Raw genomic sequence first — 131,453 nt, forward strand, 5'->3', positions numbered from 1 at the left:
AGATTTTTGTTGACAGTAACCACGGCAACGTAAACAGCTTAGCCGTTTTTGGATTCTTATTTTCCTTTGCTCGCTTATTTCATAATTTATCACCAAGGTGTTAACTCATTTTATGTCGGCAAATTCATTTAACACCTTATGAATATTTAATAATATCAAGCATTATCTCCTGAAACGGAAGCTTAATATCCGCGGGTTTCGTTTGATAGTTGGACTTTTTGGGTGAAGTCATTGTTGTTTTATACGGCTTTCGTTAATATGTACGGTGTTATGTTGTTATATTAAACTCGCACCTGTCGTGGTGTGCGCGCACATAGGTGACGTAAAGATCACATGTTACATAACTTCCGGTGAACGCTTTTATCTAATCCAATCGATGATAAATTTACTGATAAACGTCGGTGACGTCACCCTGAAAAAAAATAGCGGTTGCGCATAATTTAAACGTACATCAAACACAATATATATCTTCCGGTGATGATCACGTGACTAGTGGGATGTGTCCACGGCAATTGCAAAAGATATTCCTTTTTTCCGACATTTGCGAATAGTTGATGACTTTACGTCTGTGAGTGAATACACTGAGAACGAGCTTGCTTACTTCGACCACAACCAATCAACGCGTATGAGACCCGATCGTCCACACATAGCAGTCAGAAGATGACATCTACTATGATGATAACTCGTGGTACAGTACGTGTATGGATTACGGTGAGTGTGGAAGTATATAGACTGCACGCACACAAACTTGCACAACTTGCGTTCCTATATACTATAACAATCGGTAGCTGTATTTGTTTGTATTCTTCGTGTTGTCACTATTGTGACCAAGGTGGACAACCGTCAGAGACGCCGGGAACATCAAGATGTTCCAACCTCATGTAATACATGAATTCTTAGATCATAAAATACTAGTACGCTCAAATCATGCGAGTCAATGTATTTAGAATAAACTCATGTTTTATCATCTAGATAAGTTGTCGATCGCTTTTAGGATCATCATGTTTATTGATGGCACAATAAACCGATAATTAGTTAAAATTACCTCGTTTATGTTAGGCTAAGCGTTATATAATTTTACAACACGCATGTTGTACGCATTCTAGTGCAGTACCTGGTGCAATATTAATATGACATTCCGCCTCCCCAGCGAATAGCATATAACAAAATTGTAGTTACCACCTTCTAAAAATAATAAAATCGGGTAAACAGTAAAACATTCTGTTTTTGTTTTATTTCAATAAATTCTATGAAATATCTTTTCTAATATTTTTGTTTTTGTGACGCCATTGACAGGAATTGTGAAATTAAAAATCAAATATAAAAACCCCTGAGTTTTAAAAACTGAATATCATATACAAATTTTGCTAAACTAACAGGTAATGTAGAATCAACACAAGCTGAAACATGATAGAATAGGTTTGTGAAATTTATTTTTACATTAATCCCACAAAGTGTTGTTTGTGCAATTAAGCGTAATGTCGGGTGTTTTAATTGTGACCCAGTTAGCACGTACATACATGATATACCTTGACTCCGTGACATTGTACAACACACAGTCTCTTGAATGCATGGCATTCCTTGTCTTTGACATTCAGTGTTTTTTTTTTATTGAGCCGCTTGTACATATATTCAGTTTTGACACGGGTTTATGGTTTTAGTTAGGCTCGAAAAACATATATTCCGATTGTCATTTCCGCGATTTCTTTAATAAATGAACTGTCAAATGGAAAAGATTTCGAGGAGGTCTACATGTACATATCATTGAAATGGTTATATTACTGTACTGAATGATCACCAATAAAACAAACTTTTAAAAATATTTGTAATATTAAACCTGATTGCAAGCAACGATACTCATGACCAGGAAACACGATAACTCATTGTTTTGCCTACCCTTAAACCACTGATAAAACTACAATATTGATTGAATGTCACTATACAGCAATAATGATATAATATGCAAGTAACGCAATACTTATTGAATTTTATACGTTCGATTTTTTTCATAGCTGATCAATACATATCAAATAAGAATGAATCATCGAATACACAGTGAGTGTAACGTAAATGTCGACCTGTAAATATGGGGACTGTTCATGACATGATTTACGCCAAGTAACAAAAGATTGTTATTTTCAATCTTATTTGTGGGCATAATGAGTTCCATTCCCGATTACTATTCAACACATGAATTTACTCAAATGTGGCAGGATTTGAGTAACCAAACTTGTTTTTAAATTTTGAATTTAAAAAAAAACATCGGAATGGTGGAAAACGTTTCAGGGAAATGTCAAAGTCATCGGTTTACCCCCTATTTAATCCTTTTCATTCTTTCGATTGAACCATATTTCTTGAAAATGTTTAAGAATATCTAGAGCTTTTAAATGTTCCGAAACTTTTACTGATCAGATGCACCCGTTGGTATGCGACTTCAGAAGTTATTACTATACATAACATGTGTCTGTTCCAATATGAGATATATTGTCATACATATAGGAGTTACGTCAAACAGAAGTTTCAACACAGATCTCTGTCTATACTGATAAACACCCTGCCATCGCACCATCTTTCAGAGAGAATTGTGAACAGAAGTGCACTATTTTTGGGGGGATATGAATAAAAAATAAAGAAAATAAAAATAAAATCGAGATTGACAGTTTATCTCCAATTAATTGTGTTTTCTCGTGCTGAGTAGAACCCGAAAGAACGTGTACATTCGTGATCTCTGGCGTCATTATACTACCCAATAAAAAAGTTCCTTTCAAAATATTGTATTTGACATAATAGATATTTTTATATTTGTCAGGTATGTATCGATCTATTGATTTCCTTTGAAACAACATTTCATGAAAAAATTTTCACTCATTAGGCAAAGTGTGCATTTTACAAGTATGTGGTTAATGGGTTCAAGTTTTCGCGTTAATTCTTTTTTTTTCGCGTACTTTATACATACATTTTACAAACACACACGCATTGACCGAAACTCATTTAGAAAATAATATACAGTCACGAAATGTTGCAATTCTTTTCGATTAATTAAAAATGTTTATTAATGTAGTAGGTCGCGTTTAATTGAAGTGACAGCATTGTTACTTTTCTGGTGTAAACAATAACACTTTTCATTTTGACTCTCAACGTAACTATAGATCTAGATGATCATGTTGTAGATTCTTCTAGCAATCAGTAGTGTATTGAACTAATATACAAATACATTAAGGCGGATGAAGAAATCATAGATGCAAATTAGACTGCGTTGACGTTGTTAAGTGTTTAATTTGAAAATACCTCGCATGTCATCAGCCATCGGCTTGTAAAACACCATACTGGTTTTGGGATGCTTCTTTCCGCATTTCGACTAAGCTACAAATATCCGACACTACGTATGACTGCGAGGTTATGGTAACGTACACTCGTACACTCCTCGCTAGATTCGTCAACGATTTGTTATTTATTTAAAATAAGCGCCCTTGCTGCCTGTAGGCATCTCTCTCCAATTATTAGAACCATGCTGAACTTAAAAAACATTAGACTTCGAAGAGATATTAAAAATCGGAAAGCAATAAATATATTTGGCCCGAGGAGTTCTGGTTCCGGTGCACCGAGCATATTCATCTTTTGGTGTTTCCCGACTTATAGACACGAATATTGTACTTCCTAGATTAATTAAGTATTTGGGTTTATTTGTCGTGTATTGTAGCTTGGAAACACAGCGCCTTGGTCTTGTCGTAATAAGTATTATTGCATGTAAAAGCCGTTGCAACGTTATTAGCAAAATAGTTGATCAATACAGTTCCAAGAATTTTTTTTTTGTTGATTGCTGATTTTTTTTTGCTAATTGCTGATACCTTGTGAATAGTGCTATTAATAAAACATCATACACGGGAAATAGATTAATATGTTTTTTTTACGCTGACTCCATAGAAAATAAGTAAAGCATGACCCGTTCAATTATGAAAAGTTTTCCGTTTTTTTAATCAAGATAATGATAATGTCAAGTTGTCAGAAACTGCATTTTTAGTCACATTACTATTTGTGAATATCGCAATTCCAATAGTTTACAGAACCATAACACATGCCCGCTTCGCCTTCCAAAAGATCGACGTGTAAGCACGACGTGCGCTCGAATAACTTTTTGGAAACTACAAACAGCGTCAATACTCCTCAAGAAATTCGGCCACACAAGTTATCTCATGTTTTGTACGTTTAAAGCACACGACGCTTTTAAAAGACATTGTGTGAATGCAGATATGTTTAATCAGTCGGCGAGGGATTTGTCATATTTTGATCTCATTCACGTTATTCAATATTATCAAATAATGTTATGTATACAGTGTATATCATTACTATTCGATAACCATTTTTAAATTAACACAAATTCACAATATACGATTTTATGAACAGAACAATCTATTCACGACCCCCGCCCGTACCCCCGCCACTGAATATTATTATGTTATACATTGACGCGATGTGCTCGTGGTGTCAAATTCAGTCGCGTAAACCGAAGGATTAGTGTCAAATTTTTGTTCATGGTTCTGGGGATTAGGGCGATTATCGTATTACAGAGGATTAACAATATTTCTTTTTTGGGGGTATTTTGTTCAACGCTGAGGTTGTTGTCAAATTCCCTTAACATATTCACTGATGTAGTTTATATAGGAAACACAATTGATGTATATGAGCTACGCTGAGCAATTGCTTTAATTATTTGTTATTCGTTTAGTTATTTCCACTTCATTTTATTGATTATATAACTCGTAACACTTGTGCCGATAACGTATATGGTACTGTCGTTGGAACGAAACGCACGGGTTATTGCGGATTACGACAATTCTCTCGGGGAGTTACTTTCTACGCGACTTGGAAACCTGACACTACTTACACTTAACCGCGTTGAAAAATATTACGACGTCGATATGTAATAACGTTTTTTTCCTCGGAAATACGAGGTGTAGATTAATTAAGGATGAATGCGTGTAGTAAAAATTTGGAATTTTTTTGAAAGAAACTACAAATGTTTGATATTTTGTTGGTTGAGCGAGAAGTACCATCTAATAAACTGAGAAAAAAGAATGGGTGCCTGAACTTGTTCATATTTTAAAGGCATTACCATAAAATCAGTTGAAATGTGTACCGAAGTTCACATTTCAAAATGGGAAGTTGAATGGGGCCGTATCAAATACGACGCAGTACATTTAATGAGTCGTCTTAAACATAACGCAAGTAATAATTATTCCTCGATGAAACCTTATAAGATTGTTTCCATTTTGTCAACGGGCAATCTTGTTACACGCGTCCACATCACCTTGCCGTAATTGCCAGGTGTTGTGTGTTTGATTTGAACGTTGTTAATCATAATTTTATCTTTCAGAGACGACATTTTCCCAATGATTGTGAAGTCAAGCGCGTTTTGAAATGTTGATCACACGGAGAAAATTATATTTAATACAACAATTAATGTAATTGTCTTCCTTTTTGGCGAGACACGGGAAATCGTTTATACACTGTTTAGCTCAATTCAGCGTCTGTCGCATAGAGCTTGATGAGCACGACAGTCGCCATGGTTACACTATAAACACGAGCAGTTTGTTAATGTACATTTATGAATCACCCGAAAATTGCTTCACAAATTGTGTTATTAATGATAATGGTAAAAGATAACTATTCACCAATGCCGTATTTGTAAGCTAATCAAATCGCTTTACGTACACACCCAAATTGCATCTGTTGGTCGTTAATTGCGTTCGACTGTTTTATATCAGATATACCTGATTTATTGAAAACACCATAAAACACAATTATTTGTTAGGATTTTACTGAATTGCGTTTTAAAATACAATAAATATTAATGTCTTGTTATAATTCACGAGTAGTTCTGTTTCATTTTCCGATCTTCCTGAAACTTTCAGTCGCAGTCTGATACATTGATGAACGAGCTCTATTTTCTGGTTACACGTAAATTGAAACATCGATTTTAGAGTAGAATACCACTGTATTTCACGTCGATATCAATTGATTGTTCCTAATCTTCTCCATTAATTAGTTTATGTGTATTACGTCGCATTTGGTTCTTTAGAGTAATAATTGTTTCACCTCTTAATCAATAAACTTCCATGCAAATACTTTCTATAACAAGATCTTACGTCCTTGAGGTAGGCGTTATTGTCATTTATCCCTTCCAGGTAGCACATTATGTTCTTGGGCTTGTTATGAAAACTATCATGCATGTTTTTATGTCTATTTCAATTCAGGTTAAGTATTCTTAAGTACGCGTTTTCAAGTGTGTGTTATGTTAAATTTACGAGTGACGCAGCGTCGAAGCGCCAAGTAAGTACGAGAGGATACTTACCGCCCGATGAGTAATGAATATTTCATTTGCTTTTTCAATTCTAGACTAATGGACGGCTTGCGTTGTATCGCTTAGCTGTGAAGCGATCATCAACACAAATTGAATATTCGCACACAACGTGTATTATAATTCCCAATGGAAAGGGTGAACGATTTAGTCTGCTACAGCGTTTTCAAACATATTTCCGCTTCTGGAAATGTTTTTTTTCCCATGTAATTGACCGAAAACTTGTTGCTCACGCTTACCAATCGTGATATTTAGACCTAGGTTATGAAATTTAAGGGATCTATTGTTTTTCTGATTTCTGGGACTTGATTTTATAGTGACTATACTATATAGAATTAATGGCTTTCTCGGCATCGAATAACTCATGTGATTTCTTTTCTTAATGTATATATCACAATATATCTATAAAATTTTGATAGCCACTCTGTGAGCAAAATTGCTTTTAAAGCGGTTTAATTGATGCCACGTGACCGGCCACGTGAGTGCCTTCCTTCCCTGTGTGTTGCATTATAATATATAAATATTTATTGCCAATGTGTTGAGACAATCGGTGCTAGTTGAAATATACATATACATTTGTAATACAACAACATGCTGGACGGGAAATCATTTTACTTGCGTCCCATGACACTAGTTGAGTTAGATATTAATCACAGAAAGCTGTAGAACCACGCTAAGCCCGTATAGAAATATACAGATTCTCTCGAGTCAGTAAATTTTACTGAAACATAAGTTAGCTATACTTGTGGCGGTGTGGCGGTTATGATAGTGTTAGGAACGCGGAACTCCAGAAATGGCACAAGCGTGTGGATAATACTGCAAAAATACGGTGCGAATGCGAATAATTGCATTAATTGTTCACTGGGTGTTTTTAAAGTTCCGCTATACTTGCCGAGTAAAATCCGTTTAATTAAATTCACTCGAATATGCCATTGAATATGTAAAAAAAACTCATTGTTTCACTGACAAATTCTCAAAGTTTAGATCCAGTGAATGTAATCACAATGTAATCAAAATAGTGAAATTAATAGCTAGTAAAAATAAATGGTTTTACGGTCGTGAATGTGGCATTTGTAAAATACTTGGTCAAATATACAGGTTTATAAGTTGTGTTAATTTGAAATTGACACCTTCTCACCTAACGCAGCTAGACATGCAACATGGACAAACAAAATGTACTGGGTCACATCCTTAATATTATGCACACGATGTAACAAGTTCGTACGTAGTCATATTTACGTCACTATATCATAATAACAAAACAAATGTCACCGGCGCACTACATATTTGCGTTTCTGCCCACCTTCGCGGGATTAGATAGATAAGAGCTGGGGGAGTTACGTGGATAAGACCAGTGCAGAGAATAACAAAATACTAGTAGCAATTAAAACTTCAAACAAACAGTTGAGGTTACCATATTAAAACCATCTCGTGGAGTACTATGGTTTGAGACACGTACAGTGACTGCCTTCTTCAATTATTTGCAAAAACCGCTACAGGCATTCTAGTCATTAAGTGTAGAGTGGTTGCAATTCCAAACGGATATAAAATGAACCCCTGTTTTATGCTTGCCAATATCCATAACATTACTAAACTAATGTAATTCCTATTAAAGCAGGTTCAAATTACAGAATTGCCTTAAATCAGCAGTCTACCGACGTGTTTACGTTCTCTTATTTGTCCGCGCGTTCGACGTAATGAATCAATGTGAAGCCCGTGGCGATGTTCGTAAAGCAATCTTTGTTTTGACTGTTAGTCGTGTCTTCAAGATCGCTACCAATTCACTATTTGGTGTCTTATGTACGCTGGCTAATTCTGCCGTATACGTAATCTTTTGACTTGAGCGTTTTTAGTTGTTTTTTTACTAATATTGCAATGTTAAGCGCCCTCTTTGACACTATGAATGATACGTTACGTCCATACGTGTAAATAAACAAGATGTTTTTAACGCGTCGTATACGTCGCATGACGCTCGTATCGAACATTACGCTGCGCGATCACTGTGGCGGTTTTTTCAATAATATTAGCATATCCGCTATGAATTGTTCCCATTGGCATGCATGGGGCGTCTAATGGGTTAGAACGACTGCGGGCAATTATGATTGATAACTGAAAAGGAGACGACCTCTATTTTCGTTTTTTATGAGTATCTTTATGAGGATATCTGGCATACTATTTTTCCCATCACACAGCTTCATAAAAAACGTACTATAAACTGCGTATAGAGTTATCTCTTTATTGCACCGCAATTGTGCAAGTAATTGCGGTAGCTGTGAGTGAGATGTCACGGCGCCAATTAACTGACAATGTCATCATCCCCGAGTGTTTGACGTGTCACGTTTTAACCAGTTGTTCTCACTTCCTGCGTGGATGGATGATATTTAGAAAGGACGATTTATGACACATTGTTTATGACGTCATGCTATATCAATTTCAAAGAAAATGCACTGGTATGTCGTGTTGTGATATGTTGTAGTACGTTTGCCTCTATCAATACGACTTTGAACGTGACGAGTCAACGAGTCTAAAATTGACAAATTCTCCCGCCAAACAAATATATGACATCTATCTAATTGGTCTGCTAAGCGGGTTCAAGTGAGGTTGTTGAACTTCTTGAGGTGGCACCAACAAAAGGGGGAAAATGTTCGGTGGTATCATTAGAAAGGTATTGATGTGTAAATTTCAGAAACTCCTGTTAACAGCGTCAATTTTGTAGCACACCGGTTAATGAGGTCAAGGGTCAAATGTATTTTTGATATAATATATTATTACATACATACCTGAATTATCCCATATGTGTGTTAGAAAGGGCATTTAACTTCCTTCAGTTCTGGTATAGGCCACGTATGTAAATGCTGCTATGCTAACGTATGCAAATGATTTACATAAGTAGCGAGTATACGTAATTAGCTATCGTATTGTATCCAGTGATTTTGAATTGTTTAAAAATCAGGCGTATATGTTCGGGGCATGTTTGTTGTATATTATTACAATTATTGTCCTCTATCATTAATATTATCAGTTGCATAGACTCTGAAGTTGAGGGTTTGTACATAAAAAGCAACTTTACAAGGTTTTTCCATCATCAAATGATTGTATATTTTAATGACTTTGGTTGCCAATGTGAATAATTAAAGATATAATATCTCGTATCTGTTTACACACATGTATTACCATTATAAAACGTGTGTACAGTTAAATAGATAATCGATTGATTAAACACCAATACAATAAACCAATCTGTCCAATATCTTAAGCATAATATCAGTAGCAATAATGCTATAACTTATTGTCTTTCAACGTCTACATTATCATTTCAGAATTGTCACATGGTTCATCCATCTGTTCAGTGTTCATATCTTCTTCCTCTTGGTTATCACATGAATTGCACCGACATATGTCCGTGCACTTTAAGGTGTTTTGCATACAAACACATTTTTAGATTACAGAATTTAGAGCTTTTGCAAGCCAGTAAGGCTAGCACAGCCTGTGGTGCGAGAAATCCCTCCATCCAATCAATAATAAGAATGTCGTGTTCATACTTCCATCCCTATCCGGTTTGTGGTTGGAAATTCGTGCATTGGTTCGGTGTATTTACCCCAGATGCAGATTGTCCATTGGCAGTGCATTTTAAGTAAACCATTATTACGTGAGAGCTGATGTGAATCAACATCACCCTTCTTAGCAATAAACAAATTGTATCTCAATGTGTTGATGTCTTACAAACAAACCACTACAACTTCTGTCCCTGTGTTGCCCAGTTGGAATGCAGGATTTTTTTCTGCCTAGCAAAGTTAGTTCATGCAAACCAACTAATGCTAAATGTGTCTCACTCAAAAGTTAATGATATTTGTTCTGTGTTCATACAGAAAACTGACTTAATAAAATTTAAATTTGTTGAGAAGTTTCATATCAATAATTATACGATCTTTCCATCTACCACTGAACCAAGTTCAGAGATATGATGAAAGGCCAATTTTTGCTCTTGTTTCTCAAAAACATCTGTAATTGTTCAACAGACACTAATAATCTGTAGAACCACTCAGATTGGTATATATCTATAAGTGATGTGGAAATATTCACAAACATCTGCAGTTTGGGGTTTAAACCTTTGTCAATACCGCTATACTAATATGAAATGTTTTGTTCTTTCACTTGTCCAAAATTTATTCCTAGTGTTATATTTACATATTTACAGTTTGTAAATATCCTTGAATTAATTTTAAATATTTTCTATGTCATGTCTTATGTTCCCATGTGTGTTCGATCAAACCTATTTGTGCTTATAATTATTTTCAACTAACAACAGAGACAACAGTGGTGCTTTAAACTGCTTCCATTTCACGAGTCTAATGTGTGCCAATTACATATAAGTCTGTGAACATTGCAGAATTTTGTTAAATTTTGTCTGGGGTTCTACAACATGGAGTGTCAGTGACTTTCGTAAAATGTTTTCGCACACAAATGCCATTTCTAGCAGTGAAAAGTAAATAGTTTACATTATCTTAAACCTTATGATATTGAATGAAACTTAGTAATATCACTACACTAAGAAGTATTGTTACTTCTGCATTAAAGGTTATGAGCAGACCAACCTTTATCTATACTGGCTTTTTTAATTATTACTTTTTTCTGAAAACATGGCTTTGTATTTACAACTGTTTATTAACAGATGTTTGTACAGTGAATACATTTTAAATAAGAAACCATAATATGTTACTAAGAAATGGTACTTTTACAATGATTCTGTTGGTTACTGGTGACATTGAAACAATCCCAAGTCCAGTTAAGACTTGAACTTACAAGGACATCCACTTGTACATCAAGATTCACTCAGATGTACGAATGCAGTTTCCTGAGCACGTAGACATGTATGACACATACTAGCAGTTTTGTTGCACTTGTTTACTCTGGGATTCTGGACAATGGCAGTACAATATTAGATATAAGATTATGGGAAATCACTTCATGATGAATTTTACCCACATAGAGTACATATCCATCCAGATGTTCCATGTACTACTTCAACATTATGACTATTTTGTAATCAAATGAAGGGAACTGTGACATTCAGGTCTTGTCAGTCTTAAAGTCATAAACCGTATGATCGTACATTGTCACGTGTAGTTGCAGTCATGATATATTCAATACAAGAAAGCCCACGTGCTTTGTTGTTTTGTTTAATTATTCATGTCTGGTGACTATATTAAACAAGAGAAATATACATTTGATTAAATTATACTTCATAGTAATAACTAGCTCTGTCATTTCCTTTCATCATTGCAATTTTTAGCTGTTTTGCCTACGGATTTTATAATCGTGTTGCAGCACACCACTCATTCGACGATCGACTGAAATATGACACTCTGTACTTGTCCTGCAGCGTCACGGCTGTTATTCAAACTTACAACGCATGCGCCAATAGCATCATTCATTTGAATCGCAAATTGTGTTCACACTCAATGGCAGACACAATGAGAATTTCGTTACGACATCGTGCACGATTAGTAAGCACGTGAATGAATAATTTACAAAGATTCATTATCATTTTTATCATTTTTGTTTATAGGTTATAATACTGGTAGAAATGTTTGCGGGAGTAAATTCGTGGACACAAAGTGAGTTACGTATTTGTAATATAGATCCAATATATTGAGTACATTCAGTTATACAGGATTATGATTTTCGTAAGCTTTTAGTCAACAATGCAAATGCGCGTGTGAATTAGATAAATAGTACGTACCTGTAATTCAATTTTGCATATTTCATCAAGATAATATCAATGATAAATCATAATCCAATGTTAACGCTATGTTACTGACAAATTGGTACTTTAGTAGGGTTACCGCATTTACTCAGTGAAATGTACACTGTACATTGCTTATAATATTACGTCCTGCATTTATTCAATTCAACGCCCCACAACCGATACCACTGTGTCTCGAGTGATGGGAAAATGCAATGAACATTCAGTTTTAGTTGTGCAAAATTGTTTCGTCACTTTAAAATCAAAACAAGAAACTGATTTAATATTTCAAAAAAGGCAAATCATTGTTAATGTTCTATTTTTCATCAATCTACCAACAAGTATTCGACTGGTCATTGCATATCTGTTTGTAGCCGTATACGCGCTCAGTGACTTGAAAAAATAATTATCTTTGCAAGGACTTACTATATATCTATATATCTGATTGTGTTTGCAAATTGCTTAAACATACTTTAAAATGATTTATGTGTTTACTCATTTACTGTAGAGTTGTCGGAAAGTTGATAACGTCTCTCACTTTTTTTGCCATTTGTTGAACATATTAAAACAAACATCATTTCTATATCAAGTAAACCAAATTTGATACATTTGGTAATGATATATCTCTGTATGCTGTGTGTTTTTGTACAGTGATGCCGACATCGTGCAATGATTGGTTGAATATTGCATCCTACCACGATCCTGCGGTGACTCTATACGATGGTTTGTACACCATAGAGGCAGACGGCCAGGAAAGACAAGTATATTGTGATATGTCCTGTAATGGGGGAGGGTGGACGTTACTTGTAACAGCAGCTACACCCGCTGCGTTTTCAACCAATGACTTTTTAGAATTAAATGTCGACGCGCCGTCTCTGGAAGAGAATTATTCTATTCTGAATTTGGCGGATGTAATAAAGAGTGAATCAACAGGTGGCGCAAATGTTCAGGTCTGTATTTTGTTGTCTTTCTCCTAGTTATAATTTATTAATATTGTTGATACTTCATACCGTAGGCCAAATCGGACTACGATTTATTATGGATTGGAAAATGGTGCATTTTTTTGACAATATTGTTAGATTCAAAACCACTAATACGCTTGTGCAGTTGTTTGTTATTGTTCTAACAAAACAAGTAGTGCATATACGTATCAGAGAATTGTATTTTTCGTCGAACGAGTACCTAGATGTGTACTACAAGTGTTTTCAATTCATAATAAATCATAGCCCACTGTATTAATCAACATACGGTATCAAACACTAATATTATAAATTACATGTTCTCGATCATATTGTACTTTTAGCATTGCCTTCTTTCTCTACCACACGCCAATGTTTAAAAAGTAATTCAGTTGTCAGGATATTTTCTCTGACAGGCATTAGAAACTAAAGCTAGAAGTAGTAAACTAAAACCATGGCCACTTTTTGACCTTTACGTGATCTCAACAATAAAGATTAACTTTTGCCTAGCAGTACAGATTGGAGTCGTTTGCACGAGGGCGGTATGGCGGCATATGGGAGGTACCATATAGCACCACGTTTACATCCAGCGCTCCGGATCAAACATCTACTTTACTCGAACAGTTCGACCAAGACTGGACAGTTGGTTATGGGTCTATACAAGACAGGGTGCCATGGATAGACAATGTTAATGGTATTCTTACCACATCCGATCTACTGTTTGATTCCTGGTGGGGGACTCTGGCAATGGCATATGACGTAACGGGGGGAGACAGAAATTTCGATCCGTCGCCATGGATACAAGAACGTTTGCCCCAACCGGGGATTATATGGTACTGGATGAGAGAAGAAACAAGAGGTAAAAAATTTCAATATATTCCGATTAAGAGTAATACGCGTAATTTTATGAAAATAACCAATTAAATGTTTATAATGATAATACATATAAACAATCAAAAAATATGATTATGGAATTAAAACATGATTTTATAATATCGAATAATTATCATTTATTAATAGTTGCATTTGTGCTTATATTCAAAGTCAGGAAAAATGGCCGCCGAAATCTCGTTGTGAGCGAGTAAACCTCGTGACTTGTTTTTGTCTTTCTAATAGTAATACATTCCCTCCCGTCGTCACGTTTACCGTTTCCCTGATCTATTTCACCGTGGTATCTGGAACATCGGACGCAGTGGCGGGCAGAATGGAAAACTATTTGGGGGATACAAACCTGTCTCGCTCTCAACGAGACCTCGCGGACATCTACCTGTGGGTCTATCGAGGAGATTGAAATAAGTCTCTCAAAACCATGTCGTTCCGCGATTACTTAATCAATATTTGAACTCAGCATCATTTTGTTTAATTTCTTTCAATGTCACATAATGCAAAAATGTCCTTATTTGGTGATCCCCATTTTAATGTTGAATCACTTTGCAGAGAACAAATAATTCTTACAGTATCTTCTAGTTCATTCTCATTCTGTCAAAATAGGGTTGGAAATGAACATCATTTTGTTCTGAAAGTGGAAAATCTTTTTTTTTGTAAGCACTATATTCTTTTGACACTTTGGGACATGCAGTTATTCTCAACTGGTGAGTACGAGAGCCTGGAAAACATTGCTGACTAAATTTCATGTTACATGGTGTTTTACAGGAAGCCGACTGAGTAAAATGTCTGATCGATGTGGCCCTGGAATTTGGTTGCCCGGTTTTTCAGTCGATACAACTGCATTGGACGGAGAACCTGGTTGGTGTAACTCCTTTGGAGGAAATACTTGCTGTGGTGATTTTACAGCAGACGGATATTGTAATGAGTCACCGAGTCATTGTGACGGAGCTAATAGTCGTCGTTTTGGTCTCGGTAAGTACAATGTCAGCAAGGGCAAAATACACAAAGTTAAGCTGAGTCTTTGGGATGAAGCAGCCTAGTTTTAGAGAAAATGATGATTATATTTTAGTAAATGGAGATCATTTTGTAATTATTACGAGGTTTTTACCGTTGGGTTGTATGGCGAAGACAGTATTCCACACCTGAATGTGGCTGGTGTTTTAGGGTAAAGAAAATAACTATCGGATCGGTAACACGGGTACGGAGCGACACAAGCGCTTGGCGCATACACAATTGGTGGTTACAGTGAGTGTAAAGTAATGATATTATGATTGAATTGGAGTAGATTCGAAAGAACACATCCTAACAAATTTCAAGAAAACCCTATCCCTTATTAAAGCGGGAGAGTCCCAAGCGACGATAACAACACACGCTAAAAACGCAAAGGCTCGTGGGTAGACGCTTGTTTGTAAACAATGACACGCTATGACCATCTGACGCATGCGCAGGTGACGACTCCCCCGCTTTAAGTATAATATTTTATTTACATGAAATCTCGTCGTCAATACATACATTATGGTCAACCGAACATAACACAAGTATAAATACAGTAAGTTCAAAATCATAGTGATATAGACCTAATATTAGACTTATTATCAGTGCACTGCCGATAAATTAAAATTTACTAAGTACAACGTGAACGAATTTAGTAAAAATAAAACAAATGAAGTAAAACGAGAAACAGAGAAGCCAAAGAAACTCATTGAAAATTAACTTTCCCGGACATCTGGATCGCGTTCACTGTAAAAATAAAATGTATTATGGCAAAGAGGGAGACTTTTTATTAATATTAATCTCAAAATACGGTACAAACTACGCTAATTCATGTTAAGGAACTATAGCTATATGGAAGTACACACTCGCCTTCTGTAAAATGTCATGCAATTGATGTCTGACTATCTCAAAAGGTCATGAATAAAGTACCTCGAAGAGGATAATGATTGATATTTTATTTTGGTGAAAACCATATTTTTCGTAAGATTTTGTCATAAAATTAAACCGTTGTTTTTGCATGTGACAAAAAGTATTAGTTCGAAGAAATTATGAAAAATCTAGTGAGCATGCGCGTTGATTTACCGTATCAGGGACGCATGCTCATTTGCGCTTTACAGTTTTTCGTTGCAATGTATCATTTTACCCCAAATCATACAGACAGCAGATTAAATGATAACAAATAATTTATCCGAATAACCATCTCGAAGAAGATTCTGAATGATTCTGTGCATCGTGTGTGTCCTTACAATATTCACAATCGTCTCCTTTCAGACGTGTCCGCTCTTGTCACTTTTACCAGTAACAGTACAGAGTGCCTGATATCAGATGAAATTCCACCGGTAAGTTTGTGTCAACTGATATATTCACTCAATATATATATTCACTTTGAAAAACCAGCGTGTCCCTAATTATACCAACTTAATTTTTTATTGAAAAAAAGATGTTAATTGATGCTTTTTTTAGATTCCCAGTTCAGAACCGACTGAAACCAACATTTCGTTGTTCCTCGACCAACTCGATGATATCATACTGACATCGGACAGCGAAGACATTGTTGCAGTGACACAGGTGAGGAGACACCTTCGTGAGACAAAAATATTCGCTTCTCTGTACAGTATATGATTCCGCACACACACGAAACAGGTCATAAATATGTCGTCGGGAGTGGAACGTGATGCAGTCAACGATCGTCAATGATAAATGCCACTCACCATCATGACCAGGGATTGGGCGGGGTGATGAGGCGTTTTTACCTCGAAACAATTATATAATACAAAATGTATGCTTTAAACTGAGAACAATGTTCTATAAAACACGTATTATAATAGTACTTGTGAATTACTAATGTTGGTAATACAGAAATATTACTGTTCTAAAAAAGATATCAACCAAATATTTGTGCCAATAAAAGTATAAAAAATAGTGTAAAATGTATACAAATTGTGTGTGTCGGGAATTTTGTGTTCGATGATTTTTTTTTCACCGTTATTAGTATCAGTGTAACAGATTACAATCCCTATATGTTAGAAATGTCCGTTACTTGTTTAGCTATATAGTTCACTAATATTAATATCGCGATTAAAGCATTACTCCACTCCTCCGACCCTCTTCCTTATGTATACAAGTACACGCGAGGTTCTCGCAGTTAAATCAAAATAAATAGTCGACCAGAAACAGAGACATCCGGGAAAACGAACATTACAAACGCTGGATATACAAACTAAATTGAACGCGTTTTTTGGTTTGGGAAACTTGTCTTGTAATATAGTTTGGATTTTTGTAATGTACTGCCCGATTATTACATACTAGCTCAATAACATAATCCCATGTTGAGATAATCCCATGTTGAGATAATCCCATGTTGAGATAATCCCATGTTGAGATAATCCCATGTTGAGATAATCCCATGTTGAGATAATCCCATGTTGAGATAATCCCATGTAATCATGCAATGAATATCACAATCGAAACAATGATTAGATAAATTTATTTCACAGTTTTCTTTTTCGAAACCAACTACAGAAAATACAATGCTACAGTTTGTTCGTTAAATGTTTCACATTAAATTGAAAGTGGTTCACTTGCCTGAATGATTCATTAAAGTAAAACGCACAATTAATGATGTTATACTCGGTATTGGTGCCAAGTTGTTTATAATTATTGAAATCTCGCTTTCATAACTTATTAGGCGGTTCTTAATGTGGCTGGTGAAATGCTTGAAGTGATTCAAAATAAGGTAAGAGTAAAAGACAATCATTTATCGATGGCTCTTGCTATATATGGTCGACTGGCCGATGGTTGTTTGCCGTGTTATTATTTGCATGCTTGTTTGGGTGGGTTTAATGATTGTACAACGCTTGAAAGATTCACAAATTTGAGATTCAGAAACAACATAAGCAAAAACACGCCGCTGATTACTAGTATTCGTTAGTATGTGTTCACGTTGAACTGAAATAACTATCTCAACGTTCTCTGCATATGTTGAATAATTGTATAATAAGGACGATTTTTCTCCTTTATGTGTGAGTACTTCAAGTTAATATACTTCATGCTAATGAACACCGGGATCTCGTTGGGAGCGTGAGCGCCACGTGCACGAGACTTGTTATTTCCATCATCATGTCTACTGTTCCAATAACATATTTGAAACAGTGGACGCACTGGCGAGAGAACTATTTGAAGGGGAAAAAAACAGATAACACTACTATAAAAACTTTTCGCTTTCAACATGTGAAATTCTTTCGTTTTTTGGGAGGGCTGGGGCTGTAAACGACTGATTTTAACAAGACAGTTATTATATTAAATATAATAAGAATTTATAACGAAATGTGTTCTATATAAACACTAATGATAAGTTTCATAGTTACCGATTACACACGAATATTACAAAAAAAGGTATATTCTCTATTTTGCATTTTATTTCCTGAATGATTATTTAGTGTGTTCAACAACTTATGTATGAACAATAAATTTAATAAATATGATTTTACTTGATAAAATACTTATTTTTTCTGCATAAGAACGAAAGCATTTCACAATGTCGAAAACGGAAATTCTTTATCGTAGTGTTAAATCTCGAAGCTTCCTCTCTCTCAACAAGATTTCGGCGGCCGTTTGTGACTTGGGTATATTCTACTGTTATCTATTAGGGAGCAGATCTAGGAAAGCAAGACGTTCGCGATTCTCATAGAATAATCGAAGCAATCGACGAGTTTACGGAAAGAGTTGCCACTGTACTACCTGTCGGTACTACTATTCAAATAGAAACAGAAAACATAGGTGCGTTCATACACTGTTCGTTTGTATTTATCAAATCCCAACTTTGAGAATTGTGGTATCAATTTTAGCCTGGGAAAATAGTGGGAACATATTTGCCCAAATTGTGAGTGGGCTTTTAACCTTTCAGCTGCGATTGTTTTTATTAATTTGTTACTTGTTATTTTGGGGGCGGACATCCGGACCGCCTGGCAACCATCACTGTGAAAACAGAGGCTGAAAACTCTTATAACACTGTTCTTTGGGATAGTTGGGGAGCTCCCCTGAACAGTGTAACAAGATTACCCCTACATGTGCAACATGTATAAATTTGGTTGCTCGGGATTGTCTCATAGTTGATTCTGTCACAGATGTTTCTCGACTTCATCTGTTTTCACCTACTTTTCGACCGGTGTTCCACAGCAGCTTGCACGGGGCCCATAGAAATACATGGTTCAGTTGTGCACAGAACATTCTGTGACGTAGCTCCGCCCCTGAGAATGTGTTGTTCTGTTGCGGGTCTGTGGTTGGGGAATGGGATTGTCGACATGGCATTTATTTACTCTGTAACGGGATTTGTGATTGGGGAATACAATTGTCGTGAATGGACTACAACTTGTCATCTTTCACTCTATCGCGTTTGTGAGTTTGTGATTGGGAGAGGATACAAAACATTTTTTTTTTCACTGAGCTGGATTTGTGGTTATGAGGAAAGGTGAGATTGTCGTGATTGCGACACATTTTTTCGCACTAAGTCACGAGATTGAGATTAAAAGATGAATGCAAAACATTTTCTTTCACTCTGTCGCGGAGAGTGTGACTGGAAGATGACGGCAGCTCATGTTCTTTCACTCTATCGCGGAAATTGGAAGATGAGATTATCATTGATTGATAAATTGTCTTTGTAGAGTTAACAGTCATTTCCTTGTCCCGCGAAACGTTGGAAAATGGTTGGAGTTTTGATGGCGTGAGAAGAGAGAATGACACCAAAGTAGTGCGCAGTAGCAATCGCGTGAGCGTGGATGGAACAGACTTAGAAAGCCTTCTCGATAATTACGGAAACGGAGGTAAGTTTGTTGATTAGTTGCTCTGACGTCAGCGATGATGTACGCATGTTCAGCCATTATCACTCAAGTAAGAACTAAGGCAGGTATCTAAACATTATGAGTGCCCAAAAAACGCATACATATCTCAATTTCTAAATTTTACAATTTAGAAATTGGAAAAAAAAACATGATACTAAGCTCTTGTTTGGGCCCTGATTTAACGTATTGACAGTTAATTTGTTCATAATCCCCATGTGAGGAATTGGTATGTAAAGTTATTCCATTCAAAACATCGTCACATACATTTACATACATATATTTGTTTTCAATTATAAAGACAACGACACCTTGGTGATAGCCGGTGTTCTGTACAAGAGTGTACCGGAGATATTGGGAGGTTCCGTTCCATATGCAGAGACAGATCGTGGTAAAACCTTCGTTACCAGTGACATCATCTCACTAAGCGTCTCGCTGAATGGCCACGCTGTCAGTATACCAGTAACATTCCAACTACAGTCAACAGTAAGTACCCATCCAATTATTCAATTCTCAGTTAGATAAGGGCAAATAACATAACATCCAAATAAGGATACGATGACGTCACGCTATAGTACCCTTATCCACTGGTTCTCGCCACAAGATGTTACTCGATCACCCTACATGCCCCAAAGATATTATATTAAGTGAGAGAGTTTAAAATATAAAAAAATTCACTATAATTATATGTGAGTCAGTAGTACATGTCACAATATAAGGCCATCCCATAATGAGACCAAGATTCTGAAGTCCTTTCTAAAGCAAATAGTGAGGACGACGGTCTCAAATACTTTTTTTCGTGAAAATGGATCATGTCTTTTGTTAATTGGGAAACCATGTGGGATTTTGGACAGGTGTCAAATATCGACCATGTATCCACATAGAAGAAAGATGGAAGACACATCTCTCATATATTTTTTTTTACCATTTTCTGTAGAACGGATCTGAGTTTGGTGAATGCAATACACTTGAAGAGGCCTGTGGATTCCTGGATTTCATGTCGTAAGCGCATATAGTATTCATTACTAGTATTTTGTAATAATGTCATTCAGGAATGTTTACTACCGGTAGTAGAAATTATTCGATGTGTATGCCCAGGTGGAAAATTATACTTCGGTTTTGTTAACGAATCACCCGTTAGTAGTTTTCCTTGAAACAATCTCTATTCTCTCAATGCATGGCTATCCGAATGTACCTCAGCCGTTATTTGTTTCATTGTCTGCAACATGATACAGTGAACCCAATGGGATTTAATATTATTAGTCAGTCTCAAATAACCTCGAATAATTGTTCAACGAAATCAGCCGTAAATGCGCTAATAAATCTACGATCGATCAGCTTTGTTACATAAGTGGGTCTTTTCTGTGGCAAATACCCACTAGCGTGCACATTGAGAATGTTTTCATAATTCGTTCCAACCAAATCCCACCCTCTTCGGTCCTGCTTCATCTTTGTAATCCAACCCTCACAAATTCCATCCTACGCGTTTTCATCTCACATTTCCTCTTTCAGCCCACACCAACCCCATCCCATCAACCTCGCGTCAACTTGTTCATTCAAACCTACACAAACCCCGGGCATCCTACGGACCTTGCATCATTTTGCCATTTCAACCCACACAAAACTCCGGTAATTCGATCCACCTCATCTTACTCGTTCAACCCAGTCAAACCCCATTCCATCCGATCTCGCCTCACAGGGGCCTTGTTAATTTAACCCATACAAATCCCATTCTACCCGACTTCAGCTCACCTTTCCATTTCCACCAATCCAACCTAATCCGACCTGACTTCACCTTGCCAACGATTATTTAACACCCACACTTTGAAAGTTTTATCGCTAATACGAAGATTAATTGCTGTATTGATATCTTACTAATATATTAAGGGATGAAAACAAATACGTGCGAGAAAATGCTATATGGAGAAGTGAGGGCTGTACATTAACTAACAGTACTAATGAGATCGTCGAGTGTCACTGTACTCATACCACTAACTTTGCTGTACTCATGACTGTTGTGCCGATAGAGGTGGGTTTCTTTTCGAGTTCTTGAAAGATAAGTAACACCAGTCGTTGCGGAACGTCTTGAAATTCGATGTTGTTTAAGCGTGACGAACATGTGTTAATTCAGGCTTAGTCACGAAAAATAGAAATACGGATGAGCAAAGCAACGGGAATGCTGAGATCTACAGACAAGGCGGTGTTATTTTCATCGCTCGTCCCGACGTTTTCTGTTCAGTTTGGTTTTGGCGGGGGCACAGTGCTACAGGCAGCACTGTATTTATCTTACCTAAGTACTCGAATATTATTTATTATGAATAATTGTTTAGTAAATGCGGTGATTGTAGTCAAAAGATGTATTGCGTATTGTGTCGTGCGATACGGGTGTTTTGGTTAGTTTAGTGGGGCTAAAACATGGATAGATTAATATTGCATATATACTATAAATAATTGTAGATAGTAATATATAGAATGCTTTGAGCTACTGGTATTAATGAAAATATTGCATCGTGCTATTTGATGTGCTGTCATGGTAACAAATTAACTAACATCCATATATTACAATTATTCAGATTCCATTCGTTCATCAGAAGATTCTTGATCTGATCGTATATATTGGTTCCAGTGTGTCTATTGTCTCAATTATTATAACATTCACCTTGTACATATATTTAGGGTAAGAACCATTCTTAAACCGTTCGTGGCGCGTTCATCTTCGTAATATTTGAGCCTCTATGCGGCGCATGATGGTTATCAAAAGAAAGCTGCTGTAAAATACGCTTACAATGTCGTCCACAGTAGCTTGCAAATGCGCCAATCAGCGCGAAGCAGATGTTCCGTGTCCTCGTTTTAAAAGTAAAACAAGCGCTGATTGGTCATTTTCTTCCATGGCGTCATGAATATTCAAATCATAGTTCACGAGAACAATTGTTGTGTATTCTGCTACATTATGTTTGGAATGAAGCAGAAAAAAATACGGTTCCGGGGGAGTATGAATTTGTATTTCCACGCCTTGTATATGTCGTATGAGATCCACGTCGAACACGACGCAACGCAATGATGGGATTTCAATTCCTAATGCTGCTTATGCACTATCGACATTATTCCAGTACTGCCATGATTCCAAATATCTGAATTATAACGTGTATATGCAGAATTGGTTAATTGTGTTTAGAGTATCCGGGTCGAGGTGTGTCCACTGTAGATATCGAAAGTACTCCCAGCTTTCCCACAAATTAAAGTACAGTGGTTACTACCTATCTGTCGCTTAGTTGATAAATCATTTCTGGTAAAGTTTTGTTTGAAATACATGTGTCTTTGGTCATTATCGATTAAATGAAACACAAATCATGCTTTATTTCTTTATCTAGATCTTCTCTGTCGTCTGAACGAATGACAATTCACAAGAATTTAATGGCAGCCATCTTTATCGTTCAGATATTGGTGCTGTGCTCGGATGCTGCAAGTATTCATCTGGTGAGGAACTGTGGCCTAGTAATCTGTATACTTATTATTTGTTAAATCATGCCACGCCTTTGACATTTCGTAAACTTCTTTGATCGGTTTTGGATATTATTCTATATGTTAATTACGTTTTTTTTCTGAGTGCAACAGTTACTATTACTGGAATATTGGAATCTAATTAAAGAGACAAATGCTCAACTTGTGGGGACCTAGACTCGATTTCCAGTCTCTGTTCTTTTGGCATATAGTTGCCGTTCCTAGTTGTAATACTGTAATTATACATAGGAACACAAGCGGTTCGCCGGGCGCCCGAGGCTGAGTCGCACTAGCGCAGCGTCAATAGACTGGGACCTCGTCTTATGGAGACCTGTTTTAAAATATACATGTATCATCTTTTGGAGGGGTGTTTCTCACTACCCCAGAATTTCTGTTGCGTGTGACCGCAGCAGTCTACAACCAAGTATAATTGATATAATCACAGTTCCTTTATCTGTATAAAGATCATACAGGTTCAAATCGTTAGTGGTCAATAGAATAGATGATTACTTCAGTCACAGTTACTGAAAAAGTAACCGTGCAATGGAAGTTTTGGGTGGCTCCCTAAAACAACGCGGAGATTTATTCATTTATTTATTCATATATTTATTCATATACATTTTGAAATGTACGTACTTGCAGGTCACGTGTAAGCTTGTCGCCATACTACTTCATTATTTTTGTACTTCGTTATTCCTGTGGATGTTGGTAGAGGGCGTACATCTTTATCGCCAGATTGTCACTGTGTATGGGAGTGAAAAGACATGGATGAAATATTACTACGCTGCATGCTACGGTGAGTGAAATATGATAGTCTTAAGTGATCGGTGCAATTTATAATTGTACTGAATGTTTTACTGACGCGATTATTTTTCCTAGTAGTAGAGTTTTACCCGATTCAGTTATTTTTCACGTTATCTCCGAGGTATATGATAGATTACATGCGTATTTCTCGCTTCCAACATGTTTCGAATCCGTTTTTAAAGAACGGCGTTTGTCGCGCCACGCATGCGCCAAATTTGTATTTATGAACAATTATTCCCCCACAAACCAGTGTGTCCTCTCCCAGTTGCAAGAATGAATGCGAGTTTTTATCTGGTTGCGATGTACATCGATTACCGACTTTGACTCCTTCTATACGTTCCAATCATTCATTAAACCTCACTGGTTTCTGTACGTGTTGGTCTGTCTGTGCAACAAACAAAGTTCTATCTTAAATATGGAACACATTCCACCATCACAAAAAATATCAATATTTCACTGCACTTAGCACTGGGCAAGCAAAACTCAATGTCAATTCTGTTATGTTCTTCTTGTCTCGTGAATTTCTAAAACAAAATCTATATGTGTTGTGTTAAATATTTAAGTTTTCTTCACTTTCACTTGCTTTTGATACTATTTCGTTGCTGTGCGTGTACAAATCTCTGCATGAAAAGTGTAAAGTAATTATACAACGGCCCGTTTCATATATTTAATTTTTCCGAGTCAGTGACAAGTAAGGATAATTAACGTAGATTGAATGGGTGTGCTACTAACACGGAAATTTGACGAGGGTCTACAAGCCTCATTTATAAATGTACTATTACATATAATAAAGTGTTTTTGTTCACAGGTTTGCCAGCAATTCTAGTTGGAATATGTCTAGCGGTCCGGTGGAACGATTACGGGAGTGATGGGAGGTAACGTGCAATTGAATAAATACACGTTAATATGTCGATAAAATATATTATAAAAATATAATTACTGCTCATTCTTAAGCCGACAATCTTTTCTTCACATACTCAAAAACTTTCACTACATGACAAATTATTATTTGAATTTAATTATTTTTCAACCCAGGGGGAACCAGGAGAATGTATGTTTTGCTGAGCCCTACGTCGGATGGTAAGAACCAATCACCTGTTGGCTTTTCACATTATAGCGTCACTGTCGTCGCGCGGCGCGTTCGAATTCGTGTAAACGGACATATAGTTCACACGCGTTGCGTCGCAGCGACTGTAGTGCTTCAACTTCCCAGTTATCGCGCCCGATTGTCCAACCCTGATGGACAGTGAACTTGAGGGTAAAATGCATGACTCTGTAATAACACGTCACTTCTGCTCAGAGAATTTTGCATTTTAACTTTTACGACAAATGCCTCACTTTTACGAGAATTCTATCACTATTTTACGACAATTACCTCACTATTTTCGTATATTGCTGCCAACCAGCATACAACTGATATTCAGTCAATCAATACTTTCCGCCTAAAACATTGAATAATTGTCTGTCTAGCAGTATTTATGCACGTTTTCACTAATTTAACGCATGCACAATAAGTATGTAAATATTTTTCCTCTGGATTTTGTAGACGAGCATTACACAGACAGTCAATACCACATGAATTACACATTGGTTATTTTTGGTCAAGGCAGGAAGTGTCGTGCATCTGACCCGGAACTAAATGATGTTTACTGCATATTTTGACGCAAAATCCAGACTAGTAGCTCGACTTGCATTGTGTTTATATTCACCAACCAATAATTACCTTCTCATACGGCTGGGATGTTTGGATACCAAAGAACAACCTGAGTATCAGTATACGCGCTAAAATCGTTTTTTTTTTTCATTGCAGGTGCTGGTTGTCAGCCGAGAATGGCCTTATTTGGGCATTTGCTGCGATCGCAATAACTATTATATTGGTATGTAGTTCATAATTGCCTAAGTTTGGTTCGAATCACAAGGTCGGGCATAATTCTTGTAATTAAACGAGCCAGGCTTAAGTTGTGTGACAAGGTGCTTATTTGTTTTCTAGGCGAATATTATTGTCCTTGGAATGGTTGTTAAGGTGGTAATCACTGCAGCCAAGATGACGCAGAGTAAAGACTATGGCCATGCAAAGTATGCACATACGTTTATATATTAGACTTTTATAGTTATGTACATTTCAAACAAAGATTAATAGATTTCAATTGCACGTCTGTTATTTGTGCCAACTCGGTCGCTTCTCATTGTTAATCTAACATCTCGTCATCTGGTTCTTTCTCAGGGCTGGCGTAAAAAGTGCTTTAATGTTGTTACCATTACTGGGTTCTACCTGGTTACTGGGACTATTCGCCGTGGACAACAACACTCTAGTATTCCTCTATTTGTTCGCTATTCTCAATTCCCTTCAGGTAAGTGGCGCAAAGTATATGGTATATACATATGTAGGCATGGACCAATCAGATGGTCGTATATCAAGCATGTGCCAATAACCTGGTTGTATATTACACATGATCCAATCAGTTGGTCGTGACGAATTTCGTCAGAAATGTATTGATCTTTATTATTTTTTTCAGGGTTTGTTTGTGGTTCTTTTTCATTTCGTGTTCAATTCTGAGGTAAGACGCAGTTTCTATTTCCCAGATATCTGTCAATATATCACTTACTCATACAGGTCAACGGCTAAAGTGGATGATTTATATTGTGCGTTATATCACAGTCTTTCAACACCTTGAGGAACTGTAGTTATATTTATCTGACTTTAATTGCTGTAAACACTACGAATCGTTATTAAAAGTCATAATCCACTTTACTCTGTATTTGCATCATCAAAAATATATTGTATCTGTTATCATTCCCACAGGTGCGAGCTGTATTACGGCGTAAACTTGACAAAAGGGCGGCTGAAAGAGGATCGTTGACGGTTGGTTTGTCAACCACGGTACGATTTGTTATTATAACTACTAGTATAGTGACGATGTTTGAATGAATATGGTCCATTTTCAGATATCTAAAATGCAATTAGTGGTGTTCATTCCGGTGTTTAAACAAGACACATTACTGTGACTGAAGTGGTCAAAGCTCAAACCTGCTTTCAAATTTCAATATGATTTTGTCATTTAATTGTAGCCTCGATTATTCATGCCATTGCTGACGAGTTTTGTGGCATATCTGGGGTTTTTTTTGAAGTACATTGTATATTAAAGATGCAACATGGACGACGACATATATTGTTAATATTGTTGTTCGATACTCCAGTCTATAGATCAAATCATACGATGATTTATCATAAATTGAAGAATAATATTGCCTTTGCATGACACGCAACAACATTCGTTAGATGAAAAATCAAAACCATTAATGCGCATGTGCAGTGATTGTTATTGTACGTACCTAAAACAACCATTGCACATGCGTATTAGAGAATTTCATCGTTTTATTGTATGAATATTCAGATATGTGCTACAATGAGAGCATGTTCAGGTCATGATAAACCATAGTCTTCTATAGCCGGCAATATACATTATCAAACAATATTAAAATGTTCTCATCCATATTGTGTCTTTAAAGGGACGATCAACTTAATAATTCAGAGTTTATGTTTATTTGTACAACCTGCCATGCATATATTACAGGAACCAAGCAAGACAGGCGCTTATTCCATGTCAACGAGAGTTACAAAAACATCGTTGCCACAAATAGTGACAGTGGAGGAAATTGAACCGGAAGAAGTGAAAGACACGCGAAATGACGTTGTCAGCTCGGGGTCAGTGCGCATGACAAGGGTGCGTAAAGTTCACACAAATTTAATAAACAGAAATATCCTAACATCTCCGCGGATGAAAAAAACTGTCCAAACAAACTATAATTTGAAGCTACTGTGCATTTTTCACCTCTCCTTATGGTACCTTTTCTAGTGTCCTTGGTTTACCAGACTGAGAATATGTCTGGGGTATCTTGGGAACTCCCTCCTCTATACATGTATAAACTATAGAGTTGTTCTTGTGATTATTAAAAAGGTGTTATTCTTGTTACAGGAACGAGGCTCACCTGGCTCGACGGCTTCGTACAATACAGTAGAAACCGAACTGCCAAATATACCATTGGTGACTTCATGATGATGTACTCGCCGGAATCGCAATTGTTGGCGTTTACACATACACACACTATCCCTCTTATCGCTCTCGGTGTTGCCCAAGTGACATCCGAAACTATGAATAATGACAATTGTACCAAGATGGAATATCAGTAGAATTGATACAACTCCGCTCAACTGGCAAATTTGTAAATTGTTTATAATGATAAACTTGATTACGAGGGAGCGTTTGGGGTTTCAATTCAATCTCAATTATTTACAGTAATAGTCTAGTAAGTAAATATATTATTTAAATGTAAGATGATTTTACTCATTTATATCATCATGCTAATTAATTGTTCAAAATTCGTAAATTATATTGTGAGTATTTTGTTACAAGCCCAGTCAAAAACCGTCCTTGCGCGACTAAGTGTCTGATCATAATCAATAAATCCTTTTTTTTAACTAGCATTGTCTTGTGATCTTATGCCAGCGTTGACCTGTGAATTATAATACAATTTGTAACTTTGTAACAAAACATATACACATGTTACTTGTAACAACTCTGGCAAATTAAATATACTATTTCTGTATAATCGTGACCATGGACATGCGGTATAACTTGCACTTGTTCTTCGATGACGTAAGCTCATTCGAAGCTAGTTCGTAGTGGGCCTCATGGAGACCCGTTTTTACACATAATACAATGGTAATACAGACTACACCCGTTTCCGGATTTAGATGGGGTTTTTTTTGTGAATGTTGTTATTTTATTACAATTATCACAACTTCAAATGTGAACACGCATTCAAAATCTTCTAACCGCAGTGATTTTGGATTTGTTAAACATGAAGCAAAATTTTCAAATAATGAGACTTTGCCATCCATCTTGCGAAGTCATAAATATCAGATTGGTGACGGGAAATTGCAATAGTCTATAAAATCGTAAACAATATTTCCGCGATTGTTACTGAACCTGGTTTTCACTTAGTTATAAAATACACACAGGTTTGTATTTTCTTTGTTTCATAAGATTGTGCGTTCTAGCGTTTTCTAGTTGCGATGCTACCAACTAAGCTGTGTGCTCGTATATTGCTTAAAAGGGGGATAAATATATTTTTTTCGTCACCTGCGCATGCATCAGATGGACACAGAGTCGTTGTTTACAAACAAGCGTTTACCCACAAAACTTTGCGGTTTAAACGAGTGTTGTTATCGTCGCTTGGGACTCAAATTTCGCGCGTGCGCAGGTGACGACCCCTGCGCTTCAAGTTCTTATTGCACTGCGCATGAAGTTGCAAATGTTCTATAATTGCACAATTTGACGACTGTGTTGTGTGCTCATTTCGTGACTAAAAACCAGAGCTTCAGAAATGCCAAGACTTTATCATAGATAGGAAGATGAGTTTCAGATTCCTTCCACGCCACACTTTCATTTCATTATAGCAATACACGTGTTTCCATGCCACGTTTTAATATTCTACTCCATTTATTGTGTAGGTCATTGTCTGGTTTCATGCGAAAATTTGGCTCATCATTTACGATAAAGATTCAAAATTGTGTGAACCGTTTAATTATCCTCTCAACAGATCACTACACTTATCGTTCCTGGATAAACCGGCGTCATTGCGTAAACTTGTCACAGGAAGCAGTTTCATTGACCTAATCTTCATGACCAGTATATGACAGCGGTGAAAATCACGGGAAATAATGTGGATATCAACACAAAGCATATTAAACTTGTTTCATAATATTTTACTCAAAAAAAATACGGACACTGTCTGTCTACATACGGACGTACTTAAAGGGGCACCTTCCAGTTAAGCCTAATCTCACAACAAATTTACTTTCTGGATTAAAATAACAATGGATAACAAAATATAGATTAACATTGTAAACAACATGAAGAATAGTGTCCCATGATCCTTTGGTGCAATCCCTGGGCTTGAGCGGTACCCCTTTAAAAATGTAACTGAAAAAATATTTCTTTTGTGAACATGTTACGTCGAATTATGATAACATGCAAAAAAATCCACTTATTATTACGAATGAGGTATATATGAAAAGCGCTGATAAATCGTTTGTTTATAACAGTCCAACGATCATATCCTTCACTGTCTGCCTGGTTTCAGTACTTCTTGTCAAACACGGATTTCGCCCTCACAGTCTGACAGTCGGCAGCTTGATAGGCTGCCGTGGATATCATTAAAAGACGCCCTCTCGTGTGCATTGTTCCTCCAACAAGCCATCATGACGTCACGGACCTTCTTTGGTAGACAGTCAGAAATTGGAAGTAGGGTACCCCTGAGTGTGTGCGAGACGGCTTGATCGTCAGTGAAGCACGAGAACGGTAGTGTTCCGTATGAAAATATTTCCCAGAGCGTTACACCGTATGACCAGACGTCGGTCTCTGCGTTGAAGTGCGTAGTACTCTCCAGTGTTTCGGGTGCCATCCACCGTACAGGTAATAGTTTGCGACCAACCTACCAATATAAAATAGATAATCAGTTAGTATATTCATAATAAGCATCACTATGGAAGTCGCACTTTCTAGTAACGAGACGCTTATGTGACATCAAAATATCGTTGAAGGGCGGTGGTCGTCGCGCTACGCATGCGCGAGGTATGGTACTCGTATGAACAAAGATGGCGAATTTGATTGTTGCGAAGACCAACGAGTACAAACTGAGACATTACTAAGATTTAACTATGTAATTTCCATATTCGTTTCAGCCACGCGATGAAATGCACAGCGCCTCCACGTGAACAAACTAAAATGATTTTGTTTTTACTTACCCTCATGTAATGCATTGGATATCGTTCTTTGGAAATTCCTATATCGGCAACTTTCACTGTTAAGTCACTGGACACCATGCAATTATGAGCCGCTAAATCGCGGTGGACAAACCCACTGGCCGACAGATACGACATGGCACAGGCCACTTGAGTGGCCACATCGACAAGTTTGTCTTGAGAAAGGATCAATGAGTTGGTGGCGCTCTTCGTTTTGTTGAAAGGAGAGTTGCAGTTCAAAAACTCTTTCAGGTCGCCACAGTCGGCATATTCATAGATAATCGACAGCGGTTCACCTATTGTGACAACTCCGAGCATTTCCAGTACGTTTGGATGTTCAAACTCACACAACGTCGAGACTTGTCCATCGAACGATTGTCGCGCATGCTCAGTGGCATTTTCTCGTAGTTCTTTCACCATGGTTACCGTCTGTTTTTCAGTGGGAAGCAGTTCGGTGACCACCGCTTCGTAGATTCGTCCGAACCTGCCGCAGTATATCTCACGAATGAAGTGCACAGTGTCTCTCGAAGTCTCAGTCAGAATTCGCACGGTGGGTAGCCCTTCAGTCATCGTAGTCGTATAGTTCCTATACTTGTCCACACTTTCGACTGACGATGACGTCACCTCGTCGTCATACGTCATAGGCGGCATTTCACATTTACTGAATTTGACTGACGAAAATGGAGCGAAACCATTCCTACGTGGTTGATACACTTTCACAAAGAATACTGCAAGGACAATAGCCACGACGACTGCTCCAGTAAGGCAGGATACAGTGATGATAATCATTCGCTTATCCTTTTCTTCCCGAATCGTTTCATCTATCAGTGTTTTGTGAGGTGGTTGATCTACATCAGTTTCTTCCTCGGGTTCCTCAAGACAAGAAACCACCTGTTCCCCTATGAAATAATAGACACACCACACTGTTAAAACGTCTCTAATATGCACATGTTAGTAGAAATCTTATTCATGGTTATTACCTTGACCGAGCTTTCTAAATTTACAAAATCTAGCGTGCCATGAATGTCCCCGAAACAGGACAAGACTCTATTGTATTGTGTACAGTGGATGGATGGGAGGGTCTGCGTGCGTAAAAGACTAGCCCTATAATTACATTACAGATGAAGTGGCAGTCTCCTGTTACATATTCCCCCTGAATAGAAAACAAACAAACCTGATTTAAAAATTGAAATTCTGTATTTTCTGACATCACTAAATGGTCCTCGTCCAACCTCGTTCATGGCTTGTACGGTAAACTGATGTTCAATCGATGCGTCTAATCCGTTGATAACAGCGGTCTCGTCGCTTTCCATAAACACGTGTGGCATACGCGATGCTTCGTGTGTATCTGTCACTTTCACCATCACATTGAAAAGTGGACCTTTTTTGATAACTGTATCGAACGAGATCGACGCCTTCGTCTGCGCTTTGCTGCGAGTGTAAGACATTGGATAGTCCCAGCTTATTCGAACACTGTCACAGGATATTGTTTCAATGTCCAATATTTTTGGAGCTAATGATGGAGCTGGAAAAAAAATCCAAATTTTATTTAGTGAATACACATTTTCAACAAGTCGCGTCCCAGGCGACAAAGCCCTCCTGCAATGCATTAAAGCGAAATTCTCTCAGTTTAGTCGTCAGTAAGTCAAAAATATTGAACTACTATGTAACTTACCACACATCACATCATCCTCCACGAGGTCTACGACTTTGTACTTGTCGATTTCGTTGTCCGTCGTACACCGAACAGAGTCTGGTTTTAGTAGTATGACGTCTGTACTTTGTTTCAACCAATGAGAAAACAGCAACAAATCACAGCTACAGTGCAATGGGTTATGGTCTAGTGTCCTGTAAAAATAATGGATCACATGGTCTATTTGCATAAATTAACATAATACGTTTGTGCACATCCAAAATATTTGTAGAAGGTTAAGTGAGTAGACCACCACAAACCCTTCACGAAGGAACCCGTGTCCTTATCATGAACCTGTGCTGACACGTGTCGCACCATGGACATCCACGGTCGGGTCAATTTCATTGGATGTATAGGGTTGCAAAGTTTAAATAAACTTACACAAGTTTGACAATTGTTTTCGATAATTCATCTGCTGTATGCTTGGGAACATCGTGGAGACCATTATTATTCAAGCGCCTGCAACAGAAGAACAATGTATATACATGAATGACTTACTTCGGCACGGTAGTGTTCGAATTTCGTTTACATGCGTTGGATAACTTTAAATATGACTATTCTTTCATTCAGTGTTTTGTGCTGATGAATACTGTACAGCGACGATTTCGGTTTCGAGTAATAGCAGGCGCCCCCAGCGGGAGATTCATATATAATAATATTATCATTCTCCACGTGGCGAGTAATAGACAAGATTGATTATTCATTGCAATATAAGACTTTGTGGGTTATTACGTCATACAGTAGACAGTCGTGCAATAATCGCTAAAATTGCCCACAAAATATCTAACTGTCAAACCACGGTAACGGCAGAATGTTTAATTTGAGACAGCGCAAAATCCTGAAATATTTCCATTTGTTTGTAATGTATGCGTCGTAATCGTACGGAATATTACATGCACAAGGAACCCACAAACGTATACTAGGCAATTTGAACTATAGTATTGAAATGCACACTTACAGTTCATGTAGATACGACATCTCAGCAAATAGGCCCATTGGAAGTATTCCTATGTTGTTGTGGTCCAGGTAACTGAAAGTACATGTGGAAATGATAATAGGTTATAGGAGGTAGTGAAGTATATACTGTAATTGATACGCGTACATATGTATATGTGGGCATTGCTATCTTGAATGAATTCAGGCCTCTATTATCTGCTATAGAGAAAAGGTATATATTCATGTAATGGGGTGTTGAGACTATTGTGAGAAATATGTAATGGTCTGAATATGTGTGAATTGGGTGAAATGATGATTCCGAACATTCGTCATTGTTAAGAATTACTTCTGGCAACAGACAAGCCACGAATCTGTATGAATCTATGCGCCTCAAATGCAATCAAATGCGAAGCCGAAACAATCGCCAACATTCTGAACAGCTGAAAATCATTAACAGTTGAACCTTTGTTCATAATTCAAACAACTCGCGTAAAATAACACCATCAAATAATAGACATACTAATCACCACAATACCACCATAAAATTTATGAATGATCTCAGAGCGTTTAATCTTTAAATATCGGAGAAATACGAGTGTCACACCATAACTTATAAATTCGTATGATAGAAGTATATCCTTTTTTTTCAATGGGGATGACGTCATTACTACACGTATTATCTATCATCAATATAATTTATTATGTTACTCACAGGTGACGTAGTCTCTGCAGGCCGCGAAATGCCCTGCTATCCAGCCAATTAATATGATTTCTTTCTAAATTTCTGTAAAAGAAAGACTATTATTGAGCATGAAACTAGTACTAGTAGGTAAAATAAAAATATCCAAGTAAACTTCTGGCTCAATTTATCAAGTGCTGTATGAATAGATAGTTGTCAGAGATCTCACAAAAGAGTATAGATGTAATTTATCATGATTGTACGTGCATAACCTGATGCAATGTGCAAAATAGTTTGACGACCTCAGACTACCCTAAAAGTTGGACCGGCAACCGGCGTTTAGTTTTCCACGTTGTTTACAACAACGGAACCTTTGTAAACGACCTAATCTATGTTCACACAATGACAAATCTCCTGCCATACGATGAAATGCGTAAAAAAATAACCGCACTTTTGAAGAAAACCTTCACGGTTTTACAAGCATTCCAAAAGTTCGCGCCGAGTTTTCTGTCCACAGTAATGTACATTTTCATCTCGCGTTTCACGCGTTTGTAAACATAGCGACTATGGTTTAGATAAATCTATATGTTCAAAACTGTAAACAGGTATGATTTTGTGAATTTTACGGAACCACCCTGCTATATTCGTGTGGGTGTCAATATCTCTGGACATTATGCCGCGGTTCATTGTCCCGGTACCAGTTCTCACAATGCCACAGTGCTAGCAAACCTAGAACCTTACATTTGAAGCGTACAAAGGACTATTGTTCCGCCCAGGCACAGAGATATTAACAGCTTTGAGGCTGACGTTCAGCGACAGGGCGCGTATACTTATGAATCGATGCGACCACGCTCGTAGTTACATTATCAGAGCACACCGTGTACGAGGTCCGACACCATTGCGAAATTTAAAATCAGGTACTTTTTCACTATGGCAAATGAAAACAATCTAGAGAGACCCACGCGTAACTACGTGGAATATTCGATACTAGCATTACATTTGTTCTACAGTATCTGCTGCTGCTGCTGTACGTATTTTCAACGAACCACTGAGCAAGAAAATTAAATTCAAAAACATAATTTATAGCGTCGTAGTAGTCGTACCACGTCGTATTTTATGTCAGTCTCATGCGACGTATACAACTCGTATAAAATATATTGTTTATACAATTTTACAGAGCGCTGTACGAAGACTATGGTGCCCTTTTTCCTTTTTTTAAATATATTATTCCATGTTTGATGCTAACTTACAGTGATTCCAAGTTTTCTAGCGTTAAGAACACATTCTGTCCAATCTTGTTTATTCGGTTGTTACTCAGATCACTGCAAGAAAAATAAAACATAGTACAAGTGAATAGACTTCTCAAGATTATCACCACAGGTGCATTATGGGAGTTTTCAATAACGAATGAATTTTAGAAGATTTGCATTCATAAATGTGAATTTCGTATATTTAAACGTGTATTGTGTTAACAGTTACAATCAATGGGTCACACTGACAGGCAAAGCAAGTTTGTGTTCGTTCAATCGCAATATCTTGGAAAGAAGCGTACTTTCGAAATAAAAACGACTCTGGACAAAGGGCGAACTTTAGTAATACAGCAAAAAAAAATTGCAAATCAAACCGACTACGTGGAAAACATATCCATTCATGAATGTATACGTAATCAAATCTTAACGTATAACAAATATGTATGCAGTTACGCAAGAGAAAGTGAAACTCGGATGTGTCATCAACATAACGCGATATCCCACCAAATATGGCTATCGATTGGAGCGCACAGGAAATACGGGAGAACAAAACAGCTTCAGTTTCCCACGAAATGTGGTCATTGTGCACGGTGAATGATTTGTTTGGAGAACTTTTGAGTAATCATAAGAATATACGTCACTATGGAGACCCTAGTGTGTGCGTGTGGACCATTCTAGTCACTTTTCTGAAGCTGGGGTTGTCGGACACGCGTGCGTGTTCTGTGTGCACTGCCGATAGAGGGATCGTGACAAAACCTATCAACAATAGCTACCGCGCTCTCACTGTTCGGTGGATCGTTTCTTCTTGCTGATTAAACGCGTGTCGATTGTACTTTCCAGCGGCCTGCCCTTATGGGAGCGTTATGTTTTGAGCATAGTACTAGCTGAGGACGTACACACGTGAACGTGTTCGCCTAGCGACTATTACAAAAATCGACGAGGTGTAGAGAATTTGTCGTCGTTGTTCGATGCAAGTTTTGGTGTCTCCATTGAAGGCCTAAAATACCTTCATCGGTCACACGTTAAAACGTACTCGAGTCGATACTGCGCATGTCCGATTTTATAGTATGAGTGTCCACCTGCTAATTCACAAACATATCTGTAGCAGAACAATTAATTGTATGCTTCTCTTTAGGGCTAACTCGGTGGCGATGGGATTCCCGATAAGCAGACCGTACATTATCTAATTGAGTGGCATCGGGTAGATTCGTCACTTGTAGGCTCCTGTGGAATTGTTTTTAGCTAGCTAGTGTTTGACATTCACATTGGCTACAGTGTATGTCAACCCGATACTTTGTTGGACACTTTTATTTTACTGGCTGAAACAAGAACTGATGATGATAACACCGGCCTGGACACCATTAGCCATACACAGTGCACGTGTATTTAAACCACAGGCGGCGGCACAAAATGTTGCATGAGGGGTGAGATCTGAACTCTAGACCCTCTAAAACTCTTTTTCCTGCATTTTGAGGGCCAAATGTTGCTGACACAAAGAGTTTTCAAAAGGCGACGCCTCCAAACATTTTTCTCGGGTGGGCGACCGCTCTTTTTGCCCCCCCCCCCCCCAGTACCGCCGCCAGTGCAACCTCAAGTTCATGAACTACTTCAACAGAAGGTACCATCACGATTGACCAAAGACAAGCAACTTGTGCGGGGAGGACAGCGTAACCAGCACGTGCACGTCCGCAGCAGATATAGCGATATGTTTTTTATCGCTACATTTAGAGAAGCGTGTCACGGAAACGGGCGTATTTTTATTTCGTACAATACTATTTGTTGGACACACGTGTACATTATGAACAATAAACAAAACAAAATCGATTGATGGTGAAGCTAGCGAAATAATTATGTTCCAAACTTGGAAAAAAACATCTGCGACTAGTATACGTATAAAAGATGTAATTCTATAAAACTACAAAGCGCGCGAATCCATGTTAGCCGCCTCTAGTTTTATTTTGACGTATGTCACTTTAACTTTTAAGTGTGCGTACACCTAACTTACGGATAGTGCATGCAAGCCTGGATGATCGTGGGAACAGTTATGTTGCCATGCATTATGGGGGATATTATCGTAAAAAAATTAACGCCGTTCGGATTGTACGATGTGAAATTTAAAAACAAGAAAGACGTGAAATATACACGGCGTGTAATAAGACGTATGCTAATGGGTAAGACTTTTAGACCATTAAGAGCAAACATGACACCGGAATAAATAAACTCGTTCCTGTTAATTTCCACTTCGGCTCTCTCCGTAATCACACATCGTTCCGCAAAGTAGATTCTCTATGCGAATAAAAACTACATGAGGTGTCTATTTCTGATTTCTCCTTCCTAACTGAATAACGGAACAGATGGTGTCTTGTCACGCAGTCCATTATTAACGCGCGCTGACGAGACAAATCATAAATTCTATTAACATCGAGCGAGCAATTCATACTACTCGTATGTTCGCGGAGAGACATTAACTCGGGAAAGAATAACAGATGGGAGATAAATAAATGATGCCATTTCTTTATAATGTTCGGTAGCTATTGTGGAAGGCTCAGACGCCTTTAATTGACCTGGCCCGATCGTAGCGTTCTTTGCCGTGGAACAATAACGTTCAATTATAACATTTGTATTGTTATGCTTCATAACTGTCGAGATAAAAAAAATAAACAATAGACAGAACACCGTCTATGAATAAACGAAATGCGACCTTTACAGCCAATCACAGAATAGTTGGGGTGTTATAGGAGTTATTACTAATGCATTGTCCGTTCTAACTAGTACGATGTATATGCCACTCAAATCGTGCCAACAAATATTAAATAAAAGAAAAACATGGTAAAAACTGAACTAATCTAGGATTATTTCCTCGAAAATAAAACGAAACTTGTTGTGGTTATGGAGGTAGTCCCACCTCGGTCCATGCTGTGGTATAAGCTCATAGCTCAGACTAGTAGTAATGCATTGTATTACTAGTCTAAGGTATAAGCTACCGGTGTCTACATCACCTCCGTCTTTTGATAACGCCAGGTGGAATGTTGCTTATTTGGGATACCGGAAATCTGATAGTGATTCCTGGATTATTAGTTGAATAGCGCTGTATTGACACGTATCACGTTCCAACCATATATTTTTTAACTCCATGTTCCAATCAAGACAGTGTGAACGAAAGCGCAAGCAAATTAACCAACGTCCCGTTATTGGGAATATATATTTCATGATACTAGTATACATATTTGCTTTGAGACAAACAATGACAAATATACGAAATCAAGTCATATAATTTCCGTCATTATCATTTGAGATACGGACTCGAATACTTCATCCGACATGTACGCATGATTCATTGAGGTGTACTATTCGCGTTGCATCATGGTTATAAGGGTTAACCCCAATTGTACTTTAAAATCTACATGGGGCTGACCACAATTAGGGTTAAAAGAGAGGTCAATAAATTGAAAAATCGTTCTATGCTGTAATTGGGAATGACGATAAAACATTACGCTTCTGAGTACCAGCAGCGAAATAATTTCAAATTCCACTCGCGTGTTGAACACTACCATTTCAAGTCTAAAAATAAAAACACGTTCTACGGTAGCGTGGGAAATGTACGGTTGATGGTAGGTGGCAAAATATGGTGTACCAGTTTTAGCCAAATGCCGCGTGTTTCAAATATGGGTGCCGGGTATCCCATTTTCGTGGTTTCGCTATAGTTTCTCATGAAATTACTGATAAGTTATTTGATCGCATTCGCCATGATCATTGTACGCGATGCCATAATACTGCAGAAGGCGTGCCTGTCTGGGAAGGCGGAGTGACAAGTGACCCAAGTCTTTTATAGCGAATGGAATAGGGTTACCCTTTCGTGTATAAAGACGTAATCACAACCATGGTTATTAGCCGGTTTTGGGTCGATTCAGTCATTTACTTCGATGGTAGCGTTTCCCAAAAAAAAGCTAACTGAGGAATTGGTATTATTTATACATTCAATTTTAAGTTTGCTCAGTAATCATGCATTAAGAGCACATCAAATAGTATAAAATTACACTAAGCATATGAATAAAACCTTTTCATTCGCGCACGTCTCGGCGTTGAAAACAACGATGCCCCGACCACACTGCCACAATAGCTTGCTGTTCACATGGCAGTAAGATAGCTAAGCGACAAAAAGACCAATTCTAATGTAAACAAGAGTTGTTTTTCGCTCACTTGCGTGATATACAAAAGACACTTACAGTACTTTCAGTTGACGTAATTGTTCTAAATCCGATGAGCCGATTTCTGTGATTTCATTATGCTGCAGTATTCTGAAAGAAAACAGATATGCATGTGTTATTAAAAAACCACACACTAGTGACAGTTTAAAGTTTGGGCTCGTAACCTTTCTCGTTACAAGAAATCATCGCCATATGTGCACTTACATGTAAATGCACCACGCTAGCAACTCGTGATACTTTAATTACGTCCTCTTTCCGTAAATGGCCGCCGCGATCTCACCGTGAGTGAGAGGGCTACGCGACCTGCATTAGTCCCCACCTAATTCACAACACAGGGATACACATATAATGCCTAATATAGACGATCGCTTCTTGTGTTATCGTACACGTTCAAGTCCAGACATGGGTAGTACTACTGTAAATTACATTATTTTAGCTGGAAATAATAATTTGGCAATCTTGCTGATTGTTGATGAAAGTTTAATGTAAAATATAGGAAAAATGGTAATTTCACTGATTCATGTCTCTTCAGAAAAATTAATTCCACGTGAAAATAAAATACTTTACTTGAATATTACTCAATCTGGGTGAAATCTGAAACTGTATATTGTTAGTTGTACGGCGTGTGTTTTTGATACATATAGTCTTTCTGCTATACTATATTAACTATCGCCACATACTTTTAGAGATTACCAACACTTTAATATACAACCAAAAACAATAAAAACTCAAAAAAAGGAAATAAAATTAAACATATTTAAAAATAATAAAATTGTAAATAGCAAAGAAAAAAAAACAGAACTTCGATCTTAATTTCTAATATTATCCTATGAATGAAACGTCATATTGGTTTGCCTCTGGCAGATGGGAAACGCGTACAATATTTCCCAGGAAAACTTGTTTGGAGAAGATCATTATGACTGAAACATAGGGTACATTTCTCACCGCAAATTGAGAACCGGGCACGTAGAATCACAATGAAGGGCTCCTCATAATCATTGCCCAGATTAAACATGGAACAATTATTATAAATGTGTTGCATACAATGCTGCCCAAGTTTTAGTCTCTCGTAGAATTACCTTAAAATCGCTATTAAGACCGTCCAGGCTATATCGGACGATAAAGAATATGAGGCCCCGACTTGAGTGTTACATACATGTTAGTGAAAAAATGTAAATAAATACAATTCTCCATTAGTCTGATTTTTAAAAATTGTGTTCAATATAATAATAATAATTTTATTCAACACGAAAATCTACTACAGAGAGTAATTTTATGGTTGTAAAACAAGAACAGAAATAATACTTCACACAACTAATATCACAAATAGCACATTAAACATAAGCTAATGTTATTGTTTAGTACAAAGCAAGACGGAAGTACAGTTCAATCCACCAGAATCGCGAATAAAACATTGAATACATGTAACTAAGAATGGAGGAAAAAATACATGAAAATTAGTATAACAATAAAACTACTAAGCTACTAAATATGCCATTGCATTAAAACTACCTGCAGACATGTGTGTGTCGCAGTGTTCTCTCAAGGACGGAGGCTTTACCGTGCTAACGCAGCGTTGACAATCGGTAGAGAGAGCCCCATATGGACAAGTGCATTGCTCTTCATATAATATGCAAATTAGATATGATCATTATGCAAATTAGTCACCACAAGGCTTGTGGGTTTATACACGGTTACTAAGTCTTTTTTATACGAGAACAACGAATCGCCTTGCGTGCGTCTAATGTCAATGTCTGGGACTGCTTATTGCGCAATCATGAACAAGCCCCACGCTTATGACGTTCACGAACGCAAAACAACTATTGCATGTCGCGTAAACAGCGGTGTTGATTTCGATACCGATTGCTGACGAATCTGAAAGCAGCACTTAGCAATCGCAGGTATGTCGTGAGAACCGGGTGCGCATGTCCTGTATTGTCATGTCTACCTAGGCCATTTAACACCTATTAGTAAACTACAGCCATGGAGACAATATATATAAAGCCATGGGTTTCCATTCTTTGTTGTACGAAATCTATGTTTATTTGGTTGTTTGCATTTTAGTGAATTAAGTCCGTGTCAACGAGCAACTGCAATTCATTCGTCAACGCAGCTAGAGTTTGGGTTCTTGCTACACAATGATCGAATTCGATTTAAACTTTAGCATCTTTAAACAAAGTATGTGTGCCATATACAGGAGGAAATGTTTTGGTTGTTGTACGTTCGTTCGCGCCAGGCAAGTGCAAGTGGACTTAAGTTATGACCGGACTTCGGCCAAACGCGTCATACTCACGACTAAAAACAATTCGACAACAACTTGTTGTTTTTATAAACATACCTATTCGATTCTTTTTCAGCACTGTACAGTTACTGAAATAAACGTGAAAGTGAAAAAAAAAAACTTAAAAAAGAAAGAAAAAATGAGATAGGTACTTACAGTTCGTGTATCTGTGAAGGCAGATTGGTGGGTATACGTGTGAAATAGCCTCTACATGTGACAGCGTCTCGTGCGCCACATTGACATCCCCGAGGAAGGTCCATACACCACGTCGCAATGACCGAGGCAGGAGTGGTGAAAGTTAGCGTAATAAACAACAAGATTATCAGCGTCGTCATGGCAGTTTCCACCTTGAGATCTCAGCTCAGATCAACGGCTAGTAGCGCCTCTGTGCGTACCGGTATAACAACTGCCTTGTTCGTGGTATAGACACGAGCATATCGCTTGCCAATTGTCATGTGCGGCGAGTTCGCTCAGCTGATCTCAGTGACGGGCGAATGTGCAAGTTATTGAGCAGGAGCTGGTACTCCACCAAACAATGTGAACAATGCACACGCATGTCTTTTGTCCGATGGCCTTCCACTTTGTCCTCTGATTGGCTGCTGTGGGTTACGTATTTCACGCACAACATACAAGTTGACAAGCAAACGCCCTCAATCGACGCCACCAGACCCATGCAACCTACAGTTGGGGGACACCCGAATACGGACGCCTGCATTTCTCACATGGACGACTCTTGTAATTCGTCCGAAATTTCACCATACGATTGGGAAACCACCTGACCTGACCTGATGTATTAAACGATTCACGGCGAAGTAAAGACAAAAACATAAGAAGTAATAAATAAGACTCGAATAAAATAATCAAACAAACTGCTCGGAGTAAATCATTCCTGAAAGGAAATTATGGGAAATCCGCGCACAAACGAAATTCACCGGGAGGCAATTACACGCTTCAATTCACACCCAGGGAAACAGAGACACGTAATGCGAACATTAACGAAGAGTGCACGTCAGTATGCAATAATGGAATCGCCGATAGAGTACATCCGGTGTGCAGCAACGATGTACATTGAATGGATTGCCGATGGCGTGCGTCTGGTGTCCAGCAACGAGCTTCAGTAGTGACTACCTTTCAGCGCCGAACACGTATTTGTCCAAAACATAAAAAACGAACACATTATTTGAGTGAGTCAAATTCAGTGAGCACGTGACCACCACTAAACCACGATTTTCTCTTTATTATTATTTAATTTAAGTTTGCGTATATTAGTGTTATGGAAAGATGTAGGATATAATAACATGTACCATACCTTGCACCTATGCTTAACGCTAAGCTACGCAATTTTTTTTTAAATCAAATTTCTATGGTATTATTTCTTCTATATTGAGTTGAAATAAACGCAATCCTATATTGAGTTGCATTTTAATTTAGTTTGATTAAATTTTGATTAAACTCAATTCCAATTTGGCAGAAGTAAAATATATTACTTATAGTGAAATATTGAGCTAGTTAGACCCCTTTTACGTTATAAATCCACCTGATGTTCATACATAAATCGAACCAACTAGTTAACTTTGGCATCACGAAGAGGTGAAAACGAGAACCGTCCAGGAAGCTTGCAGCTGTACACCGCGTGTACATGAGAGCGACATGATAGGTTCACGAGTTTTGATAAAACCTCCTCAGGGTACGATTAGTTTTGTCGATCCGTCGACTAAAAGGCGACGGACCGGATCATTTTTTCAGTATATCAGTATACCCCTCCCCTTCACACACACAATTTATGGTCACGTTGCAACACCCGCAGCTGCCAGATCATCATGGTGTGGGCGTCGTTGCTATCATACCACGGATTCACATTCACATACATGTTTAAAGCGCGGTAGTGGTCGCGTAGCGCGTGTTCAAATTTAATGTAAATAAACAATGTATTTTACATGCGTTGTATACGTCGCTATGAGTCCCATATCGAACAGAACGCGGCGTGACGACTGCCGCCCTTTAAGTATTTGAAACAACTGTTATTTAGTGCCGCAAGTTGGGCGTGAATACGAGATCCAGGTGGTCTCGCACCCCCCCCCCCCCCTCTGAGTATGGTGCGGATCCGAGTCGGCACGATCTGTTCGTTGTTACCATGCACAGCCAGCTTTCGCAGCTGAATTTGCGAAAGCTGGCTGTCTGTTCACTTGTGATGGATGGGATTCTGACAGCCGCGGTCAGCCACAAATTGAATACTGCGTATTCTTCTACCTGTGTGATATTCCCATCAATTATAAGCTATACTGTGTATATCACGTGATCTCATGCGGAATTCTTAATTATTACACCATCTGGCATTTCACCAATAATGCTCACTCTATTAAAGAAATATGCTTCAAGTTTGTGTTGAATCTAATATGTGTGATTCATCGCCTAACATCATTACACCCGGGTCCGATAAATTTGTTTACACGCGTGACACTTCCTTGAGTGACCTCCGGCCGACGACGGACGGTATAATTTTATGTTCACGTAACCAATCTCATGACGAATTTAACTCACCGGCGTTTTCGATCCCAGACAGGTCTTCATTGAAATACAAGCAACGAGATTGGTGTTCTTTATCTAAGCTGTATGACCCCATCCCCTCCATAAGGAATCGAAACAAAGAAACCTTTATCTGTACATAGGACATACTAGTAGACCATGTTTTCTAAGCGGTATGCCTAAACCATAGCATAGACCCTTTCATATGGTCTATGCCACCGAATCTCAACATAGACGCTGCCTAAACAGTTATTACATCAAACACGATGTATATAGATATAACTGGAGTTATATATTCCTCAAAATTAAAACAAAAACAAAAAACAGCTTGCTCTTCTCTAGGCGAATTCAATGAAAGTACACGTATGCCCATATATGCGCACCTGAACGAAAGCGATAGAGGGCGCAAATACTGACTGGAGATAAATCATGATGACCGGGAGAGGTGGTACGCTCGGGAAGATTAGGTAATTTGGACACTATTATAGAGTGCGATATTCGGAATTTGGTTGCACCGAGTAGATTTGATCAATTCATTCTCTGTCCAGATATGCGTAGTCGTCTTGGATACGTTGTATAATCGAACTGGCAGAAATCCAATTGATATCTATCACCGTTATCTCAGTTCCTTTACGGTTGCTCGATGAAATCAGTATACTAGTATATTTGAATTTGAAGTTTAAGTTTGAAACACGCGCACATACGATACACACTCACATGAGTGCAATAATATACACAAGCGGTTATGTATGATGTTTTTTTCCGGGTTCTACTCCATTTCTAGATATCCGGGTCCGTGTCTACGGTCTACAACTCCGGATATGTCGGCGTTCGTATATAATGTGTCGTGACTAACAGTAACTCTTACGAACGAGTCTACGGCCTCCGCAAATCTGCGAGACGCTAGAATGCGATGAATACCCCATATGTTAGTCACTCACACCGGTCCAAGGTGAGATACAACGATGGAATGTGGCATGTCGCTGAATGAATACCAAGGCCGGATATCGACACATCCGTTGTACAATGAACCAGTGATTCACTTGCCCCCCCCCCCGCTGTTCTTAATCATTAATATTCACCTTGTGCACTCAGCAATTCAGTTGTAAAAGTAACTGGATACTGAAAATAAATTACGTCTGAACACACCCACTCAATTGCATTCAGGTGGTGCTAAACAATCGTTGGTGGCGTACTTCGGTCCCGTATTAATGTTTTTTTTTTGCTCGCAGACCACTTTCTTACACTTGCAGGATTAGCACCAATTTGTTAATGTCCGATTTTGTATGTATAAATGGGTTGTTAAAAATAAAGGAGCATTGCAAGACATTGCAGTGAAATGACACAGAGACTGATGGCACATACACGTGCACGTGTTTACATAATTAATAAACGTAATTAATTAACAATTCAGATTGACCAGATTAATCGATCGGTCAGTACGAGAGTCTGGCTTCTAAAAGATCAGCACCCTATCGTGAACTTGAAAAAAATGACCAGCCACAGTGAACTTGTGCACAAATATACTACCTCTATATTTTTTAGCAATATTATTTGACGATAGGTGATTTTCCGTTCACTGCGAAATCTCGCGTTGAAGCAAATACTTTGTTTGTTCTCAGCGATTATCATAGACGAGTCATGCGTTTTTCGCCAACTTGAATCGCTTCGATAATTGTGGTGTTTAGATACAATGACTTAATATCGATATTGCTGTGTCAAACCAAAAAAAATGTGTGTATACTGGATCGATCCATGGAACTATTAGTAGTTTGGGTCTATGTCGACAAACTAGTAACGCTCACACCAATAAAACACATTTAAGCGACACTCAGTAGTTATAACGGGGGAGTCGTCACCTGCGCATGCGTCAGATGGCCTTTGCGTTTTTAGCATGTGTTGTTATCGTCGTTTGAGACTCAATTCCCGCGCGTGCGCAGGTGACGACCCCCCCCCCCCTCGCTTTCCATAATATGATTCCTAAACGTGTTTGGAAACAGTGGTTTATTACAAGAAAGTTTCCAACCCAACGCCACAAAATGGCAGCATATTCATACCGTAGACCGGATAAAGAATTTGGTTTATACTTTCCGTCATTTGGGATCAAAAGTGCGTCTTTGTACTTTTTTATTACTCTTATAAAAATATCCCTCAACATACATACACTTCTATAATTACAAATATCTAGGTTAAACTCCCAGTAAGCGCGAGTTGTTGTTTTTTCCCATGTATTGACCACTAATGAAATTCGACATTTCATTCAGCGCACTCTTCCCATAGTTTTAACACAGTTACTTTTTCTTGGAGCGTCATTGTAACGTCTACTTCTTCGTTATCTATACAAAAAAAACATTGACATATTATTGTAAACCATAATGCTATGAAGTGAATTACATACATGTAATAGCATGTCATCGCACCCATACGCAATCGAAACCACGCCCTCTTATGGTCTTTTTGTCATGATTCATTTTGTTGATATATGTAGCGTATGTCCAAGAAACGCAGTCGATACCAGTGTATTTGGAATGGTTTTATATGCCTTTTCCCGTTCTAGACGGTGTATCTATGATGCGTTAAGCAGAAGACGATTTAGAACTCCCGCTAGAACTTTCGTTATACCTACACATATATACCTCAATGCAACTAGTAATGACGTCATTGTAAAGGTGCCCATCTCTGCGTTGACGTCAGAGTTCTCAAAGTTGGTAAGCGCGTACAGCGTTTAGTATAAGGATTTGACTGAAAGTTAATGATTTAAGGTGAACAAAAATACCACACGATAAATGCTCCGGTTGATATTAATGACTTGTATTCTAACTCACCGGCATCTGTGTTTTCATCCGGTAAAGGAAACGGCGTATATCCCTGTCCATGAACTCGAAGTAGTATGGGCGGAGTAAGACCATATACGTCTAGAACCACAATAATCTGCCCTTCACAGGCGAGTTGGACTTTTGATTTCTATGATAAGAAGTAATTGTAATTAACTGGAGGCCACACTGTAACACCGAATGCACCTTATGCATGACCTCTAAAGGTCAACACTCTGGTACATTCTGGGGGTACAGTTTAATCTAATTTTAACGATTATTTTATTTTTAATGTTGTCGATTATAACATCAAAGCAACTGTCAGTCATCAGTACAAATACATCCAAAAAACACACTCCATATGAAATCTAAAATGTATTCGGTAGTGCAAATTAAAGGTTGGCAGTCGTCGCGCTGCGCTTGTTGCGACATTTGTGTTGATAAACATTGATTTACCCACAACTCAATGTGCTCTTCTAATGGGAATCACAAGTATGAGGTTTGACCTGGGTGCGACTTGCACTAATAACCGCCGGCGACTCCTTGGATACCTTCCAAACACCTAAAAAATACTTAATTAAAGCTTGGTAACGTCTCAGTTCAAGTTGTACTCGTTGATCTGCTCAATAGTCAAAGTCGCCATCTTTGTTTATATGAGACCCATATATCTCGCGCATGCGTGGCGCGGCGATTACCGCCCTTTAACTATTTAAAAAAACAAAACATATACAAACTATTATAATACCTTTTCTAATGTGAAACTTCCCAAACAAGTGCCGTCGTCACAGGACCATACAGCAAGTTTGCGCTCTCGGTCTGAGAAAGCCATAATTCGCCTGTTGTCTTTGGTCACTTCAAACTGACTGATGAACTCGTAGTGACCACGAAGTTCTGTCACTAGTGAACCTGCAAGTAGGACACAATTATTCCAAACTAAAGATGCATGCTTGCCCTTGAACATCGATAAAGGTTACTCGAATGTAATATCGGAAGGGCTGGACTTTTTTCTACTGTGGACGGACACATACCTGTGGATAAGTTGAGTAAACAGATACTTTTATCACTGTATTGCACAACTAATTTTCCGTTTTCGACAGCAACAATGTCCAGAACAGACGTATCATCTTTTCGATGGTGATAAACTTGTTTACCTGCAAGTAGTGAATTACGTCTTATTAAATATTAGTAAATTGCTAGTAAATAATGTGATGAATATAACAATATGCGATCCTCTATGTCCGTGATATTTATGCGAGACCCTCTATGTCCATGGTATTTATGCGCGACCCTCTATGTCCATGATATGTATGCGAGACCCTTTATGTCCATGATATGTATGCGAGACCCTTTTTTGTCCACGATATTTCGTATTTGAGATATTATATATATTACCGATGCTGTAAGATGGAATATTATTTTTTAGTAACGGACCGCATTAATTTGAAAAGTTTGAATCAGAAAGACTAATTTTAACCATTTTACATTTTAATATTTTTGCTGAAAACTAATATCCTTTAAATCGCATGTGCAATGAGAAAGTACATCGTACATAGTTATTTCTATTCCTCACTGGTGTAATATTATGATCGAGAATATGATTGCTGTTTAGAAATTGTTTTCGACATTGTGAAATTCTTTCGTTTTTATGGAGGAAAGTACAGTAATTCAGTTTCATATTTAAAAAAGTTATTGTTCATGCGTGAGCACGCTACATCTTTTGTGATTTCATCCAGGTGCTTTCAGTCATAATTCAAGTCAAATGAAATGCAAAAATATCGAGAATATGAAAAAATATGGTTCGTCTTTAAAGCGTGTCATTGTTTACAAACAAGCGTCTACCCATGAGCCTTTGCATTTTCAGCGGTGTTGTTATCGTCGCTTGGGATTCAATTCCCGCGCGTGCGCAGGTGACTACCCTCCCGCTTTTATTGTTAGGTTTTTCCACAAAAAAAAGATTTCACAATTTCACGAAATAGGAAATAGCATTCGCTCAATTACAAAAGAAAAAAAAAACATTATTACGCATGCGTGTTGTGTATTTCTCATTTCATCATTGATAAAACTAGAGTAAACAACGACAAACCAGAAAACAATAATCTGATATCATGAGACGTACCCGTTTTCAAGTTCCATACCAACAGTCCTTTCTTCCTAGATTTCCCGTAGGTAATAAGTGACAGGTACATGCCATCCGATGAAATTGCGGAGTTATCCAGAGCAACTTTGCCCAACTTATTATCTATTCTAATCGAGTGACGTATCTGCCTCGTTTCCAGGTCCCATATATGAACACAATCGTATTGGCTTCTGAGCTGAGTTACTAGGATATTACCATCGCCATTGTCATTGACACGGAAATCAGAGATGACAGCACTATTAGCATGTGTCAACACATCACAGATTGTACCATCGGACATGTCATATATGTTTACCAGTGTCTGATCTTCTGATAGTGTCATTAACTTGCGATTATCTTCGATTACGGCTAACCAAGTTGTGTGATTTGGTATTTTCCCCTGAAATGTTAAAATAATGCATCCTTTCAAGACGTTCACGAGTTTCAGAGTCTTATCAACACTGGCAATAGCTGTCGATGCATTTAACATTTTCCAAAATACGGGCTTGCTAGAAACCGCTTTGAGTTTGGATAACGGACGCGATGTGCCCAAGTCCCATAACGTTACAATACTTCGGCCGTTTACCATACTGCCTACCGACATAGTAACTAGCTGGTCGTATCCTGCTGGACATAGAAGTTGCCTGATTTCCTCCGGTGCTTCACCCATGCATCGCGGTTCCTGGTGGGTGACGTGAACAGCCATTTTCCCGCGGGTGATATCCCAAACACGTACCAGCTTATCCGGGGATGTGCTGACAACTCGGGACATGTCTCTGCTTGCAATACGGTAAATAAAGTAAGGATGCTCCAGCATAACAGCTTTGGTCTCTTTCTCGAGGTCCCAGACAACAACTTTATCAAAACGGGTTACAAGAATGTATCGTCCATCGAACGTTGTGCAGAAACTAGCCGCTGCACCGTGCGCTCCCGTTATCCCGTCTAGGTCTACTATTACTTTGGTCAGCGTCTCTCCGTAATTAGAGTAAATATGAAAAATTGATCTAGTCTGATTACAAACAACCAGTTTGTTTGGAATCAACGCGATGCCACCGATAGTGGCGCTGTATCTTTTGTCATACTTTTCTTCAAAGATCACCTCCACTGTTGTCTTGGGTAAATCCGGTTTCGATAAATCAGCGACACGGACATGTTTTCGATCGAAATCTTGCGTTAAGAAATAAGCCACAATGTCACCACGAGCTTCAACTGTTGCAGAGGCCCCCATTGCATTCAAGAATTCGTCGACAATCTTTTGACTAATCGTCAACGTGTTCAAGTCGATCACCTCCAATTCGCATTGTTCTGGAATGATGAGATGACTTCCACCCTTGGCAATGGCAAAGGCAGTTGGGTAGCCCGATGTTGTTTCAAAAGATTTCAACAATGTCATTGTTTCTGTCTTAAACACCTTGACGTAACTTTGGCCGAAATCTAACGCTGATAACACGAACATGTCGTCGTGTTTGCAAAATCGTATCGTCTGTATAGTTTCGCCAACGTTTTCCATGTTCTTTAACAATACGCCTTCCTCGATGTCCCACAGCTTCACAGTCGCGTCGAATGATCCTGAATACGAGATACATGTTACACCATTACTACATTAGGTGTGATTTACAGTCAACGTGTACACACACGCGGGTCTCTGTTACACACGATATACCGTCCCACTACGTCGACGTCAGCCACTTGTAGGCTCGTTCGCAGTGGTCACCATCTCACGCATACAACCAAATAAATACATCAACCTTTTTCAGTATTTCCGCTGTTTTAAATCGAACATTTGCCTGTCATGTTGTGGGGTAATAAGTATATGTTTGATGGAAGATTTTGGTGAATATTAAACGACTGGCTTTGAACAAGGCAACAGATTGTATGAGGTACCTGGACAAACATTACCACGTGATACTGCAACCCCTAAGTCATTGGCTGCAAATGAGACAGAAGTGTGTGTGACGTACTCGGACAAATATTACCACGTGATACTGCAACCCCTAAGTCATTGGCTGCAAATGAGACAGAAGTGTGTATGACGTACTCGGACAAACATTACCACGTGATACTGCAACCCCTAAGTCATTGGCTGCAAATGAGACAGAAGTGTGTATGACGTAATCGGACAAACATTACCACGTGATACTGCAACGCCTAAGTCATTGGCTGCAAATGAGACAGAAGTGTGTATGACGTACTCGGACAAACATTACCACGTGATACTGCAACCCTTAAGTCATTGGCTGCAAATGAGACAGAAGTGTGTATGAGGTACTCGGATAAACATTACCACGTGATACTGCAACCCCAAAGTCATTGGCTGCAAATGAGACAGAAGTGTGTATGAGGTACCCGGACAAACATTACCACGTGATACTGCAACCCCTAAGTCATTGGCTGCAAACGAGACAGAAGTGTGTATGAGATACCCGGACAAACATTACCACGTAATACTTCAACCCCTAAGTCATTGGCTGCAAATGAGACAGAAGTGTGTATGACGTACTCGGACAAACAGTACCACGTGATACTGCAACCCCTAAGTCATTGGCTGCAAATGAGACAGAAGTGTGTATGAGGTACCCGGACAAACAATGCCACGTGATACTGCAACCCCAAGACTTTGCAATTGGCTGCAAACGAGACAGAAGTGTGTATGAGGTACCCGGACAAACATTACCACGTGATACTTCAACCCCTAAGTCATTGGCTGCAAACGAGACAGAAGTGTGTATGACGTACTCGGACAAACATTACCACGTGATACTGCAACCCCTAAGTCATTGGCTGCAAATGAGACAGAAGTGTGTATGACGTACTCAGACCAACATTACCACGTGATACTGTAACCCCTAAGTCATTGGCTGCAAATGAGACAGAAGTGTGTATAACGTACTCGGACAAACAATACCACGTGATACTGTAACCCCTAAGTCATTGGCTGCAAATGAGACAGAAGTGTGTATAACGTACTCGGACAAACATTACCATGTGATACTGCAACCCCTAAGTCATTGGCTGCAAATGAGACAGAAGTGTGTATGACGTACTCAGACCAACATTACCACGTGATACTGCAACCCCTAAGTCATTGGCTGCAAATGAGACAGAAGTGTGTATGACGTACTCCGACAAGCATTACCACGTGGTACTGCAACCCATATGTCATTGGCTGCAAATGAGACAGCAGATTCTCGATGACATTACTATAGTACTCGAGCAAAATTACCATGTAATACCCTAAGTCATTGATTGCGAACGAGACAGTAACTTGTATGGCATAATGGACACACAATACCACGACAATACTACTGCAACTCCGCAGTTGTATACTAGTAACACTCCTACAGAATCCACTTACCCGTCAATGCATATTTACCGCTTTCAGCTATGTCAAGCGCATATATTCGATGAGTATGGCCAGCTAACGAGTGAACCAACATTCCTCCGGGTCGTGTCAAGAATGCTGTCGTCGGTAAAAGGCACGGTTTATGTGGATTACGAGCGTTGTTAAGCAAATCCTCCAAGCCATCAAACTTGAAAAACAAAACAATTGATGAACAGTTAGGAGATTATTATTATTATTTTCTCCGCAATCTCGTTTGATTCAAATAGATGATTGGTACACCATATGCAATACATATAGTCAATGGATAGAATATCACACTACATGCAGATAATGAAAATTATATTCTCACCGACGATATCCTGCCCACAATCTGAGACGCGAGCTGGTCGGGGTTTTTCTCCAATGCATGATGCGCTAGTTGTAACAATTCTGCAACTGTGTTGATTTTCTCGTTTCCTGGATAAATCGAGCGGGCGAATTTAAAATCGTCAATAACCCGTCTGCAAGAGATGGAGTATGAAATGTTACGTACACATACTGGTAAACGGCCATGTTGGATTATAAATGATGATCATTATTCCAACAGAAAACTAACCTGACGGATGTTGCTGTCATCTTTGTCAGTAGCCAGGTGAAATTACACAAAACCTGAGTTTCTAGCTTGTCTTGTTGGTTGCTTCGTATCAGGTGGAATGGCAATTCGTTCATTTTACGTATGTTGTATGTGTGTTCATCAAACACGAGTGGCTGTGCTGCCACTAGACGATCTTTTTCTCCAGTTGTCCCATCCCTCGTTTTATATGGTTTTTTATTGCCTGATTAAATCAAAATACTGTGACATTGTTGCAAATAAAACAAACTTCTGTAACTGACTGATTAAAGGGCGGTGGTCGTCGCGCGGCGCGTGTTTGAATTTCACGTAAACAAACTATGTATTTTACACGCGTTGTGCACATCGCTATCTAACAGAATGCGGCGCGACGACCATCGCCCTTTAATCAATAGCTCAAACTGAATAAATGTAGTATTCAATACTTTGCGCATAATTGAAAATTCAATAGCTAATCTTTTCTAAATTTATGAATTTTTTTAAACACTAGAGTGAGTTACGAATAGACTTGACATGCCACTTACCGTTCGCCCATGCCCCCATAAAGTAATCCGACAGATTTGCATGAATTAAAGATTTTGGGTGGTGATCCCGGAGATACCGATCCCTGGCTGCTTCTGTGAACTGCCTGTGGTACCAATACAGAACACGGGCCCCGTCAGCACCTCTTTCAACAAAATAAGGCGCAAGGTCTGCCCGAACACGAATCCATAGCAACGGCGGAAGGCGCCGAATGGGAGGAGTCCAGTACTGAAAAACATCGTTCAATACATCGTCGTCACATGACAAGACATCTTCAAGTTCATTCTCAGTTAAGCCACTGCGACCTGGAGGCAGATAAATGTTAATCAATATATACTGTACTTCTTATAAAGTGCGCCCTCTAGTGACGACATGATTATATGACATAAATTGAAGCAAGGGTGTCGTTCACACCTGCAGTGACACAAGACAATGCGCATAATGCCTCCACCTGGAGTGATATAAGACAATGCACATACTGACCTCGCCTTCAGCGATATCAGCCAATGCACATACTAACCTCATCTGCAGTGATATAAGACAATGCACATATTGCCCTCGCCTTCAGCGATACCAGCCAATGCACATACTAACCTCACCTGCAGTGATATAAGCCAATGCACATACTACCCTCATCTGCAGTGATATAAGACAATGCACATACTGCCTTCGCCTTCAGCGATATAAGCCATAGCACACACTACTCTCATCTGCAGTGATATAATACAATGCACATACTAACCTCATCTGCAGTGATATGACAATGCACATACTGCCCTCGCCTTCAGCGATATAAGCCAATGCACATACTAACCTCATCTGCAGTGATATAAGACAATGCATATACTGCCCTCATCTGCAGTGATATAAGACAATGCACATATTGCCCTCGCATTCAGTGATATAAGCCATAGCACATACTAACCTCCATCTGCAGTGATATAAGACAATGCATATATTGCCCTCGCCTGCAGTGATATAAGACAATGCACATATTGCCCTTACCTGTAGTGATATAAGACAATGCACATACTGCCCTCGCCTTCAGCGATATAAGCCAATGCACATACTAACCTTATCTCCAGTGATATAGGACAATGCACATATTGCCCTCGCCTGCAGTGATATAAGACAATGCACACATTGCCCTTACCTGCAGTGATATAAGACAATGCACAACCCTCCCCCACCTGCAGTGAAATAGGACAATGCACATACCTCCCCCCCCCCACCTGCAGTGATATAGGACAATGCACATATTGCCCTCACTGCAGTGATATAAGACAATGCACATATTGCCCTCACCTGCTATGGTATAAGACAATGCACATAATGCTCTCACTGCAGTGATATAAGGAAATGCACATACTAACCTCACCTGCAGTGATATAAGCCAATGCACATACTACCCTCATCTGCAGTGATATAAGACGATGCACATACTGCCTTGGCTTCAGCGATATAAGCCATAGCACACACTAACCTCATCTGCAGTGATATAAGACAATGCACATACTAACTTCATCTGCAGTGATATGACAATGCACATACTTCCCTCGCCTTCAGCGATATAAGCCAATGCACATACTAACCTCATCTGCAGTGATATAAGACAATGCATATACTGCCCTCGCATTCAGTGATATAAGCCATTGCACATACTAACCTCATCTGCAGTGATATAAGACAATGTACACATTGTCCTTACCTGTAGTGATATAAGACAATGCACATACTGCCCTTGCCTTCAGCGATATAAGCCAATGCATATACTAACCTCATCTGCAGTGATATAGGACAATGCACTTATTGCCCACGCCTGCAGTGATACAAAACAATGCACACATTGCCCTTACCTGCAGTGATATAAGACAATGCACATACTAACTTCATCTGCAGTAATACAAGACAATGCACAACCCTCCCCACCTGCAGTGAAATAGGACAATGCACATATTGCCCTCACTGCAGTGATATAAGACAATGCACATATTGACCTCACCTGCTATGGTATAAGACAATGCACATAATGCCCTCACTGCAGTGATATAAGGAAATGCACATACTGTCCTCACCTGCAGTGATATAAGACAATGCACATATTGCCCTCACCTGCCTGTGGTATAAGGCAATGCACATATTGCCCTCACTTGCTGTGATATAAGACAATGCATATATTGCCCTCACTGCAGTGATATAAGGAAATGCACACACTGTCCTCGCCTGCAGTGATATAAGACAATGCACATATTGCCCTAACCTGCTGTTATATAAGACAATGCACATATTGCCCTCACCTGCTGTGATATAAGACAATGCACATATTGCCCTCACCTGCCTGTGGTATAAGGCAATGCACATATTGCCCTCACTTGCTGTGATATAAGACAATGCATATATTGCCCTCACTGCAGTGATATAAGGAAATGCACACACTGTCCTCACCTGCAGTGATATAAGACAATGCACATATTGCCCTCACCTGCCTGTGGTATAAGGCAATGCACATATTGCCCTCACTTGCTGTGATATAAGACAATGCACATATTGCCCTCACTGCAGTGATATAATACAATGCACATATTTCCCTCACCTGCTGTGATATAAGACAATGCACATATTGCCCTTACCTGCAGTGATATAAGACAATGCACGACTAACGAGCATTTCGCCGTGACTTCGTTCAACGGTTTCAAACAAAGCTGATATCACTCGTCTAACCGGGGAGTCACTCTCGTTCGTTGCCTCCCTGTAAATAGCTTGGTATATGATAGTTTGTTGAGGATTCGTGTATGAGGCCCATTGGCAGGCAACGTCAAATGATATCTTCAAAAACAACGGAAGTGGACATTTTTGGAAAGCACCAATCAGAACGTTCGTTTGTGCTTCTGTTAAAGTTCGATTTCTGCTGGACAGCCATTTGGTAAGTATCACTTTCACGTCATCATTCTTCATCTTGGGAACTTCGAGAAAAATATCATCATTCCATAAGTTAGCCTAAAACAGACAAAAAATATTGAAAAAAATGAATCTAAAAGTCGACAACGCTATAAATTTCTCAATCGGTCGATAACATCGACCATTATTTTATACCTTCAGTGTCGGATAGCATTCGTATTTATCGTCCACTAGCGTCGACACTACGAGTCGCACATTGTCAGGTAATGTGGTTGGTAGCCATAGCAACTGGTGTGCACCGTCATCCGAATCGAATTGGTCGAGTGAATCCAAAAACAATACGAGTGGCATCTGTGGCGTGGCATTCTCTAATCGTTGTTTCAGGTCCTTTGTAAGATCTCTCAAATCCTACCAAGAGAACATGATCTTGTTATTTGAATGTAAAACTGGTTAGCGTAGTGTATTTACGTCGCACGGGTCCTATATCTAACACAAAGCGTCCAGGCGATTGTAGCGCCTACGTAAGTAGTTTCTTAGGCCATCTTTTAGGGATATCTATTTTTTTATAAATTAGGTAGCGTACCTAGCGAAAACAGTTTCGCAGTCGGTCTGAGAAACATGTGTAATTGACGCTTCCACAATAGCACAAAGTTAAGGGGTCTTAAATGATGCATACCTCTGACACTGGCGTCTCATCTCCGTACACCTGCGTTATTTGGCTGGATATACTATAGAGCAAAGGTCTTAATGTCGTACTAAACGGCGTCGTTCCGATAAATCGGAGTACTACCACTGTGTCGTTGGATAGCCAGTCACGCGTTGAATGCGCTGCCATGGCGACCAGTGATGTTTTCCCGCATCCTGATTCTCCATGTATCACGAACGGAGTTGATTCGCTTCCCTGAATATATGATTGGATTTTCTGAGAAGACAAAGTAACATTGTTTGACAGTAAACATAACAGCATTCATTAGACGACATGAAGTAACTCGTACATACGCATGCGTCCGGATTTATCGATACGTATCAGTATTCGAAGCGCAGATATGATAAAAAAAATTATGCATATTCTAAACATGCTCATTGATATTCAAAGTCATGCATATTATGCCAGTAGTTAAGGTCGTATTATAGGTACGACCATGAGGGCGCTGTTCATGCTCGGATGCGATGACGTCATACGGGGAGGGATGACGTCACAATGGGAGGCCGTGCATAGCTTAGCATAAATAATGACGTCACAATGGGAATTCGTGCATAAATTAGCATAAATGAGCGTCCATGGCCGTAAAGGGGATAATTTGAATGAGGATGACGTCACAATGGGATATTTTAATACATTTGCATAAATTACCATCAATTTTTTTTAATTATTTTTTTTAATTATTTTTAATTATTTTTTAATTATTTTTTAATTGGACAGGCGTGGACGAAAGATTTTTCATGAGGATGACGTCACAATGGGATATTGTGAATACATTTGCATACATAAAATTGATGTGAATACGAGGTCGTGTCGAGGTCATCGTGAATACATTTGCATAAATTACCATCATTTTTTTAATTATTTTTTTTTAATTATTTTTAATTATTTTTAATTATTTTTAATTGGACAGGCGTGGACGAAAGATTTTTCAGAATGTGTCATAGAGGGCGCTCTCTCTCACACACACACACTAATAAATACACGGCATTTTTGAAAACTAACGGAGTTTAGGGCTAATCTGCACTGGCTCGGAAGGTTGTAAATGATTAGCTAGTTTGAATTTCTAATTTGCATAACATTACTGAGAATGAACGTGCATTCAACGCCACAAGTCTTTTGTTTTTTTAGCCAATCAGAATTCATCTTCCGAGCCAGTGCAGATCAGCAGGGAGTTTATTGCACAAAAAAAGTAAACAAGAATGAAATATTGACATGGAGTATACAGTCATGGCGTGGTTGAGTATTTTTTTTAACGCCACGAAAAAAACATACGATGTGAGTAAGGAAAATAGTTGCGTAGCGTATAAATGTTTAGCATGATTAAATATTTCTTAACACCTCGAAAAATACATGTAAATGTGCGGCGTGGTTAAATTCATTTTTCACGTCACGAGAAATACGAGTACATAAACGATTCGATTAAATACACGGAAGAGTTAAAAGTCAATAATTATACAGTAAACAGTGAACAATAAAAATAATTCATTCTATATATACATATGTTGTTCATCGTTTATATTTTCTTACCTCATATTTGCTTTGTTTTGTTTGAGTAAATTATTTTTAACGACACGAAAAAATACGAGTACATAAACGATTCGATTAAAAACACATAAAAGGGAAACGTCAATAATAGTAAACAGTGAACAATAAATAATAATTCATATTATATATACATGTTCATTTTTACATTTCTTACATCCTTTCAATGAGTCAAGCAGTCTGTACATTTTTTTTATTCCATCGTTCCAATCAGAATCGCTCATCTGTCGTAGAAGAAAAAAAGAGAGAGAGAGAGAGAATAATATTAAAAACCAATAGTCACCCCATAAAACTGCGGTAATAAACCCCGCTAAAATGCAAAGTATGCAAAATCGGTTGATCGACGTACAGTTTGTTTTTTTCAAAAATGGTGGACTACGCTACGATGAGTTAAAATATATATTACCTGATCGTTTCACAGAATAACGTTTGACATACATAATCATCACACGGAATGAGTTTACGGTGTAACGTAGCGATTTTCGTTTTTCCCTTGGCGAAGAAGATATGTCCTCGCCTTCTTGCCGAAGATTCAAAGGCGGTAGACCAAGTTTGACCTTCTGTGAAAGGTCATCTCATGGATATCTACACAACGAGTCATACACGACGTATTGGCTACACATTGCTTGAAATCAAAGTATTTGATGATTGTAGATCCACGTACGAGAAATCTCTTAAATTATGTGACATGACTACCGTACGAGTCAAAATAATCTTCGTGGTAAGGTATTTCAGACAGAAAGTGGCCCAATGCGTTCCACCCGCGAACATCAACGGTGTTTGATACGAGCGATGTGTATTATTCCGAAGCACTGTCCGTGAATGCCAGTTTGAACTCAATCACAAGATTAAGTGTGAGCGCATAGGATTATTGATAAATCGTTTGTCATAAGTGTTCCTAATGTGAAATAGACCTCCCACGTAGATGATAAACAACAGATGTTGGTGTATTTGTATATTCATGTTATCTAAAACATGAACACTCGCAAACAGCCTGAGGGATAGGGTTTCAAGTTGAAAGCATTACCCCTATACCTGCGTGTATGGGATAATGATAACAGGACGGGAAACACGGGGTCAACTTGATTCGGTCAACGTGAATCAGTATGGTTCTTGTCCATCACCAATTCACTTTTCTGAAAAGGCACACCCCCACAGAGTGTAATGGCATTCCACAGCTACCATCCAAGTGCTACAATTGATTTACTCATTACAGTAGCGTTAATTTGGATTAGCGTTAATTTGGATTAGCGCTTCCTTCTCATCACTTTTCTCATCACAGTGACGTCTTGCGTAGTTACATAGTGTCTTCACATACGCGCTAAAGATTCCTGACCTGACACCATTCAGTTACTCTGATCGTTTTTGTATCATTTTTGAAGGTTTATTTTACAACGACTGGAAAACCGACTGAAAATTCTAGAAGAGGCAAGAACGAACGTTACATTTGAATGGTCAAATGACAAGGGGCTGACCCCGCTTGAATGCGCAACAGAATGTATTAAATACAACCATATTCAATATTTCGCTTTTTTAGTGTTGACCCATTTAAACGACAGAACCAGTCTCGAAACACTGAAAGCCATAGCGGATGCTTCAAAAAACGAATTTCTCTTCCAATGGCTCGAAACCAAATTAAATGAAGCACTATGATTCTTCACAAATTACGATGACATCCTTCACAGCCTGGCAAAAGAAATCACTCAACTAACCTCACCACCAGATTCGAATTTCCATGATCAACGATCAACGACGAAAAAAATTAACCATTGAGGTAACAGGCTTCGCTACAGAGAAACAATGGAAGTTACTAGCTCGCCAAATTGAATACTTTGAAACGGGACATCTAGCCGATCATCATCGAGACATCGACTCAGAGACTGTACGCCTCAGCAAAACAACCGATTGATGAATTCGTGGACTCAAATTCTAACAAGAACAATTCTGACATAATACATAAACTACGCTCCTTGCAAGAACATGTGGACATGAACACGACATTTCTACCCACAAGATGAAGGACATAATTTTAGTATATCTGTTAATTACTTTACGATTGGAAACTGTCGATAGAACACATTTTTATGAATGAATTGGTTTTCCGATTTGAAAATCATTGAGTAGGTATTCATGCATTAATTAATTAATAATGATCAGTCCATTGAATTTGTGTCTCACCCCCAAAAAAAATCAGAACAGCATTACTAGACATCTCCATATTATCCAAATTTCGAAATTATACATATTTTAATATTAAATTTACTATTTTTTTACCATCAAACTACTGAATCACTGTACATATAATATACTATACGTATACCATTGACAAATTCAGACTCCGCTTATAAATTATACTCGATTATGTTTTTACCAATCATTACCCCGCCCATCATTCATGATTCGATTGACCACGTTCTGAATAATTCGTACACACAGATAAACGGATTTTTGCAATATACATGACTTCTTGTTTTCACTCCAAAACTTACTGCTTATTTGATCCCTCAATCAAAAGCTGTTTTACTTGGGATTGACCAAGAGTGTATTTCCACGTTAAACTGATGTGACGACATGTCGGTCATCAACGATTTCATAAAGGGTGACTGTCGAAAAGTGGGACACCAATAATTTATAATAATTAGTTATACTGGAGAGAATAGATGACATTGTTTAATATTATAGAGATGTTGCGTAGTTCGTTCTTTGACGGTAAGCACGTACGCATACCATACACGTTGTATGCTAATTCATGTTAAATACAATGCGCTAAGTTTTGATTATTCCCAAGATGTACAGAGAGCACTCGCTTATCCATTAGACAGATTCCACTATACAATTACATGTATAATATCCTGACCGCATTGTTTACACTCTCGTAAATCGACTGTTTGACGTGACTGGGGCACCGGTGGACGAGGAATGCGTGCGTGCACATTACATTTCGTCAACACTTTCATTCATAATAGTATCACTTGCAATATGGCGTAATATCAATCGACGATCCTCAAAATACTGTATGTATGTATGCACGTTGTAGTTCGAATGATTAGATATTTCTTTTATTTTGCCATTTTTGTCGATTCTTTCATTATGAACAGTGTTGACTTGCTCTCGAAATAAATACTTTTACACCGATGTTACCGTTTGTAATGTTTATAAGTGTATACGTGAAAGATATTCGCCTTTGAAATAATAATTGAAGACACAACTATATAGTGTTCAAATCAGCTGGGTGTTATTATTGAAGTAACGCACGACGCGTGATATTGTTGTAATGGGGTCTGATCGCGTTCCATAACTCCTGAATAATGCCATGAATCAAATTGTCCTAACAACATGGTAAACACGGGTCAGCAATAAGTAGCTATTTTATCGGTGAGGAAAGATCTGCTTCTTGATTGCGATTATGATTATGTCTAATATAATGTATAATAATCTATTACTCTACGTACACAACTTGAAGTGGGCTTTTCAATTCAACTCACTGCGGCCGTACACAACATGGCTAGTTCCCCCTTCGAAAGAGTGCGTGCGTGTGTTGCAACGCTATCTGTGACCACTGAGCTTTTCAAATATTTACAAAGCACGATGTGATAACTGAGGTGGTAAACTGACCATGATGTCAATATCCAACCATCTAATTTGCACAATAACAATTAAAATTGAAACCGTATTCATGCGTGGGATCTTGGTTGGAAATACAACGAAGTAACAAAAAACCAGCAAAGTGTAACAATAATAAAATCACAAACAAGTGAATGTAAAGCAAAACAAAAAAAAAATATTTGGTGTTTGGTTTAGGCATTTGGCATTTTAGGATTTTTTTTTTCTTATCGTGCCCTGAATCAGATGTGGACGAATGTTCCTAGCTCAATGATTGTTTTGTCATTTTAACTTTTTAGTATACCTGTTAGGTGTTCATCATCTGTCCTAAAGTTGATTTTATTGTATTTAATATTTTAATCATGATTTTTTTTTTGTTTCTTATTGTATAGATTACAATTGAGAAGATATTTTTTTTCGTTCTCAATTTTCTAGTTGTCACAAACTGAGCAAATTCAGTCTTCAGCTATAAGATTATATACAATAAAGTAACAAAAATAAGCAATGTGTAACAATAATAAAATCACAAACATTTGAATGTAAAGAAAAACAAAATTATTTTGTGGTTGGTTTAGGCATCTGGTATTTTAGTTTTTTTCTTGTCGTAACCTGAAACAGATGTAGACGAAGTTTCCTAGCTCAATGATTATTTTGTCATTTTAACTTCTTAGTATATCTGTTAGGTGTTCATCGTCCGTCCTAAAGTTGATTTTATTGTATTTAATATTTTAATCATGATTATTTCGTTCCTCCAAGTATAGATTACAATTGAGAAGTTGTTTTTCGTTCTCAATTTTCTAGTTGTCACAAACTGGGCAAATTTAGTCTTCAGCTATAAAGTTATTATATCTACCCCCTTTCCATTTGAAGGGTATGAGCCTTTATTCCGAGTTTCGCCTTAGCGCAGCACTATGTTTTAGATTTTTTATTGTGGTGAGATATTTTTTATATGCAAATTCTGTTTTAATTTTCTGTAGGTTCGTAACTTGTTTTTATGATGTGTACTTTTATTTGCATCATGTAATGTTTCTGTGCTATGAATTTCTAAAGGATTGTTCGAATTACCTGTCAATGTTTCAATGATTTTCTTTTTTGTCATCCTGAGATTTATGTGTATTCCAAAATATTTTTTTTCCATAGTCAAATTGTCTAAAATCTGATTCATGTCTTTTACAAGGATATTTTCTCAACTCTAACAGGCTTGCCAAATTTCTTGGTTTGCTATTTACTTTGATTCATGTCTTTTACCCAGTTGTCTTTTCCCTTTTCGTCAATATGTATTCCAAGTTTGTGAGCTTCGTGAACTAGCGAGTTCGAGTTAGAATTATTTATTTTGATCCAATATTTCAATCTAGTTGCTATGGGGGAGGATATTTTCCCAACTCTAGCAGGCTAGCGAAATTTCTTGCTTTGCTATTTAATTTTAGAAGGTATTTGCAGTAATATATTTTCATTTTTTTTTCCATTGGTCTTTTGATTGGAAAAACAAAACAAAAACAAAATGTATACTTTTTATATACTCAATTTCAATTACTCAGTTTTTAATCTATTCTTTTTGATTATTTACTCATTAGTAGATTTCCCCTTCTTTGTGTAATAAACTCCGTTAGTTTTCAAAATGACGTGTATTTATTAGAGTGTGCGTGTGTGTGTGTGTGTGTGTGTGTGTGTGTGTGTGTGTGAGCGCCCTCTACGATGCATTCTGAAAATCTTTCGTCCACGCCTGTCCAATTAAAAATAATTAAAACATCCAATTAAAATAAAAGGATGGTAATTTATGCACGCCTGTCCAATTAAAAAATAATTAAAACATCCAATTAAAAAATAATAAAAAAAAAAATTGATGGTAATTTATGCAAATGTATTCACGATGACCTCGACACGACCTCGTATTCACATCAATTTTATGTATGCAAATGTATTCACAATATCCCATTGTGACGTCATCCTCATTTAAATGAACTCTTCACATCCATTTATGCTAATTTATGCACGAAATCCTATTGTGACGTCATCATTTACGCTAATCTATGCTTACATCCATTTATGCTAATTTATGTACGAAATCTTATTGTGACGTCATCATTTATGCTAATATATGCTTCCACCTCGGTACGACCATGAGGGCGCTGTTCATATTGGGATGCGATGACGTCATACTTGGAAGCATATATTAGCATAAATGATGACGTCACAATAGGATTTCGTACATAAATTAGCATAAATGGATGTAAGCATAGATTAGCGTAAATGATGACGTCACAATATGATTTCGTGCATAAATTAGCATAAATGGATGTGAAGGGTTCATTTGAATGAGGATGACGTCACAATGGGATATTGTGAATACATTTGCATACATAAAATTGATGTGAATACGAGGTCGTGTCGAGGTCATCGTGAATACATTTGCATAAATTACCATCAATTTTTTTTTTTTATTATTTTTTAATTGGATGTTTTAATTATTTTTTAATTGGACAGGCGTGCATAAATTACCATCATTTTTTTTTAATTGGATGTTTTAATTATTTTTAATTGGACAGGCGTGGACGAAAGATTTTCAGAATGTATCGTAGAGGGCGCTCACACACACACACACACACACACACACGCACACTCTAATAAATACACGTCATTTTGAAAACTAACGGAGTTTATTACACAAAGAAGGGGAAATCTACTAATGAGTAAATAATCAAAAAGAATAGATTAAAAACTGAGTAATTGAAATTGAGTATATAAAAAGTATACATTTTGTTTTTGTTTTGTTTTTCCAATCAAAAGACCAATGGAAAAAAAAATGAAAATATATTACTGCAAATACCTTCTAAAATTAAATAGCAAAGCAAGAAATTTCGCTAGCCTGCTAGAGTTGGGAAAATATCCTCCCCCATAGCAACTAGATTGAAATATTGGATCAAAATAAATAATTCTAACTCGAACTCGCTAGTTCACGAAGCTCACAAACTTGGAATACATATTGACGAAAAGGGAAAAGACAACTGGGTAAAAGACATGAATCAAAGTAAATAGCAAACCAAGAAATTTGGCAAGCCTGTTAGAGTTGAGAAAATATCCTTGTAAAAGACATGAATCAGATTTTAGACAATTTGACTATGGAAAAAAAATATTTTGGAATACACATAAATCTCAGGATGACAAAAAAGAAAATCATTGAAACATTGACAGGTAATTCGAACAATCCTTTAGAAATTCATAGCACAGAAACATTACATGATGCAAATAAAAGTACACATCATAAAAACAAGTTACGAACCTACAGAAAATTAAAACAGAATTTGCATATAAAAAATATCTCACCACAATAAAAAATCTAAAACATAGTGCTGCGCTAAGGCGAAACTCGGAATAAAGGCTCATACCCTTCAAATGGAAAGGGGGTAGATATAATAACTTTATAGCTGAAGACTAAATTTGCCCAGTTTGTGACAACTAGAAAATTGAGAACGAAAAACAACTTCTCAATTGTAATCTATACTTGGAGGAACGAAATAATCATGATTAAAATATTAAATACAATAAAATCAACTTTAGGACGGACGATGAACACCTAACAGATATACTAAGAAGTTAAAATGACAAAATAATCATTGAGCTAGGAAACTTCGTCTACATCTGTTTCAGGTTACGACAAGAAAAAAACTAAAATACCAGATGCCTAAACCAACCACAAAATAATTTTGTTTTTCTTTACATTCAAATGTTTGTGATTTTATTATTGTTACACATTGCTTATTTTTGTTACTTTATTGTATATAATCTTATAGCTGAAGACTGAATTTGCTCAGTTTGTGACAACTAGAAAATTGAGAACGAAAAAAAATATCTTCTCAATTGTAATCTATACAATAAGAAACAAAAAAAAAATCATGATTAAAATATTAAATACAATAAAATCAACTTTAGGACAGATGATGAACACCTAACAGGTATACTAAAAAGTTAAAATGACAAAACAATCATTGAGCTAGGAACATTCGTCCACATCTGATTCAGGGCACGATAAGAAAAAAAAAATCCTAAAATGCCAAATGCCTAAACCAAACACCAAATATTTTTTTTTTGTTTTGCTTTACATTCACTTGTTTGTGATTTTATTATTGTTACACTTTGCTGGTTTTTTGTTACTTCGTTGTATTTCCAACCAAGATCCCACGCATGAATACGGTTTCAATTTTAATTGTTATTGTGCAAATTAGATGGTTGGATATTGACATCATGGTCAGTTTACCACCTCAGTTATCACATCGTGCTTTGTAAATATTTGAAAAGCTCAGTGGTCACAGATAGCGTTGCAACACACGCACGCACTCTTTCGAAGGGGGAACTAGCCATGTTGTGTACGGCCGCAGTGAGTTGAATTGAAAAGCCCACTTCAAGTTGTGTACGTAGAGTAATAGATTATTATACATTATATTAGACATAATCATAATCGCAATCAAGAAGCAGATCTTTCCTCACCGATAAAATAGCTACTTATTGCTGACCCGTGTTTACCATGTTGTTAGGACAATTTGATTCATGGCATTATTCAGGAGTTATGGAACGCGATCAGACCCCATTACAACAATATCACGCGTCGTGCGTTACTTCAATAATAACACCCAGCTGATTTGAACACTATATAGTTGTGTCTTCAATTATTATTTCAAAGGCGAATATCTTTCACGTATACACTTATAAACATTACAAACGGTAACATCGGTGTAAAAGTATTTATTTCGAGAGCAAGTCAACACTGTTCATAATGAAAGAATCGACAAAAATGGCAAAATAAAAGAAATATCTAATCATTCGAACTACAACGTGCATACATACATACAGTATTTTGAGGATCGTCGATTGATATTACGCCATATTGCAAGTGATACTATTATGAATGAAAGTGTTGACGAAATGTAATGTGCACGCACGCATTCCTCGTCCACCGGTGCCCCAGTCACGTCAAACAGTCGATTTACGAGAGTGTAAACAATGCGGTCAGGATATTATACATGTAATTGTATAGTGGAATCTGTCTAATGGATAAGCGAGTGCTCTCTGTACATCTTGGGAATAATCAAAACTTAGCGCATTGTATTTAACATGAATTAGCATACAACGTGTATGGTATGCGTACGTGCTTACCGTCAAAGAACGAACTACGCAACATCTCTATAATATTAAACAATGTCATCTATTCTCTCCAGTATAACTAATTATTTTAAATTATTGGTGTCCCACTTTTCGACAGTCACCCTTTATGAAATCGTTGATGACCGACATGTCGTCACATCAGTTTAACGTGGAAATACACTCTTGGTCAATCCCAAGTAAAACAGCTTTTGATTGAGGGATCAAATAAGCAGTAAGTTTTGGAGTGAAAACAAGAAGTCATGTATATTGCAAAAATCCGTTTATCTGTGTGTACGAATTATTCAGAACGTGGTCAATCGAATCATGAATGATGGGCGGGGTAATGATTGGTAAAAACATAATCGAGTATAATTTATAAGCGGAGTCTGAATTTGTCAATGGTATACGTATAGTATATTATATGTACAGTGATTCAGTAGTTTGATGGTAAAAAAATAGTAAATTTAATATTAAAATATGTATAATTTCGAAATTTGGATAATATGGAGATGTCTAGTAATGCTGTTCTGATTTTTTTTGGGGGTGAGACACAAATTCAATGGACTGATCATTATTAATTAATTAATGCATGAATACCTACTCAATGATTTTCAAATCGGAAAACCAATTCATTCATAAAAATGTGTTCTATCGACAGTTTCCAATCGTAAAGTAATTAACAGATATACTAAAATTATGTCCTTCATCTTGTGGGTAGAAATGTCGTGTTCATGTCCACATGTTCTTGCAAGGAGCGTAGTTTATGTATTATGTCAGAATTGTTCTTGTTAGAATTTGAGTCCACGAATTCATCAATCGGTTGTTTTGCTGAGGCGTACAGTCTCTGAGTCGATGTCTCGATGATGATCGGCTAGATGTCCCGTTTCAAAGTATTCAATTTGGCGAGCTAGTAACTTCCATTGTTTCTCTGTAGCGAAGCCTGTTACCTCAATGGTTAATTTTTTTCGTCGTTGATCGTTGATCATGGAAATTCGAATCTGGTGGTGAGGTTAGTTGAGTGATTTCTTTTGCCAGGCTGTGAAGGATGTCATCGTAATTTGTGAAGAATCATAGTGCTTCATTTAATTTGGTTTCGAGCCATTGGAAGAGAAATTCGTTTTTTGAAGCATCCGCTATGGCTTTCAGTGTTTCGAGACTGGTTCTGTCGTTTAAATGGGTCAACACTAAAAAAGCGAAATATTGAATATGGTTGTATTTAATACATTCTGTTGCGCATTCAAGCGGGGTCAGCCCCTTGTCATTTGACCATTCAAATGTAACGTTCGTTCTTGCCTCTTCTAGAATTTTCAGTCGGTTTTCCAGTCGTTGTAAAATAAACCTTCAAAAATGATACAAAAACGATCAGAGTAACTGAATGGTGTCAGGTCAGGAATCTTTAGCGCGTATGTGAAGACACTATGTAACTACGCAAGACGTCACTGTGATGAGAAAAGTGATGAGAAGGAAGCGCTAATCCAAATTAACGCTAATCCAAATTAACGCTACTGTAATGAGTAAATCAATTGTAGCACTTGGATGGTAGCTGTGGAATGCCATTACACTCTGTGGGGGTGTGCCTTTTCAGAAAAGTGAATTGGTGATGGACAAGAACCATACTGATTCACGTTGACCGAATCAAGTTGACCCCGTGTTTCCCGTCCTGTTATCATTATCCCATACACGCAGGTATAGGGGTAATGCTTTCAACTTGAAACCCTATCCCTCAGGCTGTTTGCGAGTGTTCATGTTTTAGATAACATGAATATACAAATACACCAACATCTGTTGTTTATCATCTACGTGGGAGGTCTATTTCACATTAGGAACACTTATGACAAACGATTTATCAATAATCCTATGCGCTCACACTTAATCTTGTGATTGAGTTCAAACTGGCATTCACGGACAGTGCTTCGGAATAATACACATCGCTCGTATCAAACACCGTTGATGTTCGCGGGTGGAACGCATTGGGCCACTTTCTGTCTGAAATACCTTACCACGAAGATTATTTTGACTCGTACGGTAGTCATGTCACATAATTTAAGAGATTTCTCGTACGTGGATCTACAATCATCAAATACTTTGATTTCAAGCAATGTGTAGCCAATACGTCGTGTATGACTCGTTGTGTAGATATCCATGAGATGACCTTTCACAGAAGGTCAAACTTGGTCTACCGCCTTTGAATCTTCGGCAAGAAGGCGAGGACATATCTTCTTCGCCAAGGGAAAAACGAAAATCGCTACGTTACACCGTAAACTCATTCCGTGTGATGATTATGTATGTCAAACGTTATTCTGTGAAACGATCAGGTAATATATATTTTAACTCATCGTAGCGTAGTCCACCATTTTTGAAAAAAACAAACTGTACGTCGATCAACCGATTTTGCATACTTTGCATTTTAGCGGGGTTTATTACCGCAGTTTTATGGGGTGACTATTGGTTTTTAATATTATTCTCTCTCTCTCTCTCTTTTTTTCTTCTACGACAGATGAGCGATTCTGATTGGAACGATGGAATAAAAAAAATGTACAGACTGCTTGACTCATTGAAAGGATGTAAGAAATGTAAAAATGAACATGTATATATAATATGAATTATTATTTATTGTTCACTGTTTACTATTATTGACGTTTCCCTTTTATGTGTTTTTAATCGAATCGTTTATGTACTCGTATTTTTTCGTGTCGTTAAAAATAATTTACTCAAACAAAACAAAGCAAATATGAGGTAAGAAAATATAAACGATGAACAACATATGTATATATAGAATGAATTATTTTTATTGTTCACTGTTTACTGTATAATTATTGACTTTTAACTCTTCCGTGTATTTAATCGAATCGTTTATGTACTCGTATTTCTCGTGACGTGAAAAATGAATTTAACCACGCCGCACATTTACATGTATTTTTCGAGGTGTTAAGAAATATTTAATCATGCTAAACATTTATACGCTACGCAACTATTTTCCTTACTCACATCGTATGTTTTTTTCGTGGCGTTAAAAAAAATACTCAACCACGCCATGACTGTATACTCCATGTCAATATTTCATTCTTGTTTACTTTTTTTGTGCAATAAACTCCCTGCTGATCTGCACTGGCTCGGAAGATGAATTCTGATTGGCTAAAAAAACAAAAGACTTGTGGCGTTGAATGCACGTTCATTCTCAGTAATGTTATGCAAATTAGAAATTCAAACTAGCTAATCATTTACAACCTTCCGAGCCAGTGCAGATTAGCCCTAAACTCCGTTAGTTTTCAAAAATGCCGTGTATTTATTAGTGTGTGTGTGTGAGAGAGAGCGCCCTCTATGACACATTCTGAAAAATCTTTCGTCCACGCCTGTCCAATTAAAAATAATTAAAAATAATTAAAAATAATTAAAAAAAAATAATTAAAAAAATGATGGTAATTTATGCAAATGTATTCACGATGACCTCGACACGACCTCGTATTCACATCAATTTTATGTATGCAAATGTATTCACAATATCCCATTGTGACGTCATCCTCATGAAAAATCTTTCGTCCACGCCTGTCCAATTAAAAAATAATTAAAAAATAATTAAAAATAATTAAAAAAAATAATTAAAAAAAATTGATGGTAATTTATGCAAATGTATTAAAATATCCCATTGTGACGTCATCCTCATTCAAATTATCCCCTTTACGGCCATGGACGCTCATTTATGCTAATTTATGCACGAATTCCCATTGTGACGTCATTATTTATGCTAAGCTATGCACGGCCTCCCATTGTGACGTCATCCCTCCCCGTATGACGTCATCGCATCCGAGCATGAACAGCGCCCTCATGGTCGTACCTATAATACGACCTTAACTACTTATGCCTTTATAAACCTAATTCATTAAAGTCATTAAAATGAATAATTCAGCATAAAGCTCACATACGTGCAGGGCTTCTGTTTGTCCATGAAACATCTCACATTTTTCTTCACAAAATTTGGCATGCTGGAGAACTTCGCCAAAAACATCGTCGTTAACGTCTGTCATCGCCCGCTCCTTTATTGCATCTTCTACCTTCTGTTGTAGTTTATTTTGGAAGTCAGTACAAAGTCGGTCTAGATATTGACTGTTTTCCAGCATGGACGGATCGAACCCTATATTTGTGACAAAATAGACGTTGGCGTCAAAGGTCAAGATATAACATGCTTCATAATATACTATTTTATTCCTTTTACTGAGAATGCGTAATTTTGAATATTGTTATTTGATACTGTATGAATACATGTGATTTGTCTAGAAATACAAACGTACAGCACCGTGACGCAATATTCGTTGCCAATATGAAACAATGCAATTTTCTAATACGCCTGCGCATTGATTGTTTTGATTGTGTGTGTGTGTAATCTCTGAGATATATGCCATCGGAGATTATTTATGTCAGGCTGTATCGTGAGTGAATCCCGTTGAATGAAGTATCTAAGGACCAGATTTCTGAGATATAAATGTCACATGACTGTACCACGCGTGTTACCCACCATTTGTGTTCGAGCACCGTACGGTGTATGAAGTGATATTTTCCAGTGGCAACGCTGAAGGAATTCTTTCTTTTTTCAGTGTATCCAACAAGTTGCTGACGTCTTCATCTGAACTCTGTTTCACATCGATGAAATCTGGTGGCGCACTGTCAATCGGTTTCAGTATCCTGTGAAACCAAAGACATGATCTACCGGGGTCACTGACCTCGAATAATCCCTTTTCTATTTCTGATGCCGTAACTGGAAGACAGATTTGAGAAATGTCGGTGATACATGCGGAGTAATCGCCAATGGATGACTTGGTAGGTGCAAGCAATATACGATTCCGTTTGATTGTGTACTCGTTGTCGAAATTTTACCTGAACGTATGTATTTATACACAGCCTCTTCATCCCGGAGTTTGACTTTAGCTGAATCTGTCAGCGCTACTTGCAGCCTCGACTGTGTCTCCTTCCACTCGGCCTTTGCCATCTTTCTTAGTTCTTCATCCGGGCTAGTGAAATTAGGTATGGCCACGCTGATTGGCTGAAGAACATACATCGAGGGCTTATAATTCTCATCTTTTAAGTACCACCTTCAAAAATCATCATAACTTACAGTTACTATTTTACAAACGTAATCGGAACACCCACTTATCACACGGTATATTTTTTTCCAAAAACGAGTGCAATATATACTTACTTTAAAACTAGCTTTTTAGTTTCTTCCTCGGCGATTCCGTCAACGATGGTGTTAAACTCGTTCACATCTATTGTCCGCAATAGAGGGCGCTGTCCGTATTTGTGTGATAATAAAGTCTGTAAGTCGGAAAAGTCGTATATAAATATCATAGAGTAGGGACAAGAAAATGATGAGATAATACAGTATACCCGTCTCCCCGATATAAATGAGATTGCATCTTATTAACGGTATGATATAAAAATGAAGTAAAAACTCACTACAAAGTTTGGCCCTGTTGACAACTTCTGACAAGCTTCAATTTCTCTGAGGCATAGCTCTGTGGTCATGTGATCATCAGCGGCCTCGTCCCTGATACCCCACCTCATGTCCACTACTTGGAATTCGTATCCTCTGCTTTGGCAGTATGTCTTTAGTTTAGGATAAGCTTTCTCCATCAACGCGTCGCGCTCGTGTTTCGTATCTAGCAAGATATCATTCTATATATTGTAATATCGTACATGCAACAATTTACACAATGTCATCTGTTCTGACGAGTAATGATTCTCGCTAGTCGGTTAAAACTTGGATTGATGAAAGAGACATTATAATGAATGACACGGAAATTTAAAATCCCGTCTAAAACTACTACGAGTGCATGAGACATGAGGACTCCCTCATTCTATACTATTTGCAGACTGTTCGCAGTGAAAATTCGTATGAAAATAATTAATTTAAAATTGCATGGTAGTTTTGTCCACACTACACAAACGCTGTACTGATTGTGCACGCAACAGCTCAAAAAAAAAAAAAAAACAATACAAAGATTAAGGTACTACTTTACAAAATAAATGCGCATTCACGTAAATGTATTTTTTATAACAAATGCCCCTAAATATTACCTAAGTCACGAGCGCGATGTATTTTAAAGCGCATTTGTCATCGTGCCGAATCGTGTTCGACCCGGGTGCCATGTGACCTATACAAGTGTGTAAAATATTTTGTTTATTTGCACGGAAAAATTAAAGATGGCGACGACGACAAAACTGCTTTGAATCCTACCTTACTGTGTTACTGTTTAATTAGAGCCGAATTAAAGATCATATATATGATCGTGTTTTACATACTTTATTATGGAGGATACCGATCGAAAATGAAAAATAAACAGGTAACCGGACATTTTTTCTACCCAGGAATGTTATGGAAAATAGTCAAAATTTTCATTTTTACACTGGTGTCTATGATAATGAGTACATTTTCCATGGTCCATTCCCCCATAATGCATTGCGTATATGTGCAGTAACATGCTCAGTAGTGTAAAATTTGTATTCGGCTGAAATCATTAAGTTAAATTTCGTGCAACCAATGTATTTTACACGCCTTATATACGTCACTGATATCGAACGCAGCCGCGATGCAACGAGTGCGGCGCTTTAATTTCAATGTGTTGTTTATTATTCATAATATTTAAAGTATTTTATTAATGAACGAATGAACAAAAACATACCTGTAAACGTGGAGCTGGTGAATATTCTAATTATTTTCATGTCCGATGAATAGTCCGTCTTAAAATTGCCTTTCAACACTTCGAAGACTTTTTTCTCTCGTGTAGTCAGCCTGCAACCATGCGCCTATGAAAGTAAAAATTATTTGTATTCTGCGCTGTGAAGTATTGTAATATTGTCGTTTGGTTGTAGACTTGGTCATGTCCTTTCAGTGGGCGTGGTAGTTTTTCATAGCCTGGATACACACCATGTAGTACTGCATGCTGTACGATCCTATAGCAATGCAATACATATCCTGGTTTATATCTCCACCATACCCAAAGCCGATTCGTCTGCTAGGGCACGTGATTCTGTCTAGCTTACAGACTCAAAATATTCGAATACTGAATTCTATCAGTGATACGATGAAAGACCTAATTTAAGTCAAGTTGATTTGATATTTAAAATTCTGGACATTAGTAAAATAATGTATACAGTGCTGGTATAATGCCAAATATAGCCTATATTGTATAATATGAAACGACATAACACCAAATCGTACGTATATCCCGTGAGATCCCAAATGCACCAGTTCCTTGAAACCATAGACCCTCTGAGGGTCTATGTTGAAACTGACTAAACATTAAGAAATAAACACTACAATAACGCAACCAACATCATACGATTTACTGTTTGTGTTGAGTTTTAACGACCTAATTATTGTTATTAAAGAATTACCAGGGACTATATTATATTCGGGTTTTCGCTTCTCGCCGGCCAATCTAACTCGAAATTTGTCGTAAACCAGTGTTCCCGACAGTACTTTGCATTTCCTGTGGAGGATATCCAATCATGAATCAAAAATGAGTTCGCCCTCAATGTCGAAATATGTTGTCACCACAATAACGAAAATGTCGACTCGTTTGTTTTTTTATGTGAACATATCGACTCTCTGTTTGGGACAGACTGTAATACGTGGCGTAATTAGACAAAGAAAGCTTAAAGTGATACTTTCGTATAAAACACTCCAGGATTGGACCCCTTTCCTGAGTGTTTCAACTAGTGTGTATGTGTGATGGGGGGGTCAAATCGTCTGACAATGCGAGGGTGCAGTTATGGCATTGGGATTCAACTCAAATCGTTTTCACCTACGTCAATGGCTCGTGGTCACGTGTTTATGCAGATTGACCCGGACATAATTGCAGTATTGCCTTGCGTGACAGTTGTTACCATGGTCACTACTGTATGTCAACGTAAACTATATTCAATTCATTCATTTGTTGACCGAAAATAAACCAGAAGCAAAAATCATAAATGAGTGGATCTATACGAACACAATGAACGACAGCTCCTGTATAAATACACATAGCGTAGAGGTCATACCTTTTTCCAATGTAAGGTGTTTTGATCGAATGCACTGACGGCGGTTCCACTTGCACCGCACCCCATGGTGCCGCGCTGGATAATATCGCGAGCACTTCAGTCAACTTGCTGGTAACATCGGTGGTGTTACGTCCACAACCCACCACGACACACCGTGTACAGTAAGATGCATGTTTTATTGTTGCTTAGCAGTGAATTTGCATTATAATGATTTAACGTGTACTGTGTACATACGGTTTCAGCTCTCGTGCGCATGCCCATATCTTTGTTAGCAACTAACTGCGAACAACCCTGATTATCATTACTGTTTCGTCAGACATGTAAAGTGAAATATTTCTAAATTTTTTTAGTCTAATTTATAAGTTCGTCCTCAGACTCATCCGCATTCATAGAAAACCGGGGAAAGTTAACATGTTGTATAACAGCTCGGAAAATCAACGTGTTCATCAGGGATCCATTGCATGAAGAGCATGATAGTGGGGACTACTTATTCGCAAATAGACTGTCGACAGTCTTCAGGCCTAATTTGTTCGTTTACTATTTCAAATCACCAAACGCCAAAGACGTTTACATGAAATACCACAAGCATTTCAGCCTTCAGTCTAATTTGCCAACTGAGGAAAAAAATACAGCTTAATCATTTAGTTTCTGAAATACACTTTTATTAAATCGTGTTATGGAATACTCGGTACAAGGGAGTGGTTTAATTGTACTAAGCATACATATTTCAAATCAGCATAGACGGAGGGACAATATAATATATATTTTATAAAAAAGTGCAAATTCACTCAATAGGCCATGCACGCCATGTTAATAGGGGGAGGGGGTAGCTGGTACAGGCTACAGGAAATAAAATGAAAGTATCATTTACAGTAAAATATTGGTTTTTGCGCTTTACAGATAAAGCAAATTCCTAATTACATTTTACATTTTTATCCTATTTTTGATCATTTGTGTTTGAGAATCAGAATTGGAAATTACTTGCAAATTACGACATTTAATATGGAAAATGCTTTATACGCTTACAAAAAATAAGATCTTTGTACAAATTACGAACGAATAAAATAGCTGATTACATTTTACATCTTGCCCATGTCTACGAATTTACATTTTTTATTTATTTAAATTACATTATTACGAAAATAAAAATAATAGATTACAGCTTACGAAAGTACCCCTTGCCGACCTCCTTAATAGTTTACCTCCATATTACTACCTTATTATTTAAACAGGACTCAGTATCACCACAGGTAGATAAAAACAAACGTATGATACCCCCACACGTGACCTTCGCTAACTCAAGCTTAATTCATTTTTCCTCCAAATCTTAGCTTCGATGATACAAATGCGACCACGATTCCAAATTTGAAATCTAATCGAGTATACGGTTTCCATCATAACTAGTATTATAGTTCATTGCCGTCAATCAAAATAATTGAAAATGAATTTGGTCACGATAAAAGACTTAACATTTCAACTGACCAAAGGATTTGCAAAAACCATAACACATCGGAAGATGTGGTTGTTATTATTTCCTGCAAATCGAGTTCATACAGCGCGAATCAAAGTAAAACACTAAAAAAATAAAAATCCATCAACCAAATTTCTGCTATCCGGCACAATGAAAACAACATTAATAAATTCCAAATTACATTTTAGTACAGATAGTAAAGACATATCATTAGTTTTCTGAAGGTAATATTCAACAGCTCATACCGCGTGCTATATCTACAGCATGCCAAGATACTTTTTTCAGATATTTTACTTTCTTTTGAAGTTGTATTGTGGGCAAAACTTAGTTGAAACCCCTTTCAATTTTCACTAACTTGTTCGATAATCAAAATTTAAACGTTACGGCGTTCGCGAGTTACTGATCGATAGCTGAGGCATTGCGCCGCTTTTTACTTACTCAGTTGTGTATTGCCTCCACTACAATAAATCCCGTCATGCATTGCTGTTCGGTTTATGCTTTGAGTGCACACTAGACACAACTTAAAGGAAACATCAATCCAAACAACATAATTACCCCTAAAGAAAAAGCTCCACAAATGTAGAATGCAATTTACAGTTTTTTTATATCACTTTTAATTTTGATTCTCAAGCAAAGGATTATGGGTAAAGTATGACATCATAGAATCTGTTGTCAGAAATTAAGATAATTATTTTATCTATAACATGAATATTACAAATACACATTAAGTGAAGATATTGCTAAAACGTTAAAAAAATAAAAATCGATATTTTAGTCGTGAATGACACTTTTTTGTCCTCTTTTTGTGGTCAACATGTAATATATCACATATATAACCTACTCACATTGGTAAATTGTATACAATATAAGGATATTTGAGCATTTGGTAGAAAAACATAAAAATAAATATTTTCCGTTCCATGACAGTTCAGTTCCATGACAACTATTTTATAAACATGGATGGCACCAGTGCATGTATGCTACCAATTTCCAAACTTTCAATTTGAAGTTCAACTTTTGAAGTTATAGATGAAATCATTTTCTCAATTTCTGACAACAGAATTTATGATGTCATACTTTACCCATAATTCTCTGCTTGAAAAGTTGAATATCTAGAGAATGAAAAGTGATATAACAAAAACCTGTAAATTACATTCTCCTACATTTGTGGAGCTTTTTCTTTAGGGGTCAGTATGTTGTTTGCATTGATGTTTCCTTTAAACCTTGGAAGTTTGTAATGTTCGAAGTTCGTTCGGACGCAGTAGTGACATGAGTAAAATAATCGTCCTATGAAACTTCCAAGGAGAACGGACCTAGTGGCTTTACAGGAAACAACAGAAGATCATAAGTCCATCTTCGATCGTTGTGCTGAAAATCGCGCTCGCGACTCGGTCACTTGGTGGCACCCTAAGTTGCTGAAAATTCAATCGCAACCGAATTCATGGAACTGCTGACTGAGTGATGTATGGCTGTTGACAGGAAGCTTCTAATGCGGATACCGCGCGAATACTGCACATGTTGCATTTATTACAGTACAAATATTACTTCGCATGTTTGGAAATTTTGTTGTTACTATATTTAATAACAGATGGGTAGATCATCCACGCTTATATATGTAAAATAAGTATATACATATGAGTGAAAGGTAAATATGGTGTGGGTAGCGAGTCACGGGAACGAAATTATAACCTAATAAACGAATTATTAATTTGTGAACACTGACTTGTGTACATGAAGCAGTGCCTAAATTGATATATATATTAATAACATTAATATATATATTAATAACATCTATCTAATATTGTAATTATTCGGATCACTATCATTTGTTGGCGAAACAGCCGCAGGTGCAATAATGCTGTGTATAAACAGAACGTGGCAGAAAAAAAAAAACAGTACATTCAACACAATAAAGGCAGTGCGGTTAAAATGAGACTATTACAGCATGGCCATGTAGAAATTGTGTTCTGTCAAATGAGGTAGGTAGGTCATTTAAAGAATGCAATGTCTTCCTCCCCGTCGTACAGGACCACCATGCCATTCTTTGTCACACTGCATTGTTCTCTGAAATATCGCAGCAAACTATCGCGTCGTTCTTGGGGAACAGTTTTCCGGAAGTTTAAAATCTGGAAAATAAAATCTGTCATCTTATCGCCATTTTCGGAACCCCCCTCTTGAAAACACTGTGTCACGTTTATTGGCATCTCTCTGTATTGCGTTGTCATGGTAACACGTGGTATACTCTGTACGATCGAGTCTTTGACGAATGACGCACCTTTATAATTGGTTTTAGGATCGTGGTAGTATTCGCTAGTCTTCAAGTAACATTTTTCCCAGTTGCCTACATCAAAGAGAAAAAGCGACATCGTGTTGTTAGTAGTAGTATTGGTATCTACTTTCACAAAATATTCGTGATATACCATACACCACATTACTGTATTCTCGAGGCGGACATCCGGGCATTTTCACCGCCTGGCAACCATTACGGTGAAAACAAAGGCCGAAAACTTTCAGAAAACGGTACTTTGGGATGATTGTTGAGACTCCCCTGAACAGTGTAGTAAGATTACCCCGCGTGTGTAACGCATATAAAATTGATTGTTCAGGATTACTTCAAAGTTGAGTTCCTGTTGTTTTCTCGAATTTTCACCGGCTCTTCGCTCGGCGTTCCGCGCTCCTCAGCAGCGCGCGCAGAGCTCGTAGAAATACGCGGCGTTGTGTCGTCACCGGAAGCGCTGTCCAAGTGTAGAAGACGCCGAACTGCAGCGTCAATGAATACGAGGTACAGTTGTTCGCGTCTTAGCAACGTGGAACGTCTTGAGACGTAGCTCCGCTCCAAGGATACTATCGTCCTGTATAATTTGGTACCACAATATATCGCAATGTCGATTTCACTGCTACAATTTGTCATATATCATAGACTATAACAAGTCATCGTAAATAATAATGGACTTGTAACAGGAAGTGACACATCTCCCAAGATGCAATACAGTCATGCTTCTTTGTTGACTGACAGAAACTACAATGTGTCGGCAAATATGCCAACGGTCATTTCAGCTTACCTGACGACACCCTAATGAACAACATCCCACTGTCTGCCAGCATCCGGTAAAGTTCAACAAGACTTTGTTTCAAATTAGCAATATGATATGTACTGTGGATACAATGGATGAGGTCATAGTTCATGCCCCCTTTCTCATTTAGATGTTCTTCTATCGTCTGTACGTAGAAGTTGAAATGTACACCTCTCCATGCGGCTTGATTTGAATGAATAACTTTCTTGAATTCAGCGCATGCGTCCTTGCACGGCTCTATCACCTTGTAATAAATCTCGCGATATTTCTGAATGAGTATGTTAATGAGCATCGCATCTTTACTCCCTATAAAAAAAACATAAAGGTATCATGTTTACGATTAGGTACCTGAAAACTTTAATTCGTCAAATGTTATTATGACGTATATGCCCAGCTGTCATCAAATATAGATAACAGGTACAAACATTCTCTCTTTTGAATGCTTAGAAAGATTTAGCAAGGCTGTACATAAATAATAAAAAAGAAACATGGTGAAAAAATGACGGGATGTCCACATTATGAACTATATTTAACTTTTAACAAAACGATAATACATTTAAATTTGAAACTGTTACAGCATTTTAATTATGAGTATTAACAAACTTCTTACTGAGTGAATTGATATGCAAATTAGCAATTATCTCAGCTTCTTTTTAGTGCACATCCCAGAACTTTAAAAAATAGCTTTTAGACGCTTTGACCTTTTGTTTTGAAATTTTCACAAATGATTGACAATGTGTTTATCTTCAAAACGCCGTTGGGGCATTGTTTTTGGTTGAACAGTGTTACAACAATCGTACAGACAACTAGCCTGGGTGTTAATTTATGCATAAACTTGAAGTAGTGGAATTTGAGCTGCTGCCCTGCAAAATTGACAACTGGCAGACAGTTTTCAAGACGGCACTTTCTTCATAGTAAACAAATGTACCCATAAACCAATTTTGACAGGAAACAGTATGGTTTAGAAACTATTTTTTTTTAAATCACTAACAAAATTTTAAAATTCTTACAATGAGCTTTCCGAAAATATATAGTTTTGTGGACAAGGGAGGTCATCTTGGTTTCCCAATTAACTAATTAAAATACCTGTCAGGTAAACTGCATCAGATTCTCTACCTTAAACTAGAGGGTGTACAGAAGGGGGTAGCTAGTACACGTTACAAACAAATTATCAGCATTTTACATTTTTGCAGGAAAAATAAAAAAAGTTGTATTTTACAATATAAAACACATTTTAACAGTTTACAATCATAATTAGATTTTACGTAATTGTACATCATTCAGGCAACGACGTTAAAAAGATCCGACCACAAGGGTACAAATCTGACATTACAGTCCATTTGGTCTTCAGCGACCATGAACAGGTTTCTTGATCTTCCTCATATTAGCAAATTATACAGTTCGCTATTAGACTCGTGCATTGAACTAGAATGTACCGAAGATTTCTACTCAACCAGTCACCCATAACTCAGAAGTTTTCAATACATTTATTGATGCACATTTATTGATGACGTCATATATAATAAAAAAAAACTTGTGGTACTATCGTCAACGTTTGTATAGCTACACATATTGGTAAAGTTGACCAAGTACCATTAGTGTAGATATTGTAGTTCACCAAGATTTCAAACCACAGAGTTTTCACTAATGTCCCACTTATAAAATTATAATAATTTGCGTTTCATAACAGTTTGAAGTATGACATACCTTGCAAACAAAAATTCTGTTGTTTTTTTTCTTTCTGCCTTTGTATACAATTCTAATTCATAGGGGATTGTTATCATCTGAGGTGGTAAATGATTTACTTATTGGTATGCCGATCATGTACATGTGTTATGATAGGGTTATAGTTGTAGCGTTTTATAAAAAAAAAATTGCATATTTGGTTAAAAATATATATTAACCAATTTTTGAATATGCATAAGCCATTTATTCCAACTTGATAGAATACATTATTTTTTGTTTAAACCCATCCAGTGTAATTATGCCATTTTCAAAAAAAATGTTGACTTTTCTTAAACATGCAAGCACCGATTTCATTCAAAACTGGGACCTGGATGAATACATACAAATGTAGTATACAGTATTACTGTATAGTGACTTTACGTTCACACATTCGGTTCATATGTTCATATGTTGTTGTTCTATTGATTAGAATCAACAACTTGCATGTTTAGGGTGGAAATTATAAACATATATTACGGGAATGTTATAAATAGATTTTAACTTATTGTATTTGGTAGTGGCAACTTTGAGACACATCCCTGGTAATCACATGATCGTGCCAACGACTGCAGCGATTGGCTGATCGCATGTTTACTCCGCCACGCTTTAGTCGTTTCGACTTTTAATATAGAGAGTTGGTAACCTTTGTAAGTGGGCAGAACGAGAGAACAGTGCAGCGAGGGGTAATCTCAGCTTGTGTGAATAAAGCTGGACTATCTGTAATGAACTGTTGTGTATTCATTTGGGTCGAATCTGGCAACTCCACGTGTAAGTGACATCAGCCAAGCGAGACGAAGTTCCCCGATCTCCAAACACAGCGCTAGTGTTCATAACAATACATCATAAACAGTAAAAACAAACGCCAAATTGCGAGCGTTAAGAAAACCAAAACTGATAAAACGAAATCAACAAGCAAGCTATGCAATTGCCAGAAGACAACGGCATTCCCACTGGACGGGAAGTGTTGCCAATCTGGCGTCATATTATACCAAGCGGGACCAAGGGGGACATGAACTATGACCTCAGACAAACAAACTAGCGAAACATACGTCGGACTTACTGGAAATGAATTCAAAACAAGGTACAGAAACCACGCGGCCTTATTTCGTAATCAGACCTCTAGAAATATTGGAAAAAATATTGAGCATAGAATAACATGGAAAATTCATGCTCGCGGTAGCCAGTACAGTAGCTCCAGCAAACGATGCATTTGAATGAAAAAATATCATAATTTTTAGACTTCACCACTCCATACTGAACAAAAGAAATGAACACGTATCATCATGCCGACACAGATCAAAAGCCTTACCACTTAAAGCTGTACTTTTTTTATTTTGATTGATATCATGTTAATTTGCGAAGTTTATCATGTATGCTCGTTGGTGCAGTGAATTATTAAATATAAAGCTCCCGATGAGTGAGGTACTTGTACCTTACGAAACAGTTTCATTATCCATGTAGTTGTGCATTAATTCCTCTATTACCGTATCTACCCGCTCTACATATACTTTGTATTGAGCACTTTTGTTTTGGAATAATCGACTTTCATATCTACACTATGTAGTATACATATATAATTTTATACAATTTCGTTCCCCTTTTCAAAACGTACCTACAATTTAACTAACCTTCAAGAATTAATAAAGTCTCTTACCCCGATGCATGTCTATTGATTACAATGTCTATTGATTATATTCTTTGGTTAATTTCTCCAAACACCCATCCACCATCTCGAAATTAAATGGTGTATAATACACAGGTTAGGGAATGGTACCTCACAAATTTAAAGTCATAAATACATGTATGTAGTGAACTAATGTTTCCAACATATACTAGTATTAATTGCGTGAAATTGGGGACATAGTAGATAATATATTAATGTTGGCACATTGCCAAATACTTTTACAGCGTTACAGTGGCTGGTTTATTCATAGACCCTCTGTTTATTTAAATACCTCAATGTTGTTCAAACTTGATCCAGTTTATAATCTAAATTATATTTTTGCCCATTCTCGACGACGTTGTTATTATAAACATTTGTTTTACTCATGGACTATTTGTTAAGGTTCACATAAGTCACACTACATCGAGTCACATTTCACCAGCATTCCAGATCCGTGGTACATCGTGGCCATTCCAGGTTGTAAACTCGTTCTTACAATTAACTAAATACAACATTAGTATATTAAGCCCATTTTATATGATATTTCAATCGTGTGCATGCGACGCAAAACTTAATATATTGTCAAATATTTTGATTTCAATTATTTCCATGGGATAGCAAATTTAGTATATTTTGGCAAATTTGTAATTCATTATCAGTATCAGTGTGTTTAAATTTTCGCGGATTAACATTGTGGCATTTTACGTCTGTCGAATAACGGCCAAATAAATACGTGGAATCATTAATTTCTAAGGACCTGGCGTAGAATTGAAAATTACTCCAAATAAACAAATGTCCAATTCGGGAACAGGATAATAGTATATTTGGTTATTGATGAAATAGTAGGGCGCCACCAGGCTTCGTAAGGGCGTCGTGTTTCTCTCATGAAGTTGACGCTGGTTGTGCACAAAAGAAGCCGCTCACCATTAGATGGCGGCACATCGTGTATGTGATGTTTACAAAGAACGTGGAGATGATCGGTGGTACATCGTGACCAATAATAAAATGATTGGTTGTCCAACTGTGGACGTGTCTTTTATTTCTGTGCTAAATGTGCAACACCAAAGTCCCGCCATTTATTTCTCATGGTTGTTCAACCATAGTCGTCTGCACTAGTATCGCGAGTTCTAAGTTTGGTTTACTCAGTGTTCACTATGTTGGTAAAACCGCGCAAATTCATTTTACCGCCACTTTACAGCGGTTTTCACACAGACACCAGTTAATTCCGTTACCCAATGGCTGAAGCAATTTCACATCGACCAGACAGGCCCCAAAACAGACGACGAGATTTGACAGGATCGACCAATGCGCACGCGTATAAAACAGCTGGTACTAATATCCTAATAACTTATTTTGCACTCGTACAATGCAAAATACATATTTGATTAGGTTGGTTGGCCACCAAGTACCATCCTATGGCACCCAATTTATATATCACCAATACCATAGTATATTTAGCCCAACAAAAGTGAGTTTTAAAACCCGTATTGAGGTTTAAGCAACCGATCCTCGCGAGATGCAGATCGTGAGGTTATGAAAGCGTACATGAATAATTAGTATGGTGGACGACTAGCCTTATATTCTATCGGTGTCATAATATACTATGGAATGATCCGTGGTACATCGTGGCCATTTCACAATGTAATCTCATTTTTACAATTAATTAAATACAAATTTAGTATATTAGTCTTATTTTTGACTCGTTGTTAACATAACTCTGTACTATGGTATTGGTGATATATAAATTGGGTGTCATAGGATGGTACTTGATGGCCAACCAACCTAATCAAATATGTAGTTTGCATTGTACGAGTGCAAAATAAGTTATTATGAAATTAGGATATTAGTACCAGCTGTTTTATACGCATGCGCATTGGCCGATCATGTCAAATCTCGTCATCTGTTTTGGTGCGTGTCTAACGATGTGAAATTGCTTCAGCCATTGGGTAACGGAATTAATTGGTGTCGGTGTGAAAACCGCTGTAAATAGGCGGTAAAATGAATTTGCGCGGTTTTTGCGCTGCCATTTTTTTAATTATTTGGAGCAGCAATGGAAGCCGACCATTTAATTGATACAAATCTTCTCCAGAATATGATTTTAAATGGCCGAACTTAAAGAGAAATCAGTCTCGTCGTATTGGAAAGCATGTTTCCAGGAAGGAGAGGTATCGAGGTGAGTAGATTTCCTCTCCAGGACGCCGAGAAAGAGGTGGTGAATAACGTGTCGAGCGGCCAACATAGTAAACCAAACTTAGAACACGCGATACTGGTGCAGACGACTATTCGAACAACCATGAAAAATAAATGGCGGGATTTTGGTGTTGCACATTTAGCACAGAAATAAAAGACACGCCCGCAGTTAGACAACCAATCAATTTATTATTGGTCACGATGTACCATGGATCATCTACACCCCCTTTGTAAACACCACATACACGATGTGCCACCATCCAATGGCGGAATGAGCGGCTTCCTTTGTGCACAATCAGCGTCAACTTTATAAGAGAAACACGACGCACTTACGAAGCCTGGTGGCGCCCTCCTATTTCATCAATAACCAAATACATGTATACTATTATCCTGTTCCCGAATTGGACATTTGTTTATTTGTAGTAATTTCCAACTCTACGCCAGGTCCTTAGTAATTAATGATTCCACGTATTTATTTGGCCATTATTTGACAGACGTAAAATGCCATAATGTTAATCCGCGAAAATTTAAACACACTGATACTGGTAATGAATTACAAATTTGCCAAAAAATACTAAATTTGCTATCCGATGGAAATAATTGAAATCAAAATATTTGACAATATATTAAGTTTTGCGTCGCATGCACACGATTGAAATATCATATAAAATGGGCTTAATATACTAATATTGTATTTAGTTAATTGTAAGAACGAGTTTACATCTTGAAATGGCCACGATGTACCACGGATCCTATGGCACCCAATTCGTATATCACCAATACCATAGTACAGAGTTATGTTAACAACGAGTCACAAATAAGACTAATATACTAAATTTGTATTTAATTAATTGTGAAAATGAGATTACATTGTGAAATGGCCACGATGTACCACGGATCATTCCATAGTATATTATGACACCGATAGAATATAAGGCTAGTCGTCCACCATACTAATTATTCATGTACGCTTTCATAACCTCACGATCTGCATCTCGCGAGGATCGGTTGCTTAAACCTCAATACGGGTTTTAAAACTCACTTTTGTTGGGCTAAAATATCTTCACACACTTCAACAATCGACGCATTCTGACGTTGTGTCAAAAATAAAAATCGAATATAAATTTGATATTGTAGAATCTTTGTTCGATTTACAACTTTCTCAGATGCAATTATTTTGTACGCACGCAAAAAGCTATTGTACGAAGTGTAGGCAGAGTAGAATATCAGATTACGGTTTATCCCGCGCCACATGCGAATTACATCTTTTATTTATTAAAATTACAGATTTACGCAAATAAAAAAAAACTACAGATTCTGGAGTACGCAAATACACCTCGCCTATATCCTCTATCTATCCTATACGCAAAACAAAATGGCCGACAATTACCCACCAACGCCAAATAATATGTGTATGAGCTATTTCTACATGATGAATTTCTGTTGCAGAGTTTTGCCATGGTGACGACCAGACTGCTCTTTTCAATGTTTCAGAATCACTAACAAATAATTTAGCGAAAAAGCAACAAACATGGGTCTCATGAAGTGGTATGCAAATATATGTTGCTTTACATCGGTTTTTATCGGGGCTCAGAAAAGGCAGTGACGCCATACTGATTTTCAACACGTTCTTGGAACACTACTCAGTATTTCAAACAATAATCGAGAGCTCTTACACTAGCTAAATTTACTGTGTCTGTCTAATATATATATATATATATATATATATATATATATATATATATATATATATATATATATATATATATATATATATATATATATATATATATATATATATATATATATATATATAATAGCGAATCTTACCAGTACCACTACCAATAGCTAACACCCTTAACGTCTTGTCTCGGTCACGTGTTAGCTTATTCAGAAGCTGCTCCGTATCGCCTCGACTTTCTTCCTCTGGAATGCTCAAATACGATTTGAATAATATCTGCATTCGTTCGTTATATTCCTTGGGATAATTGACAAGCGTTCGTATATACTCCGTCATATCAATGGAACTAGAAAGTAAACGAGGAGACCTTCTCATGTTTACATTGAAACGTAATGATGCCAGTCGCTAATTGTGTGTACCGTCCCAGGCGCGTAGAATTGCCGAGATGTATCGTGTTGTCTGGTCGCCACACTGCGGGACCAAGTATGGTTCTATTAAACGAATTTGTAAAATCCTTGCCCTATAAAAACACGGCTGTACTTCGTATTGTACTGCGCTGTAGAAAAAAAGGTACATAATACCTGTTTAGCCCCGATGTGTGTATCAACACTGTGGGCCCACGGCCTATTCAATGTTTAATCAATACCCCTTAAGAAATTTAGTATGTCACGCGACGTATTCAGTCTATTCATATCTTCGCTATCGTTCAGTTGGAAGCATGTAAATTAAGCTTGATTAAGAAGTAGTGTCTATTAATCGCTGGATATGACGTATATTGGTCGAATGCTGTGTACATTTCATAATGAATGATTCATTAGCGTGGGAGGACGATGTTTTTAACGTTCTTGTGTTAATTACGTTCACTTTACCATAGAGGTATTAACAGGGCAGAGGGGGCGGTCCCCCCCCACACACACACAAAGTTTGGGTGGGGGTTGCTTCCCCCCTCCAAAATCAAGCTGAACCCCTTTGAGTCAGCAACATTTGCCCCTCAAAATACAGGAAATAGCGTTTCAGAGAGTCTAGATTTCATTTTTTTAAGGGGGCATGCCCCCGTATCCCCTATTAAGGTTGCGCTTTCGGCACAAGATTGGTGAGCAGACCCCGCCTCTCAAACAAAGTTTGGGGCCGCCGCCCTTGTTTTTAGATATATGACAGTTACCGGTACGTACCTTGAAGATGCAATCCAAGGTTCGTATTCCAAAATGAGGGCAAGGTGTACACGGGTCAGCGGTGTTCAACGGTATTGAATGTCGTCAAAGGCTGTCTATTCCCAGTGATGTTGAACACATATATACAATTGACATCCGTATAACAGCTAACTAGGTCAAAGTTCATTTGGGGTATATATAAATATATACCTACAAGGATTGCATTGTTTCTTCTCCGGAATTTATTTTTGGCTAAATGTGAAAAAAATCGTTTTTTTCGTATATGCGGCGTCAATCGCGATGCGCACTTTCCAGTGTCAGCCCTGCATGTGTCAGTCTACGCCAGACTCGCATCTTATAGCATTTTTATTTTTAACCCGGTCAACAGGTTTATAAAGCGAACAGCAGTAGACATACTTGTTGAATGAAACATTGCATTCAATATTGTAGCCTTGTGTCATTAGCAATTATTGTTTTTTTGTGTGTTCCATCCTTCATGGGGTGCCTTCAGCCAATTCTAGAGAATGTGCGCAGTATACAAGTCGTTGTTGTCATAGTGACCTGGAAGTACTCACAACACAACAGGATGTGAGTTCAATTCCCATTGCCGACTACTATGCAGTATAAATAAGAATACGTTTTGAATCAAATTATAATTTATCTAAATACACTGAGACTGACGTCTCACTGGACGGAGGAACTACACAATGGTTTTCAGCCTGAGGGCAAGATGTAGTAAAATTTGATTAGCGGCTTTGTTCAGCTCCCCCTGTTTATTTCTTCATTTCCTACCTATATTATTATGGCTGACAATGTCATGCCGGGTTGTTTTTTTCAAGACGTGAGTTGGATTGTAAGATACTCAGTAATACAAATATGAAGAATTTGACAGTTAGTGCCTGCAAGACAAAGTTTCAAAAACGGGGACATATTCAGAAATGATGAACACCCGGTATTACGTCGATAAAAAGGGTCAAGTCTTTAAAGTCGTATTGCCGTCATTTTGTGTCTTAATGTGGTGGAATGGCGTCATGTGACCGTATTTTATGTACACCACATGCTGCTAGTGTGCGCTCATGTGAATGAAATGCGTAAGTAGGTTGAAACAGACAAACAACCAGATAATACTATCTTTGTGCCTTATAAGCATCTAGACTGGCTCAGCTGTGGTGATTTTTTTTCAGTTAAAACAAATGGAAAAATAGTTTTGCGAAAGGTGGGAAACGCGAAAACACCACGGACTGGGCCCGGGTGATTTCGCGGTTAAAGGGAATTTCGCGTTAACACCTCCATTTCGCTATTTTTTTTTTATTTAATTTTAAATTTAAAAAGAAATAAATCGCCCAGATTGTGCCAGTCTACCTTATATCCTATGATCGCAACAAATATGAGCGTTTAATTATCATTTTGGGTTTTAAATATTTCTACAGTTCGAATTTTTATGTTTGGAGTTGGAATTTATCTAAACAAGTGTCTTGGGAGCGTCATTGAGGTACCAAGTAGTAACAATGTGCAATAACCCACGTTTTCTACTTTCCTTTTTGTATGGAATGACTTATGACTATCCCAGTATTTAACGAACCGTGAATACAGAACACAAAGCGAGTTGTTTACGTCATTATTTCCAGGGCACTGCCGTGTGTGATGTTGGTCTGTCTAGAATATGTTGCTGGGTGAGTAGACAGATCGAACCTACAACCGGTTCACTTTTTTGCAGCGTCAGTGTTGAGTATGCCTTTAGGTTAGTTCTTGTTTGACTATAAATAAGTAAAAACGGGAGATTTGTACGAATATAGTGGCGAAATAGTTGAAAAAGCATATGATATGTAAAGTAAAGCCCGTGACATTTACAATTTATTAATTTCTTTCTCTCTTTCAAAACACTTTAAGTTTTTGACGATATTATTACCATTACTTGAGCATTCTATGATTGTTTTGTTTCATTATTTGCTTTGCATTATACTATCACTCATTTTTATGATATTTTCTTGGACTTTCGGCATTATATGATAGTATTTTACTATTGTTATAACAAATTTAATCTTTGTTTAATACGTTATGACAATTTGTTTAATATTTTTGACCATTTTGAACCGTTTTGTAAAATAATGGGAACATATTTATCACTATGATTTGGCCATTATGGTCAAAATAAAAATCATAAATGTGAAATGGTGAAAAAATCATACATTTGTGAAGAAACGACCATACAACAGCCAAAACGGTCAGGAATTGTCATTATAATGCGGAATAAAACATTTTGAAAGTATAAGACCAATCAAGTTATTCATTGGATTTCTACAGATGACATACTAGACAAGGAATGCGCAATAGGTGAGTGCAAATCAAATTCAATTATTGGTAGTATCATACAAGCGACAACGTGATTTGTGACGCCGGAACTGTTTTTCACCGAGTTCGAGAGAGAGAGACCTAGCTCGAGCATTTCCATCAGAGCGCGTTCGTTCCATTAGAGAGCGGTCTTAACGATCAGGTGACACTGTCATGTGATCAATTCAGCGAAGACGTGTGATCATCTGACCATCGCTGAATACAAATTATAACGGGTTCCAGCTGATAAAAATAAATAGTCCACAGGTAACATAGGTTTACCATACACCTTACTAGCACGCACCCCACACCCTGCCAACTTTACCATTGTTAGGTCTCCTAAATGAACAACTTTGTTAACTTTGAAAAGGTTGGAATGACCCAAATCAATTTGACTAGTTTTAACATGACGTAATCGTCCCTATCGCTTGATGTTCGGCTACCAACAGTTCAACCACTTCAAAAAAGCATGTTATATATCAGTAATTCAGTGTTCTCCACGAGGGGTTTTAGCAGGGCAGCAGCTCAAATTTCACTACTTCAAGTTTATGCATAAATTAACACCCAGGCTAGTTGTCTGTACGATTGTTGTAACACTGTTCAACCAAAAACAATGCCCCGACGACGGCGTTTTGAAGATAAACACAATGTCAATCATTTGTGAAAATTTCAAAACAAAAGGTCAAAGCGTCTAGGAGCTATTTTTTTTAAAGTTCTGGGATGTGCACTAAAAAGAAGCTGAGATAATTGCTAATTTGCATAACAATCCACTCAGTAAGAAGCCTGAGTTTGCTAATGCTCATAATTAAAATGGCTGTAACAGTTCGAAATTTAAATGTATTATCGATTTGTTAAAAGTTAAATATAGTGCATAATATGGAGATTCCGTCATTTCTTTTTTTCACCATGTTTCTTTTTTATTATTTATGTACAGCCTTGCTAAATCTTGCTAAGCATTCAAGAGATATTGTTTGCAGTTGTTATCTATATTTTAAAATCGTTTTTTGAGTATGTTCCACTATTCACAATTCTACAGAATTTTAACAGTCTATAGCCAAGACTGTTTGGATAATAAAAAGCAAAAAAAAATCACTCCCAAGTGCCCACGAACCTGCATCTCCACCTTAATTGCCAATTTCACTTATATGTACAGTACTGTACAGAGAATGTTACAGCGCATATATGCAATGCATTATGAAAGAGAACTTCCTATTGTATATGGTAGAAAAAATAATAAAGACTGTCAATTTTGACTATATGCCATGAATGTCGGACCTTTGTATCGCGAAATGTTTTCCGGTGACCCCTCTTTTTTTTTATGAATCCTAATGACATAAACCCATAATCCTTAATACATACAATTATAATCTTCAATTCAGCTCGAAATTCCTTGAATTAGAATTCATTTCAGAATTGACATTTTGTTTAAGATATCATTGAGATTTTACTCAAATTCTAAAGAATTAAACTCAACTTCAAAATACTATTCATATTCTATATCACGTGATTTTCATTAGGGGATTAAAATGTCATTCCCGAATATCAAACGATTATGATAATTCAATGTAATCTCATTTCGGGTTCTTTTTAGAGGATATGCACGTGCTTTAAAAATGTCGAAGTGCCTTAGATATATTTGTGTAATCCGTGGTTTAACAGAATAGTTGTTTTTGCCATATATGCGGCGACTGAATCTTAGAGCATTTGTTCACAACAAATTTTTAATACAACTTCAAGTTAGACAGAAAATAAAAGTCTTGTGACACGACAAACTATACCATCCAGGGGAGGGAGTTGCATGACACGATTGGTTGAAATACTTGTCTCATTTGCGTAAATTAATATTCATGAGCATTGAAAACTCGTCTTTTCAGTAAAATTGTGCCAAAATGCTTTCCGATAGCATACATGTTAGTTCTAAATTGATTGATTCTATCGTTACGACTCGGAGCTGTAAAAATAATCGGAAAAAATGATGTAAAAGTAATTTTTGAGACACGTTTTCGATCAGACTCCAGCTAACTATTGAAACTAAACACAGGTTTTCTCTTTACCATGATCATAGCAAGTTATGAAATTCATGGAGAATGCAGATGCACGTTTATATTTCACTCTAGTACTATTGCTCAAAATTGCTCAAAATGTTTTTGGTGACTTTTATCAGTGACAAGTTACCTAATTAGTATGCATTTCAAGGAACCACAGTGTGTGTGCATGCGCAGTTTGAAATGGAACAGATTTGAACGCAATAAAGTCACGCGTAGAACTCGGGCTCCAGCAAGAAATTGTGGCGTCAAACTGGTTGTCGGTTGAATTCTTTTGCAATAGACATAATTTTGGAGCCTGTATTTGTCTATGAAATGTTTCTAAGTTTTGTTGAGGATTATTCTGTAAAGGAATGGCTGAAATTATTTTATCTGTTCGTAAACGGGACGTTGTTGCTTGACGATGCGCTACGGACGACTGACGTCGAAACGTCCCATTCAGATCAGATGGCGCCCTCTCGTGCCAATCCTCCCTGATACCATCCATATTTCCAAAAGCTTACGTTCGTATGAAATCTTAAGAAATTAATTTAAGACAGGGTGATCGGAGATCATAAGGATAATTCAAGATCTTATTCAATCCGAACCCAGACAGCTGTTCCACGCATTAATTTTTGTTTTTAACCCAAAGAAAGGCATTAGGATCAACCAAGCACTGGGTTTTTTAGTCCATTCTATTTCTTTTTATATCATTTCATTCATCAAACGAGGGGCTACTTTATAAAATAAGCCTTGTACCAATCGACTGGTACATTTTCCGTCAATATTATGGATGAGTGCACACTGTAAATCCATGTGTTTTAAAATATGACACATTTTTGTCCCCACTTTAAGTGATTTATAATTAAACACATTAAATGTTTTATCAAAATCGCAAATGAGTTATTTTACAACACTACTGTTTTAAAATAGAACATTTTTACTGTTTTGTGATAAAACATTTAAAGTGTTTATAAGCTTGTCCCACTTTAAAAACACTTAAAGTGTTTATAATCTGCATAATTGCGAGAAGTGTATATTACGAAAACACTTTTAGCGGAACATTTCAGGGATGTTTTTACCCATAACACATTAAAACACGTTTTTAAAAGTGTTTCCACCAAAAACAAGTATATAAACGTGTTTTTACTTGTCACACATTTCTAAAGTGTTTCCACCAGGAACTTGTATAAAAAACGTGTTTATTATCACACCACTTTTAAAAGTGTTTTACTAGACACACATTTTGTGAAGTGTTTCCACCAGGAACATGTATAAAAAGTGCTTATTATCACAACACTTTTAAAAGTGATTTTACTAGACACACATTTTGTAAAGTGTTTATAATCACGACACATAGAAAAATGTCTCAAATGTTTTAATAAAGTGATTTCACTAGCCACACATTGGGAATTACGAAAGCCGAGAAGGGACTTCCCACTTCGTACTTCCCATTTCTCACTTCTTACTTCTCACTTCCCATTTCTCACTTCTCATTTCTCATTTCTTACTTCTCGTTTTCTCACTTGCCAATTCTTACTTCTCATTTCCCACTTCGTACTTTCTCATTTCTCACTTCTTATTTCCTATTTCCAGTAGCTGCCCACTTTCCGTTCCACGTGACTAAGTTGAAAGGTCATACAGTATGCGAACGCGCAATTTCTGATGAACATGGCGACAAATGAACAGACGACGCAGCTGCGAAAGGTATGTATTTAGCACCTTTTACGCATATTTTCCCAGTATGAATATGTGTAGTTGGCACGCTAGTATAGACCACGTCGTGTAAAGTTGGACAAACATGACCAGAGTTGCAAAAATCGCGCATCTTACGTGTTACCACAATCGCTACATGGAGGGTTGAATAGATATGTGGACGGGTCACGTGAATTGACAGTAAGTTTACGTAGAAGTTCGTGCATGAAAGTTTCTCCATGGGAAATATTATCCAATTTATTAACATGTCAGTCCTTTGTCCCGAGGACACATCGGTGTGTAATGTCAATCGTGTAGAACTTAATCATCTGTACTTGTCATTCTGACTAGTGCCATTGGTTATGGAGGCTCATTTTATTACTTTGTGTTGTTTTGTGTTGTTTTGTGTTGTTCACTTGGAACATCGATGCAATTTGTGTTACTGTACTTGTCAAACGAGCATTAATACAGGCCACCCTGGAAAATGTGCTCATCTATAATTAGAGTGGTAAACATATTTTCCCTGTTTTGGTGTGGCGCCAATGTATTTAAATTATCTGGACTGGTTTGCTAGTAATTATCATAGACTAATTGTTTTTTTCTTTTTTTCTTAATTATTTTGTTTATAAATGGTGCCTCCTGAGTCTAAGGAAATGTGTCTCTCTTCATGTGTTCTTTCTACTCATTATTCTACACTTAGACCTGACCAGCAAACACCCCCCTTGCCCCCATTTTACACTGCCTGGAACGAAAACAATTTCTTCACACTTCATGTGTTCCTGGTTTAGTAAATGCATACTCATGTGTTTGTTTTGCAGCTGTTGTGTGAAATCTTTACAACAGAAAGAGGAAATACAATTTATGAAACTTTTTTGCAAGAACAGGTAAATGATCAAAGATGCACTTTTATGCAAAATGTAGTTTGAGTTATAATTTTCAATGTCAATAACTAAAGCTTGGATTAAAAGATAGTACCGTGCATCTCCATTAGAATTGCACCATTGCATTCATTGTATATTGTAATATACAAAGTTGGAGAAATTGTAAAGTTAAAATCTGCAATTAACAATGGTCAGCTTCAATTAATGTAATTCATTGCCCCCTCCCCCTTCCTGTCTTTCCTATCAAATATAGTTGACTATTATCCCATATTTAAAAACTATAGTCGTGTAACGAGATGTGTTGCAACCATAATTTTGCAATTCAAGTGACACCAGTACATAACTGATAACTGTGCATATAAACATAGTACTTCTATCCACAACTCTTAATCATTACCTTCATTTACTCATATCATGAACATATAGCTGCCAAGTCATATTTCACCATAACAATCTTATGTAGGCTCCAAGTATGACTTTCATTGAATTGAATAACAATGTTACGAGATATGCTCTAGCTCAGAATGCTTTCAAATTTGGTGTTTTGGTACTACCTTAGGAGGATCTCTCTCAGATTTATTCATTTTATGTCAAAATTGTGACATTGGATTTTTGCTGAATATTTCAAATCTTTCATTATGGTATCTTAGGTTGTCCCTCTGATTTGTCTAGTTGTGTTCATTGTTCAAAAACAGACTGTAATTAGATATTTTGACATATTGGGTGCCTGGTTGATTAGCTAATTTGCATAATAATTTCCATTTTTCAGTATTTTTCCTAATTACTTGAACATTCCTTAATTATATCTCATCAAAACTTGGTAGGTACATGTGTTAGAATATCACACAGACAGATAGTGTAATTGTGCATATGAATATTGATTAGGTAATTTGCATATCAATTCTTTAGTCAATTTAATCAACATTTATGATCAGAACTCATAAAAACTTGGAAATGTGTTAAGGTATTGTACTGACCACAAAGTATTATGGTGCATACCCTGTAATAATAATATTTTTTTAGACATGCTTTGACTGATTTTTCTGCAAATTTGGTAAGTTTGAACAAACTATAGGGGTAACATTAAGAATATTGTATTACGTCAGTGCTTTATTTCTCACCAAACAATGCCACAAGATACTACAAATAAATGCAACAGGCTTTATAATAAAGTTTACATTAACCAGTAAACCAGTGAATTACAATATCAAAATAATTTAATGTCGATTTCTATATTCTCTGGCCATATTTTCCATTGACGCAAGTTATTTATGAGAATTTTGAAACACCTGTATACATTTTCACTACTGGCTCATACTCATGTTGAGAGAAAAGCAAAGTAAATGTGAATATATCTCTAACGTGCATAAACTTATACATATGATTCCCTATCAGGTACCCTGCCCTATACCACGAAAAAACAGAAGAAGTTATACCTTGGTTGGTTACACTCGGAAAACGGCAAGCCATTCAAACAAATAAGATTCAATGATGGAGGTGGTACAAGGGCTATTGATTATGATGACTAAGATATGACTGTTGAAACGATGATCAACAAAGCAACAAAATTGTTTCAAAAGAGCATTGAAAAGCTTGGCAATATCATTGAAATGAAGAAAGAGTTGGGAAATTTTGCTAGACAAAATTGATTCGTTCACTGACATTGATGGAGAACAATGCAGTTTTGAAGAGTATTTAAAATCACATGGTATTTATGCCAGCAAATGTAAACTTTACCTTATGACAAGCACTAATGCAGATACAAAAGATGATATGAGTGAGAGTCACCCGGAAATACATGAAGCTATGTCAGATATTAGCAATGATTCAAGCCCTATAGCTAGTAGTACAGTTGCCAGCTGCAATTCTCAGACAGACTCCAGTATTTGCAACAGTTTGGAGGAAAAAGTATTGAACTTTGATATTGAGAGCCAGTCATCTTCCCTACAGTCTACAGAAGAGGATTTACGTATTTATTACTTTCAAGAAATGCAGTCAAGTTATTCACAAGTAACGTGTACAATCACAGCTTCATCTAGGTCATCTAGAGTGTCGTGACACATGTTCATTTACACAACCTAATGTAGAAACTTTATGTGAGTTTGACCCACTACTCAATGAATACAAAGTCAAGTTATTATCAAAGAATGGGGTGTGTTATCTGAATTACGGGTGTGATGAAAATGATGCCTTAAAAATTGTTTTCCCAATGTCGAATGGATCAGAAAATTCTAAAAACATACTTCATGGTCCAGAGGAATTATGGGGTTATGACGACACCAAACAACTAATCATTGCTGTTATTACATCTTGTCATGGACAGCCAAGCGCTAAATACACACGGAGAAGAAATGGTGCCATTACTGTTGAAGATTCTGATCGTTGCTGCATTTTTTGTGAGTGAACCTGGTATGTATAGCGTTGTCGTAACGTTTGATGACTTGTTTGAAGAATCTGAGGCCGTTAGCATTGTTAAAGTATGCTTAGGAAAATTCAGCAAATCCAAATGAAGGAATACTTGTGAAGTAAATCAAAAGTTCACAGAAAATAATAGACAAGTTTTAAAATGTGGAAATAGGCCTACTACAGAAGACATGGATAGCCAAATTTCAGAATCTGAAAAACTGTACCTGTAGCAGCACTAGATGTACCAAAGATCAACAGAAAAGATTTGAAATTTGAGAAAAAAAATGAAATAGGCAGAAGATCATTTGGAGTTGTATATAAAGGGAGTTGGATCGGCACAGATGTTGCTATAAAAGAAGTCAAAGTCAGAAATGCCAGGCTTCTGCAAGCAACTGTTAGAAGAGAGATCCAGGTGTATAGTAGAATCAGACATCCGAACATCGTTCAACTGATGACAGTTGCTACAGAGAAAACTAGTATATATATTGTGTCGGAATATATAGATGGAGCAAATATGGAGGAAATTTTGTTCCGTGAGATTGATTTCAATAGCCCAGAAATCGTATATTGCTAAGCAACTTTGTCAAGTCGTAACTTACATGCACAATGCTAATATAATTCACCAAGACATCAAACCTGCCAAATGTACTAATATCTCGTGATACATTGAACACCAAGCTATGTGATATGGGAATTAGCAAAGTTAAACAAGTGCACAAAACTCTTCAACTAGGCACAAGTATGGGGCTTCCTGGTACTCCTTATATGGCACCAGAGTGCCTGCTTCATCAAAGCAATGGTACAACAATGTCAGATATGTGGTCTGTTGGAATAACCTTACTAAAACTGTACACTGGAAAGGATGCTTGGGCTTTTGATGATGATTCGCAAATATCTGAAGGTGACAATGCTGGAAATAGCGATGCAATAGCTGCTACAAAAGAACCACTGTATTCAATGTTGCAAGGAGGAAACAAACCAAGTTGCCTAAAGCTCTTGTCATCACATGCATATATCCATGATATGTTGGCTGTGAATATTGATAATTGTTTGGACTATGACCCCAAAAAAAGACCAACAGCCTTATTGATTTTACAGAGCATTATTTAAGCATGTCCCACTTTACATAATATTAATATCACTTCTGATTCACTAGATATTTTACTTTAAATTAATCAACATGAAGCCTATGGAGAACCGAGTTGGCAGTCAGTTTATTATGCAAATTAGTTGGGGGCAGCCATAGTGTGACATAATATCCTCCGATATGAAAATATCAAAAATGATTTCCATTGTAACTTCATAACTATTTAAGAAACTTCTAAGTAACTTTAAAAACTATTAGTCCTAGGTAAATTTTAGTCAAGTTATTGTTTGCCATTCAAAACTTGAATATCCAGAAAACTTCTATGCTGATATTCTTCTAACTTGGTATTGTTGGTGTACAAGAGCGTTTCAGTGTTTAACTAATTGTGAATGCAATATACTTTAACGTGTTATGACTTGTTTTAAAATAAACCTTTAAGTAGTTTTTGTACTGCTGCAGAAACATCCAATTTGTTTGTTGCTTTGTTTATAGCAATGCTATTTTGCGGTTTGTATACCTTATACCACAGTGAATTCTCTAACGAGTTTGTGTTTATAATTTTTAGATCTATGAATAGTTTTCACAGACATTAATAATGTTGCATAAACAAGCCAGGAAATCAGGCTCATTTTCATGCTGTAATTGGTATGTACTATTATGAACTGCAGCATTGGATTGGGTGTACATTGCTTCATCAGATGCTGCATTTGTTGCTAGGAAAAACATTTCACCAGAAAATATATTCTGGGGTGTATTATATAGTTCATCATATTGCTGTACAACTTTAAAATGCTCCATGTATTCTCAAACTATTATGCCGATAGTATCCATAGTATATTGGTTGTAAGGAGGCAACAGTAGAATTCTCTGTTCCAAAGTCTCATCTAATGACCCTTGGAACAAATCCAGTCTGCCTCACGCAGTCAAGATAATAGTGTGCAACAATTGCCAGACTGTTGTTACTTAGAGATACTTCCAACCATAATATTCTTCTGCTGAAACCATTAATCACTCCATGGACTGCAAACCCAAAAGGTTTTAATTTATCATATCCGTCTATGTGCCAGATAAAATTTGGTCCGGGTGCATCATCCTGCGCTTTTTACGCCGCTCTACACCATCTGGGTCAACAAGACATAACAACTCAAGTACAATGTCTTTGTTAACAGCCAATCCATATTTCAACTTCAACCGTTTCCACATTGACCTGTAGCCAATACACTTTCCACTTCCATTTAGCTATTGTTGTATAGCTTCTAATACATTATCTAAATGCAATAAATTAACTGTCTGTCTTCTTCTCAAGCCAAACTTTCTCAGAAGACGTTTTAAGTGTCTCAAGCTAATAACAATACCTTATGAAAAAAGAAAATATTGAAAAATAAAAATCATTAACTGGATTTATATCATAATACCATTATAAAAATGATTACACATGTCATTACTTCATAAAATGATATTAGATTGTTTCATTTCTACACAGAATGAATTGATCAATATGAAGAACATTAACTTATACAGTAACTATAATTAATGAATTGTATATACCATGACAAAGTGCAAGAGAAGCTAATATTTCTTGGTTAGAATAGCAAGCATTAAAGTAATCTGTTATCAAATTCTCTCTGGCACCGTTGTGATGTGCACCATTAGATGCAGGTGTGTACTCTGGTAGCATACTTTCAACATGGCCAATAATGAGTACAAACATACATATCATGCAGAGTTGTACCCACATCTGTAATATACAAGAGAGAACTACAAGGGTTAAAGCAGATGTACCTTTTCTAATGTGTACACTCCTTGGAATTAATAAACTTCTGTTATTTTTCATTGAAAATTTTTTTGACAAAAGTCAACTTCTTTGGAAAGGCGTGTTCTAAACAATACTGACTAATACTGATTTAGGCGAGGGTTCTTCGAACCCGCCTATTCACATAGTTCATACCCACCATAGACTCCGGTCAGTCAAAATGACTATTTTGAACTGTAGGCATTAATCAGCGATTCTGCCGGTGACGGAGAAATAGAATCCAGGTCAGGGGAAGCCCCATGACCTCAAGATTCTTTTACCCCTTACGTCACGAACCCACGTGACCGAGGCCACATGGCAACGCCATAGGCAGCCGTCCATCACTCTGGTTCCTTTCTCTCCGCCTCAAGGACTTAGACCAACGCGACGGAAAGAGTGGGGAGGTTGGGGGGGACCCGGAGTCTATGGTGGGTATGAACTATGTGAATAGGCGGGTTCGAAGAACCCTCGCCTAAATTCACTACGTTCAATTACCCACCATAGACTCCGGTCAGTCAAAATGACTATTTTGAACTGTAGGCAGAGTCAGACACCGATAGGTGGCGGGTTTTTCCGAGCAAACAGAAAAAAAAGGAGAATGATGAAAGACTTTCACCCAGTCCGGGATGAAAAACAAACCCAAAGACCTAAGTTAAGACCCAAGAAGGGTGGTGTCTTACCTTGCCTGTGCTGTCCCAGAAGCAAGAAGCCAATGCTGCTGTGGTGACAGGGTTCAGTGTGCCCGAGAAAGCTAGACCCAAGCCGAACTCGGGGGTGATAAGCTTGAAGTAGGACCGAAACAGTTCGCATGAGGGCGTAGGTCGACAGAAGCGAAACCTGGGAGCTTCCAGGAAGTGCTAGTGGAACAGACAATCTGCCCGCAAAAATGCAGAGACTGACTTATCGCCTATGCGCAGAGGCCCCTGCAGTCGTTCGGGCTGGGTCAGCAAACAAGGCCCGCTTGTCAGGGCCGTAACACAAAAACATGTGTTTGGTTCCCCGTCTAGAAAACCTGGTACGGTTCTCGTAGCAACTCAGCGCTCGGACCGGGCAGAGAAGCAACTCCTGATCTTCCGGACTGACAATATTTGCCAGCCGGGGGATGACGATCGGTTGAGGATCGTGTCCTGGGATATGGTTCTTGGCGAGAACCCGATTTGTGTCTTAGTACAACTTGATCGACCATAAAAGCGGCACAACCGTCCGCAAAGGATAGTGCGTGCCTAGCTTTGATCGGCGCCTACCTGAGGCGAGGGCCAGTAGGAAGACTATTTTCCACATCAAAAAATTGAGTGGTGCTGATTGGAGAGGCTCAAAAGGCGGTCTGCTTAGAGCGGACAACACAGCCGACAAGTCCCAGTTGGGCAGTTCCCTTGCATGGGGTCTCAGCGTCTGGAAAGCAGTAAATAGTCTCCTAATAGTAGGACAATCGGTTAGTCTTGTTCCCGTACGTTTGAATGGTGGGGCACAAGGCCGACCTGTAGCCAACGATCGCTGCGTAGGACAAACCCACTTCGTCAAACAGGTGGACGAAGGAGCCTGCTACCTGGCCAATAGAGGGATGGTATCGATCAATCTCCCTTCCGCTACACTAACCAGTGTATGCTCGCAGCCTAGAAATGTAGGCTGCATTGGTGGAATCCCAGTTCGCCCTGGCCAGGACGTTGGCAGCCCGCTCAGATAAAGCTTTCGTATGGGCGGGTCTAATGAGAGCCTCTATGCGGGTAAGTGATACCCGCTGGGCTCGTGGTAGTGCGCCGTCTGGTTGGGACGGCATGTCCGGTAAGTCCGGAAGCACTGCTGGTGTTTCGACTATCGTTTCCGACAGAAGTGGAAACTAGGCCCTGTTCGGCCAATTGGGTGCAACCAATGATAATATGCAGGTGTGCACCTGTCGAATTCTTCTCCGGTGCCCGGTGGACTAGCGGAAAGGGAGGAAAAGCGTACACAACTAAGTGGATCCGCGGGGTAGCAAAGCGACCCTGGCCCAGGCTCCTGGAGTCAGCAGGAGTGTTACGTACGTCGGGAGCTTGGTGTTCCGGGGTGCGGCAAACGGTCTAACCTTGGACCGTCCACAGCCGAAACAGCCTGGAGGCTACCCACTGGGGTATCAGCCACTTCGTGTTCTGGAGACGGAGTCGCCCTGAAAGGGCGTCGCCAGACTGTTCCTCACCCCTGGAAGGTGGTGTGCGGTTAGCTCCCCCATTGTATTCCAGGCACCAAAGGAGGATTTTGCTCCGCTAGGACTGACAACGATGGGGAATGCGTCCCCCCCTCCTTTTTGAAGGAGACCACCGCTGCGTTGTCTGTGCGGAGCAGGACTCTGTGGTCTCGAACTACGGGTAGAAAGCGTGGTAGTGCTAATTGTACACTGCTCACAGTTCGAGCCGGTTGATATGGTGGTCCCAAAACTATGCAGGAGCCATATCCTTGGGCTTGTTCGTCCAATAGAAGCGCTCCCCAACCCTGGGGGGAGGCATTTGTTACCAGAGTCATACCTGCGGCGAGCGGGTCCAAGGGGGCCCCTCTGCCTGAGGTTGGTCAGTGACGACCACCAGGGCAGGGCTTCCTTCACTTGGTCCGAGATCGAAACCTGCCTATCTAGTTCCCATAGAAGAGCTCGGCGTTATAACAAGTGTTATACCGGGCGGCTGCGTAGTGCGGCCTGGGGAACGACCCTTCGAACCGAGGTCATCATTCCGATGATCCGCATTAGTTCACGGAGGGACACCGAGGGAACGCTGACTAGGCATTCGGCTAGGCTGCTTAGCGCTAAGCAATATGCTTGAAATAGCTAAGCCAAGCTTACCTCTGTGTCAAAACTCCATGCCCAGGGACACCAACTGCGCGTTGGCTCGAGGTGGGACTTGTCGATTTACTAACGAGCCCAACTGGTGAAGTAAATCCTGTGTTAGCCTGATGCGTTTGGCTATTACCCCTTGCCCGGGTTGTTGGTAATCAGTAGTCTGGGTACGGATTGAGGTGTACCGACATCTGGTGAAGCAGCAGCACTACCTGTTTCATCCCTCTGGTGAACACGTAGGGCGCTGTGCCTAACCCAAACGGAGGGGGGCACCGAAGTTCGAATACTTGGCCCAGCTGGGCGATTCGAAGGAGATGGCAACTCGCTAGGTGCATCGGTACGTGCAGGTAGGCCCCGCTTAAATCTAGCGGGGCTAGCCAGTCAAAACGGTGGATGGAGAGAAGAACCCTGAATGGTGTCTCCATGTGGAACCGATCGAGGGGCACGTACTGATTCAGTCTGTCTAGGTCCAAAACTGGACGCCTGCCACTTGTAGATTTGGTACTACGAACACATTTGGGTAGAAGCCTGGACTTAGTTCCGGCTGATGTACCCTGTGTATGGCGTCTTTCCCCTGCAAACTGCTACTTCCTGTCTGATTGCTTCCGCCTTGCGGGAGTCCCCTGGTAGTGCCCAACAGGGGAGACACTGACGGGGGGAAGTGTAGATTTCAGCGGTATGCCGTAAACGGATGTCACCACCTGGGAAGGTCCAGGGGTCGGTCACCCGCCGTCTCCAAACCGGACTACACCGGCGCAATCTGTGTACGACAGGGATGTGTGGCCATGTGTTCGGCAGTTGCAAGGGGGGAGGGTGCTCCCTTCCCCCATGAGGCGAGTTCCCCAAGGCCTGAAGTAGTCACTAAGTTGTGACCTGGCCACTCACCGAACACGTGCCTGTCTCCCCTGGTTGCAGAGGTGAGCGTCAAACATGCTTCCCCTGCTGCCGGGTAGACATCCGCCCAGAGAGGGTGAGGAGCCACCACCTGGCTCTTACCTCCCTGGGGACACGCCACTACCCTTCCCTCCCATGGAAGGGTATAAGCGCTTGCCTCCTGGCTGACTCTGGCTAGCGGGCAACGCCCTAGGGCGTTGTGTTTCCTGTGCTTGGGGTGCCCTCCGCTTGCCCATGGCAGGACCAACTGGCTAGCGGATTCAATCTGAACCCTCTGATTCATTGCACTCTGAAGCTCCGAGACTGTACCCACCATTCCCTGAACAAAGAGGGTGGAGGGTGTCCAGTCTGCGTCACTGAGGTGGGGGGACGTACCCCAGCTCAGCTTGTCGGCGAAAACACGTGCATCTAAGGCCGCGTCTCATAGCCCAGTAGTGGCCCTGGCCAAGTGAGCCAGGCAACACTAGGGGGTGTCGCACGTAGATGTGCGGTGGCCCACCAGTAAAAAAGTCGCCTGGTCTAGGAGGCTGGTGCGTTCTGCCTCCAAGGTCACCAGAGTGCTGGGCACGCATAATAATACGCTCAAGCAACTCTGCCCTCAGGGCTAGATGGGTCGTCCTCAATTGGCAAAGACACCCATGGAACGCAGCTATCCCCCTTTGCCCGGTTTGCCAAATTCGTGGTACCGGGGTCTGGGGAAGGAGCCTTGGAATCCTGTTGGGGGCGTTTTGGTCTCATCCCACGCTATGGGGTCTGATCCCGAAACACACCGACTGGGTAGCGTTTGGTCCAGTGGGAAGTGTTGCCTAATGTTATCCCCACCCGGGGGCCTTAAGCATTACATCCTCCGCGGCTGACCAACGCCGCCCATCAAAACCGTTTGCGTGCTCTGCGCCCCACTCCGCACTCAGACGGACATGGGAGAGATGTGCCGACGGGGTTGCTTTGGATCCCGACGCCCGTGATCCCATAAGCGTTGAAGCAACCTTAGGTGGTCGCTTTAGGATCAAGGGTGGGGGTATATACATCGTATCACTGGGAACGATGATACTCCGCCTCACCCCAAAAGCGTGGCTCACCGAGTCATACAGATGGAAGACTCTGAGGGATCGCCCGGAGTACCGGCTGTATCCAACGCGAGCGAACGCGTCTCCTTTAACTTAAAATATGTGAGAGGGAGCGTGTTCGACTGTGCGTCTCATGACAGGGTCGGTTCCCTCTGGGTACGCCCGTGGGTCAGTAAGAAAGGAGTCAAAACCCACAGCGGGGACCGGACACAAGGATAAATTTGTTACCGTTGTACCGTTACCGCGTGACGAACCCTAGCTGGCTGAAAGTGGGGGGGTCAACGCGTGCCCTGCCGTGAAAGCCCTGCCCCGAGATCGGAGACTTGGCTGCCAGCACCCCGTTGGCATTCAGTGCCCGCCGATCCAGAGAAGGACCGGTGTAATTAGCCTGAGCCTATAGTGGGAGAGCCGTGACTGGGAACGGGGGTTCCCCGGAAGAGACGCGTTTGAATGCAAACATGCTTTCGTGTCTCTTCCTGCTCGCCCACCGAGGGGACACAGTGGAGACAGCTCGCTCCGACTGCGTCTGATCTACCCGGCCTGCCAGGGACACAATTGCCCCGACAGTCCTTCGACCAAAGCCCTCAACTCGGAGGCAAACTCGGCGCCGTGTGAGGAAGGGTCCACGAAGAGACCCGCAACGGGCCCCATAGGAGGAAAGCCTCCAGAGGCACAGCCTCGCTGCAGCCGGTAAAATCGGGTAAAAAACACCGCCTGAAAAAACAGACTGTGAGGATGCCCTCCGATCAGCGGGGGAGACCGAGAAAATATTGGTACCTCCGCCGTCGGGTCTCTTACTCGACGTCCCGGTACATGAAGTACCGGTAGCCGAGCGTGAGGACTTTCCACTCATGCAAAACACGCAACTCACTTTAACCGATTTGTTTACTGGACGCGCGACCTTGCTGTGACGCGGTCAGTGTCAGCGATTTTGATGGCTCTGAAAGAAAATCTCAGGCCTCAGAACTCCAGTGAAAAAAGCACGCTTTCACGCAAAAACCCGGAACCCACACGTAGCCACGACAAAGCATCTCGGATGCGGGTTCTATGCTGGTAGATTCTGAATAAACCACTGTACGGTCGGCTCGAAAGACGAGGAGACCGGAAGAAAAAGGCAGCGAGCCTTGGAGCTGTCATTACATCGATATATTGCTAAATACATTAAAAATAAAAGACGACATGCATGAGGGAGACGAATTACAGTTGTAAAAGGTGCCGCCATGAAATCAACATGTGACTACGTAGTGGCGCCGGATTTTGATTTCTTTGCTGTGAAAAATACTACACACAAAGGGGAAAACGACACGAGGGTAAAAAAAGACAAGGAAAACTTATCCTACCAGCTACCATGTCGGATGCCGAGCAGCGGCAACAACCCAAGCTATAAATCCGGACAGGAAAAAAAGCAGGCGATCCAGCAGAGCTCGCTAGATTTCATCTCCACTCGAGGCGGAGAGAAATTAAGAGTGATGGACGGCTGCCTATGGCGTTGCCATGTGGCCTCGGTCACGTGGGTTCGTGACGTAAGGGGTAAAAGAATCTTGAGGTCATGGGGCTTCCCCTGACCTGGATTCTATCTCTCAGTCACCGGCAGAATCGCTGATTAATGCCTACAGTTCAAAATAGTCATTTTGACTGACCGGAGTCTATGGTGGGTAATTGAACGTAGTGAATTGGTGATCAGTGGCTGTAAATTGTTTCTATAAACATAAATAAAATTTGCAAATATTATCAGGTCATTGAAATAACTAAGTCATTAAAAGTATGTATGTTAAACCTATGTGATCATTTGGACTTTTACTACAAACAGAAGTACAACTTTTTTGAGTTAGCGCCAATTTTGGTGGTACTTAAAGATTCTTTCGTTTTTATTTGTTGTGAGATGTACCGGTAAGTGCATTGTTTCGTATTGAGTATTATGTCGTTAATTTAGTATGTATCGTGTGTGTATTTTGAAACGTAATTACCGTAGTTGTATTTGATTACGGCGTATTTAGGGTATTATGATATTCTTGGTTGTTTGTTTTAACGTTTAATGAGAAATTGGGCAATGAGGGCCTACACAGCATCCGATTTACAAGATATAGATCACGTGACACAAAGACATTATCGTAATGGCGTCCAGTTGAAAACATTCAGAGGATTGCATCGTTAAAGGTTGAACTTTGATACGAAAGGAGTGAATTAACGGTGATATAGAATTGTAAATAATATTGAACTGAGAAAAGAATTTCCAGCCATCACCAACGTGAACACTTGAGTAAATCTATAAATAAAACGACAAGCTTCGTTGATGACGTCAGTAATATAGTAAGATATAATACCTGAACGAACTATAAGCATTACTTATATTAACACATATTAACTGAAAGAAGATTGTTACTGGGACATCAGATGTTGAGACCAACGAACATTAGGCCTTACATCATCAAGTGAAAAAACGTTACGTCATAGATTATGACAACAGCGCCCTCATCGTCTGAACATTGAATATCTTTTGTTTATTATAAATATAGTGTCCTCTTGAATTTGTTTACATTTCGGTCAGTGAATGTTTGTCTAGGGGTCATGCAGAAATTCCCGAGTGGTGAATAGTACCCTCCACACTGAATACCAGATTGATGAGTATTAGCGCCCCTAGTGTTGAAAAAATGTTATTGTGTAATGGGATAGAAACGCTGTAATGAATGCATAGGAAAGATCCACTAATAGCTTATTGTATTTTATTTGATATAATGCAAGTACCATGTTAGGTTTATTGTTGGTTGTTGTATTGAAATTAAATATTTTGAAAAGATATTGAGTCCATGAGTCACTGTTTGTACTAATGACTGTCAACACCGAGCATTAGTGAATTTTGTCTTCTGAACACAAGTGATCCGGACATCCATTTTGTGTGCAGATTGCTTTAAGATTCCAACCCCAAATGTATGTCCTCCTTGGCGGACGTGCATCTTGAAACAGGAAATCACTGACATTCCATACTGGGTTGTGACTATGTGTGTTACACCTACCTTTGATCACATTGACTGTATTGATTCTATAAATTTAAACAGAGAACATAACATTAATTAGGTATGAACTAAGTGATGAATATGGACTACATGAACTATGAAATTAGAAATATGCAGGATAACCACCACTTTCCAGAATAACTAATCCATCCATTTATGGTTACAAAAGTAAGATATCTGAAATACTTTGTTAAATGCTGAATGTAATCAACAGCATCACTTCCACCACTCACCAAGTATGACCAGTTCATCCATTTATGGTTACAAATATCACTAGAATGTTTCTAAAGTAAGATATCAGAAATACCATGAAAAATACTAAATGTAATCAACAGCATCACTTCCACCACTCACCTAGTATGACCAGTTCATCCATTTATGGTTACAAATATCACTAGAATGTTTCTAAAGTAAGATATCAGAAATACCGTGTTAAATACTGAATGTAATCAACAGCATCACTTCCACCACTCACCAAGTATGACCAGTTCATCCATTTATGGTTACAAATATCACTAGAATGTTTCTAAAGTAAGATATCTGAAATACCGTGTTAAATACTGATTGTACTTAACAACATCACTTCCACCACTCACCTAGTGTGACCAGTTCATCCATTTACGGTTACAAATATCACTAGAATGTTTCTAAAATAAGATATCTGAAATACCATGTTAAATACTGAATGTAATCAACAGCATCACTTCCACCACTCACCTAGTATGACCAGTTCATCCATTTATGGTTAAAAATATCACTAGAATGTTTCTAAAATAAGATATCTGAAATACCATGTTAAATACTGAATGTAGTCAACAGCATCACTTCCACCACTCACCTAGTATGACCAGTTCATCCATTTATGGTTACAAATATCACTAGAATGTTTCTAAAGTAAGATATCTGAAATACCATGTTAAATACTGAATGTAGTCAACAGCATCACTTCCATCACTCACCTAGTATGACCAGTTCATCCATTTATGGTTACAAATATCACTAGAATGTTTCTAAAATAAGATATCTGAAATACCATGTTAAATACTGAATGTAGTCAACAGCATCACTTCCACCACTCACCTAGTATGACCAGTTCATCCATTTATGGTTACAAATATCACTAGAATGTTTCTAAAGTAAAATATCAGAAATACCGTGTTAAATACTGAATGTAATCAACAGCACCACTTCCACCACTCACCTAGTATGGCCAGTTCATCCATCTGATATAAATCATGCACGTTACCCAATAGATTAATGTTACTTACAGAAGACGTTACAGACTTCTAATTGTGATGATAGATGTTGTTATCTGCCCCAGTTTCACCAGATATCAAGACGCCGAATATAAGTTGTTACGTGGTGGCCATTGAAATCATCATGGGTGATTGCTGCGCATATATGTGCGCATGTGTTGAGAACGAGGTTCGAAGATGTGCGAAGAAGTGGGAAATGAGAAGTGAGAAGTAAGAAGTGAGAAATGAGAAGTGAGAAATGGGAAGTAAGAAGTGGGAAATGAGAAGTGAGAAATGGGAAGTAAGAAGTGGGAAATGAGAAGTAAGAAGTGAGAAATGGGAAGTACGAAGTGGGAAGTCCCTTCTCGGCTTTCGTAGAAAAGAGTTTCCACCAGAAATATTTATTGAAAAAGTGTTTATCGTCGCAACACCTTGAACAGTAAAACACAATATTGACAAGTGTTCGTAACAGAGACACATTTGACACATTTTAAAATGTATTTACTCTGATAAGATGATGAAAAAATCATTAAAATTATTATTTCTGAAAAAACAAAATATATCAAATGGTGCGTTTCATGATGAGGCACTTTGTACTATTGTACAGTAATCATAACAAACGATAAACAAATCACATAATCAAGTAAGAATGTGTTCATAAATAAATACATTACTAAAGTAAGTTCGAGTGCAACATTTAAGAAAAACAGACATGTATAATTTTTGTAAAAGATATTATCAATCGCGTGAATAAGTGTGTTTACTGAAATTCAAACCTTTCGTGAAACTGTAGATACAATACCCAATATTTGCGAACATTGACACTTCAAAACAGATGAGTAATTAACTGAAACGAACAATAACATATTTGAACCCTTTCAGTAGTAACCCATATTAACAGGACAAAATTAATTCCCAACATTAGCAGTTTCATTTTGTTCGCTCCAATCGTTCCTCTTAAAATCTGAAAAGTATAATATTATCAAAATGCAGTGAGTAATGTTCAAATAATTATCATTATTGTTTCAAACAATGCGATATACGATGAAAATATTATTGTTGTTATAAACTAACGCGCATGTAATGAGAAGACGAAAATATGACCACAAACGAAATGAACTGAAATTTCCTGTTAAATTCTGCAACATTTCTATGATTTTATTTGGTAATTCAGATCTTGATCTGCGGGGTATTGGCATGGACGTAATGTGGTATGAAATTTTCTGGCCCTGTAAATTCACAAACTTGAGTTTAATCAGTTATGCCGAACATAAAGAAATGAATGGAGGCCGCTGTAAATATCAATGTAGTACACAACTGCCGAAGCTAGTTCCATCAATTACACTTTCCACACGCTTCATAACGGAGTAACAATATCATCATATCTTCAGGTTTGTTTAGGATAACTTCCGGTTTCCTTCTTTCCTCAGAAAATCAAAAAAAAAAACTTATTCGGTTAAGTTGTTATTGCTTCTTCAAAGAATACGCCACCTGTCTACGTGTACTCCCGATAGTATCATTCAATTGTCATGAATTTGTTTTTGCGTATCTGTTAACCGACTTAATTAACTGATTATTAGCGAATTGCTGTGTTATGTCTGTCATCGTGTAGGCCTATTTGAAGTTTTGGACGGAACTTGGCTCAGTGATTTGGAACTAATTACAAGATACCGTCGCTATTCTGACATCCGTAGTTATTAATGTAGTGAACGATTAATCAAAAGATATGACGTATTCAGTACTTAGTGTGATTGGCTTTATGATTGAAGGTTACGCCTTAGAGTCTTTTTACTGCTTTGTAATTGGTTAGAGTTTTGAAAATGAATAAAGAGAGTTTGAGTTGGTCTTGGCGAATACTCCACAACAGACGCAGTAGAGAGAGATAGGGCAGTGCTGGGCAGTCGAGAGTCTGAGAGAGTCCAGGGGCGAGCCTTGAGGCAGTCCAGTCTTGGGCGAGTCTTGGTTCAGCCTTGTGAGAGTCTTGGGGACTTTTCCCCAGGGCGCTGTGTCTGGTAGAGTGCTCGATTGACCGACTAAGACGAGAGTTGAAACGTATTTCGTTGTGTGTGTCTTATTTGACTGTAAAGTTAAAGTGACTTTCCCGATCCCGTACCTCAAGGGGACGAGATAGAGAGACGAGACGAGTTTCCCCCCTGACAAGTGTGGAGAACCCGAGAGTAGAAGAGAATTTACCCCTGATACAATCATGAATGGACGTGCGCACGACACAAGTTACCATTACTTGAACACGCAACAAACATTGATGTCAACCGTCGTTTACGAAAGGTATCTCCAAATATTTGCAAAGAAGTAGCAAACTTATTTATCGTTCAATATTTGTTTTCATGTTGTATTTATTGTATTAATTACATTTCTAAATAACAATTGAATGGTTATGTATTATTAGAGGCTTAGAGGAGCTCGTTTATATTAGGCGATAATTTGCACAGGTGCGTGGTAATCACCATATTGGAATTCAACACCGTGGCTCTGCCAATAGAATAAGAGCTGTAAAGAAATGGAATCCTATTGATTAGGTTACAGGGAATAATTGCATGTTTAGCGCACCGTCGTCCAGCTTACTAACTCGAACATTGATAACAACACCGTGCATGTTTAATTCCATCGGTTATTAAACTTGTGATAAAACAATTTAACAATTTGGAAGAAAAGTGTTTTAGTGTTTTACTCGCATAGACACAAATGTGTATTATACATTAACTCTCTGAAAACATTTATAATTTGGTGTTTTGGGTTGACACATCGTTGGTGATTTTGCTTTATGAAGTGGTTCAAATTGAGCATTTTTCGAGAAAAAAACATGTGAGAATGCTCATATGTCATTGTAACTACAATTACCGTTCACCAAATGCGGATTAATAAAATCCGTTAGGCCACGAGGTACTTAATTAACCACGTGTCTCGATTTCTAGTTGTACTTAGGTTGGTAAGATTATATAGATTGGTGCGTGGCATAAAATTATTTTCTGGAGGTAATGTCATGACCCATCGCATCATTACGTCACTTTCGGTGATTGTCTAGTTGGCATATATACCGTAATGTTTACTCAGACTTTTCCCTCAAGGTAGATGCATTAGCCATTAAATGTTCTATCAATAAACACTTTAATTACACATTTATGTCGCCGTAAAACACTTAATGTTTTATTTCGGAAAAGTGTATTTTTGTGTGTTTACAATGTGCTTAATTTTCATCAAAAAGTGTTTTAATAACTCCCTAAAACACTTTTCTGAAAATACTAAAACACTACTGTTTTGATAGAAAATACAAGTGTTTTATTATATAATACACATGATTTTAATTACAACAGTGTGTTTTCAATTAAAATGGTGTGTTTTAGTGAAAAACATGAAAGTGCTTCCGAGATTTACAGTGCATGCAGTTGAGAGGATAAAACAGAAAACTTCGTGTATTAAAAAAAGTGTACTTCCGCCGTTGATTGTGAGCCAAACATGCGTGTCGTGAACTGGTAACACTCCCAAAATAGAACCAGTCCAACTCGCAAATAACACAGTAGAAATTGAAACATCGTTTGTGATTTCAATAGTCAGGCGGAGGGATTATTGTTTAATCTCTTGAAAAAATAGTACGAACCTGTAAAGCTAAGTGCTAAAACTCGGAAATAACACGGTAGAAATTGAAACATCTTTTGTGATTTCAATAGTCAGGCGGAGGGATTATTTTTTACACTCTTGAAAAAATAGTACGAACCTGTAAAACTAAGTGCTAAAACTCGGAAATAACACAGTAAAAATTGAAACATCGTTTGTGATTTCAACAGTCAGACGGAGGGATTATTTTTTAATCTCTTGAAAAAATAGTACGAACCTGTAAACCTATGTGCTAAAACTCGGAAATAACACGGTAGAAATTGAAACATCTTTTGTGATTTCAATGGACATCGTTTGTGGGTCAGGCGGAGGGATTATTTATTAATCCCTTGAAAATATAGTACGAACCTGTAAAACCAAGTTCTAAATATGAAAGTGAGTCATTTTGCTGTTATTGGTCCTGCCATAAAAAAATATACCCACTGTGGCAGCTTTAGTACACGTTATTTGTTCCCAAGGAAAAGCAAATATTGTTCGTATGTAGAATTAAATATCAAATAAATAGACAAACTAGTTAATCTTAAATGAAAATAGACTAGTTTCAGTTATACATGGCATAGTCCCCGTTAATAATTTCAGTGTATTTAAAACAACGCTCCAGGAACTGTTGATGACATGTTGTAATGTTGTCATCATGATTGTTTTTGCGCACATTTGTTTTATTGAATATATAATTGACCCCGAATTATTATAGTATTGTTATTATGTGTAAACAAAACCAGTATATGCTACAGCTTGTAATCTACATGTGAATCCCTCCCTGTGATGTGCACGCACATATTGCACGCAATGTTTACCTAGGCTGGGAAACGCAGACGCACGGTGTTACAGTACCATATCAACAAATTCGGCAATATTATACGATTGTCGGGGATGTTATACGATTGGTTCTGTGATGTTGTACGATTACCGGGAATGTTATACGATTGGTCTCCGTTATGTTGTACGATTTATCCACACTACACAACTGTGTTTGACGTCAAGATTAAGGTAATGTTATGCAGAAATCTATTCTGGAAATAGATTTAAAATTTGGGTTTCGGAATATCAATATTAGTATAATACATGTATTATTCATTTAGATAAATATGCAAGTTAGAGGTAAGCATAATCTAATGTTTTTATTCCATTTGAACAGACTATGACAGAGCATAAAGTGTCAATATCAAAAAAGAAGAAGCACTTTTATAACAACCTCACATGGCTATTTGACCATTTTTTATGCCCAGCACCGTGACATACTAATATGGAGCTATGTCCTGTAGTAATATTGAACACATATTGACTTGACATGAGGTCATTAGCATATGTCTAGTCTCCAATGAGAGATTTTGAGTGCCACACCCCCCCCCCAAAAAAAACGTCTACATTTCGAGACTATAGGCCGAGGGAAATAGACTGATTATGTGAACGACTCAAAATCGCTTTATTATGTTAGATGAGTCTCGCCCAGTGGGCAAATAGTACGCATACGCCAATCAGGAAAAAAAGGTTGGACGGCCGTCTTCATTTTAGGTTCGCTTCTTAATTCGTATAAAACCTAATGCAATGCAGTTCACGATCCTCACGCTTCGTTCAAATCTAATGTATTTACTTTCACGGTCTGTAGAAACCATTTGGTAACATCCTTTTCACACGAGGCTTTGCGGGGTCTCTTGAACCGCTTGAATCATTCCGTCCAATTTGCATATTAATTAGCCAATTTTAAGCATTTTCACTTCTTTTTCAATTACCATTCAACAGATTTTAATGAAACATTGTACATAGATGCTCATGGATAATAGGCAGAAATTCATGTAAATTAATGACGTAATTTCTATATTAATTAGTCACTATTTAACTTTTCCATCAATATCTCAACCACTTATACACCACTTTTAGATAATCCAGAGATCTGATTACTTGGGGTTTGAAATTCACACATTTAAGTAGCTGATATGCATAATTGTAAGGTAGTAGGCACTGTTGCATATTATGTTGTCTGACAAGATATATGGTCATTATTTCATTAAATATTTATAATTGTTAAACCATAGCTACATGGAACCGCCCTAATCATTATATGCAGTTATATTTTTTATTTTTAAATGCTCAGGCTGTATTTGCTCTATTAGAAGCACACGTACTTACTATGAAAATAAAAGACAAAGACAAGTCTGTGATCAAAATAACATATTTTAATAATTCTGCATGCAATAAACACGATTTTTGCTTTATATGTATTATATGTGCTTCTAATATGGTAAATACAGTATTTCTTATTTGTACTTCATGCCTCACCAATACCCTCAGCTCACGGAATTTCTTTATAAGCTTTCTTTGATTAATCCACAAATTGTAAATATTCAAACCGTTCTTTTTCGTTGAAAAAAATTGTAATGTTTCGAATAACAGAAATTGTTTTCAAACATTGGAGCAGGGTCCTGCTTTTTCTCAATATTGCCGACTTCATTTCGAAATTTATCATACACTGGATTGCGTCCGTGGTCATGCAATATAGTGACGTCATCACACCGTGCAATACTCGCCTTGCCGACAGCATTCGTCCAGAACTCCGCATGCGTGCAGGGTATGACTGGCGGATAGTAACCGATTTTGCGATAAACTACGGTTTTGGCCAATAACACGTTTTCAAAAAAATCTGCATATTTACATTGCGGGTAGCCTGGCGCCAATAATAGTTCTAAAGGTATGTCTCTGAGGCTCACGTGACACATTCCACTCTCGTTGTACTTAATATTCCAGTATTCACCCAATTCGGGCAAACCAATGACACGAGGAACGACGATATCAATATTTGCGTTCAAGTTCTCGAGTTTTTCGATCATCAACTCCAGACGGGTCTCGTTCGTAAAAATGTAATCGTCGTCAGAAAAAAAAGTGAATTTCGTTGCTACTTGCGACAACGCTAGATTTATTCCCGGATAGCTGCCTTCTCTGAATGGCATAGTAAAGTATTTCACATGCTTGTTCAGTATTGGGATCAGATCACGTGAGTCGTCGGCGATGATGATGGTCATATTTGGATAGAATCGGTGGACCGAGTCCACGAACCGTTTCGCTACATCCGGGCGTTCAAAAGTCTTTGTAATGACGGTGACTTTCTGGATGACGCTCCCACTGGGACCGGGATCAATAAGATCGGGCAAAGGTTGCCGTCTAATATGAATAAAGATGTCAATAGTGAAATTAAGAGCCGATACTTGGATTTTATCAAACGCGTCGATACGGTAGGCCGTTGCTGTGTATATAACTAATCTGAAAAAACGGTTGATTTCAGATACGTCTTTCTTAACACGTACTAACAGCGATGACGTGCCTTTGCCTTCTACCGACACGGCATTTGCATAAGGATTAGATAATTTAAATACACCGTATTTTTTCACCGACACGAAAGATATCGTTACTGGTTCAGACATGTCAGATTGACGAAATATTTCTTCCACTGCTGGCGAGAGATTCAAGCCAACTATCGGTACGGTGTCAAATGGCTCCACGTTTATACCAGAACCCACGTAACTGAAAGGGGAAAAAGCTTTACACAGTGCAAATGGTTCGCGCTTTACGTCCATCTCCTGCTTCCATCGTTTTGATTCTTTAAGGCGCCGTTCGTTAGCTGCTTTATACCAATCTGGTGGAGATGATGGACACTGGCAAGTTCTACGATATCTGTGCATATCCGTCATTAACTTGTCTTCGCGTAAAAGAGATTCATTCTGAACCGCCGCGAATTTTCTCCACGTTCCAGCAAACTCTCTATGGCAATCGTGAACAGATCTATCAACCGTCGAGCGCAAGGTTTCCAACTTCGTTAAACATGTCCGTAGAGAAGTATTATTCACTGGTATACAGTTGTCAGGAACACGTTCCTCCATTTCACAGGGATCTTGAGTTCGTAGCACCTTGGGTGGCACGGGCATATTGAGGTGAATAACGGAAGCAAGTACAAACCCAGCACAGAATAACAGAAGAGATGAAATTTGACGTGGAAATGATGCCATCTTTCAATAACTACGCAATAGGAGTGCACCTATGCTATGTTGGATTGCCACGTACACAGATCAACATACTGGCTCCGTGTCCTACTTATATATATATGGTCCGCAATGTTATGCAAATACCGTATATTATTTTTGCAGGTGACCAACTGATGATTGGTATACACACATCCGAGTCGGTTCAAGCGTATAAATAATATTTTCACGTCAAAATTGAATTGTGTCTGTCTACAACCTAAACATCACAGCACAAAACAAAATAAAAAACGGTTTTTCCTATCATGCTAATATTAAATCTCTTAGACGCTTAGAGAAAATTATTCAGTACTGGTACTTCTTTTTTAAAAAAGGTCACACGTCTCGTTTTTTGTTTTGTTTTTTGCAATACTGTGGGAATGTTAGAATCATGACCAAGTTGAGTATTAGTATTCATCATGCCAGTCCGCCATTTCAAAACCAGTTACTGTTGGTTAGTATTCACCTAAATGCCATTCACAAATCTGGTTATTCCGGTGTCATATTTATTGAAAACAGTTTAAAATTTAAGCATGCCATTTCTTGCAAAGAAGTTGTTTTCAAAATCGAATGGATTAAATTCGAATCACATAATCTAACATACAACGCAAATACGTGAATCATGGTGGTGTCATGATTTATATTTCAGTCAGTTTGACAGTGGTTGCCATGACATATACTGATAAAGGTTAATGACAAGACCAGATGGCGAGCTGGTCGAAATCAACCAAAAACATCTTATGACTCTGCAGTTTTTAAGATACAATACAGTAGCTGTAATCCTAAACCAATTTTGTTTGCGATTCTAACTAAGGCGGTATCTTTGTGGAATGTTAGTGCAAGACTATTACCCCATAAATATTAGTTAGTGTTGACAATATATAGTAGTGTTTTTCTAGAAAGCTTGACGAGTAATTAATTGATTATGATGTGTAAAACTTTCATGTGATTGGTTGTTTGTTGGAAGGCAAGGCCTTGGAGTCTCTTATACTGATTGTAATTGGTTAAGGAGTGACAAGAAATAAAGAGTGATTTAATGCTGTCTCGGGTGAAAACCAGGGACTTGGCAGAGAATCGTTTGGGAACATGAACGAAGCTTGTGTGTGTCTTTTGTCAGCCTAGCGTGGAAACGACCGAATCCCGGTTACCTAAGTGAAAGGTTTTTAACCATCAAAAATACCTATCACAGTGGCACAATAATATTGTATCTGAGACTCAATATTTATCGCGCATGCGTATTTGTAGTATTGAGTAAAATGCGGAAGTTACCTGTAGATAGTTACAGAACAGTAGTCAAAACATCAAACTCAGTCGCTGTCAAAAACTTTGTATAGACGCTTTAGAACGATTTGGGGTCATACAATACTGTATTACAACGATTTGGGGTCATACAATACTGTATTACAACGATTTGGGGTCATACAATACTGTATTACAACGATTTGGGGTCATACAATACTGTATTACAACGATTTGGGGTCATACAATACTGTATTACAACGATTTGGGGTCATACAATACTGTATTACAACGATTTGGGGTCATACAATACTGTATTACAACGATTTGGGGTCATACAATACTGTATTACAACGATTTGGGGTCATACAATACTGTATTACAACGATTTGGGGTCATACAATACTGTATTACAACGATTTGGGGTCATACAATACTGTATTACAACGTTCAGCCATTGCACGCTATGTGAAGTTTGTACGACAAGTTTAGTTAATACGTAAATGCAATTTTTCGATGCAGTATAAAATTATTACCTCGTTCAGGCGACAATTTAATGGAAACAAGCTGTCCAGTAGAAATGCAACACTGTATGTAGCACTCAATATTATTTTTATTATTATATTGATGTTATTTATGCATGCCGTAATATAATGCTGTATAATATTTGTGTAGAACATAACTCGCTAGTCCTAATAAATAACAACAACATTAGTGATTTTATATAAACAACATTAGTCATTTTAAATAAACAACACTAGTGTTTTTTAATAAACAACATTAGTGATTTTATATAAACAACATTAGTCATTTTAAATAAACAACACTAGTGTTTTTTAATAAACAACATTAGTGATTTTATATTGTACAGCTATCTTTTCTATGGTTTCATAGCCACCCAATTACTATTGCGTGTTACTTTTAACGAATGTGATGATTTGTATCATGATTCACTTTCAAGTGATATGATATGTACCACAATGTGTCAGTTTGTACCGTCATTTGTTACTTATTCTGTGTAGCGTAAAATACTTTATTTTCGCTTAGAATTAATTTTCGCTGAAGGAATGATTCAGGGAAAATAAAATCCAGCGAATATATATTTTAAATTCAACTCGTCATAAATCAGTGAAAATAAATTACATACAAAACGCCCAAAAAATGCCTTTTCAGCGAAAATTAATTCCAGCTAAAATAAATTGTTTAACAGTACAACGATTTGTTACTTTTTGCCGCGCCCTCTCTGGCAATTATATCGGAACATGTCATCGATAGCTGACCATGCATACGTGTAGATAGACTGGCAAAGTCCGGACTTCTTTTTTGCTTTACAAAAAAATATAATTAATTGTCAATTTAGCCATTTTAACGTAATCGCGGAAACTAGCATGACTGCGAAAGAAATCCCGACTGGACGCATCTGCAGCCGACCCCCTGCGTTGGAGTGAAAACCGGAGCAAAATCAGTCCGGTGATTATGCTAATTAAAAGTTGTTGACTAGCATTGACAACGAGTCAGAGTGCAGCTGTAACGTCATATCTTATAAGTTAATGTACGTGACCTTTCACTTTTGAGGTCCAGGCGATTTTGAAAAACCACTTATATATACATTGGGCATTTAAATCGACTTGTTTTCAGTAAACATGGATGAAAGTATCGCCTTCACACTTAAAAAGTTAAAGTATCCATCTCTGCGATCGAATCGAATCAACCTTTAAAAGGTCATGTTTACTTTCACACACCCACTCGTTAATAATCAATGACATCATGTCAGTCAGTCGGGTTAGTAGTGTTCGCGATCACGCTAAAAGGACTAAAACAACAATTATTTCTTTTTGTAAAACAAAGAAGAAGTCCCGACTTTGCCAGTCTAAAGTGTAGGCAGAGCAGGCTTGGTTGGATAACCAATATTAGGCCGATTAACCATAATCGATAGCAAATCGATATCAATTTAGAAACTGGACACAATACTTGGCCTTCTCAAGGCCACATCAGATAAAAGTTATTACTATTTTGTTATCATGTTTATTGCGGATAGAAAAAAACTAATGCACAGCAATTCAACAAACGCTATGACAATATTGACGATTAAGCTGACGCAAGCAGGTTGTTGGAACGATCTAACCTGCTAAGAACACTAAAAGGTTTGTTCCTAAGAATTTTACCAAAAGCAGACATAAATTATCAGAGAGTAAACTAATACTCTGTATATACACTGACAGTAAAAGTTCACCTAAAATAAGTACATTATGAAATGCCACAAAATACAAAAAGAAATTTGGTACTTAACTGCCGGGGACAAAAACTTAAAATCACGGATGAAATTAGCGATAACATAAAACTGTCGAGTATGGGCCTACATATGACATTATATCACAAGAAATTAAATTCCCATGAATATATTAACATACCCAGGTGTTCTACAGTTTAAATAAATTAACGTTTTCATCAGTTTTCTTGGAATTGAGTTGAATTACCTTACATACTGTTTTATGGCAATAGAGCAACTTTTACCATACTGGCCATATGCACAAAATATAATATGTCGCCCTAACAGCCAATTCATCAGCATACTCTAAAACATGTTGAAAAAGCGGCATGCAATTTTAGCGAATTGTGGTAACATGACGTAATAGCGAAATGTTGATTTAGCGAATCTCTCTTGTCATTGTTGATTTCTTTGTTTGGCGGCCATTTTGAATTGATAATAAAGTCATTAGCGACATCTTGAATTAGCGAATCAGTTCTCTCGCTAAATTCGCGAAAAAGACCTGTAGTCATCAAGCGAACATGGTAGAGCTGAACAATAGAATCATCCTAATACAAATTGAAAGTTATACCACCCCTTTTAACAATATATTTGTGGGAAACCATTTTGAACAAATAATCATCCTATCTAATAACATGTGTTTGCCATTCATACCAAAAACGCCCCTCACCACCAATTCCCCAAAAAGAATATCATGACGAACATAACCTAAGGTTTAATAAAGAAGCATTTATTGAAGGTAAGGCCATGGATACAACGATTTAACCACACTCTCTTCAACAGTTTAGATGCTACTACTGTCATAGAAAAAAGTTTAAAAATTAGACATGTTGGATCGATAGAGGTAAATTTTCAGAGATAGTTTTATATGGAATTTTATATGGAATTTTATATGGAAGTTTAAGGAATCATTTAATTGTTGCGCTTCGTTTGACATGGAAGTTTGACATTGACATTGTTTTGACCCATCTACTCAGATACGGCAAGGGGTAGGTAAGTTAGTTGGTGTTACTTCTACGTTACTTACTTAGATACTCAGATATGGTAACTTAGTTACTTATTCTTTCCATAGTTACCAAACCTGAGTATTTAAGTAAGATACAGTCTTATCATAGTGGTTACCATGGTTGATATCATAGTGGTTACTTTGGTTGATACCACAGTGGTTACCATGATTGATATCTTAGTGGTTACCATGATTGATATCATAGTGGTTACCATGCTTGATATCACAGCGGTTATCGTGGTTGATGTCATAGTGGTTACCAAGATTGATATCATAGTGGTTACCATGCTTGATATCATAGTGGTAACCATGCTTGATATCAGAGTAGTTACCGTGGTTGATATCACAGTGGTTACCGTGGTTGATATCACAGTGGTTACCATGCTTGATATCACATTGGTTACCGTGGTTGATATCACAGTGGTTACCATGGTTGATATCATAGTGGTTACCATGGTTGATATCATAGTGGTTACCGTGGTTGATATAATAGTGGTTACGGTGGTTGATATCACAGTGGTTACCATGGTTGATATCATAGTGGTTACCATGGTTGATATCATAGTGGTTACCGTGGTTGATATAATAGTGGTTACGGTGGTTGATATCACAGTGGTTACCGTGGTTGATATCATAGTGGTTACCATGATTGATATCATAGTGGTTACCATGGTTGATATCATAGTGGTTACCGTAGTTGATACCATAGTGGTTACCATGGTTGATATCACAGTGGTTACCGTGGTTGATATCATAGTGCAGTGATTAACATGGTTGATATCACATTGGTTACCATGGTTGATATCACAAGGTTACCATGGTTGGTACCACAGTGGTTACCATGGTTGATATCATAGTGGTTACCATAGTTGTTATCATAATGGTTACCGTGGTTGATATCATAGTGGTTGCCATGGTTGATATCATAGTGGTTACTGTGGTTGATATCACAGTGGTTACCATGGTTGATATCACATTGGTTATCATGGTTGATATCATAGTGCAGTGATTAACATGGTTGATATCACATTGGTTACCATGGTTGATATCACAGTGGTTACCATGGTTGATATCATAGTGGTTACCATGGTTGATATCATAGTGGTTACCATGATTGATATCATAGTGGTTACCATGGTTGATATCATAGTGGTTACCATGGTTGATATCAGAGTGGTAAGCATGCTTGATATCACAGTCGTTACCGTGGTTGATATCACAGTGGTTACCGTGGTTGATATCACAGTGGTTACCATGCTTGATATCACATTGGTTACCGTGGCTGATATCACAGTGGTTACCAAGGTTGATATCATAGTGATTACCATGGTTGATATCATAGTGGTTACCATGGTTGATATAATAGTGGTTACCGTGGTTTATATCACAGTGGTTACCGTGGTTTATATCATAGTGGTTACCATGGTTGATATCATAGTGGTTACCGTAGTTGATACCATAGTGGTTACCGTGGTTGATATCACAGTGGTTACCGTGGTTGATATCATAGTTGTTACCATGGTTGATATCATAGTGGTTACCATGCTTGATATCACAGTGGTTACTGTGGTTGATATCACAGTGGTTACCATGGTTGATATCACATTGGTTATCATGGTTGATATCATAGTGCAGTGATTAACATGGTTGATATCACATTGGTTATCGTGGTTGATATCACAAGGTTACCATGGTTGGTACCACAGTGGTTACCATGTTTGATATCATAGTGGTTACCATAGTTGTTATCATAGTGGTTACCATGCTTGATATCATAGTGGTTGCCGTGGGTGATATCATAGTGGTTACTGTGGTTGATATCACAGTGGTTACCATGGTTGATATCACATTGGTTATCATGGTTGATATCATAGTGCAGTGATTAACATGGTTGATATCACATTGGTTACCATGGTTGATATCATAGTGGTTACCATAGTTGTTATCATAGTGGTTACCATGCTTGATATCATAGTGGTTGCCGTGGGTGATATCATGGTGGTTACTGTGGTTGGTACCACAGTGGTTACCATGGTTGATATCACAGTGGTTACCATGGTTGATATCATAGTGGTTACCATGGTTGATATCATAGTGGTTACCATGATTGATATCATAGTGGTTACCATGGTTGATATCATAGTGGTTACCATGGTTGATATCATAGTGGTTACCATGGTTGATATCATAGTGATTACCGTGGTTGATATCATAGTGGTTACCGTGGTTGATATCACAGTGGTTACGGTGATTGATATCTTAGTGGTTACCATGATTGATATCATAGTGGTTACCATGCTTGATATCACAGTGGTTACCGTGGTTGATATCATAGTGGTTACCATGATTGATATCATAGTGGTTACTATGCTTGATATCATAGTGGTAACCATGCTTGATATCACAGTGGTTACCGTGGTTGATATCACAGTGCTTACCGTGGTTGATATCACAGTGGTTACCATGCTTGATATCACATTGGTTACCGTGGTTGATATCACAGTGGTTACCATGGTTGATATCACAGTGGTTACCGTGGTTGATATCATAGTGGTTACCATGGTTGATATCATAGTGGTTACCATGGTTGATATCATAGTGGTTACCGTAGTTGATACCATAGTGGTTACCGTGGTTGATATCACAGTGGTTACCGTGGTTGATATCATGGTGCAGTGATTAACATGGTTGATATCACATTGGTTACCATGGTTGATATCATAGTGGTTACCATAGTTGTTATCATAGTGGTTACCATGGTTGATATCATAGTGGTTGCCGTGGTTGATATCATAGTGGTTACTGTGGTTGATATCACAGTGGTTACCATGGTTGATATCACATTGGTTATCATGGTTGATATCATAGTGCAGTGATTAACATGGTTGATATCACATTGGTTACCATGGTTGATATCACAATGGTTACCATGGTTGATATCATAGTGGTTACCATGGTTGATATCATAGTGGTTACCATGATTGATATCAGAGTGGTTACCATGGTTGATATCATAGTGGTAACCATGCTTGATATCACAGTGGTTACCGTGGTTGATATCACAGTGGTTACCGTGGTTGATATCACAGTGGTTACCATGCTTGATATCACATTGGTTACCGTGGTTGATATCACAGTGGTTACCATGGTTGATATCATAGTGGTTACCATGGTTGATATCATAGTGGTTACCATGGTTGATATAATAGTGGTTACCGTGGTTGATATCACAGTGGTTACCGTGGTTGATATCATAGTGGTTACCATGGTTGATATCATAGTGGTTACCATGGTTGATATCATAGTGGTTACCGTAGTTGATACCATAGTGGTTACCGTGGTTGATATCACAGTGGTTACCGTGGTTGATATCATAGTGGTTACCATGGTTGATATCATAGTGGTTACCATGCTTGATATCACAGTGGTTACTGTGGTTGATATCACAGTGGTTACCATGGTTGATATCACATTGGTTATCATGGTTGATATCATAGTGCAGTGATTAACATGGTTGATATCACATTGGTTACCATGGTTGATATCACAAGGTTACCATGGTTGGTACCACAGTGGTTACCATGGTTGATATCATAGTGGTTACCATAGTTGTTATCATTGTGTTTACCATGCTTGATATCATAGTGGTTGCCGTGGTTGATATCATAGTGGTTACTGTGGTTGATATCACAGTGGTTACCATGGTTGATATCACATTGGTTATCATGGTTGATATCATAGTGCAGTGATTAACATGGTTGATATCACATTGGTTACCATGGTTGATATCACATTGGTTACCATGGTTGATATCACAGTGGTTACCATGGTTGATATCATAGTGGTTACCATGGTTGATATCATAGTGGTTACCATGGTTGATATCATAGTGGTTACCATGGTTGATATCATAGTGATTACCGTGGTTGATATCATAGTGGTTACCGTGGTTGATATCACAGTGGTTACCGTGGTTGATACAGTGGATACAATGGTTGATATCATAGTGGTTACCATGGTTGATATCATAGTGGTTACCATGGTTGATATCATAGTGGTTACCATGGTTGATATTATAGTGGTTACCCAGGTTGATATCACAGTGGTTACCGTGGTTGATATCACAGTGGTTACCGTGGTTGATATCACAGTAGTCACCGTGGTTGGTATCACAATGGTTACCATGGTTGATGTCACAGTAGTTATCGTGGTTGATATCACAGTGATTACTATGGTTGATATCACAGTGGTTACCATGGTTGATAGCATAGTGGTTACCGTGGATGATATCATTGTGGTTACCGTGGTTGATATCACAGGGGTTACCATGGTTGATATCACATTGGTTATCATGGTTGATATCATAGTGCAGTGATTAACATGGTTGATATCACATTGGTTACCACGGTTGATAGCATAGTGGTTACCGTGGATGATATCATTGTGGTTACCGTGGTTGATATCACAGGGGTTACCATGGTTGATATCACATTGGTTATCATGGTTGATATAGTGCAGTGATTAACATGGTTGATATCACATTGGTTACCATGGTTGATATCACAAGGTTACCATGGTTGGTACCACAGTGGTTACCATGGTTGATATCATAGTGGTTACCATAGTTGTTATCATAGTGGTTACCATGCTTGATATCATAGTGGTTGCCGTGGGTGATATCATAGTGGTTACTGTGGTTGATATCACAGTGGTTACCATGGTTGATATCACATTGGTTATCATGGTTGATATCATAGTGCAGTGATTAACATGGTTGATATCACATTGGTTACCATGGTTGATATCACAAGGTTACCATGGTTGGTACCACAGTGGTTACCATGGTTGATATCACAGTGGTTACCATGGTTGATATCATAGTGGTTACCATGGTTGATATCATAGTGGTTACCATGATTGATATCATAGTGGTTACCATGGTTGATATTATAGTGGTTACCATGGTTGATATCATAGTGGTTACCATGGTTGATATCATAGTGGTTACCATGATTGATATCATAGTGGTTACTATGCTTGATATCATAGTGGTAACCATGCTTGATATCACAGTGGTTACCGTGGTTGATATCACAGTGGTTACCGTGGTTGATATCACAGTGGTTACCATGCTTGATATCACATTGGTTACCGTGGTTGATATCACAGTGGTTACCATGGTTGATATCACAGTGGTTACCGTGGTTGATATCATAGTGGTTACCATGGTTGATATCATAGTGGTTACCATGGTTGATATCATAGTGGTTACCGTAGTTGATACCATAGTGGTTACCGTGGTTGATATCACAGTGGTTACCGTGGTTGATATCATGGTGCAGTGATTAACATGGTTGATATCACATTGGTTACCATGGTTGATATCACAAGGTTACCATGGTTGGTACCACAGTGGTTACCATGGTTGATATCATAGTGGTTACCATAGTTGTTATCATAGTGGTTACCATGGTTGATATCATAGTGGTTGCCGCGGTTGATATCATATTGGTTACTGTGGTTGATATCACAGTGGTTACCATGGTTGATATCACATTGGTTATCATGGTTGATATCATAGTGCAGTGATTAACATGGTTGATATCACATTGGTTACCATTATTGATATCACAGTGGTTACCATGGTTGATATCATAGTGGTTACCATGGTTGATATCATAGTGGTTACCATGATTGATATCATAGTGGTTACCATGGTTGATATCATAGTGGTTACCATGGTTGATATCACAGTGGTAACCATGCTTGATATCACAGTGGTTACCGTGGTTGATATCACAGTGGTTACCGTGGTTGATATCACAGTGGTTACCATGCTTGATATCACATTGGTTACCGTGGTTGATATCACAGTGGTTACCATGGTTGATATCATAGTGGTTACCATGGTTGATATCATAGTGGTTACCATGATTGATATCATAGTGGTTACCATGGTTGATATCATAGTGGTTACCATGGTTGATATCATAGTGGTTACCATGGTTGATATCATAGTGATTACCGTGGTTGATATCATAGTGGTTACCGTGGTTGATATCACAGTGGTTACCGTGATTGATATCTTAGTGGTTACCATGATTGATATCATAGTGGTTACCATGCTTGATATCACAGTGGTTACCGTGGTTGATATCATAGTGGTTACCATGATTGATATCATAGTGGTTACTATGCTTGATATCATAGTGGTAACCATGCTTGATATCACAGTGGTTACCGTGGTTGATATCACAGTGGTTACCGTGGTTGATATCACAGTGGTTACCATGCTTGATATCACATTGGTTACCATGGTTGATATCACAGTGGTTACCATGGTTGATATCACAGTGGTTACCGTGGTTGATATCATAGTGGTTACCATGGTTGATATCATAGTGGTTACCATGGTTGATATCATAGTGGTTACCGTAGTTGATACCATAGTGGTTACCATGGTTGATATCATAGTGGTTACCATGGTTGATATCATAGTGGTTACCATGGTTGATATCATAGTGATTACCGTGGTTGATATCATAGTGGTTACCGTGGTTGATATCACAGTGGTTACCGTGATTGATATCTTAGTGGTTACCATGATTGATATCATAGTGGTTACCATGCTTGATATCACAGTGGTTACCGTGGTTGATATCATAGTGGTTACCATGATTGATATCATAGTGGTTACTATGCTTGATATCATAGTGGTAACCATGCTTGATATCACAGTGGTTACCGTGGTTGATATCACAGTGGTTACCGTGGTTGATATCACAATGGTTACCATGCTTGATATCACATTGGTTACCGTGGTTGATATCACAGTGGTTACCATGGTTGATATCACAGTGGTTACCGTGGTTGATATCATAGTGGTTACCATGGTTGATATCATAGTGGTTACCATGGTTGATATCATAGTGGTTACCGTATTTGATACCATAGTGGTTACCGTGGTTGATATCACATTGGTTACCATGGTTGATATCACAAGGTTATCATGGTTGGTACCACAGTGGTTACCATGGTTGATATAATAGTGGTTACCATAGTTGTTATCATAGTGGTTACCATGGTTGATATCATAGTGGTTGCCGTGGTTGATATCATAGTAGTTACTGTGGTTGATATCACAGTGGTTACCATGATTGATATCACATTGGTTATCATGGTTGATATCATAGTGCAGTGATTAACATGGTTGATATCACATTGGTTACCATGGTTGATATCACAGTGGTTACCATGGTTGATATCATAGTGGTTACCATGGTTGATATCATAGTGGTTACCATGATTGATATCATAGTGGTTACCATGGTTGATATCATAGTGGTTACCATGGTTGATATCATAGTGGTAACCATGCTTGATATCACAGTGGTTACCGTGGTTGATATCACAGTGGTTACCATGCTTGATATCACATTGGTTACCGTGGTTGATATCACAGTGGTTACCATGGTTGATATCATAATGGTCACCATGGTTGATATCATAGTGGTTACCATGATTGATATCATAGTGGTTACCATGGTTGATATCATAGTGGTTACCATGGTTGATATCATAGTGGTTACCATGGTTGATATCATAGTGATTACCGTGGTTGATATCATAGTGGTTACCGTGGTTGATATCTTAGTGGTTACCGTGATTGATATCTTAGTGGTTACCATGATTGATATCATAGTGGTTACCATGCTTGATATCACAGTGGTTACCGTGGTTGATATCATAGTGGTTACCATGATTGATATCATAGTGGTTACTATGCTTGATATCATAGTGGTAACCATGCTTGATATCACAGTGGTTACCGTGGTTGATATCACAGTGGTTACCGTGGTTGATATCACAGTGGTTACCATGCTTGATATCACATTGGTTACCGTGGTTGATATCACATTGGTTACCATGGTTGATATCACAAGGTTACCATGGTTGGTACCACAGTGGTTACCATGGTTGATATCATAGTGGTTACCATAGTTGTTATCATAGTGGTTACCATGGTTGATATCATAGTGATTACCATGCTTTATATCACAGTGTTTACCGTGGTTGATATCATAGTGGTCACCATGGTTGTTATCATAGTGGTTACCATTGTTGATATCATAGTGGTTTACCGTGGTTGATATCATAGTGGTTACCGTGGTTGATATCACAGTGGTTACCGTGGTTGATATCACAGTGGTTACTGTGGTTGATATCACGATGGTTACCGTGGTTGATGTCACAGTGGTTACCATGATTGATATCACAGTGATTACTATGGTTGATATCACAGTGGTTACCATGGTTGATATCATAGTGGTTACCGTGGATGATATCATAGTGGTTACCGTGGATGATATCATAGTGGTTACCGTGGCTGATATCACAGTGGTTACCATGGTTGATATCAAAGTGGTTACAATAGTTGATATCACAGTGGTTACCATGGTTGATATCACAGTGTTTACCATGGTTGATATCACAGTGGTTACCATGGTTGATATCATAGTGGTTACCATGCTTTATATCACAGTGGTTACCATGCTTTATATCACAGCGGTTACCGTGGTTGATATCATAGTAGTTACCATGCTTTATATCACAGTGGTTACCATGCTTTATATCACAGCAGTTACCATGCTTGATATCATAGTGACAGAGCCAATGATGAAGAATACACATCTTGCCATAACAGCCAATTCCCATCATGCAGTTGTTTTCTTTATGCTGGAACAACAATCCCATGGCAGATGCATGTTTACTGGCAATCTTTGATAGTAAGTAGATGGTGCGAACGAATATCAACAAACCGGCCAGCCAACCAGCAACAGTTCTTTTCCATAAATCCTGGATATTTTGATGTATTGGCGATCCGCTCCGCTAGGATTGCCCTTATAATCACTTTTGTGGCTTTGTGTGTGTGATTCCAATGTTTTCACGTATTATATTTTCTGTGATTTTTTGGCTTGGCTGATTTCGCTCAAATTTGGCAGGTAGGTCACACCTTCACCCTAGTTATTAGGACAAAATCTAAAAGAAAAATTGAGTCACCATTACCATAACAACAGCCAAAAAAGTGTTTTTTGGATAGCTTTGCGCCAAATGTATCTCCTCCTACAAATTTGGGAAAAAACACCCAAGACATAGCTCATTCTACTCAGCTTGAGTGCGGGCACAAAGTTACTATTTGAATTTTTGATTTTTTTCATTACCGAGAAAACTGTTCACCAGGGACAGATTTTTAACTCTTCTGTGATTTTTTGGGCTGAGCCGATTTAATTCAAACTTGGCAGTCAAGTCGCA

At 38.1% G+C, this 131,453-nt stretch overlaps 4 protein-coding genes and 2 pseudogenes across 5 annotated transcripts; 2 read left to right on the top strand and 4 right to left on the bottom strand.

Annotated features, from left to right (window-relative positions):
• Positions 1 to 660: 660 nt before the first annotated feature.
• Positions 661 to 28,571, top strand: LOC144350848 (uncharacterized; annotated as a pseudogene). The gene is made up of 25 exons (XR_014929115.1): positions 661 to 711; positions 11,928 to 11,976; positions 12,756 to 13,054; positions 13,577 to 13,922; positions 14,717 to 14,923; positions 16,217 to 16,284; positions 16,409 to 16,513; positions 17,634 to 17,681; positions 18,595 to 18,724; positions 19,609 to 19,767; positions 20,084 to 20,268; positions 20,720 to 20,784; positions 21,670 to 21,811; positions 22,356 to 22,459; positions 23,154 to 23,259; positions 23,926 to 24,079; positions 24,896 to 24,969; positions 25,133 to 25,167; positions 25,898 to 25,964; positions 26,078 to 26,163; positions 26,312 to 26,438; positions 26,604 to 26,645; positions 26,891 to 26,968; positions 27,663 to 27,812; positions 28,065 to 28,571. The product of XR_014929115.1 is annotated as an uncharacterized LOC144350848 (transcript).
• A 1,265-nt stretch (positions 28,572 to 29,836) lies between these two features.
• On the bottom strand, positions 29,837 to 42,404 carry LOC100313758 (Trk-like protein receptor kinase). Its single transcript, NM_001168203.1, is given in 10 exon segments — positions 29,837 to 30,585; positions 30,899 to 31,794; positions 32,070 to 32,420; positions 32,571 to 32,743; positions 32,970 to 33,047; positions 33,547 to 33,618; positions 34,237 to 34,308; positions 35,454 to 35,525; positions 39,680 to 39,751; positions 42,099 to 42,404. Coding segments are annotated over 10 exon segments (2,307 nt in total). The 5' UTR covers positions 42,278 to 42,404; the 3' UTR covers positions 29,837 to 30,243.
• A 4,051-nt stretch (positions 42,405 to 46,455) lies between these two features.
• On the bottom strand, positions 46,456 to 75,946 carry LOC100378314 (NACHT domain- and WD repeat-containing protein 1-like). Its single transcript, XM_085497798.1, has 19 exons — positions 75,798 to 75,946; positions 74,438 to 74,561; positions 73,212 to 73,414; positions 72,955 to 73,070; positions 72,633 to 72,847; positions 72,274 to 72,513; positions 71,684 to 71,892; positions 57,447 to 57,692; positions 56,966 to 57,178; positions 56,503 to 56,869; positions 53,875 to 54,177; positions 53,336 to 53,555; positions 53,090 to 53,240; positions 52,753 to 52,927; positions 49,398 to 50,966; positions 48,310 to 48,432; positions 48,027 to 48,187; positions 47,294 to 47,432; positions 46,456 to 46,804 (listed from the first exon to the last, which is right to left on the bottom strand). Exons 1-19 carry the CDS (start codon positions 75,861 to 75,863, stop codon positions 46,725 to 46,727), a joined length of 4,920 nt encoding a protein of 1,639 aa, XP_085353924.1. The 5' UTR covers positions 75,864 to 75,946; the 3' UTR covers positions 46,456 to 46,724.
• Positions 75,947 to 79,256: 3,310 nt separating this feature from the next.
• On the bottom strand, positions 79,257 to 87,976 carry LOC144347839 (histamine N-methyltransferase-like). Its single transcript, XM_085498250.1, has 3 exons — positions 87,751 to 87,976; positions 80,331 to 80,648; positions 79,257 to 79,609 (listed from the first exon to the last, which is right to left on the bottom strand). Exons 1-3 carry the CDS (start codon positions 87,974 to 87,976, stop codon positions 79,257 to 79,259), a joined length of 897 nt encoding a protein of 298 aa, XP_085354376.1.
• Positions 87,977 to 98,830: 10,854 nt separating this feature from the next.
• LOC144347838 (uncharacterized) lies at positions 98,831 to 99,199 on the top strand. Its single transcript, XM_078007499.1, has one exon. The coding sequence runs from the start codon at positions 98,831 to 98,833 to the stop codon at positions 99,197 to 99,199; it is 369 nt and encodes a 122-aa protein (XP_077863625.1).
• An 857-nt stretch (positions 99,200 to 100,056) lies between these two features.
• On the bottom strand, positions 100,057 to 110,129 carry LOC144347841 (uncharacterized; annotated as a pseudogene).
• Positions 110,130 to 131,453: the final 21,324 nt, after the last annotated feature.

Source organism: Saccoglossus kowalevskii, chromosome 4, assembly GCF_978046115.1.
Source record: "Saccoglossus kowalevskii chromosome 4, keSacKowa6.1, whole genome shotgun sequence".
Taxonomy (NCBI): domain Eukaryota; kingdom Metazoa; phylum Hemichordata; class Enteropneusta; family Harrimaniidae; genus Saccoglossus; species Saccoglossus kowalevskii.

Excerpts from the sequence above, each read along its gene's own strand:
- LOC144347839 (XM_085498250.1), bottom strand. The coding sequence starts at position 87,976 with ATGAGAAGGTCTCCTCGTTTACTTTCTAGTTCCATTGATATGACGGAG. Across the intron at positions 80,649-87,750 it reads AGCTATTGGTAGTGGTACTG|GGAGTAAAGATGCGATGCTC; the intron begins GTAAGATTCGCT and ends TTTTTTTTATAG. Across the intron at positions 79,610-80,330 it reads GTTCATTAGGGTGTCGTCAG|GCAACTGGGAAAAATGTTAC; the intron begins GTAAGCTGAAAT and ends TCTTTGATGTAG.
- LOC144347838 (XM_078007499.1), top strand. The coding sequence starts at position 98,831 with ATGGGGCTTCCTGGTACTCCTTATATGGCACCAGAGTGCCTGCTTCAT.
- LOC100378314 (XM_085497798.1), bottom strand. The coding sequence starts at position 75,863 with ATGGGGTGCGGTGCAAGTGGAACCGCCGTCAGTGCATTCGATCAAAAC. Across the intron at positions 74,562-75,797 it reads ACACCTTACATTGGAAAAAG|GCGCATGGTTGCAGGCTGAC; the intron begins GTATGACCTCTA and ends TTACTTTCATAG. Across the intron at positions 48,188-48,309 it reads TTTACTCAACTTATCCACAG|GTTCACTAGTGACAGAACTT; the intron begins GTATGTGTCCGT and ends TCCTACTTGCAG.